Here is a 127,593-nt window from a genome sequence, read left to right on the forward strand (position 1 = left end):
TCTTCTCCAGGCCAGCATCGTTCACCATCGCTCGTGCTCTTTCAACGATTGTTCTGTTCGCCCTTTCACTTACGCCATTCTGTTCAGGCGTGTAGGCCATCGTCAGCTGATGCTTTATGCCATGCCTTTTTAGGAAGTCGGTTAGTACTTCATTTTCGTACTCTCCCCCATTGTCGGATCTCAGGACCTTTAGTTTTAGGCCCGTCTGAGTTTCCACTAGGTTCTTGTACTCCACAATTTTCTTGACCACCTCACTTTTCTTCTTTATGAAGTATACGTGTGTCATTCTTGTGGCGTCATCGATGAGAGTCATGAAGTATTTGTAACCACTGGTTGACTCCTCTTCCATTGGTCCGCACACATCTGTGTGTACCAGAGCTAGTTGTGTTTCTGCTCTGCTTGCTGACTTGGGAAATGGGTTGCGGGTCTGCTTGCCTTTTATGCAACTCTCGCACACAGGTCTTCCGGTGTCTTTCACTGTGATTCCTGTTGCCATCCCATCAGCTAATTTCTGGACATTATCATATCCTAAGTGTCCCAAACGTCTGTGCCAGAGCTCCATGGACTCATTTTCAGCAGAGGCTGCCAAAGCTACACATTCATCTGTGTCTAGGACGTATAGTTGGTTGCATCGGGTTGCTGAAGCAATTACAGTCCCTCTTTCATTATGCACCATGCACTTGCCCTTTGCAAACTGGACTCTGTAGCCTTTTGCCTCGAGTACGCTGATAGCGATGAGGTTACTTCCCAATTCTGGTACATACAGGACGTCTTGGATATCTGTGACTACTGTCTGTCCCTCAATTCTTAGTCTCACTGTGATTGTCCCAACACTTGAAGCAGTAAGGATCTTTTCACCAATCCCGGTAACTGTTGTGGGGTTACACTGTGTTAAAGAATTGAACCACTCCTTGTTGCAGCTGAAGTGTCTAGAGGCTCCCGAGTCCATGTACCAGAGATCCCTCCTTGGCTTGTCTGTTACATTCAGTGCTGACTCGTTCTTTTTATCATGCCGCTTGTGCATGCCACTAGTGTTCTTCAGCCTGCATTCTGAAGCCTTGTGCCCTACTTTGTGGCACACATAACATTTGAATGTGCATTTCTTGGGTTTCGCACCCTTTGCTACTAAGGCAGAACCTTCAGCTATGGCATCCTTGTGGATTCTCTCTTGGAACTGTAGTAGTTTGGCTCTCACAACTTCAGTTGTAAGCTTGGTCTCATTTGACTCTAGTGCGACAACCAGAAAGTCAAATTCCTCTGTCAAATTCTGCAGCATTACCATTGCTACTTCTTCCTCATCCACTTTTGCTCCTACACACGCCAATTGCTGAGCTATCGATAGTATTTTATCAATATAGTCGTTCATGTCCTTGCATGCATTCAATTTTGTTCCATACAGTGTGCGTCTCAGACTTATCCTTCTCATTAAGCCTTTATTTTCATAAGCACCTTGTAGAGTTGTCCACATGTCCTTAGCGGACTCCTTCCCACAGATAGTAGAATAAACATGCTGCTCCACAGCCAGGCCTATTGTGCCAATGGCCTTGTCTACCTCTTCTGGGTTTGGACTTTCTCCTGGGGCTATTGTGACTTTCCATAGCTTCTCCCTCTTAAGCTGCATTTCCATAGCGAACTTCCATGTAGTGTAATTCTCTGAGCCTTTGAGCTTTGGAAAGTTCATGCTATGCCCTGTACTGTGCATTCTCGTTAACTCTTCCACAAATGGCAATTTAGAAATAATTCCTTTGTGTTCTTTTATGTACTGCGCTAGCACTTTGTCTTCAGGGGGTTAATCTTCGCGCACGTGACGTGCTGGGCCCATAACCTATTGGCAGAGTGTATATAAGTACGTGCAGTGTGGTTGTTAGACCTCACACTTAGAAGATATAATCAGTTTGAAGGGTTTATTCAAGTGGCAGGCTTGTAGGTTACAACAGTACTTTAGTAGTTAACTTCAAGCAGTAATACAACTTGTACATTTGGTAACGACAGTCTCTGGTTGTTACTTAGCTGTAGCGTTTTGGCGCGTGCAGGGTAAATGACAGTCTGCTGGTTTACGCTGCGGTATCTCTCCCAGTCTCGCTGCTGCCAATGATGACTGATCTCCCTGTGCAAAAGTCACGCTGGTAACGGGATTACAGCGGGGGCTTGCTCCTATGCGCTCCGGTGCACGTGGAGCTACAAACAGCATGGACGGAGTCACACACGATCTGAGGCACACTCTAACGCGGGGACTTCCTCACAGGAAAGAGTAACGCTGCCAGCAGGGTCAGGGGTCTCTGCCCTGCTATTCGCTTAAGCGACCTGTCACTCAGGGTGACGCTTAACTACGTTGGTTGCAAGGGGGAAAAAGGAAGACTGTAAGTCTTACACTAAGCAGTGTATGCGGAGACAGGCGCTGAGCGCTGCAATCTAACAAGAACACCCCCCCGGACCGGACCCTACAAGCTCCGGACTGCAGATTTTGATGTCCTGTCCGGAGTTTAGTCCGGGTCTGGTTTTTACATAGTCCCATAATAATGTGTATAATAATACAGCCAGAAAAGCTGTGCTGGCCAACTGGCACATTACATATATAATATAATTTGGGGGGCACCAAAATGATATTGCCTCTGAGTGGCTGGGATGATGCACAGCCTGCCTGCCCCCTCCATTAGTGGTCAGTTACCTTCTTCTTGCTCAGCAGTCAGCACCTCCAGTCTTCATTGCGTGCGTCTGCTGCAAGTGCAAGGAGTAACTTCCTGGTCCTGCACCTGCTTCTTCCTGGCTGAGTACTGAGTTCGACCACTCTCAGTCTCTCACTAACCAGCAGGCAGCAGCGGCTCACAGTGGTACACTCAGCGCTCCGCTGTGCTGCCTGTGTGGGCGCGCTGAGCCTGCAGACGGAGCCGCTGCCTGTCATAAATATTGACAGGTGCCGGCTGCCGCTCCCGGCAGTAATATCATAGGAAGCTGAAGCTGAAGCTGGCGGGTGGGACTCAGGGCGCCTCTCAGGGTCGGCGCCTACCTGCTTTGCAGGAGGCGCTGAGCGGGTAGCGCCGGCCCTGTGAATATGAAATGTTGGCAATGTTATTATCTGCCACACAGAAACCCCAGTTTGGATATATCCCAGTGCCTCACACGCAACTATGTAACTATTTATTTATTAACAGTTTCTTATATAGCGCAGCATATTCCGCAGAGCTTTACAGAGAATATTTGAACACTCACATCAGTCCCTGCCCCAGTGGAGCTTACAATCTATATTCCCTACCACATGTACACGCACACACATTCACTCTTGGGTTCATTTTGTTGGAAGCCACTTAACCTACCAGTATATTTTTGGATTGTGGGAGGAAACCCGAGTACCAGGCTTAAACCTACGCAAGCACAGGGAACTCCGCACAGTTAGGGCTATGGTGGGTATTGAACCCATGACCTCAGCGCTTTGAGACAGTAATGCTAACCATTACACCTCCATGAGTTATAATGTGTTCCAAAATCCTGGGTTCAGATATACTACCTTTCTATACAAAATAGGAGAAAATCATTTGCAGTGTGCTAGACAGTGAATGGGCAGCCTCTGCTTTCCACAAATCGAGCATTTGGTAATTTCCAACCACTAGCCTGATGCTAAAATGAAAGACAACCATACCCCATAATAATTAGCAGGGGCGTAACCAGACATTTGTAGGCCCCATAGCAAAAGTTTGTAAGGGCCCCTATTTAGCAACTGATGGTAATAAATGTATATAGCTCTGGGCCCCATAGCAGCTGCACCCCTTGCACCTATGGTAGTTACACCCTTGATAATTGGCCAAGACAAACATAATCTTCTCAAATAAGCATGTCTGCACCAGTACTATGCAAAAGAACTGAGCACATAGGAGGGAAATTTACTAGGATGGGAGTTTCCCATGGGATGCTGTTATGGGCAACCAATCAGATACTATCTACTACCTTCTAGAAGGTGTTAAATAAATAAATAAGTAGATTCTGATTGGTTGCATGAAACTCCCATCTTAGTCATTTCCCACCTTCAAATGGATAGACTACATCAAGTAATACCAGGAATCAGAGGCTACAATGGACACACATCACCTAAATGGGACCGATGCAGATTGGAAAGATATCATATCACCTTCTGATGTATCTTAATTTCTACTGCAACATTCAGATATAAGAGTACAAATTTGGCCATAAACATTTTAAATACATGGATTCATCCTGCCTTGTGTTAGCAGTTCTGTCTGGTGGTGGTTGTGTAATGGCATAGGAATGGCATTCAGCAATGAAGCTTGCCTTTCTTCTTCTGTTTTAGCTGCTCCTCAACCACCGGCATGGCTCCTCTCTTCTACAGTGGCATGTGGCCAGTAGGACTGGAGTCCTTCCATCATTTTTCTTCACAGGTGGTGGGTGGATGCACTGGCATTGGCCTCCGTGGGTGACACCCGGGCATGGTCCAAACTCCCTGCACCCCCCTTGTGACACCACTGCTGGATTCTTGTTGTCTACTGTCCAATTAAATAGCTTGATTTACATTGATTAAAAACAAACAATACTTCTTATTTTTGTGTGCAAGTGCATTTTTTAAGTATATGCAATGTACATAATTTTTGGAAACACCCAATTCCAGGCATTGTGGTCTGCATTTTACTCAATTATTTAGTTATTAATGTGCCAATATTGTTATAATGTCAGAATTGGGGTTCTAGTAGGTTATTTATGTATTTATTATGAGGGCGATACTATTACTGGGGCACTATTGTGTTTGTATGCTTATAGTACACACGTGGCACTACAAGTTCTAACATGCACTGGTGCTCATGCTCATGTCAGCAATTTTAATGTACATGCTCCATTATGCAAGGACAAATATGGCCTGCCAGTGTATGCTGGCACCTATTGTGTTACAAAAAGTTGGCTTTTTGTTACAGCATTATCCCGGTGCCCAACAACCAGGAGTACAAGGAGGTACCCAGTGTTACTCAGCATTGGGCCAGTATAGATGTAGGGCCCCAATTATTATTATGGGCATAGACTAGACCCAAAGGTGAGTAAATCACCACACATCAGTTGCAGATTTAGGCCCTTATTCTAGTTCACACGCAGCGTTCATGTAGATTTAACGCCACCCGCCATTCGTACAGCCGCCCCACCCTCGCTCGCCGTGTTCCCCACACGGCTGTGAATGGATGTTTTGCATAAACATCCATTCACAGCGTTGGGTGTGGTTGCCAAATCATTTGATAGTCGCAGACGAAGGTTCTTTCAGGTGCCTTAGCTTTGCGTGGTCCCTTTACGGGAACAGGGCAGGCAGCTGACATCCAGTGATGTCATCTGCCCACCCCCGGCATCTGCGTCACAGCCTAATTTCCATGGGAACACCCATGAAATGCTGGGTGTTCCCATAGGCGCATCCCCTCACTGCTGCACTGCGCCTGTACTGATGGGTGCGAATGGGAAGGCGAACTAGCAGTTAGTGGTGCCCATTCACACCCAGCATATGCACATGTGCAGAAATGCGCATGCGCATAATGAAAACTTCGGTCCCACGTGCGAATGCGTGGGGGACCGAGAAAACCAAAATAACCCCCTTAGTTTTCAACCTCCAACCCCCTTCGTTTTCAACCTCCAATCCTGTGGTTTGCATTTGTCAGTTGCATCTGGCTCTTGGTAAATGTTCCCCCTATGTGATCTTATTTACAGTATTTTTAATGTAGAGCTGTCAACTTCTCTCTGTAATGCATCAAGTGCGTGATTAGGCTGCAGCCTAGGGCACCAGGACTGGAGAGGGGGGGGGGGGGGGGGGGCACCTTGCAGGTGACAGCCGAGGAATAAAATAAAGGCCTATTTCATTACATGCTTGTTAGCGGTCACCCTTCATCACTGTTGGGGGTAAGGTAATTGCCAGATGGCTGTGCCAATGTAACTTACTGGTGGAAGTATTAGTTTATGTACATTGGCCCTTATTCAGATCTGATCGCAGAACAAATTTGTTCTCAAAATGGGCAAAACCATGTGCACTGCAGGTGCCACAAGCATTAGATCATACGTATAACCATTGTTACATGCACATGGGCATTTATGACTGTTGAGTTCCTGAACGCTCATAAATATGTGTTTAGCAGCATTCCAAGGGGAACTGCTGCTATATGTGTATTATTCTAGTGCATCTGGAACCTTTAATCAGGCCCTGAATGCATCTATCAGGTTGTTTTGCCAGTTTTACCTCAGTGATCATCAAAGAGATAGTTACCTTCTATCAGTGAGTTTAAAAGAGTTGAAAACAAATTCTCCTCAGTTTGAATGACACATAACAATGTAGGTGAATGGGTAGAAAAACAGCACGATGGATTAATAATTACCTACTCCTGAAAACAGCCTATGTTTCCTGAGAGCAGGCCCTAGTTGAAGACCTTGAACAAGGGATCAAATGTGACGAATTGTTTGTGCCCTGCACATCTAGCAGGTAATAACAGGCTGTTATGTTGTTTTCAATAGTTTCCAGGTACTATTCATAATCTTGCTTTGTGAACCCAAGGAGGTCAAAATATTTGTGTTGTTCAATACATATCTAAGCATGAATACTTATATAACAAAGGAATAAACTGTTGGGGTGTCATGTTGGCACATTACATTATATATATATATATATATATATATATATATATATATACAGGATACAAATAAGCGGCACTCGGAGACTCAAATACAGGTGAAGAGGTGGAAGTTTTATTCCATGTGCCCAAAGGAAAATGTTTCGGAGCTCGGGGGCCCCGTCGTCAGTTCAGGGAAGCACGTGCTTCCCTGAACTGACGACGGAGCCCCCGAGCGCCGAAACGTTTTCCTTTGGGCACATGGAATAAAACTTCCACCTCTTCACCTGTATTTGAGTCTCCGAGTGCCGCTTATTTGTATCCTGTATATCTTCAGAGGACCTACTCCCTCTAGTCTGAGGGCACCGGAGCAAGGATTCCCAGGCTTACTTCTGCTAAGACCAGAGTGCCGGTCATATTGGATTGTGTATATATATATATATATATATATATATATATATATATAATATTTAATATATTTTCCATACAATATATAAGAAAGACATGGAGCGTTATATTTTAGCATTAAAAGTGTTAGCTACAGAATAGAAGGGTAAGGTGGCAAAGAAAGTCAGCACAGTCCAATAATGTACAAAACTCATGGCGCCCAAACACGGTGCGACGGACGGTCAAGTCCATACAATGCTTCTCTCTATAAATGAAAAAAAAAAAAAGGTCAAATGGCGTGGGGTCCCCCCATGAGCATAACCTGCCCCGGGATCATTGAGCCTGTCCTGGTTACAGAAATACAGGGAGGAAATCAAATGGGGTCCCCCTATATTTCTAGAGATGAGCGGGTTCGAATCCTAGATATCCAAACCCCCACAAACTTACCTGATCCGAGGCTGGATCCGAGGAGTTTGTCGGTTCCTGCCATCTTTCCGGGTCCAAATCGAGGTTAAAACGTCATTATCCTGCATCGGATTCTCGCGAGAACTTTTATTTTTTTACTGCAAGGCCTGTTGAATGCGCTGTAGTCCAGGGGTGAGCCAAGAGTACTGTATAATTCATGGGGTGTTGCTAAGTCTGCCGTATAATTCCAGGTGTGCTGCTCTTTTTATATAATTAAAACAATACAAATTTTTATTTTTACTGCAGGAATTTGTCTGCCGTATAATTCCATGCCTGCCGCTATGTGTGCCGTATCAGTCCAGGGGTGCTGCCATCTGTACCGTATAATTCCATGTGTGCTATATAAGGTCCACATGTGTGACGCATAATTCCTGGCATGAGCCAAGTGTGTCATATAATTCATGGGTTATTGCAAAGTCTGCTGTATAATTCATGGGGTGCTGCTAAGTGTGCCGTCACAGTCCAGGTGTGCTGCTAAGTGTGCAGTATTAGTCCAGGGGTGGGCCAAGTGTGCTGTATAATTTATGGGGTGCTGCTAACTCTGCTGTATCAATCCAGGGGTGCTGCCATTTTTTTAATTAAAAGAATAACTCTTTTTACTGCAGGAGTGTCACTATGTGTGCCGTATAATTCCATGTGTGCTGTGTCAGTCCAGGGGTTCCGCCATCTGTGCCGTATAACACCATGTGTGCTGTCATGTGTGCTGTATCAGATCAGGGGTGCCACCATATGTGCCGTATAATTCCTGGGGTAAGCAAAATCTGCCGTATAATTCATGGGGTGCTGCCAAGTGTGCTGTATTAGTCCAAGGATGATGCTAAGTGTGCAGTATCAGTCCAGGGGTGAAGCTAAGTGTGCCATATCAGTCCAGGGGTGAACCAAGTCCGCCAAATAATTCCTGGGGTGAGCCAAGTCTGCCATATAATTCATGGGGTGCTGCCAAGTGTGCTGTATTAGTCCAGGGGTGATGCTGTGTGCCATATCAGTCCAGGGGTGCTAATAAGTGTGCCGTATCAGTCTAGTGTTTGTGCCGCCCACTTTTGTCGCTTATCATAGTTATCCAACTACTTCTGTGCAACCTTTTGGCCTAAAATCAATATTGTGAGGTGTGAGTCGTTCAGAATAGACTGGAAATGAGTGGAGATCAATGCTCTTGAGGTTAATAATAGCAATGACATCTTGAAAAAGGATATATTTAAATATCCGAAACGCGTTGATCAGGCCGCATCCAGCAGCACCAGTGGGACGGATCACATCGGCGCTACACGGATCTCCTCTCCCGGCGTTATCTGCAGCACGCCGAATATTAAGGGGAAAGTCTGCCCACTTGCTTCTGCTTCACTTCGGACACTTTTAAACTTTCACATCGTTTGGATCATTGTTAATAAATTTCTTCTTACCTGCCTCCTGACGTCCATGGTCATCTATTGACAAAGAAACCTTTGATGTGTACGCGAGACAGAAATTTCATGTAAGTTCATTTCATGTCGGTATTCCCTGCTATCTGAAGTCTGTATAAAGAAACCATTACGGGCACACCTGATTGAATTTAATTGTAAGTTCAATTCCATACGGCATCAGGAAGATTTCCTTTGCAGAGATTAAAGATCCTACATTAAAGATAACCTTCAGTTGTTGTCTATCACAGCGCTAGTCTATTGTTAAACTTTTTTGTTCTGTGTATCCATTTGGTTAGGGCGTTAATCCGTTACAATAGACCAGCTGCTATTCAGTCCAGCGCTGGGTACACACTAATCTTGTCTTTCCAGGTTAATAATAGCGTAGGAGAAAAAAAAACACCTACATTCTGTGATTTTAGTGTTTTTTATGCTTTAAAAAAAAAAAAATCAGAACCCAAAAACCAAAACGTTGAGGGGGTGTTTTGGCAAAACCCAGTAGAACCCAAAACCTTAAGGTAATCAGAACCCAAAACGCGAAAAGTGGCCGGTGCACATCCCTATATATTTCTATATTCAGTACCAGTCTCTTGGCCTGTCCTGGATCCCAAAATATGGGGGACAAAAGGAGTAGGGTTATGGAAATCAGCACAGAGCTTAAACAGACAGTGGTGTGATGCCACAGCTGGGGGATACTTTTTACATAAAGTACCCCAGCCAAAGCATGAGCATCGTGGCTGTCCCCACCACCCCAGGGCTGTGGGTGGCAGGCTGATGGTGTTAAAAGTGAAAAAATATTTTTTTTAAAATAGATATTGGATTCTGTAGTAGAACTACAAGTCCCAGCATGCAGAGCATTAATGGGCCCACTGGGCCTTGTAGTATTACTACAGAACCAATATCCCAAGAGCATGCACACACACACCTATAAAAATAAAACTTTAATACATACATTCATACATACTTATCTATAGGGTTCAACGTAGGCCTGTTCCCTTGTCCAGTAGAATCCACATCTGTACCTGTGAATTAAAATCATACTCACCATCCCATCCGGTGAAGATCCATCCTCTTCAGTCCAAGTAGCATCCAGGGTTTGATAAAATAAACTAATTACCCAGTTCCAGTGGAATGAGGGAGCTGCAAGTGTATTGACACTTGCAGTCCCTCCCTGAGAATGAGGGAATTCCCGGTCAGTCGCCAGCTTTTCCCTCAGCCAATCAGGGGAAGTTCCGTGCCTGATATGCCTGCCAGCTTCATAGAAGTCCATGTTATGAATTTAACATGGGCTTCTATGGTGGGAACTGGCAACTCAGGCTGACCACAGGGTGACCCACATTGAGGGGACGTGGGATAACTTTGCATGCACAAGACCCATTGTGAGTCCTGAGTGATCGCTCACTGTCTCCACCAAGTGGTGATCCTAGGCAAGGCAAGTGCCTCACAACCTTAATGGGAAATTCAACATACTGTATGAGGAAATGTAATGAATGCTTTCTTAAGACAATTGACTAGGACAATAAAAATATTAACCCCGATCTACAGTTTGTAATACAGTTTTGTTATGTTGGATTTTATTTTTAGTTTGCATGGCCTTCTTGTATGCAGATTATCATAAAACATATATATTGAAATAAAAAGTAAAACAACAATATAAGTGGCATGTTCTAGAGCCTGATTCAGGTTTGTTCGCAATGCCGATGTTGACACAGCTGAGCATTTATTGGTAGACTATGCATGTGCCAAGGTACTCTATCAATGCTGGCTACAATAAGCAGCAAAAATATAGTGCTAGGAGGAGGGCTCCAAACCAGTATCTTGCGTAGGGCCCCCAAGAGGTCTAAACCCACATCTCATGGGTATAATGAATGCCAGAATCCTCACCACTGGGATCAGGGCTTAAAGTGGTCATGCAGAGGTGGGCAAACTCAATTATCTATGCCACCTAATTATCCCCTCTCCCCTACCGCCAATAGGCAGAGACAGGGTCAATGGTAGGATTTTTGGAATCATCCTGCAAGCTAGAATGTTATTCTGTGAGAATTACTGTGCAGGGCCAATGTGGAGGTAAAAATGTCCCACCTCACCATGGGCGGGATGTTCTAACATCTGCTGCCCATTTTTGCCCCCTTCGCCGGCCACCCCATTCTTAATAATGGCATATGCTCTAATTTAGGGTACACACCAGGACGACCACCGTCGTATACGACCGATAGACGACCATGGAACGATTTCCCTTGGACTTCCCGGGAGCTCCCAGGCAGTCCCCAGCAAACGATTAGCAAAAATTGTGTTTTTTTGCGGAACGATCTAGATCCGATCCCGATGCGCCTACGATGGTCGTTAAGACGGTCGGATCGCTGTTTTTTTTTTTTTGCAAGAACACATGCGACCGTCATCAGATTGGCCTTTGAAATTTGAATGAAGGGGCTGGACTAGCAGAGGGGGATAGGAATAGCAGCAGCCATTTTAAACCAGTGTATTTCTGCTTTGTTACTAGTGAGGCTTGGTTTATACCTGCTGAACGCTGGACATAGCTATTTACACATTACCTTGTTTTGCCTGCCATTACAAAGTGTCTTTTAACCCTGCACTATGGAGAATGCAGTGATGGGTAGTCACCAGCAACAGTACCTGCTCTATTATGCAGTGCTGAAGCTCAGGCGTCAGAGAGCCCAGCGCAGGAGAGAAAGATCATGCTGGACAAAGCAGTGGCTACTTCAGCGTCAGACTCGTTCGCACATGCCACTGCTCAGGGACATCAGGGAAAATAACCCAGACGATTTTCGTAACTTCTTGAGGATGGATGATGCCACATTCCAGGAATTGCTGCGTCTGATGACTCCCCACATCGAGAAGCAGGATACCAAGTATCGCATGGCTATCCCTGCTGAGGAACGGCTGGTGGTGACCCTGAGGTTTCTGGCGACAGGACGGTCTCTTGCTGACCTAAAGTTTGGATCCCTCATCTCCCCGCAAGCTTTGGGCCTCATCATCCCGGAGACCTGCAAAGCCATTGTGAAGGTGCTGCAGTACCAGTATTGCAAGGTAAGGATGAAATATACACCGTACACTTTATTTTGCAAACAAAATATTTTTATTTATAATTTAGGCCTAGGACAGAAACAGGTTTTTTAGGCCTTTCATAGGTAAAACATGTAAAATAGTAAATAGATTTATTGTGTCAACACAAATATATTATAATACCATATATAAAAGATATCGTACAAAAACACACACTATATATAAACATTTAAGTATGTATGACCCAGTTTAAACTTTCCCAATAAGTACGGGCTACTGTGTGGCAGAGGATGTCTGCCGCAGATATGTAAAGGCTGCGGCCCACATGGCGCATGGCGCAGATGCAATGGTCCCGGCCCCATTGATGTGCGCCATACACCATGTGAGCAGTGGCCATCACATACCTGCAGCTGAGACCATGTCTGACGCACAGTACCCCATACTATTGGCAAAGACAAAAGGGCAATAAATGGAGTTTGCTCTCCAGATTGAGGAGAATCCTGTTCTCCCTCTGGTAATGCAGGTACAGGTAGCAGCATATAAAAAGAAAAAAAAGACACTCTGGTAACTTCTGAAACAGGCCCTTACAACAGTAGGGATAAGGTACTGTGTGGCAGAGGATGTCAGCCGCAGATATGTTAAGGCTGCGGCCCACATGGCGCATGGCGCAGATGCAATGGTCCCGGCCCCATTGATGTGCGCCATACGCCATGTGAGCAGTGGCCATCACATACCTGCAGCTGAGACCATGTCTGACGCACAGTACCCCATACTATTGGCAAAGACAAAAGGGCAATAAATGGAGTTTGCTCTCCAGATTGAGGAGAATCCTGTTCTCCCTCTGGTAATGCAGGTACAGGTAGCAGCATATAAAAAAAAAAAACACTGTGGCCCTTGTGTGGCAGAGGATGTCTGCTGCAGATATTTAAAGGCTGCGGCCCACATGGCGCATGGCGCAGATTCAATGGTCCCGGCCCCATTGATGTGCGCCATACGCCATGTGAGCAGTGGCCATCACATACCTGCAGCTGAGACCATGTCTGACGCACAGTACCCCATACTATTGGCAAAGACAAAAGGGCAATAAATGGAGTTTGCTCTCCAGATTGAGGAGAATCCTGTTCTCCCTCTGGTAATGCAGGTACAGGTAGCAGCATATATAAAAAAAAAAAACACTGTGGCCCTTGTGTGGCAGAGGATGTCTGCTGCAGATATGTAAAGGCTGCGGCCCACATGGCGCATGGCACAGATGCAATGGTCCCGGCCCCATTGATGTGCGCCATACGCCATGTGAGCAGTGGCCATCACATACCTGCAGCTGAGACCATGTCTGACGCACAGTACCCCATACTATTGGCAAAGACAAAAGGGCAATAAATGGAGTTTGCTCTCCAGATTGAGGAGAATCCTGTTCTCCCTCTGGTAATGCAGGTACAGGTAGCAGCATATAAAACAAAAAAAAACACTGTGGCCCTTGTGTGGCAGAGGATGTCTGCTGCAGATATGTAAAGGCTGCGGCCCACATGGCGCATGGCGCAGATTCAATGGTCCCAGCCCCATTGATGTGCGCCATACGCCATTTGAGCAGTGGCCATCACATACCTGCAGCTGAGACCATGTCTGACGCACAGTACCCCATACTATTGGCAAAGACAAAAGGGCAATAAATGGAGTTTGCTCTCCAGATTGAGGAGAATCCTGTTCTCCCTCTGGTAATGCAGGTACAGGTAGCAGCATATAAAAAAAAAACAAAAAAAACACTGTGGCCCTTGTGTGGCAGAGGATGTCTGCTGCAGATATGTAAAGGCTGCGGCCCACATGGCGCATGGCGCAGATTCAATGGTCCCGGCCCCATTGATGTGCGCCATACGCCATGTGAGCAGTGGCCATCACATACCTGCAGCTGAAACCATGTCGATGGTAAATGATAAAATAGCCTATTTTTTAAGACAGATCCTCAAAAACAGGAGACTCTGGATCTTCTATCAGTAAAGAACTGTAGAATTGACGGTACTGGGGGGGTTGAGAGGGCTGTGTAGGTGTTGACTGGGTATGTGTTCCTGTTCTCCCTCTGGTAATGCAGGTACAGGTAGCAGCATATAAAAAAAAAAAAAAACACTGTGGCCCTTGTGTGGCAGAGGATGTCTGCTGCAGATATGTAAAGGCTGCGGCCCACATGGCGCATGGCACAGATGCAATGGTCCCGGCCCCATTGATGTGCGCCATACGCCATGTGAGCAGTGGCCATCACATACCTGCAGCTGAGACCATGTCTGACGCACAGTACCCCATACTATTGGCAAAGGCAAAAGGGCAATAAATGGAGTTTGCTCTCCAGATTGAGGAGAATCCTGTTCTCCCTCTGGTAATGCAGGTACAGGTAGCAGCATATAAAACAAAAAAAAACACTGTGGCCCTTGTGTGGCAGAGGATGTCTGCTGCAGATATGTAAAGGCTGCGGCCCACATGGCGCATGGCGCAGATTCAATGGTCCCGGCCCCATTGAAGTGCGCCATACGCCATGTGAGCAGTGGCCATCACATACCTGCAGCTGAGACCATGTCTGACAAACAGTACCCCATACTATTGGCAAAGACAAAAGGGCAATAAATGGAGTTTGCTCTCCAGATTGAGGAGAATCCTGTTCTCCCTCTGGTAATGCAGGTACAGGTAGCAGCATATAAAAAAAAAAAAAACCACTGTGGCCCTTGTGTGGCAGAGGATGTCTGCTGCAGATATGTAAAGGCTGCGGCCCACATGGCGCATGGCGCAGATTCAATGGTCCCGGCCCCATTGATGTGCGCCATACGCCATGTGAGCAGTGGCCATCACATACCTGCAGCTGAAACCATGTCGATGGTAAATGATAAAATAGCCTATTTTTTAAGACAGATCCTCAAAAACAGGAGACTCTGGATCTTTTATCAGTAAAGAACTGTAGAATTGACGGTACTGGGGGGGTTGAGAGGGCTGTGTAGGTGTTGACTGGGTATGTGTTGGAATTGTGCTCGACTGGCCTGGTACGGTGGCAGGCAGAGTAGGCACTGGTGATTCTAATGACAGTGGTGTGTCTGGTGCACTACCCATGCCAACTATTTTGGTGCCACTGTTGAGATACCCTAAACTGCCATTATACACCAACTCCATGCATAACTTTTTAAAAGTAAGTTGCTGGTCCGGAGCCATGTTGCGAACACACTCTGGGCCTTATTCTGGTTGGAGCGGCCGGGCCGTACGCGTACGTCCCAGGTTTTTTTGTGATCTGCGCATGCGTACATTCGCTAATGCGCAGGCGCGACCACTCAACAACGCTTACGGACGGGTCTCTACGTGCGAAAAAACCTGTACGCGAGTGTACGGGTATTGGGGGCGGCATAGGGGCGTGAAGAGGGGAGCGGCCGAAATAATGAGGGAAAATGGGCGTAAATATGGGCGTACACGGGGGTGTGCACCAAAAATGAGCGGTGCTACTACCGCACGATCGACTAAGGCACCGTTCATTTCGGACACAAAACAGGCGTCCGCCAACCGCCATCTCAAACCACCCCTACAGATACCGCATGCCAGCGTGCGCCTGAGTTTGCTAATTAACGCTGATTCCTACTCAAACACATACACCTGAATGTAATAAGCAATGCTGCAGTCTATTAAGTCCAAACCATGATTTCACTACCTGCAAGCCACACACAGCACTCAAACACATTGGAAGCTTATCTTTCTATACTTCTCTACATTTAAAGGTTTGTTTAATTTAAGGTAAGAATCTTTTTAAGACCTGCTTATATATGCTAAGGTAGGTATTTGCTAACTAGTTAGACACATTCACTACGTGCTTTCATAGACTTTACACAGTAGCACACTCAATCTACACAAGTCGACATGTGTCAACGTGTTCACTCTAATACAAACATAGGTTTTGTATTTAGGATACAATAACATAAACCACATCTAACACCTACAAAGGATGTTTCAGCAATGTTTTAAGCCCCTGACCACTATTTTGCACATTAATTAATTCAATCAATTAATTAATTTTCATAATTATAGTTGAAAGGCAAGATTTGCAGGTCCATATATATGAAGGGTATGTCAGTGTACACGGACGTACGCTCACTCTCACGAGCGGTGACATAAGCTGACTTTTCTATTGAAAACAATAGGGACCCGTCCGTGCAAGCTGGCGTACGCTCAGATCTCCGCAAGAAGTCGGTGGGAAGACGGACGAGAGACGTCCGTAAACGGCGGCGTACGCTCAGTTGTACGCCAGTTGTCGGAGTGTAAGGGCTGGCCCGTCCGTGTACGTTGGCGTACGCTCATTTGTACGCCACTCCCCTTCTACGTTGTTTATGCCCGTACGTATGCGGCTGAGTTGTGGGTGGACTTAACCCCAACGGCCGCGTGCGGCTAGCGTACGTTAATAGCTAACGTACGCACGTTTGGCCGCTCCAACCAGAATAAGGCCCTCTGCCACATAAGTGAAGTAGTTGTCATGTTTGTCCGGGTTTCTTTGCAGGACTCGCTGTGCCCGCATCATAAATTCTTCATGTGCTGCTGCTTCTCCTTTTTTTCCTTTGCCACGCATTTTTTTGGCACGGGGGAGTGGTGGAGTGGGTTCCAGGGTGGGTGGCGGAGTGCGTGCCGGAGTAGGAGCTTTGCTCGATGTGCATGCATTATCAGATAGGACAGATAGGTCTGGGGTTGCAGGTGGGTAGTCACCAAGCTGTAAAAAAATTGAACATGTTTACAAATCAATTTTATTTACTTCTAATTTCAGTTCCCTACCAGCGTGAATGAATGGAAAGTCATCGCAGAGGAGTTTGAACAGCGATGGAACTTTCCAAATTGCGGTGGAGCCATTGATGGCAAACATGTCCGCATAGCCCAGCCTATCAATAGTGGTTCATACTACTTTAATTACAAGGGCTATTTTAGCATTGTACTAATGGCTGTTGTTAATGCAAACTATCTGTTTATCTTCCTGGATGTAGGAAGGAATGGCCGTGCATCGGATGGTGGCACTTTCAAGGACACAAAGTTCTACGAAAGGCTCATAGCGAACACCCTTCACTTGCCGTCTGTCCAGGAAACTAAACAGGGGCTTAACTTTGTGTTTGTGGCAGACGAGGCTTTTGGCCTGCACGAGCATGTCATGAAGCCATATGCGCAAAGGGGCCTGAACCATGACAAAAGGATCTTTAACTACAGGCTATCCAGGGCACGGCGTGTTGTGGAAAATGCTTTTGGCATCCTGGCTAGCCGGTTTCGCATTTTCCACACTGCCATTAACCTGAGGGTGGACAAAATTGACCGGGTTGTCACGGCGTGCTGTGTCCTGCACAATTTGCTCCGCAGAAAAGCCACACAGCAAAGGGCTACAGGCACAGCACTCCAAGAAGACCAAGAACTGCCAGAGGAGGTAGTGCAGATATCCTCCTTGCAAACCCCAACTCAACACTACACAGGGAGTGCACAAGCCAAACAGGTGAGGGAAGAGTACATGGCCTACTTTAATGGGGAGGGGGCTGTGGATTGGCAGGAGGAATCAATTAGATAGCCAAAAAAATAGACTCAAAGATGCAGACTGCGAATTCTCCTCCTCCTGCGCCGTGACTTCTTGGTTTTCCTGTTCGACCATCAGGACTACTCCTGTCCTCATCGACTCCTGGCTGAGGGTGAACGTCAACCTATCATAGTACCAGAGCGATGTTTGATACATCTCGTCGACTCCAGCACCAGACTTCTTTGCAGCCTCCACCTTCTTGTGATCCTTTAAGAACACCGTGCGCAGATTCTGGATGTGTTTCCGCACCCATTCAACATTGGCCTCTGGGTGAAATGGGACACTGTAGCGAGCCAAGTCCTCCAAGGCTTGGTTTCTTTTCATTTTGTTCGAATACTCTTTTGATTTTGTTCGCCACAGGCATTCATGGGAACGATATTTCTCAATAAACCCTTCTAAAAACTCTTGTTCCTTTGCGTTGGACATTGGGACTGTAAAAAGATAAAACCATTTTAGTTGTTATAGTTATATCCATGTTTTGTTTCATATTTAAATTTTTATAGTTATATCCATGTTTTGTTTCATATTTAAATTTTTATAGTTATAGTTACCAGTTTACCTAGTTCTTATGTTTTAAGTATTTAAAATGTTAATAAACTTTTATGAAAACCACTATACATTTTATTGTGCAGATTGCTATTCACACACACAGGTGAATGGGGCCTAGCAGAGAGGAGTGCATGGAATACTGCAATGGTGGACAATGGTTATATGTATATATACACAAACAAACACACACACACAGGTGAATGGGGCCTAGCAGAGAGGAGTGCATTGAATACTGCAAAGGTGGACAATGGTTATATGTATATATACACAAACAAACACACCACACACAGGGGAATGGGGCCTAGCAGAGAGGAGTGCATGGAATACTGCAATGGTGGACAATGGTTATATGTATATATCTATATATACACAAACACAGGTGAATGGGGCCTAGCGGAGAGGAGTGCATGGAATACTGCAATGGTGGACAATGGTTATATGTATATATACACACATGGGGCCCACCCGAGCAAACAGTGACATGGTCGGGTGCACGGTTGCCAAACCAGTGCTCTATACACACTATATACATTGGTGGCAACAGTGGGCATGCATAGGAGAGCATTGGGAGTGCAAACATACCAGGTTGTTGTTCTGGGAGATGAGACAAGAAGGAGAGTCCAACTGCTGCGCCAGCACTGTTTGCTATGTGGAAAAACATGGCGCCGGGGGAGTGTTTAGGAAATGCCACTCAAATAGGCTGGATCAAACGACGGACGCACCGACGGACGGACGACGGAGGCGGCAAAAAACACTCACGATCTGCATACGATTGACGGTCGGTCGGCCTGGGATTGTCGGATCCTACCTGCAGCACGTAGGACCAAAGATGCGACCAAACGAGTGGCGTGTACGCGCATTGGATCGGAATCGGATCAAATAAATGTCAAAAACACACGATAGTACATACAATCTGCATACAACCGGTCGGAATTGGATCTAAATTGACAGAATCGGGCCCTAGTCGTCCTGGTGTGTACCCAGCATTACATATGTGATTATTAATGCAAGGGATAGCTCTTGCGATAAGAGCTGTCCCTTGCCATGCGGTGCTGGCGCTGGACTTCCGGGTCAGAGACCCGGGAGTCCGTCTGCACATGCACAGAGTGACGAGGACGGTAGGGGGCATGCTGGGAGGGATCCGTGACGGATCCTTCACAGTAGCGCTGCGGTAAGAAGCCCATAGGCTTCAACAGGGAATCGCCAGCTTTTGCTGGCGATTCCCTCCGCAGCGCTGTTACTGCGGAGGGGCAATAGAGCATACAGGAATGCGGTAAAAACCCAGATAACTGGGTTTTGACCGCATTTCTGTTTTAGAGAATTTCCCCACATTAGAGTTGGTGGAACTCAGTTCCACCCCGTTCCCCCTCACTTTAACCCCTGACTGGGATGCTAACTGGGGTAAATTTGAGAAGTGTTGATATGGGGAGAAGCTGTATCGGTGCATAAGCCGGTTCTTAGGGCTTTCTACTAATCTGCTGAAGAACCAGGCTGGACGTGGTCATTGCTGATGCCAAAGGCCCACCCAAAAAAGTGTGCACGCATGCATTTTCACAAACAAACCCAGAAAATGCCATGTTTCCACCCCTAAATGCTGGTTTCCTGTCAATCCAACTGTGATGACTGCTAGCTATGTAGAGTAAAGGCAGTATAAACTTGGTCAATGGGTATATATATATATATATATATATATATATATATATATATATATATGTGTATGTAGGTTTTACCTACAGCTTGACAAAGGGGCTAGTCCCCGAAACGTTGGTTTATGGTCACGTTTGAATACAAGTTTGAAAAAACCTACGAGTGCCGCTGTTTGTCCTTTGTTACATATATATATATATATATATATATATATATATATATATATATATATATATATATATATATACTCACCAGTGCAAGACTGGTGAGTGACTCCTGCTGAAAAACTGTACATTTATACTGGACCAACCTATGGCCCTTTATGGAAGGTCACCCCAGCAACTAATTCATTTGCACATGAGAGTGCCAGCCAACTGGTGAATATATATATATATATATATATATTCACCAGATGGCTGGCACTCACATGTTCAAATAAATAATTGCTGGGGTGACATTCCAAAAGGGCCAAGGAGTGGTCCAATATAGATACACGTATGGAGCAGGAGTCACTCACCAGTCTTGCAGTAAAAATGTTTTTTAATCAGGCAGCATGACAGATATTAGTGCGGTCGACGTTTCGGTCCACCTCTAGGACCTCTTGACAAAGGTCCTAGAGGTGGACCGAAACGTCGACCGCACTAATATCTGTCATGCTGCCTGATTAAAAAACATTTTTACTGCAAGACTGGTGAGTGACTCCTGCTCCATACGTGTATATATATGTATATATATATATATATGTGGGGTTATCGGAGTGTGCTATAAATATATATATATATATATATATATAATATATATATATACATACATACATACATACATACATACACACACACACACACACACACACACACACACACACACACACACCGCATGAAAAGCCTGTGTTTGTCCCTCTGCACCTTACTCTGTAGGAGACCTCATAGTCCAAGTGCTGCCTCTGATTAAAAACCCTCCCATGACTAGGCTGCTGCTGCTGTTATCCATGGGCCTGAGAAGCATGTAATGAGCTTCACCAATCAGAGCTCAGCACAAATATCTCAGTCTCTGCCCTCTGGTGAAAAGTGTCATGGGACTAATACCCCGTTCTCACTGCAGCCAAATACCCGGGTCTAGCATGTAGACCCGGGAATTTTCCTTTTAACACAGGATTTTTGGCAGTGTGAACGGGTCGCATACCCGGATCTCAGACACGGGTAAAACATTTTGTTTTTACCCGTGTCTGAGATCCGGGTATGCAGACACGGGTTGACCCGTTCACACTGCCGAAAAACCCGTGTTAAAAGGCAAATTCCCGGGTAGAACTTCTTCACCCAGGAATTTGCCTTGCAGTGAGAACGTGGGTCCAGCGCGGCAGTCCCCGGCATTTCAATGCCGGGGAAAAGCCGTGTATTTCTCACTCGCAGTGAGAACACAGCATTAGTCAACTCCCAGTAATGCACTGCACACTTGGCTCCCGATGCTCAGCACAATTAATCATTGTCACATTGGCAGATAGGTGAAGCTGCATCACTACCCCACTCCCATGCACAAAACCTTTAGCTAAAAAAATATATATATATATTTTTGAAAAATACATGGCAACCACAGGCGGCCCCTAGCTAGAGGGGGGCCCAGGGGCACTGACCCCTTGTGCCCTCATTATAATCCGGCCCTGCTATGTATACAGATATTTTGTAGCTAATGAGCAGTGCAAACGCTGCACCCATGCAGTCTTTCAATAATAATGCTATTTAAGAAGAGTTTCCTGCTTTTGCAACTTATATATATATATATATATATATATATATATATATATTTGTAGAGGGCGGACTGGCACTCCAGCTGTGAGGGGCAAATACCTGGGTGCCTTCTGGAAACAAATTGTAGAACAAACAAGAAACAGGCAGCGGCACTCCAAGGATTTTTCAAGCAGTGTATTCAAAGGTCAGGAACCAACATTTCTGGGTATCGGATCACCCCTTTGTCAAGGTACAAATATATATATATATATATATATATATATATATATATATATATATATATAGCTGGATCCTCTAGAGTACACATCTCCCCATAGAAAGGAAAAAAAAACATTTGGGGACGTTTCTGCAAAACTTATACTTTTGCCTCAAAACAAATCCTAAGAGGAATTCCATAATCTGCCAGACAGATACTACTCTAGGGATTTATAATATATATAACAAAAAGTTATCGCATTATAGTTTAAAAACAGGTCCAAATCAGGCCTATAGACACCGATATAATCCGGGCCTATCCGGACATCTATATTGAACATTTCCAACCTGACCCTGATGGGTACCATTTCAATATTTAAAAATTTAAGATCATAAACCCCTGATGAAGCCTCTCATGTAGGTGAAACGCGTTGGAAATTGATCACGATTTTTGAAAAATAAAATAAAAACTTTCTTCATAAGAATTACCCTGAGTTTATGTTTATTTTATATATTGTATGGACATTACAGCTAGAGGGCGCTGAAGACACTGTTGTGGGTATATATATATATATATATATATATATATATATATATATATATATATATATACATAGACTTGTATGTTTAGTCGGGCACAACCGCCAAATAAGCTGCTGGTTGGTTGCCTTCGTCCTTGGGTATATATATTTCGTCCTTGGGTATATATATATATATATATATATATATATATATATATATATATATATATATATATATATAGCACTTACCCCCCCACGACGTGAGGAATGGAGGATTACCCGACAGCCATTTCAACTGCTTTTTTTTTATCAACCTTTATGCGCCTGGCACCGGGACTGTGTTTTACCAAGTGGAGTACCCACATGTGACCCCTGTATATATATCTATATATATAAATATATATATAGATATATATATATATATATATATATACATATATATATATATATATATATATCTATATATATAGTTAAATCATCATAGGCAACTCTACAGTTTCTGCTGACTTTAAAACATGATGTTATTGTTCCTTTAAAGTAGACAAACAATAATCCTAAAAGTAAGTTACGAAAACTTTTCTTTTTGTTCTTTGTATTTTTTGTTGCCTATAGAAAAACAAACAAGATCAGGGACAATGATACTGTCGAGGGAAAAGTAATAATGTACAACAAACATGCATTAAAGTGCTATCTATATACCACAATGTAGAAAAACAGTGTAATATAAAGAGATAACTAAACAGATATGGTCACAAACACGAGAAAAGAGTGTGAGATGAGAACAATATGTGCAATAGCTGTTAGGCAGGTGTACTATTAAGAGTACATTTCATATAAGAACATGCTACTTAAATTGTTTTTTTACTCTTTATTTCAATATACGGTATATGTTTTATGATATTCTGCATACAATAAGGCCAAAATAAAATCGACCTTGACTATATCCTGTTTACAGCAAGCTTCTTTTTGAACTTTGAACAATGTAAATAACAATCCAACAAAACAAAACTGTGTTTTTATTGACCTAGTCCAGGGGTTCCCAAAGTTTTTTGAATCAAGGCACCTTATCAGGGCCAGTGCAAGGCACAGGAGTGCCCAGGTGCTCACCTGCTCCACTGGGGGTGGGATGTGTGTGTGTGATGCGGCTGCTGCTGCGTCGCTCCACGAGGATGGGGGGGGGGGGGGGGGGGGGTGGTGATTGATGCAGCAGATGAGAATCAAGCCCTCTAACCCCCCCTTTGCCGTTTACCGTATTGCTAATAATCGAATATGCTCTAACATGCGATTATTAACGCAATAAGAGCTATCCCTTGCCATGGGGCCATGGTCTGAGACCCGGGAGTCCGTCTGCGTAGAGCGCCGGAGCCGGCTACGGGGCATGCTGGGAGAGATCGGTGACGGGTCCTTCACCCAATGCTGCAGTAAGAAGCCCATAGGTTTCTGCAGGGAATCGCCAGCTTTTGCACTAGGAGGACTGTAAACAAATTTAAAAAGAAAACACTCTTGGGACATAATTGTTATCACAGGGCTGCCTCCGAAATTGTTTTTTTTTTTTTTTTTTTTATAAAATGTGAAAATTTTCATTTCCCATTACATGCATACATGCCTACTTTCCTGGCCACTCCCACAAAATGGGTGACCCTACCGACCTCTAGAAAAGTGTACAATCTCCTCGCACCCATTTGGAACCATGCATCATCCACAACCCTCCTCAGCTGCTGACTTACAAGCACAAGTGAGTTTACCAATGGGGAATTTGACGTGATTTGCACTAAATAACATCATCATAGCCCCGGTTTATGGCACTGTATAGCGGGGGGATCCATAATAATGCAATTGCGTCACCACACCTCCCACATAGATTGTCTTCCCTCTTGCCCATGTCACCATTCACTGACCATGCTGAAAGGTTGGCCACTGTAATTAGATATATGGTAATTGCAATCTGATTAATAAACAAAATGTGGATTAAAGAGGTTGATGTACATTTTTTTTTTTACTACAAAAGCCCTTTAATACTTTTCAGTGAAATTAAATACAGGTATAGTATCCCTTATCCGTAATGCTTGGAACCACGAGCATTTTGTATAAGGGATTTTTTGGGTTTTTGGAATATATTTTTTCCCCATACTAACTTGGTCCCCTGATGGTCCCCCAACATCCACGGTGGCCTTCAGCATCCTCAACAGCAGCAGGGGTGCATTGCGCGACCGCGTACTCGTGCAATGCACCTCTGGGACCGGAGATCCCGGAGGCTGCCATGGACATCGGGGGATGAGGTAAGTATGAAGAAAGGGGTGGTGGTGGGGAAACAACCCCCCCCCCCCCCCCCCCCCAAAAAAAACAAATATTCTGAAATACCACGGTTTTTGGAATATTTTGGTTTTGGAATTCAAGGGGGACCTGACCTGTAATGTGAAAAGTGTGTAAAACCTTTTTAAATTAAAATTATATTAATAAATATGCTTGGCTTTATCTTACAAGTTGCAGAAATAATGGATGGAATTGATGGAATCCATGGATTAATGAATAAACTGGATTTCAAACTTGGAAACACATCCCAATAGCATGTTGCTGAATTTATAACTCTGGCCCTTAATCAGATCTGATTGACAGGGCCGCCGACAGGGGGGTGCCAGGGGTACAGCTGTCCCGGGCCCCAGAGCAGCCTGCAGAGCGCCGAGCCTAGGATTCAGAGGGGCTCGGCGCTCTGCAGGCTGCACTGTGTAGTGAGTGCTCCGAGTCCCTGCTCCCGACCTGAAGGAGGGAGAAGATGCTGCGAAGATGATGAGCCTGGGAGATGTTGCGCCACCGCCACCGCTGGTAAGTAATAGTAATTGGGAAGGGGGTAGTGGGAGGCGGGGTGCCAGCGCGAGGTCGGGGGTGTCGGTGCACGCAGGGGGGGGCAGGCTAAAGGTCAGTACGGGGCCCCAACAATACTAGTGGCGTCCCTGCTGATCACAGTACAAATTTGTTCTCAAAATGGGCAAAACCATGTGCACTGCAGGTGGGGCAGATGTAATGTATAGAGAAAGTTAGATTTGTGTGAGTTATTTTATTTCTGTGCAGGGTAAATACTGGCTGCATTATTTTTACACTGCAATTTAGATTACAGTTTCAACCATACCTCCCAACATGACCCTCTCCAGGAGGGACACAATGCTCTGCTTCTGGTCTTTCCTCTTAATGTATGATTGCCCTCATCTGTGTTGAACAGTTTAATTGATAAGAAAGGTTTGTCAACACAGGTGATGGCAATCATACAATAAGAGGGAAGTGCAGGAGCAGAGCATTGTGTCCCTCCTGGAGAGGGTCATGTTGGGAGGTATGTTCAACACACCCCACCCAAATCTAACACTCTCTGCACGTTACATCTGCCCCACCTGCAGTGCACATGGTTTTGCCCATTTTGAGAAAATATTTGTTCTGCGATCAGATCTGAATAAATAAGGGCCTCTGTCCTCTCTGCCGTATAAAAAGAGATAAAGACTGTGCACTTTTATTTTTCAAAACTGTTGCCTGGCCTCTAAGAAGGGAGAGCTGAGTGTTTGTCACTAGTTCTCCACATGATAGTGTTACATGTTGCATCATTACCCATTGACCAATCACTGAGCCAATACATCTTCCAGGTATTGCTTGCTAGAGTAAGCTGTTTTCAGTTCAGTGTAAGCTGACACAAAGCCCAAGGGTGCAGCGTCATAAACCCAGCTCATCAGCTGTGCTTTCTGATATGCCATTAACCTTGAGTTACACAGCTTCCTGGTAATGTGGCAGAAAAACAGAGCTATAATTGGCTTGACAGAAATAACACCTGATAAGAATTACTAATCGTTAAATGAATTAAATGGGAACTTTACGCCTAACTTGTATAATAATGCTACCTATTTCCTTTGAAATGATTGAATATTCACCTCTACCAGCGTCTAACTTTTACTATTCTGCATGTTGCAACACGTACACATGCATCTGCAAACCATACACTTTGCACAGAAAAAACAGGGGTGCAAGTGTATGCAGCCTGGCAGGGCTGCCGCAATGCATGTGCCTGTGTGTCCTCATCATGGCAACACTGAATAAGGACACATCTGTCTATCAATCTACAGTATCTATCTTTATATATATATATATATATATATATAGATAGATAGATAGATAGATAGATAGATGGATGGATGAATATAGATATATACCGCATAGTCTGCTTGCTAGAGGCAGCCACTTTTTAACATTTTTATTAAGTTGGACTTAATAAGAGGATGGGGACCAATCAGAGCCTGCACATGCATACCTCCCAACATGACACATGCCAGGAGGGACACAATGCTCTGTTCCTGGACTTCTCTCTTGTATGATTATGTGTCCCTCCTGGAGAGGTTCATGTTGGGAGGTATGCACATGGGCCCCCTCCTCTCTAAAAGCTAATTTGGCGCTTTCAACAGTTTTGACCCTCGCTGTAGGAGCAAAAAAAAGTAAAGGGGCAGGGACTGGGCCCCTGCAGTCTCCTGATACCCGATGTCAGGTTGGTGTGGCCGGTCTGTTATTTTTTTTTTAATTGGTGAGCAGAGCTGGTAGTTTAAAAATCATTAAGAGGCTCTGCAGCTCCATTTTTTTGTCTTTCTTATCCTCAGGCTCCTTATACATTAAGAGGGAAGTCCAGGAACAGAGTATTGTGTACCGAATGCAATGCGTCATGTTGGAGGGTATGGGGCTCATTTGGCATTTGAGGCCCAGTACGGATATATCCCCAATGTCTAGACCAGGCATTCCCAACCACGGTCCCCAAGGCACACCAACAGTGCAGGTTTTAGTGATATCCAGGCTTTAGCACAGATGGTTTAATCAGAATCCCTCAGATACTAATTAAGTCACCTGTGCTCAAGCCTGGATATCTACAAAACCTGCACTGTTGGTGTGCCTTGAGGACCGTGGTTTGGAATGCCTGGTCTAGACCTTGTAATGGATCGTGGACAGGATGGATTTTTTGGGGATCTTGCCTTGTTGGAAATCTGGGCCTGCCCATAATTTGCAGCATTATGACCGTACTTGCCTACCTGACCCTCTCCATGCGGGAGAAAATGCTCTGTTTCTGGACTTCCCTGATAATGTATGATTGCCATCACCTGTAGTGAAACACCTTTGCCTAGCTCCCCACAGGTGATGGCAATCATACATTACCAGGGAAGTCCAGAAACAGAGCATTTTCTCCCGCTTGGAGAGGGTCAGGTAGGCAAGTATGATTATGACACACGGAACAAAGCAGGGATGGTTTTAGAGAGGAGATGGCCCATGTCAACATAGGAGACAATGACTTTGTGCCAGAGTCTACCAAGCATGTGCAGGTCTCCAGGAACCCATGCAAACCACAGCACCAATTGACGGTTTTTACCTATGCATACCTCCCAACATGACCCTCTCCAGGAGGGACACTTTTCTCTGTTTCTGGACTTCCATCATAATCTATGATTGCCATCACCTGTTTTAAACAGGTTAATGGGTAAGAAATATGTTTCCACACAGGTGATAGCAAAAAAAAAATTAAGAGGTAAGTCCAGAAACAGAGCATTCTGTCCCTCCTGGAGAGGGTAATGTTGGGAGGTATGCCTATGGGCTGCAGCCCTCCAGGTAAAATTTGCCACAGTGTGAAGCCAGATACAGTCTGTGAGACTGCACTGGCTTCACTGTGACTGGTAATGACTTTCTATTTGAAGTCTGACCTGCCAGTCACCCAAGGCAGTCCCATTGGGAGGTGTTCCTCCCTCCGGGATGCCTCTCTATGTGCAGCTGCGGGCAGTCCCTAAAAATGGGTTCTGCGCATGCAAAGTACCTAAGAGGCTACTATGTATGTGCCGGCCCTATGCGGTTGATCGGGACAAGCAGGTGGCGGCAGTGGTGGGGACTGGCCCTGGCATCGCAGCAGCCCCTCGAGGTAAGAACCGCCACTGCACAGTACCATTTTCCTGGTAATTTCTGTCTGTAGCACTGGATGCCACTGGACTTTGACGTGTATTTGTATGGGGATCATATGTACAAGTACCGCACACCTTGCACCCATAATACATGCACCAATGGGGCAATGCCTAATGATGCAAAGCACCAGGCCCCTTCAGCTACATCTCCCACCTGGGGTTTCTCTCAGAGGCAAGAAATACAAAGTAGGAAAGTAGGAGTTAATAATGAATCCAGTTATAGGGGCACATTTATCATGATCACATTTACAATGTGATCTGGGCGGAATATTACCGCCCAGGATTGCATTGTAAAATGCGATCATATCGGGGGAATGTATCAATTTTGAGGGCGCAGGGACAGGGCTCCAAAAGGAGCCCGTCCCTGCGAAGCCCTAACCCGGAAGCCGGGGGGTCAGCGCATGCGCGGTTATGCGCTGACCCCCGCCGACCTCTGTGACCGCACTGCCCTGCTCGGCAGTGCGATATGTAGCTATAGGCTACAATGGGCTATCGCCATATCAGAATGGCGATAGCCCAGGGGTGTGATGCCGGGCTGCCCAATGTTGATACATCGGGCAGCTTTGCATCCCCCATAGAAACCTATGGGGGATGCGGCCTGCGGCGCTGCAGGGAGGATATGATACTATGATACATTTAGGGGATACATAGTATTTGCGGCTAAACATAGTATTTAGCTGCAAATATGGTTTGATAAATGGGCCACATAGAGAGGAATAGTACACCTGGAGGAACCATGTGAGATGTACAGTCTCAAGGGATAATGCTGGATGCTGCATAGTTTTACGTATGCGGTCATTAGGTTGACAGTGTCTAGGTTGACAGTCAAAAGGTCGACCAGTATTGGTCGACAGCCAAAAAGTTGACACATGGAAAAAGTCGACATGTCAGCATAAAAATATGTTCATACTTTACCATCCCAGTGGAAATAGAGGGAGAATATAATAGTGTGTCGAGCACAACGAGGCACCGAGCCCAAAGCATGGTGAGCGCAGTGAGCCATGTGAGGGGATGCCGTACACTCATACAGTGTCCATGTCGACCTATTCCCATATCAACTTTTTTATGTTGACCTTTTGCTTTTGTCAACCTTGTGAATGTCAACCTTTTTCATGTGTCATCCTTCTCGCTGTCGACCAATTGTGTTTGACCTTTTGACTATGGACATAGACACTGTCAACCTAATGACCTATACCATTTATTTTATGCTAAAACACATTCCCTCCCACTTTTAATGAATTTACATATTTTCAGTTTGCTGCTAGCAGTGCAACAGGGGGGTGTACCGTTAACATTCATAGATGCCTAGGAAAGCATTTTTTGTCTCTTTCAATATATTTTATAACTCATATAACATACATCTATATTTAACTGAACTTCCCATCTGTTTACATTATCAAAACCCCTAAAGAACTATAGCTAGCTACTGTGTAAAAGTGTTTGACACTGCCACCTTCTGGCCACAATTGAAATAAACAGCATCTTATCATTTTTCTTGCTTATAATCATATGTGAAGCTTTCTGAACCAAGTGACAATGGTGACATTTTCAAATATCAGGTTCTTTAACAGTTCATAATAAGAGGGGTTCCAAAGCAAAACAGAGCTTCCTCACTGGACTCGTTGATGACCAGTCGGATTTCACCAGTAAGTTTCTGTTCAGCCATGAAGTATTGGTCAGTACCAACATGACTTCAGTCTGCACCTGCTATTTCCAGGCTTTGGACCTTATTCTAGTCCACACGCAGCACTGATAATTTTGCAAGTGCTGCGTGTGGATTAAAAGCCGCCTGCCGATCAAACAGCCGCCTGCCCCCCCCTCGCTTGCCGAGTCCCCCACACGGCTGTTAGTGGCTGCTATGCATAAACATCCATTCACAGCCTTGGGTGCGGGGGCCAAATCATTTGATGGTCGTCAACCATCGAATGATTTTGAAGGTTCACGCAGATGTAAGATGCAGATGGTAATTGCCCAATGACACGGATGCAGGGGGTGAGCAGCTGATGTCAGCGGATGTTAGCTGCCTGCCCGCTTCCCATACAGCATACCTCCCAACATGACCCATTCCAGGAGGGACACAATGCTCTGTTTCTGGTCTTCCCACTAATGTATGATTGCCATCACCTGTCACCTGTCACCTGGATAGCAATCATACATTAAGAGGGAAGTCCAGGAGCAGAGCATTGTGTCCCTCCTGGAGAGCGTCATGTTGGGAGGTATGCTGTATGGGAAGTGGGCGGGCAGCTAACATCCGCTGACGTCAGCTGCTCACCCTCCACATCCGCGTCATTGGGCAATTACCATGGGAACACCCAACATTTTCATGGGATACCCATGAAATGCTGGCCATTCCCATGGGTGCATACCCTTGCTGCCACTCCATGCCTCCCACCCACACTGGTGGGTGCGAAAGGGACGGCGAACGAGCAGTTCGCCATGCCCATTCACACCCAGCATATGCACATGTGCAGAAATCCTATGGATTGTAAGCTTGCGAGCAGGACCCTCCTACATTTTGACTGTCTGTAAATACCCTGTTTGTTGTATCACTGTCTTCTTTGTAAAGAGCAACGGAATATGCTGCGCTATATAAGAAACTGTTAATAAATAAATGTGCATGTGCCTTAGGAAAACATTGGTCCGCCATGGAAAAGCGCGGGAGACTGAGCAGATTAGAATAAAGTCTCTTGTCAGTAAGCACTCATCAATTTCAGCTGGATATCTGCATCTTCTGTTCCAGGCCAATATCAGCATCATCAGTTCCGGACCAATATCTGCTTCATTGATTCTAACCAGATTAATGCATCATAGGTCCCAACTTACTGTAATATCTACTTCATTAAATAACTATATATTCAGTTCCAGCCTGACGGGTGTGGTATGCGCCTCCGACAGTGGAGATTCCGACAGTCAGTATTCCGACTGCCGGTGCTCCGACAGGGGGCAAGCACAAAGAAGCCTCTTGTGGGCTCGCTATGCCCCCCACAGGTTCTATTTTCCCTCTATGGGGTTGTGGAACCCCACAAGGGAGAATAGACCCTGTGTGTCGGTATCCCCCCTGTCGGAGCACCGGCAGTCAGGATCCCGACGTCGGCATACTGACTGTCAGGATCCCCACTGTCTGAGTGTCATCCGGCACCCAGCCTGACAATCACCTCGTTGGTGTCATCCCGATATCTACGTATCGGTTCTAATCCAATAATTGTTTTTTTCTCCTCAGAGTTCTGCAACTGTGTCATGCTGATGCTGTTTATGCTTCTTGTTCTGTAGCCAAAATGCACATGCATAATAAGTAAGTAAAAGCTGCACATGTTCATCTTATACCCACCTTTTATACAGGTGTCTTTAATTTGGTAGAAGGACCAGGAACAATGGTTCCTTGGCTTTGAAAAATGTCCACAGATGTATAAAACCACTCATCTTTCAATATAGCTGCTCAAACAGGCGGAGCAAGGCAAGAAGCCTCAGTCAGGTTCTCAAAGTCGGTCCTCATGACCCCACAGTGCACGTTTTCCAGGTCTCCTCACAGAATCACAAGTGAAATAATTAGCTCCAATTGTAGATCGTTTAAAATGTGTCAGTCAGTAAATGAGTGCACCTGTCGGGTGGCCTGGGAAAACGCGAACTGTTTGGGGTTCTGAGGAGTTTGAGGTCCACTGGTCTAGAATCAGGAAGATGGTCTGTTCCACAGTTTCTTCTTTAAGATAGCAGTCATGCCGCCCATACACGCTGCGATTCCTGGCGGTGCGATGTGTGCTTTGAGGTGCGCGCTCCCGAGGCACCTCATCGCACAGTACAAAAAGTATGTGCTGCACATACTTTTTGTACTTGCTTTTCATCACATCGCATGCACAAGGCATGCAATGCTTTGTGATGGATGCTATTTAAGCCCGGTACGCACGCCGAGATCGCCGCAGCGTGTATGGGCAGCTTTAGAGTTCATTGCTTGGTAAATTACAAAGAGTTTTATTTTTTGATAATTTTCAACCATAAATCCCCTTATAGTAGGCTAAATTCAGAGGCCTGTAAGAACCCATGGTTAACTACCTGACCCTTCCTTCAGGGAGAAAATGCTCTGTTCCTGTGCTTCCCTGGTAATTTATGATTGCCATCACCTGTGGTGAAACACCTTTACCTAGCTCCCCACAGGTGATGGCAATCATACAGTACCAGGGAAGTCCAGGAACAGAGCATTTTCTCCCTGAAGGACAGGGTCAGGTAGGCAGCCCTGTGTTTCCAGAGGAGAAGGCCTGTTTGCAGTCTATTCTGGCCTGGTACACTCCTCTCTGCCGGAAGCAGCGCTGTGTAGTAGGATCTGATTACTAGAGTGCTCACACCCTACTGTGAATGTGCGATTTCATATGCAGAAACCGATCTCTAGAGCACTCAGACTCCACAGCGCATGCGCAGATTGCCAGAAAAAGGCAGCGCCAGTTTTCCAGGTTTATTAATCGGATTGGGGGTTCTATTTCAGATGGGATGTTGCTATGAAGTAGATTCTGATTGGTTGCCCGTAGCAACATCCCATCTAAAAATGCACTCCCATCTTAATAAATTTACACCACAGCCTCTGAGTTGCCCAGAAAATGGGGAAGACAAACCACTTGTTTCTGGGACGCTTCCTGACACCGTACCATTATTGACCCTAAACAAATCATATTCCCAGATCTGTACATGTACACTGCAGCTCCTGTGGTCCAAAAACATTGAATAGTTGCATACCTCCCAACATTGCCCTCTCCAGGAGGGACACAATGTTCTACTCCTGCACTTACGTCTCATATATGATTACCATCACCTGTGTTGAACAGGTTAATTGATGAGATAGGTGCTTCCACACCGGTGATGGTAATCATACACCAAGAGAGAAGTGCAGGAGCAGAGCATTGTGTCCCTCCTGGAGAGAGTCATGTTGGGAGGTATGTAGTTGCAAATTAATAGAAATAATTTCCACCATTGTTAGTTACTGAAAATAAAGGGTTAATATAGAATCATGCATCCCATTGATTAAAGATAGCATAATGCCAGCTTTATTCACATTCTTGCAAATTCCCACATTATGCAATGACAGGCCAGCTCACTAATGTTGGATAAGCAACAAAAAGTAATTAGCTGAGGTTTATATGACTTCCAGCTGTGTCTAAGCAGTAGGTCAAACAATTAGAATTTGGGTCCGTTTAGGACTGACAGGCTGCGGAAATCCTGCTTACATAAATTAACTTCTCCACAAAACATTATATCCTGCTTATACAACTTAAACTCTCGACCAAACATTATTCTTTTATAACTTTCTTCTATGGTCCATAACTATTTATTCTGGGTCATGCAGAACACATGAGTTGCAATGAATAATCAGAAATTGTTATTTCTTCTCAGTCTCTCTGTTATTTTTGGAAACATCTACGTCTTTATTAAATTATATCCAGAGGGAAAATATTTTCGTTCCAGAGTGTCTATGTTCCTTTGCTGCATTGTGGAATGTTTTGTATCGTTTAGAGTAGATGAGGACTGCATAGGCACGAAACTATATAAGATTCCTAATTTTTGTAATTGGTTATGGTATGGCTGGTTGCTAGGTAGACTTGGAGTTATTAGATTTGTTGCTAGCTGGATTACCAGCCTATAAAGCAGTGATGTAACTACTGCCCCAGCCTGCCCCAAACAATCCTCCCCCATATGTTTATTATGATCTTTTTCCCTAAAAGCTCGTTTCCAAGGGTTTCATGCTCATTGACTATACAAGAATTACATGTTTGTTGTCAGTGACAGGAGTTACAGTACATGCTTTTTGACAGCAGTTTCATGCATGTTGTCAGGTGTTACATGCTCATTGGTAGGGGTTATATACTCATTGCCAGTGGTTACATGGTCATAGTCTTCTGTTTCCTGCTACTTTCCAGGGGTTTCTTACTCATTGACAGTGGTTTTTGCTTGTTACCAGTGGGTTACATACTTATTGCCAAGAAGTTACATGCCTGTTGCCAGGGGGTTACATGTTCTTTGCCATATATCGCTACCCAGAAACTGTAACTTCCTGGTAGTGATATATGCTACCCAGTAGTACCTCTCGCATCTATCCATCTTTCTAGTAGGACCTCTAGCATCTATCCATCTGTCCAGTAGCATAGCTCCCAACATGATCCTCTCCAGGAGGGACACAATGCTCTTTTCCTGGACTGCTCTTAATTTATGATTACCATCACCTGTGGTGAAACACCTTTCTTATCCATTAACCTGTGTACAACAGGTGATGGCAGTCATAAATGATGAGGGAGTCCAGAAACAGAGCATTGTGTCCCTCCTGGAAAGGGTTATGTTGGGAGGTATGTAGTAGGACCTGTAGCAACTGTCTCCTCCAAGGCATCGGACATTTTTGGAGGGACATTTTCAGCAGATTCCATACGGACAGCCAGAACCATTGGAATCTACAGAGACCATGTGCCGGCTCCCTGAAACCACCTCTTCGACTGCAGTGCTATTGTTACACCAATGCTAGGAGTCCAAATTGGCATCAAACTAGGGTGCAGTGCTCAGTGTCATGGTGCAGCCGCTAAGACCAACAGGATACTAGCATGTATAAAAAGGGCATAGAAACTAGGGAAGACAATGTCATTTTACTATAATATAAGGCATTGGTTAGACCTCACCTGGAATTTGGAGTGCAATTCTGGGCCCCACATTACAAAAAGGACATTGAGGAACTGGATAAAGTCTAGAGAAGAGCAACCAAGCTAATAAAAGACTTGCAGTCATTAAGCTACAGTACAAAGACAGACTGGCCAAAGTAGGAATGTTTATGCTAGAAAAGAAACATTTAGGGGAGACCTGCTTAATATGTACAAATATATCAGCGGGCAATATTCTAAACTATCAAGCAACCTCTTTACTTTGTGGTCGGAAACTAGGACAAGGAAGCATACGTTCACACTAGAGGAGAGAAGATTCCATACCCCTAGAAGGAAGGATTTTTAATGGTCAGGGCGATAAAGATACGGAACCCTCTTCCAGAAAAGGTGTTAATGCCAGAAACATTTAACACATTTAAAATAAAGGTTAAATTAACATCTACTGGAACATAACATTCCAGGGTACAAATAATCACTATTCAGCCATAGTTGAAACCATGGTAATACTAAAATGGGGATATCCCATCTAGTCTATACCACCTAACACGTTCTGTATAAGCTTGAACTTAATGGATGCAAGTCTGTTTCAACATAAACTACTATGTAACTCCATACAAGTACAGGGAGAATATACAAATTCCACATAGTTAGGGCCATGGTGGGAAGAAAACCCATGACCTCAGTGCTGTGAAGCAGTAATGCTAACCACTACATCATCCATGCTGCCCAACTATCTCGGCTCCCATGGGCGGCTCAGATGGGGTGCAATTTTACTTATGCCGGAATCCCCAAGCATGGTATTTCGGGAGAGATATTATTAACTGGGCTGCGTAGCAGGCTGTAGGCACCACATTTGGAAGGATGACAGCTTTTCAGGCACCATTCCATGCTGTAGGGGCCATTTTATGTAGCTCAGACTAATCATCTGCTGTGCATTCATGTAACATGCACATAGTTAATTCCTATAGTTCTATTTCAGCCACATTTAAAGCATCAGCATCATACCCTTGGGGCGAGGCATAGGAGTACATTTTCTACCTGGATGTTTAGTTTGCAGGCGTTTCCAGTCACCAGTAGTTGTAAGGCATCAATACTTTGAATTTCCTCTGCCAACTCAATTTTCTCCTTATTTTCCCTCCATGGTTTTCTAGGCTGTACCAAGTTAGTGCGCCATCAGTTACTTTTCATCGGACACCATATTGGCAGTCACCGTACCCACCGGCACAGCAATCCCCAAGCCCAAACTCTTTAACATGACAATAAGTCTGTGTTTCACTAGGTCCCTTGTTGCCACTTCTTCCACCATTACTCCCATTAGCACTATCCGCTCCTCTTTTACCTGCGAAGAAGGAGACAGTCAAGTCATGGCAACAGCAGAAGTGTCCACTTCTGGGTCGGTGAATGTAACAGATTCATCTGCTAGCAGATTGGGTTCTCCCTATTTGCTGTGTAAGTTAGCTAAGATAATTGCGCAGGAGCGAGCTAAGAAGGAGAAGAGAACGAGGAGCCACAGATGGCGAAACTGGCGAATCTGGTGAAGATGGCGCACTGTCCCAACTCAGCAATTACTAGACATCTAAGGAAAAGGATGAAAGATAATGCAGTCAAACAAGTCAGCAAAACATGACCAGCAGTGTAACTTGTCCTGACTCACCACTGCTTCTGTGGTGGAGGCGGGTGGTGAGCTGTTGGTAAAAGGGACATGAGGAGTAGGTGCTTGAGGTTGTGGCCTGTGAACTTGACATTCTGGTGTCACTTGTCCTGTGAGTGACTTATACAAAACCTCTGACAACAAGGGCTAGCACTCTACTTGCTTTTGCTGGGAAAGTGTCCGCAAGGTTTTCACAACATATGATGCAAATTTCATCAAATTCATCTGGTTTCCGGAGCAGTTGTGAACGTGCCTCCAATAGTAGCCGGTCTTCCACAAATTTAGTTCTCCGTGGCTTCCTTCTGGCACCCTGTTGTGGTGGAGATCTTGATTCCTTGACTGATATCTCTTGAAGGTCAGGTGTATGGCTGAGGTTTTCAGGTGGCTGTAGAAGGTCTTGTGACTTTAGTGGGAAAAAAAATAATTGTTATTACATTTTAAAACATTTTCTCTTTTTTTACAGTTCCCTACAAGCATGGAAGAATGGCAAACCATAGCAGAGGAATTTGACAGTCACTGGAGTTTCCAAAACTGTGTTTTTTTGCAATAGACAGGAAACATGTGCACATCACCTACCCTTCAAAAGGGGCTCGGACTACTTTAGTGTTGTTCTCATGGCGGTGGTCAATGCAAACAACAAGTTTATTTTCCTGGATGTTGGGAAAAATGGCCGATGCTCAGATGGTGGGTCATTAAGTAATACCTGGTTCTACGACAGGCTCACCACAAACTCCATTCATCTTCCATCTGCTGAGTAGACATATAATGGCCTGGGATTTGTGTTTGTGGCAGATGAGGCCTTTGCACTGCACGAACACATGAAACCCTGCCCGCAAAGAGTTCTTAACCATGATAGGCGCATATTCAACTACCGCCTTTCCAGGGCACATCGGGTTGTTGAGAATGCATTTGGCATTCTCAGCAACCGGTTTAGGATCTTCCACCGACGCATCAATATGAGGCTGGACAAAATTAATTATGCAGTAACAGCATGCTTTCTACTGCACAACAGAATGCCTTTGCTCCCAGCAAGACCAGAAGACCTTAACCAGCCAGTGGAGCTAGTGCAGATTTCCTTAGTACCAGCTCCTGCAGTAACCTTATGTAAACTTATAATTGTAAGCTTGCAGCAGGGCTCTCCTACCTCCAAGTCTGTCTGTGGTTACCCAGTTTTTTTTATTACTGTCTACCTCTACTAGCAACGGAATCTTCTGCGCTATATAAAAAACTGTAAATAATAAAATAAATAAATACTGCAAGGGCCAAACAGGACTGGGAAAGCTACAATGCTTTTTTTTCAATGGTGGGGGAGATGTGGTATGGCAGGAGGAAACCATCAGATCAAAAAAACAATTTAACAAAACAACTTACCCCACTGTCCTCCTCCAAATCCTGACTTCCCTCCTCAGACTCTCCCGTAATGACTAGGGACTCTATCGGTGACTGCTTCTACAAGAGGAAATTGTTGCTATAGGGCCAGATGCACTAAGCTTCAAAAGTGATAAAATGGAGAGTGATAAACAACCAGCCAATCAGCTCCTACCTGTCATCTCACAGACTGTGTTTTAAAAATACTCAATATTGATTAACCGGTGTTAATCTGTTAGAGCGCCTCTATATGAGTTAATTACCTTAATAAATAATTATAAATATACAGTATTATAATAAATAATAATAAATACTATATCTTATTTAAATTGATGCATACACTTTATTTATACTTCTGAGCGCCGTCTCTCCCACTTCTGTTGTTTCTTGTGTTTTAAAAATATCAGGCAGGAGCTGATTGGCTGGCTGTTTATCACTCTCCATTTTATCACTTTTGAAGCTTAGTGCATCTAGCCCACAGTCTGGTGATGATGTCAGCCACAAACACTCCTTTTCCCGGTATAGGCTGATGAAGCCATATAAAAACTCTCAGCTCTCATGTGACATCTGCAGAAATAGAAAAGAGAATTAATAAACATGTGAAAAATTGCATTATTGTTGTTAAATAAAGTTTGTTTTCTAGTTGCATTATTCTTCTTAAATAAAGTTTGTTTTGTAGTTACTGCTGTCAGTTTGGTGAGTTGTGTTTTTGATAATACATTGAAGTGCAGGCATAGTTGCCTACCCTCCTGTATTCTACAGGAGACTCCCTCAAACAGCAGCAATCTCCCTCTCTCCCTCATTAGTCTAGCAATCTCCCTCATTTTACCTAGCCCACATTACACGGTTACATTTTTTTGGGAAAAAAGGAATGAGAGACAGATAAATTTACATTGAATCATCAGCACCATTTCCCAGCACTTTGGCAAGTATAGTAGCTCTTACTAACTGCTTTGGGGCTCATCTACATTTGGATATAAGTCATTTTAAAAGATTCCTCTCAGATATAGCAGTACACACCCACGCTTCTAGGTGCCACGTTCACAATCTCTTTTCACAATCTCACCATATATGGAACTAGACACACCCTTTGGGTGGAGCATGACACTCAATGGGGCGCTGTGCAAAATGTTATTACAAACTATAATCTCCCTGAAACTAGTTTTCAAAAGTAGGCAAGTATGCGTGCAGGGTTTTGCAACATGATGGGCAGTGGGGCAGCATAATAGTGTGTACATGGGCCTGCATAATGGTGGACAGGGCACAGCCAGCAGCTTGCAGTGGTACAAAATAATGCTTTGCAGGGTGCTGCAGCATAATGGTGTGTAGTGGACAGTGTGGCAGCATAATGGTGGGCAGTAGGGCGGCAAATGGTGTACACATGGGCCTGCATAATGGTGCACAGGTTGCAGCTAGCAGCTTGAAATGGAGCAGCATTTTGTGCAGTGGGCCAGAATATAATGGTGTGCAATGGTGGTTTAGCGTAATAATCATTGGTGGCCAGTGGTATAGCCTGCATACCTTTTCCTCTTCAGTTTGGGAGTCCATCAACATGCTTCCAGCATATGCACAGAGGGTGGAAGAGGAGTGGCCAGGAAGTGACCAGAAATCTGTGTCCCGACCTTTTCCGCATGTGGTCGCGACTCCATGTTGCTGACCATCAGGCTGATGACTTTTCTAATGTCAGTGATTCAAGGAGTCTGAAAAATCTGTTGGATTGTCTGTTATGTTAGACTCCTCCCATCATTTTGTGCCTCCACAATGCTGCCATCTAGGTGCTGTCTGCTGACTACACATGTGATGTGATGACCTTCTGCAGTAACTTGCTGGGGTACTGTCATTATTTTTATTGTCTGATGGGGTCCCAGAGCAAAATAGTTGGAGGACCCCAGCATAGACTTAAGGGTCAGCTTCAAGGTGGTAACTTAATTGTTACATTACATTTACCTAGTGACCAGTCAGAAATTGCACCTCCTTAACTGACACTGCACTGAAACACAGTGTCAGAAGCTGCATCATGCTCTCGGTACTGTAGCTGTGTAACAGTCAGGAACTCCAGGCTACACACTGGTAACTCGACAGCCATTATTGCTGTGAGAAGGCCCCACCCCTCCTATTTTTGGTCCCTCTGTGACCTCATCTTTGTTAATCTTATTAAAGGACATTTTTAATGACAAACCCAGGTTTTACAGAGTTCCGTGGAAATGGAGGCAACCCAGGAAAAACCTGGGACGATGGTGCAGTGGAAATGGGGTCTAAGCCAGGTAAGACCTGGCAAAATCTTGGGTCTGAATCTTGATTTTGGTGGGCAATGGGTATTTCGCTATGTTGTTTATGCCATGGTTTCCAAGCTACTTTAGTGGCCTCTTGCTGTCTTGTTATTTACTTCCCTCTATTATATTGCCTCTTAAATTTCTCTCTCTGACCACTGACGGGGTTAAATGTCCCACAGAAGTGTTTGTTATCATCTGGAACATTTTGTGCAGTGCAAGGTGATGTAGTTTTGCTACAGGGAGTCCATTTCAAGTATGGTAGTCATCCCTCTCTGGTCCCTAGACATTACCCCTTTATATACTACTGTATGTCTCTGATCACACTTAAAAAAAATGAGGCTACTTTCCTTTTCCATGTCTATGTCCCTTTTGTGCTCTCTGATTCTAAGCTAAATTCTGAAGGCCATTATATTGTCATAGCAGGGGGAGTGGTTGCCATGTCATTACACTGGCTAACTGCACTGCATATGCCCCTATTTCTGACCAGGAATCCTTCTTCAAATTCTGTTTGCTCTTATCCACACACTCCTCTTTTTGGGAGATTTTTACAAAGTCTTATCTCTGATTCTGGATAAATGAAAGCGTTGATGCACTTCTCCCCAGCGGTGAGTGTAGCCTCCCATACACGGTGCATTTTTCTGGTGCAAAGCGATGTGCACTCCAGCACACATCACATTGCACAGCACAAAATCAGCCCATTCTTTTTGTATTAGATCGCATTTCATCTAGTACATAAAGCATGCTTCTGTATCATATGTATTGCACTCTTTTTGTACTATATTCAACGCGATCTAGTACAAAAAGTACGGAGAACATTGCTCCGTGTATGGGCACTTTATGACAACCTTGAGGACTTGTATGGCTGATGCGCCTCATACTACCACTTGAGATTGCACTTCTTTTTTATTCACATAATTCTTCTTGTATTTACTTGTTTCTGAACCAACTCATTTTTTTGTTGGTCTGACCACTAATTGCTAATAGCCACTTTTGACTTTGAAATCCTTTGGGGCAAACATTCTGGCACCGTAATAAAAAAAATCTATGAAAATGACCCCACTTTCAAGATACTGTCTTAACATCCATCGGTTTTGAGGTAAATAATACTGTTGCTATTTCAACTGTCTGGAACGCTCAGAAAGCAGAGACCATCCTCAGATCTGTTCTGTCACGGCCTGGACTGTCTGTGTTCCCGGCACTGACCTGGGTGCGCCAGTGGAGGGCGCAGGGAACTGGAAGCGAGGAGGCTTGAGATAGCTGGAGCTCATGCACGGAGAGAGGAGAGAGCTGAACTGCCGGGGACACAGGGAATTGGCTGAGACCTAAGGTAGAGGCGCGGGGTCTAAGCCGACAGTGGTATTCACCAGGGACCCCCGCAAGGGGGTATGGACTTAGCTGCAACTGCCGACCAGGTCGCGGCCCTCTGCCCAGGTTCCCCTGTGACTTAAGCAGAGTTTGGAATCAAGAGTCTTTAATGGGGTACGAAAACCATCGATGGTGATCGATGGCACTGAATGCTATACAGCAACACGGAGGGTTCTTGAGAGTAGTGGGATGCGGCCTGGAAGCCGGGGATGACGTGAAGGTAACACAGGAGGACACTGGAGACAATTAGGAATACCGGAGCGGCTAGGGAGCCGATACCTGAGATCACTGGGGATCGCTGGAGCGGCTAGGGAGCCGGTACTTGAGATCACTGGGGATCGCTGGAGCGGCTAAGGAGCCGGTACTTGAGATCACTGGGGATCGCTGGAATCACTGGGGCGGCTAGGGAGCCGATACTGGGGATCACTGGAGCGGCCTAAGAGCCGAGAGGAGACGGGCACGGAACCCACGGATAACCGGACACTGAGCAAGTAACCTGGGCTGCACGAGAAGACAGGATCACACGGCAGATGGAAACACGTGGAGACTTCTGGCAGGAGTAGAATGACCAGGACGCTGAGAGTAACACAGGTGACAGCGGACTCAGGAAAACCGGACCTCTGGAGCACGTGGGGAGTCTTGACAGGAGCTTAACGCTGGAGAACTCACAGGAAAACTGACGAGTTGTTCAAGACAAGGAGGAGACTGTGAGCTGGGTATTTATCCCTCCAGGTGATTAGGGAATCAGACGCAGGTGATGGAATTAGCCGCAGCAGCAGCACACAGACCAGGAAGTGAGATGGAGTTTACCTGGATCATGTGACCCGCAACTTGATCAGGGAATACACCTGGAGCTTACAGTGACGCAGGGGTGACTTGGAAGCAAAAGACATCACGCCAGGGATTGCCGACTGTGCCGGCAGCTGACCTACGGAGGACACTACCCCAGCGTGCCGGTAAGGGGCGCATGCGAGCAGTGCGGGAACCGGGGTTCATGACAGTACCCCCCCCCCTTTAAGGGTGGGCACCGAACACCCTTTAGGCTTACTTGGATTGTCTTTATGAAAAGCTGCAATCAAACGGGGAGCATGCACATCTGCAGCATTGATCCAGCTTCTTTCTTCCGGGCCATAGCCCTTCCAATCGTTGAGGTATTGGATATTTCCATATCTTTTGCGAGAATCCACCACCTTATCGACCTCGAATTCAACCCCTCGATGGGTATAAACTCTGGGGAGCTCAGGAGTAGTACTTTGGAACCGGTTGAGAACAAGAGGTCGCAATAAGGATATGTGGAAGGAATTTGGGATCTTCAGGTATGGTGGTAGCTTCAGCTTATAAGCTACGGGATTGATCCTTTGGATCACAGGGAATGGCCCAATGAATCGGGGGTCGAACTTCATGGACGGGACTCGGAGGCGGAGATTTCGAGTGGAAAGCCATACCTTGTCGCCAGGCTTTAACTGAGGAACTGCTCTTCTTTTACGGTCAGCAAAGAACTTGTATCTCTTTGAGGCTTTCTTGAGAGAAACATGTACATTTTTCCAAACTTGCGAAAAATGTTTGAGGGTGGAAGATGCGGCAGGCACTTCCAAAACTGGTAAGGGCTCAAAGATCGGTGGTCGAGGGTGATGACCGTAGACTACGTAGAAAGGAGAGTAGCCAGTAGCTGTGTGGTATCTGAAGTTGTGGGCAAATTCAGCCCAAGGCAGCCAGTTGACCCAGTTGTCTTGTGACGAGGACACATACAGGCGCAGAAATGCTTCTAGGTCTTGGTTAACCCTCTCTGTTTGCCCATTAGACTGCGGATGGTACGCTGTGGAAAAGTTCAATTTTACTTTCAGGGCAGAACAGAGAGCTCTCCAAAAGCGGGCTACAAATTGCACTCCACGATCGGAGACAATATCTGTGGGAAGTCCATGAGTTCGAAAGATGTGTTGGATGAAGATCTGGGCGAGCTTGGGAGCAGAGGGCAGGCCAGTCAATGGAATGAAATGTGCCATTTTGGAGAACCGGTCTACCACCACCCAGATGGTATTACATTCTTGAGACTTTGGGAGTTCAGAAATAAAGTCCATGGAAATGTGCGTCCAGGGACGCGTGGGAATGGGCAATGGAAGGAGAGTACCTGCAGGGGACTGACGATGGACTTTATGTTGGGCACAGATAGGACATGAGGCCACGAAATCCTGGACATCCTTTTTCATGTGAGGCCACCAATATGACCGGCGAAGAATTTCCAGGGTTTTGTGAACACCTGGGTGACCGGAGAAGGGCGAGGCGTGAGCCCAAGACAAGATTTTGGGCTGGAGTTCAGGTGAAACTAGCATCTTTCCTCGAGGTGGCACAGGTGACACATGGGTGGCCGCAAAAGCCGTAGGACTGATGATGGGACGTTGTTCTTGTAGCACTGTGTCATCTTCCATAGAGCGGGACAGTGCATCGGCTTTTACATTCTGGGACCCAGGACGATAGAAAATTTTAAAATTAAATCGTGAGAAGAATAAGGACCAGCGAGCTTGGCGGGAATTAAGACACTGGGCGGTCTGGACGTACAGTAAGTTCTTGTGATCTGTGAAGATGGACACGGGAAACTTGGCCCCTTCTAACAGATATCGCCATTCTTCCAGTGCAAGTTTAATTGCCAACAACTCCTGATCGCCAATGGAATAGTTTTTCTCGGCAGGGAGGAATTTCCGGGAGAAAAACCCACAGGGGTGCTGTTTGCCATCGTCTGTGACTTGAGAGAGCACAGCCCCAACACCCACATTAGAGGCGTCGACTTCCAAGAGGAAAGGTTTGTCTGTATCTGGCTGCCGGAGAATGGGTGCAGAAATGAAGGCTTGTTTTAGCAGGTGGAATGCGGACAAGGCTTCTTCGGACCAGACAGCTGGATTGGCACCTTTTTGGGTGAGGGCTGTGATGGGGGCGATGAGGGTGGAGAATCCTTTGACAAATTTTCTGTAGTAGTTGGCAAAGCCAATAAAACGCTGGACTGCTTTGAGAGTGGTTGGTTGGGACCAACTATCGATGGCTTCAAGTTTTGCGGGATCCATTCGCAACTCTGAGCCGGATACGATATACCCTAGGAAGGGTATCTGTGGAACTTCGAATGTGCACTTGGAGAGTTTACCGTACAATTTATTAGCACGTAAACGGGACAGCACTTCTTTGACTTGAGACCGATGAGACTGGAGATCTGAAGAAAAAAATCAAAATATCATCGAGGTATACAACAAGATATTTGTATAGGACATCTCTAAAAATTTCATTGACGAATTCTTGAAAGACGGCAGGTGCATTACTGAGACCGAAGGGCATCACTAGATACTCGTAATGCCCATCTCTAGTGTTGAAGGCAGTCTTCCATTCGTCGCCTTGGCGAATTCTGATTAGGTTATACGCCCCTCGGAGGTCAAGCTTGGTAAAAATTTTTGCCCCTTTGATACGATCAAATAGTTCAGTGATCAAGGGAAGAGGATAACTGTTCTTGATGGTTATCTCATTGAGGCCTCTATAATCTATGCATGGGCGTAACCCTCCATCTTTTTTTTTCACGAAAAAAAATCCTGCACCAGCAGGGGAGGTAGAGGGTCGGATGAACCCTTTCTGGAGATTTTCTTGAATGTATTCAGACATCGCTTTGGTCTCAGGGATTGACAAGGGGTAGGTACGCCCCTTAGGAGGGGACTTCCCAGGGAGGAGATCGATGGGACAATCCCATCGGCGGTGTGGAGGCAGAACATCAGCGGCTTGTTCACTGAAGACATCACTGAAAGAATGATATGCTGATGGAAGACCTGGAAGGCTTTTGACTGTGGAAGATCGGACTGGAGTTACTTCAGTCAAGCAATGTTTCTGGCAATAATCGCTCCATTCCACAATTTGGAGAGATCTCCAATCGATACGAGGGTTGTGGAGTTGTAGCCATGGTAATCCTAACACAAGATCATAAGAAGATTTAGGAATGACCAGGAAGTCCATACATTCTTGATGAAGTACCCCTACGTGGAATGAGACGGGGACTGTCCGATACACAATATCACTCCCGTGGATCCTGCTTCCATCCACCGCTGTGAGGTAGTGAGGCTGGGGAAGAGGCAGGATTGGGATTTTGCACCTCTTTACCAGCTCGGCTGAGATAAAGTTCCCTGCAGCCCCGGAGTCTGCCAGGGCTGAAACTTCCAGGGTACCCACAGGGGACACAAGGGCAACAGGTAGAATTAAGTCATTGGTGGGAGGAGCTTTACTGAGACAACCTAACCTGACTCCCCCACTGCAGGTTAGGACTTGGCGTTTCCCGGACGCTCGGGACAGGACCCAATGAAGTGACCGGGGGCGGCACAGTAGATACATAATTTTTCTCTTTGTCTCCTGGACCGTTCATCTGTGGATAACCTAGATCTACCTATTTGCATAGGTTCTTCTGTGGAGGTTGTCGCAGGACGGTGCTGAGACGGAGGCGGGACTCGGGGAACTACTTTCTTTAATTTTTCTAAACCTCGCTCTCTTAGGCGCAGGTCTATTTTGACACACAAGGAGATTAAATCTTCCAGCTGCTCGGGGAGATCTCGGGTGGCAAGTTCGTCTTTGATGCGCTCTGAGACGCCCAACCAGAAGGCGGCTGTTAGCGCCTCATTGTTCCATTTGAGCTCGGAGGCAAGGGTCTGAAACTGGACCACGAATTGACCCATGGAACGAGAGCCCTGTTTGATACGGAGAATTTCTGTAGAGGCTGACACAGGCCTTCCTGGCTCATCGAATATCCGTCGGAAGGTAGAGACGAATCTCTCATAATCGGTGAGAATTGGATCAGATCTTTCCCAGAGGGGTGATATCCAATCTAGGGCAGAACCTGACAGCAAGGAGACAATATATGCTATCTTGGTTCTGGCAGTCGGAAAGTTCTGTGGTAAAAGTTCAAAGTGAATGTCACATTAGTTTAGAAAGCCTCTACAGGCCTTGGGATTGCCATCATATTTATTAGGAGTAGGCAGCTGAAGACGAGGGAAATATGAGGAAGCATGAGTGGCAGGCTGATTAGATACTGGTGGCGGAGGTGGCCGGAGGGACTGCTGGAGGGAATCCAGACGAGTGGACACATCCTGGAGGTATGTAATCACCTGCTGCTGCGTCGCTTCTTGCGTCTCTATACGCGAGGTGACATCTTGAAGCGCCGCTGGCCCCACACTATGGTCGTGTGCCGAGTCCATCGGTCTTGAACAATCTGTCACGGCCTGGACTGTCTGTGTTCCCGGCACTGACCTGGGTGCGCCAGTGGAGGGCACAGGGAACTGGAAGCGAGGAGGCTTGAGATAGCTGGAGCTCATGCACGGAGAGAGGAGAGAGCTGAACTGCCGGGGACACAGGGAATTGGCTGAGACCTAAGGTAGAGGCACGGGGTCTAAGCCGACAGTGGTATTCACCAGGGACCCCCGCAAGGGGGTATGGACTTAGCTGCAACTGCCGACCAGGTCGCGGCCCTCTGCCCAGGTTCCCCTGTGACTTAAGCAGAGTTTGGAATCAAGAGTCTTTAATGGGGTACGAAAACCATCGATGGTGATCGATGGCACTGAATGCTATACAGCAACACGGAGGGTTCTTGAGAGTAGTGGGATGCGGCCTGGAAGCCGGGGATGACGTGAAGGTAACACAGGAGGACACTGGAGACAATTAGGAATACCGGAGCGGCTAGGGAGCCGATACCTGAGATCACTGGGGATCGCTGGAGCGGCTAGGGAGCCGGTACTTGAGATCACTGGGGATCGCTGGAGCGGCTAAGGAGCCGGTACTTGAGATCACTGGGGATCGCTGGAGAGGCTAAGTAGCCGGTACTTGAGATCACTGGGGATCGCTGGAATCACTGGGGCGGCTAGGGAGCCGATACTGGGGATCACTGGAGCGGCCTGAGAGCCGAGAGGAGACGGGCACGGAACCCACGGATAACCGGACACTGAGCAAGTAACCTGGGCTGCACGAGAAGACAGGATCACACGGCAGATGGAAACACGTGGAGACTTCTGGCAGGAGTAGAATGACCAGGACGCTGAGAGTAACACAGGTGACAGCGGACTCAGGAAAACCGGACCTCTGGAGCACGTGGGGAGTCTTGACAGGAGCTTAACGCTGGAGAACTCACAGGAAAACTGACGAGTTGTTCAAGACAAGGAGGAGACTGTGAGCTGGGTATTTATCCCTCCAGGTGATTAGGGAATCAGACGCAGGTGATGGAATTAGCCGCAGCAGCAGCACACAGACCAGGAAGTGAGATGGAGTTTACCTGGATCATGTGACCCGCAACTTGATCAGGGAATACACCTGGAGCTTACAGTGACGCAGGGGTGACTTGGAAGCAAAAGACATCACGCCAGGGATTGCCGACTGTGCCGGCAGCTGACCTACGGAGGACACTACCCCAGCGTGCCGGTAAGGGGCGCATGCGAGCAGTGCGGGAACCGGGGTTCATGACATGTTCCCAATGAAAGAAACAGAACTATCATGACCTAGGCACATTAACCTCTCGACTTCAGTTTCTTGAACGCTCCCACAAATGAACCCACTCCCCTGATACACTCCAGGAATTATAATATTCTTTGAAAGGTGGACTCATCACGGCTATTAGAGATACCTCATGGAAACTTGCATTAGGACTCCAGAGCCATTAGTGAGACTTTCCAGGAGTTTTATAAGTGCCTGTATAATATCCATGGAACTGACCCTTGTCTCTCATCTGACCTCTCTATTATGCAGCGTCTTCTAAATCACTATCTGTCCAACTGAGTTCTGCGCAAGTCCACTAACTCAAATCATTAACCCATCAAGGATGAGAAAGTAGCTGAAGCTCTCTAACCTCAGAAGCCTTCTAGGGCCAGGGCCGGTGTAAGGCTTCTCAGCACCCTAGGAAAACCCCCTACCAATACCCACTTTCCAACCCCGTACCTGCCTAGCATTCCAGAATGGCAGGGAGGCAAAAACATTGTGCTGTCCTCCCAGCCCTCTAGGAAGGTGGGCAAGTCCCCTGCTTTCCCTGGAGGCCCCCTGCACCCTCCCCTTTTCCACCCACAACAGACTACAAGGAGAAGGGGGCAGCAAAATGAGTGAGATCTTAGAAGTTCCACAACCGCCACCTGCATTAAGTACAACAAGGATCCTGATAGACATTCTTACTTTTTTGATAGGCAGACTTGGCGGTGCCCCCCAAATCCCGGCACCCTAGGCAGTTGCCTAAAGCTGCCTAATGGTAGAGCCAGTCCTGTCTAGGGCCCAGGTAATGGTGGTCACCACAGACCTGAGGTTTATGGGGCCAGCTAAGGAGTGCTAATTATTTTAATTAAGCTTTTGATAATTTGAGAGAAACTAAGTAAAACCCTTTGTCCGATGAAAACACCAGAAACTTCTAAAGGTTTTTTTCAGTGAGAATAACATTAAATAAGCCTGTAGTGTGTTCTATGATACTAGAATTCAGTTCATATGGAGGGGCCAAGTAAATTATAGTTATAATGTAATAAACAGCACGTTATCATTCCTTTTCTGCAAACAGGAAATCTGTATACTACTGGAGCCCAGACTCACTGACTTTCCCTCCCATTCTTGGAAACCCTCTGTAAAAAATAAACCTTTCACCTTTCTTCTGTACTGCAATAAACACTATAAGAATATGAGATAAGATATAGAAATTACCATACAGGACATTTTGGGTACGGAGGTAACTAAAGTACAAGAAGCATCTGTTCTAATTTCGCTGTTTAGTCGACAGCAGCCTGTAGTTAGTAAGACTAAAGGCCTGATTCAGACTGGATTGCATGGCTGCAAATTTGCACAGTGGCCAATTTTTGATGTAGCGCATGCATATGGGCCTCAATGCGCTTGTACAATGCCCAGCTACAATCAAGTCCTGCAAATTTTTCTGTTCCTTGGCGTATGCATGGTGATTGACAGGAAGTGCGAGACAACCTTTTCATAGGAGTGCCAAGAAAAACTTAAGGAGTGCCAAAGAAAATGCTAGGCGTGTGAGGAAGAACGCAGGCATGCAGCTAGCACATTAATTCGCAAGGCAGGAGCCTTTCCTAGAAACTAAACTGACTCACTTCCCTTGACTCAATCCCTAAGAGTGAGTGGAACAGTTCAAAATGTTCCTTCAAAGCCCAGCATAAACCTTACACATCATCCCTGGTGCTTGTTCTCTGAAGTCCATTTGGGAATCTCAAATAACAAGTTCAGGCCCATGGGTATGGTGCTTTTGTTCAATGTTCAGTTGGAGCTATGAGTCTTGGCTAGACCGGTCTTTTTGTGCAATTGAGATTTTTGAGGTTTCAACTGGGCAGGAAACATTAGGGTGACCAACTCATCCCTTTAATCCGGGACACATATTAATTACACAGGTTCTGTGGTTGGCTTTCAGCTGGTTTTAAACTGCCACACCTCAAGACTCCATTTCACCTGGTTTTAAACTGCCACAGAACCTGTGTAATTAATATGTGTCCCGGATTAAAGGGAGGAGTTGGTCACCCTAGGAAACATGCACACATACTTCCCTGACTTGCGGTGGTGTCATGGGTATGTAACATAAGCTATGTGTGAGACATGCATGTGGGGAATAGAAGGCTGTTTTTGACAGATCTCTTGGGGCCACAAGGGTTTCCGCTTGAAGACACTAAAAACTCACACATTAGCCCTTTGAATTCTCACATCCGGATAAGGTAGTATATTTAGCCTCTGCAATTCAAATCCTTTATGTGGTATCATCAGGGGAAGGATGGCTGACAACAAGGGTAAAGTAAATTAGGAGAAGCATGAAAAAACTGAATGTGTTCACCCATATACATTTCTGTACATGTGGGCACATATGTATATGTATGTGTACATGTGGGCATATATGTATATTTGTGTATGAACCTGGTTTGCAACTAGTCATCATCAGAATGCACTTGCACCTACCCTATACTGGGTAGAAAAGATACTACTCATTTTGCTTATGTGTAAATCTAAATAGCACACCTTTGTGCAAACTTGCCTATGGTGATCTCTGCTAATGTGGTGATGGACCACATCACATGTGAGAGGACCGCATGTGATGCCTTCTCAGGGGGATCGGCTGGTAATACACTGCTGCAAGAGATCGCAATAGTCTATGGCCAGCTTATTTCCTGTTCCCAGGATGGCGCTGCCTAAGATGACTTTTCCACAAGGGAGAAATGGGTCATTATAGAAAAACATTATGTTTGTTATAACTGAGTTATTGAAACTCATCAATATGAAACAATGGAATGCAATCACATGATTACATATAGATTTTGAATAAAGTGCTGGAATCTACATTTACCACAGATGTTTGCTCGCAGATCCAGAGATATACATTCAATAGATGCCGGATTCATTCCGAAATTCTTTTGCTGGAATGGTTCTAGTATCCATTATTCAATTCAATTGACGTCGGATTTGGCCATCGATTGGTGCTCACCCGGCCGGCGCGGGGACCGGGTGAGAGTGTCGGCGGGAGCTGGGACAGAGTGTGGCCGGGCCGGGTGAGCTGCTCTCACCTGGCACAGTGGCGGGTGCATATGGGAGGTGGCGGAAGGGTGTGGGTGGCGGCAGACAGGAGGACAGCACCGTGTAAGCTGCTGCTGCTCACCCGGCACTGTCCTCCCTGCCGCAATCCGATTGAGATTGACAGAAACACAGCCAAAACCTTTCGTTTTGCATGTGTTTCCATCAAATGCAGGTGGATTAGCGCTATTCCATCAATCCACCAGGTTCTAGGCAGATTGAAATATTTTTACCTGCCGAAAAAAAAACCCAGCTAGCATTGAATAGATCGGAACCCCTTCTGATCTATTCATGTGGAAAGATATTATGTTTTGTTTTCTGTATAACAATGTGTTCCAATCTAGTTTATTGTATTTTATATGCAATATACTCACAAGTGGCGTAACTAGATACATGTGGGCCCCATAGAAAATTTTTGTAAGGGCCCTTAATTATCATCTCATACTGAAAAATGTATACAGCACATGATACTTTGACAGGCTAAGTGGGCCCCTCTGAGCTCTGGGCCCCATAACAGCTGCACCCCCTGCACCTATGGTAGTTACGCCCTTGATACTCACTAACAGTAAGCAGTCAGTATTCCGACAGTCATTCCCTCGATGTCGGAATCCCGACTGCTAAAACCCAGATAGACAGGCAGTGGCTATTCTCCCTCGTGGGCATCCATGACCCCCTATAGAGGTAGAATAAAATAGGTGGCGAGCATAGCGAGCCACTGTGCCCGCATGGGGCTTCCTGAGTGCCCGCAGTCGGGATTCCGTCGTCGAGCTAATGACTGTTGGAATTGCGACTGTCGGGGTGTTATACCACACCTATGTATTTCAGGCTCTGTGTTCTGCCCCAGGAGAACTGTCTGTTTCTGTGGTAATAAACAGAGGGAATGTCATACAGTTCTTTCTTTCTAGGAACTCTCAAGGCCAGTGATATTGCTTTCTATACAGTATACAGCATATTCCCTGTTATACATTGACAGAGGGTGTCTGATAGTGTTATTCAGTCAAATGCTTCTTAGAGAGCAAAACAGAAGTTCATTGTATAATAAAGTGCACACAGCTCGCACGGTCGCACCTGATCTGGTCACTGAGCACGGAACGACCCATTTAAATTGATCATTTAAAATATGAATGGATTACCTGGAAGAAGATCATGTGCATGATCAGTGGTGGAACTTGTGAGTGGCAGGCCCAGGTGCAAAAATATAATATGGGCCCCCTCCTCTACCCCAATCTAAGAAGTCATTGCTGGTCTGGGCAGCAATATGCCCCTTAGTCCTCAGCAGTCCCAATGCAATGCAGCTGCTGCACCAATGCGCCTCTGTGATGATGCATAATAGTAATATAATGCGTGCAGCTGATGTTACCACCCTAACACCAGCATGATGAACTCAGAGGTAATGCATATTTTTGGATGCTGCAAATGAATTGTGTTATGGTTTCCATGTCATTTGCTTCACATTGGCTCCTGTAAATCAAATAAAAAATAAGGGTGCAGATTTATCAACGAGTGATATCATAGATTACAAATTATAAAGAATGCTCCAGCCAAGCAGCTTCTAATTGTGATGTGTTTAAACTGCCATTTAGAAGCTGATTTACCACTCCTTATGGTTGACTACAATATCTCTTGTGTTAACCTTCATTATAAGCAGGACTGAAGCTAGGATTTTCATCACCCGGAGCAAGGCAGTTATTTGGCTTGACTTCATCTACACCCTCTTGCTTGCACGTATGGGTATCACATCCAGCCCTCAGGGCATGAACCCCCCTAGCCCCCCCTAGTTGCGGCCCTGTCGTATGCGTAAGCATGAATTCTAATTGGATTAATGTCGTCCTCTGCACAGGAAGGGCTTGCTAGCATTGGTTAAACTTTTGTTTAGGGCAGTGGTTGCCAAACTTTTTTGAATCACGGCACCCTAGAGAATCAAAATATTTTCAAGGCACCCCTAGGCCAAATGCTTCTTATCGAGAAATTCAGAAAAAATATATAAATGAAGTGCATTGTGTTTATATGTCACAGTTATGTGGTGAGGGACAGGATTTGCTTCTGTTTGGCCACATATATTATGATTGGCAGCCACAAGCACTGGTTTTGCCTATTACATTGACCATAAATAATATGAATTGATCTTGGTCCACCAACCCAAGGCACCCCTGCAAGTGTCCTCAGGCTCCCCAGGGTGCCTAGGCACACAGTTTGGGAACCACTGGTTAACGGTCAGCTCCCATGTAACAATAATGAGAGCCATTGGCAATACAAACAAAGCAGTGTTATTACACAGACCCATCATATGTGGTTGATCAGCTAGGATTTATGACCGTTTCCCAACTCAAGTTCTCGGGGACCTCTTAATCAAGGAGATTTTGGGGAAAATCAAAGGACTCAATACCTAAGCTACAGCTACACACTAATCTATTTTATAGCAACTCTAAGAGAAAGTCCCTGTTACAGGCAGAAACCAGTTGAAGCTCATACAGAATCATCCACAGATCCATTTAACACAGCAGATCCAGCTATTAACAATACTAACACCGCTAACGTTGCCCACAAAAGCTAGGAATGACTGCACGGTCACATGACTCAGAAGATTCACAAACGGACACTGCAGCAGAAGACATACGAGGAAGGAGCACTTGAGGCAAGTAGAGCGAGGTCTTTAGGTGGGGGAGTGTGCGGCGATCATCGTTCCAGCTGGGACCGCACGCACCAAACACATAGACCACAGACGTGTGTGGTGCGGCGGCAGCAGGACTCGGGTACTACTCCCGAGCACAGCAGCGGCTGCAATTATCAGATGGCTGAAGGTCTGGACCAATGCCGCTTTAGCCAACAGTATACCTTCCCGCAGTCCTTCCCGGGTTAACTCCAAACACTGCCCCACTCTTAGGCTACAAGTCATCTGGATGCGGACTGGTGGGACGCAGCACTCCCCTCCAGCTTTAAGCCACACAAAGCCACAGTAATTAATTTCACTAACCCTATGGACAAAATAAGTTTCATACCCATAAAAGACTTAGATGGATAACTACTCATTACCATTAACAACCAACTCATATTTGCATGTTTTTGGCTATTATTTTTATTTTTTCATCTATTTTAATTCCTAATTTTTTCTTCCATGAATTGTGTATATTATGTATTATTTTAAATATATGATAATTAAGAAAAGATGTGTCTCTCATTACTGCGTATGTACAGAAATTTTATTTGGAATAAAGGGAGAGCGAGACTAGGAATGGTAAAATTATGGCAACCTAAATGGAATGGTGGAATCAATTTTCCAGAAATATTGACCTACAATCATGCAGCAATATCTAGATACCTGAAAGATTGGTTATTAATGTACCACATTTATGCTAATACCTCTCTGAAACAAAATGTCCTGCCAAATATATCTTTGGTAGCTTTTTTTCATTTGGAAGATAACCCTCTTTTAATGACTGTACGTAAATTGTGGTTGATATTACATAATAGATTCCATCTTAATCCACATTATACCATATATTTACCTTTTGTGCAGAATCCACGCTTTCAAGACGATAATGCTTCCTCGGTCCTAAATGACTGGTGGGCGGCAGGACTTCATAGAATGGGGCAACTCATTAACCCTTAAAATAATAAACCGCATACTTTTTGGGATTTGGTGGATTCCGCGCTAGATTTTAGCTGCTCTTATAGATTAAACAGATTTGGTAGTGGGAAAAGAGCGCTTAAAGGGATGTATATATCTATTGAGTTAATGAGGTATGAATTTGATAAATTAAGGGGGGGATGGGGGAGGGAAGAATGTATAAATATATAAATATAATGGAGTGGTACCTGTGAAAAAAACTTGTGGGTTAGTAAATAATGTTTACACCCTTTTGGGGAAAAAATTATATTGTGAGGAGAGGTCCAGTACTACTGTCCCTAGCTTACCCTACGATCCAGTGCTTGCAGAACGGCAGTTTCTGATGTTAATTATGCCATATTCAACCGCTGTGGCCGGAGAGATCGTCAACCTTGCTGGAGATGGAATACCTGCCGGTGAGAGGACCGTGGTCGTTGCGGGATGGTATGGCGTCCTGTGCACGATGTTGTTTGCACAGGACACTGCTTGCTGCCGTTCTGGTCTTACGATCCAGTGCTTGCAGAACGGCAGTTTCTGATGTTAATTATGCCATATTCAACCGCTGTGGCCGGAGAGATCGTCAACCTTGCTGGAGATGGAATACCTGCCGGTGAGAGGACCGTGGTCGTTGCGGGATGGTATGGCGTCCTGTGCACGATGTTGTTTGCACAGGACACTGCTTGCTGCCGTTCTGGTCTACGATCCAGTGCTTGCAGAACGGCAGTTTCTGATATTAATTATGCCATATTCAACCGCTGTGGCCGGAGAGATCGTCAACCTTGCTGGAGATGGAATACCTGCCGGTGAGAGGACCGTGGTCGTTGCGGGATGGTATGGCGTCCTGTGCACGATGTTGTTTGCACAGGACACTGCTTGCTGCCATTCTGGCCAGAACGGCAGCAAGCAGTGTCCTGTGCAAACAACATCGTGCACAGGACGCCATACCATCCCGTAACGACGGGATGGTATGGTGTCCTGTGCACAATGTTGTTTGCACAGGACAGAACGGCAGCAAGCAGTGTCCTGTGCAAACAACATCGTGCACAGGACGCCATACCATCCCGCAACGACCACGGTCCTCTCACCGGCAGGTATTCCATCTCCAGCAAGGTTGACGATCTCTCCGGCCACAGCGGTTGAATATGGCATAATTAACATCAGAAACTGCCGCTCTGCAAGCACTGGATCGTAGGGTAAGCTAGGGACAGTAGTACTGGACCTCTCCTCACAATATAATTTTTTCCCCAAAAGGGTGTAAACATTATTTACTAACCCACAAGTTTTTTTCACAGGTACCACTCCATTATATTTATATATTTATACATTCTTCCCTCCCCCATCCCCCCCTTAATTTATCAAATTCATACCTCATTAACTCAATAGATATATACATCCCTTTAAGCGCTCTTTTCCCACTACCAAAACCGCATACTTTGTCAGAAGCCTCTGCTAATTATCCTATTATCAATGTCTTCAATCACTTCTTACAAGCACAATATTATACCAGTAAAACATCTCTATGGCTGACTGGGATAATGATCTTGACAACGTATTGATTGCACCCCCTTATCTAAAGGAGCGATATCGCTATACTATAAATTTCTCCAAGTATCTACATTCGGGCCTCAATCAATGGTTGGAGTATTTTCCATTGCTAACAGTAAAATATTTACTTAAGATGTTACAATATTCTATAACTACTTTCCCAATGGCAAAATTTAATGAAATGTACTGTATATAAACATTTTCCATCCCCATTGTGGAAATTTCACATGGGTATATGAGATACTCCGAAATGTTCAAAATGTAAATCTCTTCAAGCAGACTTATACCATTGCTTTTGGTCTTGTCCCATTATCAAAAATTCATTTTTCTAATGAAAATGTAGTAAATTATGCTCCATATACTCCTGATTGGGCTATATTTGGCCTCCTACCTGTGGGAACTACGGTACCTAGAGCAGTTCAGGATTCAGGAGACCCCTCCAACCAGTGGCGTAACTATAAATTTTGCTCCCCCCTGCCAAAAAAAATTCCGGGCCCCCCCTCCCCCCATTAATGCACCTTACACTATATGCCACTCACAGTATGACCCCTTTCACAATATGACACATCTCACATGTATGTATGTGAATGTGTATATATGTATGTAAATTGTGCTTACCTGCCATAATTCTTGTTTCTGTTGGTCAATTTTAATGGCAGCCACCAGCCATGGCTGGGGGAGGCACAGGCACACATGAAGATGAGGAGGTAGCAGACGTACAGATGAGGAAGGAAGAGTGGGGAGAGGGGTGCCTAGAGGAACAAATGTAAATTGTGGCAGAGGTAAAGAAAGGAAAGAGGCATGGCTATAGAAAGTACCAAAGACATTACAGTATATAGCAGTGCTTGAAGTGGAAATTTTAAAGTGGGGGTATGTAAAAATAATGGATTTAGTTATGCACGTTATGCCCATTATACATATGCCTCACACTGTGATGCTCATTATACATATGACGCACACCGCGATGCCCAATATACATATGCCACACACCGTGATGCTCCATTATACATATGCCACACACAGAGATGCTCATTATACATATGTCACACACCGTGATGCTCCATTATACATATGCCACACACCGTGATGCTCCATTATACATATGCCACACACCGTGATGCTCCATTATACATATGCCACACACCATGATGCTCCATTATACATATGCCACACACCGTGATGCCCATTATACATATGCCACACACCGTGATGCCATTATACATATTCCACACACCGTGATGCTCATTATACATATGCCGCACACCGTGATGCTCATTATACATATGCCACACACCGTGATGCTCATTATACATATGCCACACACCGTGATGCCCATTATACATATGCCACACACCGTGATGCCCATTATACATATGCCACACACCGTGATGCCATTATACATATTCCACACACCGTGATGCCATTATACATATGTCACACACCGTGATGCCCATTATACATATGCCACACACCGTGATGCTCATTATACATATGGTCCACACTGTGATGCCCAATATACATATTCCACACACCGCAATGCCCAATATACATATGCCACACACCGTGATGCCCAATATACATATTCCACACACCGTGATGCTCCATTATACATATGCCACACACCGTGATGCCCATTATACATATGCCCCACACCGTGATGCTCCATTATACATATGCTACACCCCGTGATGCCCATTATACATTATTCCGCACACCGTGATACCCATTACACATCTCACACACCATAACGCTTATTACACATATTGCCACACCATAATGCCCCTTACACATAATGCCATATACTATAGTAATGGGGGAGAGCATGGCCAGGGTGCTGTACCGGCTGCCAGCATCCAGCAGCGTCTGCGGCTCCTCCTTGGAGAGGGGAGCCCTGTAGCCTGGTGGCAGGTAGGAAATCTTTGCAGAAGGCTGGCAGTATAACCCGTAGTCGACGGCGGCAAGGTTGGTGTAGACGGTGCCACCGCACACCACATACAGGGTAGCGGCGGATGGCAGGAGAGTGGTGCTGCCTCATGGTGTGCCCACAGTGGCACTGGCAGTTGCAGCACTGATAAGTGACAATAGCATCAGCTCCTCTGTTGTGTTTCAGGGGTGGCGCTTAAGTCTGCATGGTGACTTGTGTACAGTAAAATGGAAGGAGGGGAAGAAAACTGTGGAAGGTTCTACCAGGCAGTGCTCCTCACATGGTGGGCACTGGGCAGCCCAAACGACCCTTCCCTTTACGTATAAGCCCTGCCTCCTCGCGGCCCACTAATCCCAGCTCTCACAGAGTCCCTACTCCAGCCTCTCCAGGTGATGTGAGTGCAGCACACAGCAATCAGCCCCCAGCCACTGCGCAGCACCCTGCTGCCCCTACGACTTTACTGATGTTCTTCAGCCTCCCAAACCCATGTCTCCCCAGCCCACACTCACCCTGCTCGGTGCTCCATCTTCGTGGGTGGCATGGCTCCTCTTCAATGTCCCCCTCTCTTCAGTCATGTGGGAGACTAGGGATTGTACCGCCGGGTAGGTGGTGGGGGGGAGCTGCCGTCTGTGTTTAAGTGGGGATTGGGGGGGTCATGGTGGAGACTGGAGACAGCTCTGTGAGAGCCCGGGCCCGGGGGAGGGGAGGAGCAATGGCTTGCTTGCCTGTACAGCCTGCATGCTCAGTTGTCAGTCACTGAGCTGCAGGCTGGTGCCTAGTACTTCCTACCTACACGCTATTGAAAACAGCTGAGATGCTGTTTGGCTCTCCCTGCACTGCTACGCGGCACCGGCTCAGCTGTCACTCAGCACAGCAAGGAGCCGGCAGCGCAGACCTCTCTTATGGATCCAATCTGCAGCACTGTACATTCCGCTCCCTGCTGTGCTGAGTGGCAGCTGAGCCGGCGCTGTGTAGCAGTGCAGGGGGAGCCGAGCGACAGCAGGGGGGCCCTTAATCCGCCACTCTAGGGTATGGAGCCACCTGTGACCTCTTCTAGGAGGGAAGGGGGGAGGAAGGTCCCGGGCAGAAGAGGGGGAGGAGATAGCCACCCGGAGGGGAAATAAGTACTCACGGGCAGACCACCTCAGAGCGGAGGTGAGAGGTGGAGTGGAGGTAGAGTTCCTGCTGCCGGCACCGCTGACTGACAGCTTGGGACAGCGCCTCCCGAGTCCCTGCACTGCAGTTTTTTTGCCTGGCGGAATGCTCGCATTTGCAGCAGACCCCACGGGGTATGCGGGAGCTGGCGCCCCCGCTGCCGCCCGCTCCCCCAAGCGGCCGCGGGGGCTGCCTTACGCTAGCTACGCCACTGCCTCCAACTGTGACAGTTTTTAGAGATAAGCTGCTCTTTATTTTTCATAAGGACTGGCTTACGGCCTCTCTCCAGAAAGAAAATTGAACAAAAAAACTGTCAGCTGCTCAGTGTGCCAATATGTTAGGATGGCCCTGCATTTTCAAGCTACAGTACATGCAACTCTTCTGCACAATAGTGCTCACCTAGACCATTATATTATCAAAATTCAGCGCTGGACAAGATGCAGTACAAATTATACTCATTTTAAAATGTCTAAAATCACAAAATGTTCTAATTTTTTAATGAAATAAAAAAGAACATTTTTATTATTTTCATATGTATATTTTATTGTAAGATAAGATGCTTATATGAATAAACCATTGGAACATTATTCAACACTAGTTACCAGCCTGTCAAAATGACAGAACAACATAACAGTAATGTTATATTAGCGGCTGTGCGCCACTGAATGGGGCAACACTTAAATTGCTCTTTCAAGCTCCATTAAGTGGCTGCCGGCACACAAAACACTTGAATTCCCCCCATAGAGGCGAGGAGCAGCAGTAGCCTTTTATTATATAAGATACTAAATTGTGTTTCATTATTTTACTATAAAAATTAGTCAATTCGCATCATAACAATTATTGCATTCCAAATGAGCAGTATATTATTTTTCCGACTGAAGTCAGAGGGCCTATTTCTTGCACATGTGCACAAGCCAGCACAGCTGCACATTTTTAGTATGCGGATGCAAATCACCAAGTGAAGATACAGCCCAGAAAAGAAAATAGATGTCCACCGGAAGCCATTGCAAAATCTTGCACATTTCTAGTGTAGACCTTTGGCTACGCAGACTGGGTTCAGCAGTAGCGACACTGGTGCCATGTTTTTATACAGACATGATCACAGCTTTCACATACTTTGAAAACTATTTTTACTGCCACACTCACATTAACTCCCTCTAAAGTAACTGTCAGTGTGAGTGTGAACACAAAGGTACCGTGGCGTGTGTGCAGTGCAATCCTTGGAAAAACATCCTAATTGTTTACATAAATGAATAAAGCCCTAAAACAACAAAAAACAAACAAAGCAAAAACTTCTGCATAGGTTAACATATACCTATTACCTACATTGCAAAAAGTGGTTTATGAAGGTTTTGAGACTGTAATAATATCTATAAGAATATGTCCTGTCAGTTCAGTAGGAATGGCTGCCTCTACTTTGTGGGAGTAATGAAACCACTTGTGGAGGTAAAGAGACAATGCGAGTCCAGCAGTTATGCGTAATACCAGATGAAATCGGATTTTTTTTAAAGGGGCAGTCAAGCTTCCTGCATGACCACCAGACTTGCACTGCATTACAGCACGGACATAAAGTCTTTCAGTAAAACTCATCTCAATTTATAGTTGCCTAATGTTTAAGTCTCTTCTCTGGAAGAAGCCAGGGAGAAGACACTGCTTGTCACTTCAGGGGACATGTCTGTCTGTTAGTCATTATGAAAGCTACCCCACCACCCTACCCAGGGCCGGTATAAGGCTTCTCAGCATCCTAGGCAAAACTTCAACCTACCCCCCCCCCCAAGCCCCCCCCCCCCCCCCAAATTTAAAAACAAAACATGTGGCCCTCCCAGCTCCCCCGGAAAGGTGGGCAAGTCCCCTGCTTTCCTTGGAGGTCCTCTGCACCCTCCCCTTTGCCACCCACAACAGAGTACAAGGAGGAGGGGGCAGCAATTTAGGGAAGTATGTCTCAAGGGAAAGTATGGAGGTGAGGTCTTACAAGTTCCACAGCCACTTCCTGCATTAAGTACAACAAGGATCCTCATAGACATCCTTGATGTTTTGATTTGCAGACTTGGTGGCGCCCCTCAGATCCCGGCACCCTAGGCAGCTGCCTAAAGCTGCCTAATGGTAGAGCCGGCCCTGACCCTACCACCATAGGGCACTGTAAATCCCTGTATAATCACCTCATCCTGCACGCCTCACTAGTTAGCAAATGGGAGGCAGAGGATCTGGACACTCTTCTGCAACTTGCTGGAGAGTAGGCAAGTATATCTCAGTCCATGCCCCTGGAATACCACCAGAATCTAGGGTCTGGGGAAAAAAACAGCTTCTGATAAACATCAAATGGGATTCAATGCTTTTTAAGCAATGGATTAGTAGAATGAAAATGAGGGCCTGATTCAGAGATGTAAATACACTAATGCCAACATGGCAGGAAATGTGTAAACAGAGGCTGTGTGAAAATATGAAATCATCACATTCACAAGGATCTATAGTGAGATGCCCACTGTAGCAAATCTGGTCTGCTGCTTGCCTACCATGACACAGCCCTTTGATGCACATAGGTCAAACATTGACCTTCTAAGTAAACCCTATGATTGCACAACATGGCTGTTGTTGGCAGTAAGACCCCGGAGCCATTGTACAGATGACAGAGCCATAGTAAGACCCCAGAGCCATCGTACAGATGACGATGCAACAATGACATCATACGTCATTGTTGCAGTCGTGCCAAGCAGACCCTCTGAGCTCGCCAGGTCCCTTGAGAATCTGCTAGTGTCAGGAATCTTTTTTTTGCATTTTTTCCCTCCAAAATGCCTCTTATTTGCAAATTGCAGTATGATGTGATTAGGATGCAGATGGAAACTGTGCTGATTAATTTCATTTGTAACACTTGTATACTGTGTGTGTCTGAGGCTTGGGATCTGTATATGAAGAGCTACAATGGACGCTCATATTTTTAATGGCAAGTTGTGTTGTGCTTTGTATACAGACTTAGTCACACACAGATACAGTTGTGTAACAATAGCGCAGCAGACAGAGTAAGTGTGGGCGCCGGTCTGCGGGGCTATGGTTACAAAGCTGCCGCCTGACGTGTATATGGCCGGGGCTCGCAGACCGCCTTGGTCCTGGCTCTCCTCTCCTCCTGGCTCCTGCTGCAGTGCTAAGGAAAACTGACCCTCACAAAATGGCTGTTAAAACGTTCTGCTATTAGGGGCAACCATTTTGTGAGGGTCAGTTTTCATTAGGAGTTTGAGCCGGAGCGCAGATCTGATCTGCGAATCCCTGCGAGTCCCTGGCCTGCCAAGAATGCGGTGGCGGCGGCAAGCACCATGCAGAGGGGTAAAGGGCCTAATGGGTCATTCACACCAGGCATATCTCACTGATATGCCAGATGCACGAGGACACATTTGTAACTGCATATGGGATCACAGCTGCAAGCTGTGACATGCGCCCAAAATGATTGTGACCAGTAGCAGATTTTTTGCTTCACTGCATATACAATTGAGATAGCATCCATCTCTGAATCAGGCCCTGGGAGGGATGTACTAATTGGAAAATGTGGCCAAAAGCCTGTTTTCGGGCTATTGGTTGTATTTCCCACATGTAGTAAGCCTTAGTCACTGGGCCTTTGGTGTGAAGAGTAATACCAATCACAGACGGACACTTGGGCCGAAACCCAGAAGTGTTGGCATTGCAAAGCTCTTATCAGAAGTGCTTTCCTCTGTGATTCTAATTACATATGTTAGTACATATGCGATTAGTACCAATGCAATGCGTGGCGGGGTGCAACGTGGATGGTTAGTAAATCCCGCCTCCTGAATGCTAAATTATCAGCTTCAAAAGCTACAAATATACATAGATGTAAACAATAGCAGTTTCTAGAAAATCTCAAATTCCTGCTTTAACAATATTTAACTCATAACATCGATTCTACTAAGATTAAACTTAGTTTAAGCTGATCCCATTCACGTTTACCATTATTGGTAAGATGATATTATTCAGCATCAATGCCATCAATTCTAGATAACATATATTGTCTAGCTCTCAATGAAAGGTGTTTATACATATATTCCTTATAAATTCACAATGTTCTTGAAGCCTTCATAAGTGAAAGGAGGGATCTTAGGAGCACAGGATGCTGTTTTGGACAAGCAGGCCATATGGTTGACCTCACATGAGCTGTAATCCTGCTCACTCTGGAAATAAACCCCATCTGGTGAGTTCACAGAAGGATCTACTTCAAAATAGTTGTAGGGTCTAAGGAAAAACCCCACCCCATTTCCAGGAGTGGCTGTGTTTGGGAGGTCCTCAGTGTGAGGGATATGAAGGAATCCGACTGTGATCCAAGCAACCAGATCCTATATGGAGAAAGACAGCAGATTAGATACCCAATAGAAATGTTCCTAATTCTTACAGCTGAGTAATGAAATTATATATCAACGGGTAGCTGCAGAGACGCAGAAAGGGGCCAATTCAATGATAGCTGTCAGAAGGGATCGACAGCCGTGATCCTGGAATGAATACCCCCCTTTATATTTAAAATGTATTTTTTTTTATAGATTGTCTTTATCTCTTATTGTAACTTAACTTTAAGGTCAAATCATATTTTAACTAAAACAAATACAGAAATACAGATAATTCTTATTGACAATCTGGCTGCATCAGAGTACAGCACACTGTAGTAACTTCCCTATGCTTTTCTTCTTTGAAACAGGCTTTAGTGCTTTATTTAATCCTGAATTCCACTGATTAGCCTAATTACAAAGTATTCAGCCAAATGCCACAAATATTGGGGGATTTGTAAGAAGAGACACAGGGCCAGATGCACTAAGCTTCAAAAGTGATAAAATGGAGAGTGATAAACAGCCAGCCAATCAGCTCCTGCCTGACATTGTTCAAACACAGTCTGTGACATGGCAGGTAGGAGCTGATTGGCTGGCTGTTTATCACGCTCCATTTTATCACTTTGTAAGCTTAGTGCATCTGGCCCACAATATGTACTGCAGGGTGTACCGTGTATGAAGCTTCAGCTAATATAGATGGGGTAAATAGAGCGTATTCCTACTCAATCTTATGGTTCAGAATGAGTTAGCGTTCATGTCAGTATTGCTTTTTCTCATACCTGGTTTTGTATATTCTCATTATTTACAAAATCAGAGAATTTCACACTAGGACTCCAGGGGTCATTTTGATTGTAGATGGAACTGCTCTCGTGTTCTTCATCTTTATGCTTGGTCACTGATAACTTGTATCTTAGGAATAATTAAAATAAGTTAATATATTCACATTATTAAAAATGCCTTTCGAGCTGTAGTCATGTTGCGCAAACAGCTGCAGAGGCACTTTCTGTATAACAAGCACTTCCTGTATAACAAGCACTTCCTGTATAACAAATGGATGGCAATGATGTGCCTTCCACCATCCACATACTGTATTGTATACATTCACATCACCTTTTTTCAAAATAAAGAAAATGTAACGGGTGTGTGTATGTGTGTGTGTGTAAGACAGTGTGACAGGTTTTGGATACGTGGACAGTTTGCAACAAACAAACTAAAAAAACTGAAGGTTAAGTAACATAGTTCTCGAATTTTGTTGACAATGAAATGAACAATGACAATGTGTCCAGTGTCTGAATAGACTCACAATTTTGCAAAGGCCTGTATTCCAAAAGGGGCTTCTTATGTGAGGTGAAGGTGTTAGCTCACACACCCATAGCAGCTAGCACATACAAATGCATCAGATTGCACCACATAGCTGTTGGGTCTGTGGCAGGGCCGGACTGGGTCCAAAAATCGGCCCTGGCATTTTGTGCAAACAGGCCCATCTGCTTCTGACCTCCATTTATGATATTGTGGCACGCTGATTACGACACACACACACCGTAATGCCCATGACATATCCCCGTCCCTCTCCCTATCACTGCCAGGTATCAGGGGGAACAGGCGTCTGGGACCCTCCTTCACGTAGCCCTGGAGACCGGCGGCCATGTTCCTGTAGCCGCGGCCATGTTTTGAAAGCCGGCGCCGTGGGCGGTGGAGGAGGAGGTAAGGAAATTCAGCCCACCTGCCCATTGGCCCTTCTGGCATTTGCCAGAAGTGCCAGAGGGCCAGTCTCTATGAAAGACAATATGAGACAACTATTGACAGAGGTCATCCCTGCCTGTCACAACAGCATCAGCATCAGGGATACCTGAGTCAGGGATGTGAGCACTTAATAAGGTGTCATTAACATGGTGGTCTTAATTGGATGAACATGAGCATGAAATGTTTATTTTGTACTGAGGCTGTATCAGTGAAACCAAATTCTTTTGATCTATTTATAGATATTCAGAAGTATATCCGTAAATTGACTATTAAGCGTTTTTTCCATAACAAAGAATCAGGAGAGGATCCTGAAGTTGAACCCCCAAAAACTTCTTTCAAAAATCCGTCCACCTTCTATCCGACGCATTTTAGAGGTAGCTTCCTCGACTGCTTCAATAAAGTGGTCTGTGAGGAGGTTGATAAAATTGTAAAGAAAGGAGCAGGCTTTAAGAATAAACTAAATCTAAGTAAAAATGATTTTGAAGCTTTGAAAAAAATGAAGGATGATAAATCCACAATCATAAAACCTGCTGACAAGGGGGGTGGAGTGGTCCTTATGAATCAAGATATGTACTTAAAATAAATAGATAGGCAATTAAAAGATGGGGATACATATAAAAAAATGAAATGTGACACTGCAGATAAAATAGTCAAAGGTTTGATGGAATTAACCACGAAAGCTAGGAATAACCAAGTTATTAATAAAAACGAATAGAACAGTTTTGGCTAGGTACTGCGCTGCGGGTGGTCTGGCCTTTTTTAATCCTCTAAACAAAAATTTAGCACAAACTATTAGATCCCTTTAAATGCTGCTGTTCTGTGGGGGATAGCTCAGTTCCCCAAATTAATTACCAGAAAGAAACAGAATAGAACTGCGCCATAAAGGGAGAAATAGTACATGCAATTTATTTATGTACTGATAAAAAACACATATAAAACATAGAATAATACAATTAAATATCCTATACAGAACATATTTAACGCCGCAAAGGATCAGTAAATTTTCTCAAAAGAGCTGCAATCGCTGCCCAAAATGTAATGAAGTGGACTGCAGTTTCTGGCATCTCCTCTGGGAGTGCAGAAGCTTGCAAACATTTTGGAAAGAGATTGGGAGAATACTGGTAGAACTGGGGTTCCCTTGTCAACATCTTACACCCCTGGCGCTTATTTTAGGGGTCTGGTCTATCGGTAGTACATCTTCGGGAGACAGACAGCTCTTAATTAACTTATGCGCCATAGCCAAAGTTGTTATTGCCCGTTCCTGGATGGCAAAAAGCGGCCCAAAGATTCACGAATGGATTAGTTTGATTAACTGTACTTTGGAGCACGAGAAATATATGTATCTCTCTAGAAAGTCAATTGATAAATTTTTTGGTATTTGGGGGAAATGGTATTATTCCAGGTACCATAATTATTAATAGTATAGGAAGTTTCTTTTTTCTCCCTTTTTTATTTTCTTTTTCCTCCACCCACAGTCGTGACTTATTAACATTCTTATTTTGCACAGATCGCACTTTACTAAATGAACTGCCACAAAAAAACTAGATTTAAATATGGTAAATAGGGAAGAAGGGTGAGGGAGGGAGGGAGGGAAGGGGAAGGGGAGGGGAGGTAGCAGTAATAGAAACACGAGTTGGCACGATGCCGACCAATATCAATTGGTTAGTATCAATATATCCACTAGATTTGCTTTTGTTAGATAAACTAATCACAATTAACGAAGAGCACACCTTAACACTTGATATGTTCTTGGGATCGTGTGCTGAGACACTCAGGATCGGGCCAAGACGACTCTACAAAAATAACTTTCTTATGGTACAGTAGGCTGATAGACTACCGGTTTATTAAAAAGAAATCCTAGTATGAACCAGATTAGGAGCAATGTCTATTACACGCGCAATGGAAAGTCTTATGTATAATGTTTCTGTACGCTATGTACCTTTACGTGTAACACATGCACTATTTTAGAAAATCAAGTGAGAAATGGCTGAATATATGGGAGGAAAGGTACTCGGTAAAGTAATATGCTCATAAACAGTATAGGATCTCATGACCTGTTGTCTAACCAGTCACCGAATAGACCTATTAATATTCCACCTATATTAGTGCTTTAACCTTGTTAATGGGTGTTTTCTGTATAGAGTACACTTTAATATATGAACTACTATGATAGATGAGAGCGAAATAGGCTACAACAACAATGAGGTAGACAGCTATTTTGAACGCTAGAAGGAAAAGCCTCAACTTGAACTAAAACATTAGAAATGTCTCAAGTATGCACAATTGTATGTCCTATGTGTAATGGTTTTGTATTGTCTGTATTGTTATATATATTCAAAATTTTCAATAAAGAATAATAATAAAAAAAAAATAAAACATAGAATAATATAACACAATTTTAAGAAAAAATTAATATACTTAGTAATACATATTACATGTGTTATATTATTCTATGTTTTATATGTGTTTTTTATCAGTACATAAATAAATTGCATGTACTATTTCTCCCTTTATGGCGCAGTTCTATTCTGTTTCTTTCTGGTAATTAATAAAAACGAGTTTGATTTTATTAACATAAAAGAACCATCAATACCATCTATTTACACATTACCGAAAGTACATAAGGATCCACTCTACCCCCCAGGAAGACCAATAATTGCAGGGTGCAACAGTATCACTAGCAAACTGTCTGCAGTAATTGACTTCTATTTGCAGCCAATTGTCAAACAGACTAAGACATATATTAAAGATACAGGAGATGTGCTACGAAAATTGGAAACTTATCAATGGAAAGAAAATGATTTTTTATGTAGTGCAGACGTCAGTACCCTGTATACAATTATAACAAAAGAAAAGGGTATAGAAGCAGTCTCTTTATTTTTAAATAGAAGAACCTTAAGTGAGAATATTAAATCCTTTATCATAGAGAGTATAACCTTTATTTTAACGAATAATTATTTTTATCATGAAGGATGTTTTTACATACAGTATATTGGTACCGCAATGGGCACCAGGTTTGCCCCCAGATACGCCAATTTATTTATGGCGTACTGGGAGGAGTTGACCATCTGGCACTCTGGCAGGCTGGGAGCGTGAGCCGGAAACACGCTACCCCGAACTTCCGGTAGTACGAGCCGGACGGACGGAGGACCGGGAGACGGATACGCCGAATAACATCAAGACGAGCACCGCACTGAACCTGCTAGGAGGAGAGGTATTGGTAGGGACAGTGTAGGTGTTTAGTCGCAAGCGTGATCCCCGGAAACCATCCGCAAAATCCACCCAACAAAACTTACTCCAAAAGGAGCTGTAAACATTTTACTACTAATCGCCCCTTTTTCCTTACAGGTAAGCCCAGTGTTTATTTTATTCTTATTCTTATTCTTATATTTTAACCCTTATCCCGCCATAAGCGCCTTAAATACCCCAACCAACTACCAGGCTGGTGGCAAACCTGGTGTCCTGGCATCGTTTCATTGTCGATGTGATATTTATATGGAGAGGCGAAGCCGATGTTTTAAAATCCTTTTGTAAAATGTTAAATGTCAACAACTTTGCTATCAAATTAACTTTTACTATTAGTCAGGCATCAGTCACTTTTCTCGATTTGAATCTATATATAGATGAAGGCCAACTAAAAACAAAAACGTATCGTAAGGAAATAGACTCGAATAGTTACATCGAGAGGTCAAGCCAGCATCATAAAAACTGGCTAGACTCTATCCCCTTTAGTCAATTCTCTAGAATTAAAAGGAATTGCACAGACAATATGGTTTGTAGGGAACAAATTCAAGAAGTTTCCAACAGACTATCTGCAAGGGTATATAGTGACAATATAATTGACAAAGCCAAAGAGAGGATTGAGAACATTGACAGACAAAGCCTCCTATGTGAAAAGGAAAAAAACAATACTGGCAATAGTAGACATCAGTTGTCTTTCATTTCCCAATATACGGGTATGCACAAACAAATAGAACAAGTGTTTAGAAGTAATTGGAAAATCTTGAGACAAGATCCTATTCTAACAGAAATCATACCCCCACAACCATCTTTTATTTACCGTAAAGCACGTTCTTTAAAAAATCATCTTGTACGAAGTAATACAGAAGTGGAAATTAGACATAGTGAGCGCACAAATGGATTTCACCGTTGTGGCTCATGTTTAATGTGCAAGACAGTGAAAAGTAAATAGAGAAAATTTACACATTTTAATGTTAAGGGTAAAGATTTTAAAATTGGTAATTTTATAACGTGCCACTCTAAGAACATTATATATGTATTGGAATGCTCTTGTGGTATGTTTTATGTGGGAAGAACATCCAGACAATTAAAAATACGGATGGCTGAACACGTTTACAATATAAGAAAGGGATTGCAGACCCATACAGTGTTAGCACATTTCAAAACCCACCACGAGTCGAAAGAAATAAACATTATAAACTTTTGGGGCATCCAACAAATTACATCAAGAAGGAAAACTAGAGATATTGAGAAAAGACTTGCACAAAATGAAATGCGGTGGATTCACCGCTTGGGCCCCCTTGTTCCAAAGGGGCTCAATTGTGATTTTGAGCTAAAGCACTTTCTTGTTTAAATCTCTCTTTTTTAATGTTTTTTTTTAGAAATTATGCTATTTTATTCTCTCTCTGTTTTTTGCACTTTATCTGGTTTGTGGGCTGGTTGAGTATTGGCAGCATGGGTGACAGGGATGTTTTTTCAAGCATTGGTGTCCCCAGGGATGCATATACTCAGCCATAAAATATGATCTTTGTAAGCACTTTGTGGTTCATATATATGTTTTTAATTAAACATCTTTTTGGAATTGTTTTGCAATGTCTGTGTGAGTAGTGATGTAGCTTGTTTGGTGTTTTAGGCGTGTGACATATCTTTTCCTCTGCTGCTGGCGGACCATATATGCAAGTATTTTACCGGACTTACCCCCCCAATTAAAGTATTTCTGTTTGCTGTAGTCCACTTTTAATTGTGCTTCTTGATTAAAGAATGTTTCCAGAAGGGCTTTATGTCTAGAATATTCCACTTTGTTGTTCTCTGTTGGTCTGTCTACATAATTTCGGTATGCTTGGTTTAGGTTTGTAGAGAGATTTTTAATTTTATTTCTCCTTTCCTTTCTCCTGCGGGATATATATGCAATGATGTGTCCCCTCATAACCGCTTTGGAAGCAGACCAAAAGAGAACTGGGTTTGATTTGTGGTTTTCGTTAGTCTCTGAGTATTCCCTCCATTTTAGCTCAAGGAACTTACGAAATTCCTCTTGCCTATAGAGGTATGATGGGAATTTCCAGGTATAATTAGAGTTTATAGGAGTATGAAGTTTTACATTCAGGTGGATAGGGGCATGATCGGAGATCAGTATGTTTTCAATTTTTGCTTCTGTGATTCTTGGTTGGAGGGAGTCTTGTATTAGAATGTGGTCTATTCTTTGGTGAACGTGTGAGAAGTAGGTGAATTCTCTGTCATTGTAGTGTATTGTTCTCCATGGATCGATTAAATTATGTGAGGACATTAGTATAGTTAAACCGTCTCGCTTCCTGGACGATCGTTGTGGAAGCGAAGGAGATCTATCTAATGATGAGTCGTAAAGGAGGTTATAATCTCCACCTATTATAAGGTTATGGGTATCTTTTGATAATAGTAAATTAGATATTTTGGTATAGTAGGGTGTGTTTGGGAAGTTGGGCGCATATATGTTCATGATCGTAAATATTTCTCCATGTATTTTTATGGACAATATTAATATATATATATATATATATATATATATATATATATATATATATATATAAAATTACTATATTTAAATTATATATTGCTGCTATTAAAGAACCACAACTTGCACATGCATTTTAAATCTATGTATATATGGATGCACGATACTGATTCATTGTATCTTATACCTAGATTGCTTTGTGTGCTATATCAAGCACTTTTGGATTGGTGGAACGCAAAAACCCAGAACTTCTGGGTATTTGGAATACTCCGCCATCTTGGAAATCGCATTGCGCATGTGTGAGCAGCATTGAAAAAGGATTATACCGAAACGCGTTTGGCGCTAACTAGGACCTGTGGACCCTTAGCTGGACTAGCTGGATGTTCCCCCCTGTCTCTGGAGCCTGACCTTTCCGGAGGGTCAGTGAAATATATACCATCATCTCCAGGGACGGATCGGCGGCATCAAGTTCCAGTTTTCTCTATGGGATACCACTTATGTTTTTACTTGTCTCCTATATGTGAGTGTATTTTGGATTAAAAGGTGTTTTGTTTTAATGATCTGCACTATCGCTGCTCTCTCTTGATTTTTTATGTACCACACTCTGGAATGAGGAGTTGCTGATTTGCCAGAGGGATACCTTTGAATGCTATATTATACAGCTGGCTTGTGAGTGCTTTTCAAAAGTTACAAATTGCTCTAATTGCAAAACCATCTGCACTAAATTGTGATGTATTCTTCCTTGGTAATATGCTTGCTTTATGGGCTGCATAAAGCCAAGGCTCTGTTCACAGATACATATACGTCGACTTGAGAGCTGAGAATCTCCTTAAAGGGACAGTATTCTTTTATTGTGTTTTTTCACTTGGTGTGATTGGGGAGCGCTTTATTGACTGTGTACTTACTTTTCCGATTCTATACATTTTGAAGTGGTTTGGACGTCACTTTTATTTACCTAGTCTTAAGCTGCACTCGAATCATCTGTGCGCACCTAATACTATTCCTTTGAATTCTGGTACTGAGGCTGTAGGCAGGGGTTTGCTTATCAGGGGTTGGTGCGATGTCTCATCCAGCACTGGTCGCCCATAGATAAAATTTTGAGAAGCAAAAGTGTAAGGATGATATTTATAATCTATAAAAAAAAAAATTCTCAGTCTTAACACTTAATCAAATCATGCCAAATTGTCAGTGCTCCAGGGAGGGGTATGGATCATTGGATAGACAACAACTAGATCGACATGCATGAAGGTCGACATCCTTGAAAAAGGCCTATCAGGCCGAAACGCGTAGGAGACATCCAGCCAGCCATTCACCACTGACTTTCTCAAGTCTCCTCCTTCACACGGAGTCGAGCGCACGGAGCTCCGACTGACCGGTGTACTCCAGGCGGACGAGATCACGCGAGATCGCCCGACCCGGAAGTAACCAGCGTTGAAGCACCGTGGAAGCAAGTTCTGACGGAGCCGCACGGAGCTCCCCAGCACAGGAAGCAAGCCACCGGCGACGAGGGACCAAGACGTAGGAAGTGCGGGTGCACCACCTGAGGTAAGGGACGCTGTCCTCCGGTGCCACCCATCACTGACGCTCACCACCCACCAACTTTGCATCACCTGCCTCCGCCACTCTTGCCCCACCAACAGCGATACCCCCCAACCAGCAACTTGCATCAGGAGCTGGACTTTGGGAGACCCAAATTCCTCCACTGCTGCAAATGATCCCGACTTTCTACCTGCCAACTAAACCTCACTCAATCAGTGCAGACTAAGTACCGCATATCTGACCACCTTTAGTGAGGGTTTTAGAGAGCCTAAGTGAGAGGACGTTAGCAGGCAGCTAGTTACGGCCCCCCAGACCATTAGCAGCATAAAGTCACAACGTTGTGACCAAGATCTGGAGCACTCACCCTACAGACTTTCATGCACATTTTGATACTGCAATTTCTGTAAATTTACAAGATACTGTTTGTGATTACTATTAATAAAAGGTTTACAAACTAACACCTAGCCTTACTCCATCATTTATCCTTCAGGGATAAAACGACATACAAATCACCACACCCACAGGCAGCGCTTCAGCCCCCACTCTTCTTTGCATGAAGGTCGACATGACTGAAGGTCAACCTGGGGTTAGGTCGACAGAGTTATCAGGTCGACACAAGCATTATGTCGACATGGGGGAGACTTACAGTCAATAGATCAACATGTTTTTTTTTTACTTTTTTTGGTACTCTTTACCTAGAACGGCGCCCATCGCGGGCATCGCATGTACATCGCATGCCATTATAATGGCATGCGATGCGACCAATGCGATGCCCGCAATTTCACATAGAAATGCATGTTAAAATGTAAATTGCGTCGGTCACATCGAATGCGACCAAAAATCGCATGTGATGCGACCGACGCGATTACCGCGATTTTACATAGGGAACAATGTTAAATGGCCCAATTGACCCAATTTTACATAGGGAACAATGTTAAATGGCCCACAGAGCCCAAACAGCCACCCTCAAGTGTGAAATGGCCCCCCCAATTGTTAACGCCACACCACGATCAACGTGAACCCGAAGCATGGCGAGCGCAGTGAGCCCGCGAGGGGCGGCGGTACGCATCCTCCGACCTTTTCATACCCCCACTATCCACGTCGGCGAATAGAAATGGAGAATAGAAAGTGTGGCGAGTGCAGTGAGCCACCGAGCCCGAAGCGTGGTGAGCGTAGCGAGCCCCGCGAGGGGACGCGGATACCTGTGGAGCCCGCGAGGGGACGCGGATACCTGTGAAGGTATCCGTGTCCCCTCGCGGGGCTCGCTGGGCTCGCCACACTTTCTATTCTCAACTCCACGCCGACGTGGATAGTGGGGGTATGAAAAGGTCGGAGGACGCATACCGCCGCCCCTCGCGGGCTCGCTGCGCTCGCCATGCTTCGGTTTGACACTGATCGTGGGGTGGCGTTAACAATTGGGGGGGCCATTTCACACTTGAGGGTGGCTGTTTGGGCTCTGTGGGCCATTTAACATTGTTCCCTATGTAAAATCGGGTCAATTGGGCCATTTAACATTGTTCCCTATGTAAAATCGCGGTAATCGCGTCGGTCGCATCGCATGCGATTTTTTACCTTGCGATGCCCAAGATCAAAATCTTGGGCGCCGTTCTAGGTAAAGAGTACCCTTTTTTTTTACCCGAATATCGAAACAGTTGACATGGACACTAAAAAGTGCACTGCTCGGCACACTATTTTTTTCTCCACCACGCCCTAGTGTATGGTAGGGCATGAAATACCACCTGTTGGCACATGTTGTCTAAATAAAAAGTGAAAAAATCCCGTCGGCCATTTGACTGTCGACCTTCCACATGTCGACCTAATGCTTGTGTCGAACTAATGCTTGTGTCAACTTAACCCTATGTCGACCTTCATGCATTTTAACCTAGTGGTGTTGACCTAATGCTTGCCTGTAGACCTAGTGACCGTATCCCCCAGGGAGAGGTGAAGCAAACACCAGCTTAAGTAAGAAAGCACCTGGAGCTGAGGGCCAATTTTACTACAAAGAGAAAGGACCCAGAGAGGCAGCTATCATAAATGCCTCACAGGGAGGTGTGCCTTGTGCCAAATCACAAGTGTTCTTAACACTTTATTAGTCATCTAGGTGAAGACTAGTGGGACTGCATTATGCGTTTTGTTGTGACTTATATTATTGCTTTGCTCCTACTTTTTGCAATGCTGCACAATGAAGCAGGGGTCAGGTCACAGCGTATGTAGCCATGTCCCATGATAAAGCTAATTTTTATCCTTTTTCCACTCTCATTTCAATGCCTGCCAACACCAATGTAGATAAGAATGACATTGTAGACAATAATTTAAATAGACATCATCCTATGCTTCATATAAAATCAGTGGTTCTACAGTAATAATCTGCCGGACTTCCATCTTGCACTGTCTTGTAATAAATACCTTGATGTGCATGTGAATACCTGCTACTGCTAGCAAATTTATTTGTGTGCTTCTTGAAATATTGCTTATCTGCATAGAAAAACTCATATTCCCTGTTCCTTACCTGGCCCATCCCATTGCTTTCTCAACAGGACTTTCTTCTGGCAAAAAATCTCCAGCAAAGCTGACCATCTGGACCCTGTAGGAGCGAGGATGTCCCCATTTGTTTGTCACATTGCTTGCGAAGTGGATGTACCGGGGCATCTTGGCATTCTGCGCAAATGCAGCTTGGTTTTCTGTTTCTAATACAGTACGTACCACCTTTGGCCTTTGTATTGTCACATCTGGCTGCCATGGTATATTAAGGGGATTAAATTGCATATCCTGGGTCATAATTGAATTTGGAGTACCTATAAAGAAAAATAGGAGTGGATACATTTTTTTGTATGATGGTATACACAAAAAACAGCACAACCTATTTAAATGAAAGAACAATCATTAAATATCATTTTTATTTAATCTGGTCAATTAACTTTCCCATAGATGCCTACATTTTGATATCGGTAACTATCTTCTAATCAAGTGCAATCTAAAAAGTGCTCTATTTTTGGGGCTAAGTGTTGCCAGATGTATGAATTATTGTTATAAGTACAGTGCAGATGTGCTCCACAACCAGCACAAAGCTGCCAGAGGCACCAAAGGTTTAAATGGGTGAAGGACTCACATGTCACATGATAATGATAAAATGCATTGCCCCACTACTACCTGCAGGCTCTTGTCCTGGTGGATAGGCACACAAACAAAAAATAAAAAAATATATAGAAATAACAAATCAAGAAACACACTTAAAAATAGTGTATTTATGCCCATACACTGTGTTATATCCAGAATCACCTAGCTCGGCACCCCTAGCATATGTAACTGATGCTGGCATATTATCATTGAAATATACTTTAATTTTACCAAAAACAATAAAACATATTTACTATACTGAATGCATGTACTGTATTAAACATACTGTGGATATGCACGGTAGGGCAAACTTATACCACAAATAGTAAGCATCCCAGTATTTAACATAGAGGGAACGCAGAAGATATCTCCAATATCTGCCACTCAGAGGTGTAACTCTGAGAGGCAATGGAATTATCTGCTGCAGGGCTCATTCTTCCAGTTCACCGACTCACCCCATATATATAAAACCCCTGGTAAGACAAAAAAACTTTTCCTTATGGTATTGTTAAAGGTGATCAACTAAATGCAGCTTACCTCCAATGTCCATATCCACTTTGTAGTTAATAAAATGTGTATGAAGTGTTCCCAATGTATATTCATTAATCCTTGAGCCATAATCTTTTCCATCAGCAAAGTAGAATGAAGAGCTAATATATCCAGTAGCATGTATTTTGGCTTCTATGACGCCATTTTGATAGAAGATGAAATCCCAGACGTAGTCATAATTAATCAGTGTTGACACAGCTCGAATAACCAAAACAGTACTGGCAAGTCCTCCATAATACATGGAGTGCATATTAGAATAGTGGCGTCGGAGGGGAACACCCAAGTTTTGTTCAAATATGCATATAGCATTCTTTGTTGTTTCGGGAGTCTCTGATTCAATGAGATAGCTGGCATCAACATAAGTGGCTAGATAAGGACAATCAACACCCTTTACCAACTCAAAAGAGAATCTTCCAATACCAAAACTGCCATCAAGATATCGTGTGATCATCCCACCAGGTGCATTAGAGCCATAAATAGCAATTGCTTCTTGAGTACTAATTTCATAGGCAATACGTTCATTATTAAACTGAATGTCAAAGAGTCGTAGACCAGAGTTCACATTTATACCAAATGCAAAATTCCATGACTGGAAAGTAACCTGATTATTGGTAACAGTGTAACGCTTACCAACTGGGTCAAATTGAAATGGTGCACCAGGCACAGGGTGGACTTTAGGGTTCATAGAGCCAACGTCATTTTCTGGTGTTACACTTTTCAGTTTTATGGCCTCAACCTTCCCTGACTGATATTGTTTCTCCAGATCAGCCATGTTAGAAAAATAAACACCATTGTAAAACACTTTGGTAACTTTCCACTTGGTGATGTCAAGACTTTTATGGTCAAGAAGTAGTTCCAACCCAACAGGATGAACAGCAAAACAGCTTTCTTTTACTTTAAAAAACATAACAAACCAGGTGCTTCTATCCCCAGATTTGAAACCTCTTGGAACTGTCGTAAGTGCGGCAAAGTTGTTTCCATCATAGCCAATAGCTTTTAAAAAATCCGGTGCAGTTGAAAACTCCTTTTTGTAAACCAGATCATAAGCATCAACATACTCCTTACCAATCACAGGTCGACGATAATAAGGGAGCTTTTCTTTGTATTTTTCCAGTGTAATGTCCTTATGGTATGACGGACTGGGAAGAGGACCTACCACAAATTCTGTAATGTTAGGCTCTTCTTGATCTCCAAAAAAGACCACAGCAAGTGCCTCTCTTTTAGGCTTTTCCCCATTCTTATCTAAGTAATCTAAAGCATGTTGTTTTGGAGGGTATTTAACATCAATGTAGTAGATGCAATTTTCTGTAGGTTTTGCATCAGCTGCATTGACTAAGACTTTGCCAAGACTTTCTTTCAGGTAATTAACAGTTGCAGAAAACTCGGCTGGTGTCAGATCCAAAAACAGTGATTTTTTGTTGCTGGCTTTTTTCTGCTGTGCAGCATTGATCCTGAGATTCCCATGCTGTGGCTGAGAACTACAAGTGTGCCCAGACTTTCCTGTGCCTGATAGCAAGACAGCAACTAGTGCCAATATAGTTGCCAGTGCCACAGCCAAAAGTATAAGGACAGCTTTCAGGTTCATGGTAGCAATAGCAGAATGGATGCAAGATGCAAGAAGCCTTTATAAAGACGCTGAATACATTTTCTTGAAAGACAAAAAGGTTGCATAACTTTCTCTGGGAGGAGAAACCTTAAAATAGCCCAAACATATGAAAGTGGGCTTAGTTCCCAGTAGGAAGGGGACATAAACGCTTTATATAATTGAAAGCATTTGAGGAAACTAGTTAAGCAGAAAAGAATATATTTCCCTGTTGTTCTGGAAAGAGACCTTTTCCATATGTATAACATCTGCTGATTTAATTTGATTACATATGTTTAGCTGTCTTTGATTTTATTGCTATCTGCAATGTCTCAAAATGGGAGCAGACAACTTAATCACAAAAACATTACAGACATTTTTGGCTAAATTACTAAGATGGGAGTTCAACTGAAGATGAGATGTTGCTACGGGCAATCAATCAGATTCTAGAAGATAATAGATAGGATCTGATTGGTTAGTTTGGGCAACATTCTATTTTCAAACTTCCATCTTTGTAAATTTACCACTTTGACTTTTGTGTTATAGAAAACGTTTATGAACTTTCCAATACCTTTTATTTTACAAAGTTGTAACCACACAATACGTTTTTTAAAGAGCAATTTTGAGATTCGGATGACCTCCTAAAATCTCTCTGTGACTATGACTAATATGGCTGCTATTTCAGCTGGAAAGCATCTGAGTTTCAGCATTTCTTCTTCCCAGGAGATTGTCAGTTGAACTGTAACATCTTCATTCCTGTATATGATAGCAGCGCGAAGAGGGGGCTGGAGTTCTGATACATTGCTGTTCATTCACACTAAGGTCAATTTTGTTGGATGGTAATTATCAGTATATTTTTGGATTGTGGGATGAAATTGGAGCACCATTGAATGATTTATCGCCCATTCGGCCAATGCGAGAGGATGTGTTTGCGCACATTTTGTCGCATGGTACCGAGAGGATGCGGTGTCGGGGTTGGGGGGCGTTCGGCCAGGTGTCAGATAGCGTTAAGACACTCGCTAAGTAGTGAACGACCGCTGTTTAGCGAGCGGTGTTGAATCGCACCCAATATACATAAATGGCAGATGCTAATTCAGTAAATCATGTGTTGGAAGTTAGATTGTGATTAAACACCTAATAAAGGAAGAAAATGAGCACCTTCTAGTATGGTAGGGTTAGATGACACCTGAAAGCATAATAGAATGGGGTAGCTTATCTGATATGAGTATTTTTGGTCAGATAAAATTAATGTTACATGAAAAATAATAGCATAAGATAACATAGGTCCGAATTCTCATGAGCATCCGTGAATATGTGCATGTGCCCGTGAACGCCTTTGGCAAGATTTGCTCTCCTGAGGCATTGATACTGTGAGGATCAGGCGGTGGGCAGCAGCAGTGAAACGCCCCGCATTTTATAGGCATCCATGCAAAAACACTGGGCGTTCCCCTGAGAATGCAGGGTGTTGCTGTCTGCGTGGTGGGGGCCTGCATGTCTAGGTATCTAATAATAAAAAAAAAATTATGAAAAAATATAAATATTTAATATTTGTGTGCTGAGGATCCTAATTCTCATAGGAATGTTCTTTATATTTCTTTATACTTTTGGCTACCGAGTATATATTTGTGAATAATATTCTTGAATGATATATTTTGCCACCCCCTATTCTTGTCGGGCTGATAGCTGTGACAATATGATAATTCATTAACTATAGCATTTTAGGTTCTATTCTAAAGCACAATGTGGTGGTGTTTCCCACTATTGTTAATATATTATTGTCTGTTTTAAAAAAAAAAAATTGCATTAAAGTTTTTATTGAAAGTAGTAAACATAGGAACATAGGTTACACATCAACAAATACATATGGGTCTTGTAGATAGAAGTTCTGCACGGGATCTTTGGTTGACAGGGTAATTGAATACAGGTTAAATATAGTAACAATGATATGTAATTATAGAAGTCATATTTGTGCTTAAATAACAACATCAAAAAATCCAGGGCAGATCGCAAGACGAATCTGGATAAGTAACTCAAAGAGAGAAATGGAAAGGTAGAGATGGGGAAAAGGGGCGGGGGAGGGAGGGTAAAGTGGTGTTGCTCGGAGGTGTGTTAACATGCCAGTAGTTCAACTATTGTGTTATAGTTATGTCCTAATGTGATTTAGGTAGGCAAGGGAGTCCTTAAAGATGAGCCATGGGGCCCAAATAGACTGGAACACTTTATAGTTAGAGGGGCCGGGTAGGGATAGGTCATCTATGGTCACATAGAACTCGAGTTGCTTAAACCATTCCGCTATGGTTGGAGAAGAGGTAGACTTCCAGTGTCCCGGGATGACGGCTTTGGCTGCGCTGTTTAGGTGTTTCAGTAGAGACTTTTTATACATTGGAATGGAGCAGTCTATTTTTTTCAGCAGCCAGAATGTAGGCTCGGAACTAACTTCCATTTCCATAATTTCTTTAGTTAGAGAAATCACTCAATTCCAGAATGGGTGTAGAGCATTGCATTCCCACCATATATGCAACGGGGAGCCTAGAGCTACGTTACACCTCCAACATGTTGCCGGGGCTCCAGGAAACATCTTCGCTAATATTGTGGGGCATCTATACCACCTAGATATCATTTTGTATTGGGTCTCTATTACTGAAAAAGTGACCTGGAAGATTTTACTCCAGTCTTTGGGATCTAATTGTATACCCTTTCCCAATCAGAGGTAAACCGTGGCAGTGTAGCAAAGCTATCTTCTATAAGGAGTTTTTAACCTGCTGATAGTAAGTGTTGGGGAGGGGATACAGCCTGACACAGAGCATCGAATGGTGTGGGAGGTCTATGGACCGCTGCCTGATAAGGTTGTTTGGAGAGAAGATGTTTAATAGGTAGATATCTCCAAATTTCTGAGGGAGGTATGTTCCAGGTCTCGCTGATTTCTGGAAAAGGTATCATCCCTGAGTGAGAAACCAGCTGGCCAATGCGTAGCTCCCCCGCCTGTGACCACTGATGGTAAGCAAGTGGGTTCATTCCCGGAGGAAAATCAGGATTGTTTAAAAGCGGAGTCAATGGGGAAGTCGGGGAGGAGATACAAGGTCTACTTCGAAGCGACTTCCAGACCACCAGAGTTGGACTGACTGTGGGATGAGTTGTCAGGGGAGGATCTTAAGCCAAGCAGCCAGCCCGAGTCGGGTTGACAACTCATGGCTTTCAAGTGCCACCCATTGTTTATCAGATGTTTGTCTAGTCCATTCCAAGGCCCTTATTCTGATCGGTGCGGATATTCCCGCATTCTTACGGTGCGGTCCGCACGCCACGGTGTTTTGCCGCGTGCGGCCATCGTCCGTAGAAACGCCCACGTGTCCTCCGCATTCGGACGGACTCACTCTTTAAGAACAGGGCGTGTTTACGGACGACATACAAACCATGCGTGTGCGGGAGAAACACTCAGATTCGGCACGGTATTACAGAGTATTACAGAGTATGCTCGGGAATACCGCATCCAAACGGGAGCCAAGCGGTGCTACCGCACGTAAGCGGAGTATTTACGCCAAACAACCCACTATGAAGTATCTTCTGCTATACATCACATGACCCACTTATTCAATTACCTATCCTCATAAAAAACTGCTTATTTGGAATTGGAATCAATTAGATTCCAATATATCCTTACAAGCATGCCTAACACATGCATTGCACACATTAACCCTTACAGCAATTGAAGTGCAATGGTTTCAATTAAAGCACTGACAAGCGTCCTATTAGTGAGTAATGAGTAAAGGAGTAGATTCTATTGGGTTCAGGTGTTAATGGTTGTAGTCATTAGGCGTACGTTCGCCTACCGCATGAACGAGTGGTGTACGCAAAGCAATAGTACACTTGTGGACACCGCACATTTCTGCCCTTTTTGATCGCGTGCATTCGGAGTGGTTTCCGATTGTACGCCCCCCAACATAAGTGTACTCCCCCGTGTCCGCCCATGTTTCCGCCCCGTTTTGCCCACTTTGAAACTACGCCCATGTGCCATTCCGCATGACGCCCATAATACGCCCATATTTCCCGACTGATTGCGGCCAACAGTTTTGGACGGGATTTTGCCGAACTGGTACGGAGTCTAGGCGTGGCACATGCGCGTTGCGTTCTCCACGCATGCGCAGACGGCGAAAAGACGCGATCCGTAAGAATGCGGTAAAGTCCGCGTCAATCAGAATAAGGGCCCAAGACTCTCCCTAAAGCAACCGCTTCGAAGTACGAAGGAAGATGCGGTAGTTGTATGCCGCCTAAGTGTCTGCGTCGAAATAGCATGTCATGTCAAAAGCAAAGGTTTGTCGGAGCCCCACACAAAGTCCCAGATCAGTCGCTGGGTTCTAAGGAACCAGCTTCTAGGTATGTGAATCGGGATAGTTTGAAATAACTATAGTATTCTGGGGAGTACATTAATTTTGATTATACTTGCTCTTTCCAACCATGAAAATGTACCTTTACGCCAATCTCTGAGTTCTCCTTTGATTTTTGTTATAAGTGGTAAAAAGTTGTCTGGATATAGCTGAGATAGGTCTCGATCTATCCAAACACCTAAGTATTTAATTTTTGAGGGATGCCACGAGAAGTGGAAGGCGCTTTTCCAGTTGTCAACTAGAGTGGTGGGGGCGGTGAGATTAAGAGCAGTCTGTTTAATGGTTTTGTTTTACAATATAAAGACATTGGATTTGGATTCTCCTGATACCAAAACTAAAATGGCTGTCAGAGCCCTTCAGCCCATACGTGCTGCATAAAACACAGCACCTCTGTGTTGTGAATCTGTAAATTATTAACAATGATCATAAATTACTATTGGATCTATGCCTTGACTAGATAATGTTTGAATTGAGGCATTAAATAAATACATCTTTTCAGCTTTCAGCTATCTATATTTGGATGGAAGGGATAAACTGTCCTTTTCTAAAAAAAATGTAAACCTTTTTTTAATTCTTTATATTTTTTCCCCACAGTACTGTTTTTTTATTATTGTTTATTTATTTGCATTATCTATATCTATATCTATCTATCTATATATATATATATATATATTCATTGTATAAATGTGATGCATTTGTTTATATGTTTTAGTACCTATTTAGCACAGTTTTCCTTTATTGTTTTTTTATCTTTCCTGGGAGTGACACAGTTTTAAACTTCTACTTGTCTAAACAGCACTCTGATAACTTGATATCTACATTCCTATTTGCACTGTCGCTTGCTGCAGAAAAAGTTGGTACCAGGCGAGAGCCATCCTGTCCTCTATTGCAGGAGTTAGCAGGGCTCCTGGAATAAAGCCAATTAACTATTTGTGTGCTCCGCAGAGCTCCGGTGGAAGAGCATGGGTGACATTTGGCACCAGACAGATGCTGCTGTACATGCGGGTGCCTCTTTAGGGTTTGGAGCTCGGATGCAGGTGAATCCATTGCCTTTGGGAGTTACTCCCCTTCTGTTCCTTAAGATTAGTGACACTGGAAGAGCCGGCCATAGCCTAAATTACGCCCTAGGCAAGATTTTGGCTGGTACCCCCTAGCACCGCCACTAGTTCCGCCTCTGACCCTGCTCCCCTTTCCCAGCACCATCAACCCTTATCATAGCAGTCATCATTTTGGTGCTCCTACCCGCAATATTTAAAACAGAAACAGTGCACACATTCGGTGCGCAGCCCAAACAGGGGTGTGTTCTTGCTGGGAAGGGGCATGGCCACACAATAGTACCCCCAATTCAAATTATGCCACACAGTAGTGCAACTTTATTCACATTATATCATGCGATGGGGTCCCTTATTCACGAGACATCACACAGTAGTACCACTTTACCTTATGTACATTTCTCCTCACATTATTCACATTATACCCTTGTACCCTTGAAAATATTGTATTTTAAGCACCTCCATGGCCACACTGCAACCCAGCACAAAGCAATGTGTGCTGGGCAGAGGAGAAGAGCTGCAGCTGCTGCTGTCACTTAAGGGGAGGGGGCCCGGGGCCCACACTGGGCACTTCCATCAGACTTTGGCCTGGGTAATTTGTACCCTCTACCCCTTTCTCACGGCACACACATTATTAATGTCCTTATAACCATAATGCCCCTTACACATTATGCCAACCATTATTAATGCCCTTCATACACATAATGACACACATAATGCCACTTACACATATGTTGCACATTATTAATGCCCTTATACAGATGACACACATAATGCCCATTACACATATGTTGCACATTATTAATTCTTTTATACACATGACACACATAATGCCTGTTACACATATGTCGCACATTATTAATGCATTTATACATGACACACATAATGCCCCTTACACATATGCTGAACACTATTGCACAACCAACCCACCCGCAGACAGCACTCGCACAGCCGCTAACACTGTGACCTTTTCCTCTGCTTGGATACAGATGTTTCCTCATACATCTTGACTCAATAGGCCATGCAGCTCCTGGCCAGTTCTGCTAACGTTGGGTGCCTTTTTTGCAGAAAATTCATCTTATTTGCATTGTTATGACCAGCACACATAAGAAGCGTCCGATGATTAAAATTATATGTGGCATAAATATATTCTGTGTGCGACTGTGGCTGTACCTGCATACGGAATGCTATGTTACAGTGATTTCCATGAATACACTATTTCATATGCAGATACAGCCTCACTCACACACAGAATATAGGCATGTCATATCATTTTAATCAGCAGAAGCTACTGGTGCCCCTAGGCATTCCAAATGCCCTAGGCAATTGCCTAGTTTGCCTATACCTAAGGCCGGCTCTGGACACTGGGGAAATACATGAGTGGAACGAAACAAACTGAACTAAACAGAACGCTACAATGTTTTCAGAAATACAGATTAGCTCAAATATTTCCTGCATTTCCTATGGGCCTGATTCAGACATGCTCGCTGGCTGCGAGTGTTCAGAGCCCAGAGACAAAGTTAACGCTGCCCCATCGAGGCAGATGCTGCTTCCCCGAGGAGACTGGGCAGGCGGGGAGGTGAAGGGAGCGCTGCACTCGTGCTGCTCATGCATATGTAATGAGCTGGACCAAGCGCAGTAAATATTAATGAGCAGCTCCCCCCCCCCCTGATGACGTCATGTAAAAATATATATATATATATATATATATATATATTCATGTGCTGCAAGTACATTAATCCACATAGCAAGACCCTTCACATAATAAAATTAATGATTTTTTGACACCAAAAAAAAAGAAAACCTTTATTTTAAAAGAACACATTTCAGTTCACGTTAAAAAGATGTCGAATGCAAAACGGTGAATCTCGGCGAAAATCATAGTGAAAGCAGTTCTCTAGCCTAGCATTGAATACACTCTTGGCGATTTTGCTTTTGGCAAACAGCGATCGTTGAATAGTGATAAGATTCACCGGAGAGCACGAAAAGAGCCCCATTCGCCGAAAAAAGCGGAGATTCAGCAGCATTGAATACTGCCCATAGTGTATCTACCTAATGGCGTTCCCACGGGAGAAATGGAACTTATCGGGACTATTATAGCAGACTATAGAGCAGTGTGTCTGTTCTCTTAGCGAAAACTGAGTTATTGAAATTCATCCATATGAAACAAACTTGTATTTTGCTGGAGTTATGAAACGTGTTTGCCATTAAAGTACATTTTTCCAAAAACCATTCTGAATACCGTGTGCAACACATTTTGGAGTTGTGTGCAATCCAAGTCTTTGCACATGTTCAATATTCATTTACGTCTGTTTTAGTTTGATTTTTTTAGAGCCACTTCAAATGGGAAAAATTCTTTTTCATTTTAGCTGTTTGTCACAACTGTTGTTGGGCTAACTGCAAGCAGGAGTTTGGTGCGGTGACAGACTTTGCACATTTTCAGTCTGTTTGAGAAAGAAAGAAATATTTCCATGAATTATGCAGATTATTCAATGAATGCAGCCACAATATATAAGTTCTAGATGGCCTCCTGTTCAGTCCCTGGAAACAGTGCCAGATTAAGGTCTAAATGGGCCTGGAGCTGAAAATTATCAAGGGCCTATTATGCGCAATAATAGGGATTGAGGTATAGGGTGGAAAATGGCAAAGAAGAGAGTGCAATGGCATATATATATATATATATATATATATATATATATATAGTGTATCGATCAGGCGGCACTCCCGGAGTTTGGTGAAAGCAAAATGTGGTTTATTGATCCAACATGTTTCGGGCGTCTGCCCGTCCTCAGGGAACAACCATATACACGCAGTGAACAAAATATATAGTGCAGTACAAACAGAGAAACAACACCCCCTTCCGGCCCGTTCCCGCCCTCAGACACTTACCCGCGGCCTCCCGGCCGGTGCATCCCCCTCCGCCATGAAGCCGCTGTGCTGTACTGTGGGGAAGCCATCTGGAGGACACTTTCTCTTCCGGCTCCGTCCTCTGACGTCATTCCCCCGTTCTGCACTGCGCTCGAGGCTTCCGGGGTTCCAAGCCTCGTTTTGGTTGCCGCTGTCACTGTCTGTGTGCGTGAACCTGTGAAAATAAACAAAATATGAATACAACATCATATTAAAATTACACTCCTTGTGACATACTTAATTAAGAGGCTTACATTAAGCCAGATAAGAGGCCATAAAAAACTGGCCATATAAAATCGTGATAGTAATTAAAGACATATACACATCTAAAAAAAGCATGAAAAACTTTAAAATTGTACAGAATTACAGGTACTCTACTCATATCGCTAGATTTCAAAAATATATTGGTCATAATGCTTTATGGTTTTACATTTATATATTAGAGGCCCATCTAACAACTATGTGTCTCCCAAATATTTAATAATAATTTAATTTTAAAGAAAACTTTGTAGGCCATGTTGTTCATTTAAGCCTCTAGGGGCAATTGTATCCAGCCTAAAGATCCACCTAGCCTCTGCTTGCAGTAGGAGTTTCCCCCTGTTACCTCCTCTAGCTGTAGGTGGTATATGGTCCACTATTTTCGATCTAATGCTAGCTATACTGTGTTTAAAGAGTGCACAGTGTCTAGCTACTGGTTGTTCGCTGTTACCTGTACTCAGTGCCTGTCTAATGGCATGGCGGTGGTTTGCCATTCGCTCTTTAAATTGACACTCTGTCTTGCCCACGTAGTACAAACCACATGGGCAAGACAGGACATATACAATGAACCGAGTAGAACAGGTCACAAAGTGCTTGATGGCAATTTTACTACCATTATGTGGATGGTTAATAGTACTTTCAACCAGCATGGAGCTGCAAGTCGTGCACCCCACACATCTATAGCAGCCTTTAGGGCGTGTCATAAAATGTGCGGGTGCCTTCTTTTTACCAAGGTTAGTGACATCCACCTTTACCAAAATGTCAGCCAGATTTCTTCCTCTTTTATAAGCTGGCATTATTCTGGAATCTTTTAGACTTTTTAAATCTCTATCAGTGGCAACAAGGGGCCATAAGTTTTTAACCTTCTGGGTGTTCTCCTTGCTGCCATCTGCATATTGGGTGACCCAGGGAATCCTATTGTCAAGGGGCTGTTTCTTTTTAGTGGTGGTATTAAGCACTGACTGTCGGGACATGTTAATTACTTTTTGTTTAGTTTTTATCAAATCGCTCCTCTTGTAGCCTCTCTGTTCAAATTTTTCTTGCATCTGGTCAAGATCCTTTTTAGCTTGTTCCTCATCACTAGTGATCCTCCTCACTCGTAACATTTGTGAATAAGGAAGACCGTATATCAGAGATTTAGGGTGGCAACTCTCACTTCTCAATAGTGTATTTCGGTCAGTCTCCTTCACAAGTATTGATGTGTTAATTTTCCTATCTACAATGCAAATCTTAACATCAAGATAGTTAATTTCTGACCTGCTCATGTTAAATGTAAATTTAGCTGGGCAGGAGCTCGCATTATGATCTTCTAATATTTGTCTGAGCTCTAACTCACTGCCCAACCAAAATATGAGCAGGTCATCAATATACCGTAAATACAATAACACCTTATCTGCATGCTGGGCCTGGTATATAAGTTGTTGGTCGACAACATTCATAAATGTGTTGGCATACGATGGGCCCACATTGGACCCCCTCGCCACTCCCTGTTGTTGACGGTACATCTGGCCATTGAAATATAAATAATTTCTATTCAGTACCAAATGCAGTAGGTCGAGAAAAAACTTTTTATCTGGTCCGCTATATGCTGGACTGGATCCCAGTAGGTCCTGGACCGCTTTCATCCCCTCCTCGTGGGGGATGCATGTATAAAGTCCTACCACATCAACACTACACATTATTAAGTTCTCAGGTGATGTGCCTAGGCCATCCAGTTTTTCCAGCAGCATATTGGTGTCCTTGAGGTAGGATCTTGTAAGTTGTACACACGGATTGAGGAGTGCATCCAGAAGAGTAGACACTGGTTGATAGAGAGACCCCCTGGCAGAGATGATAGGTCTGCCAGGAGGCCTCTCCACCCTTTTGTGTACTTTTGGCAGAGTGTAAAACATAGGAATGATAGGAAAGTCACTCATCAACGCTGCCCCCAATTCTGCCGAAATAATTTTATCTTTAACGGCTGCCAATATCAGAGTGTCCAACTCACGTTTATACATCCCGGAAGGGTCTTGCTGCAAGTGTTCGTAAATAGTATCATCCGCGAGCTGTCTCTGGCATTCCGATAGATAGTCTGTAAGATCCTGCACCACTACAGATCCACCTTTATCCGCCTTGCGAATAATTATATCGGTCCTGTTTTGTAGATCTTGCAAGGCGCTCCTTTCTGGTTTAGAGAGATTGGACATGAATCTAGGGTCCAATGTGGAATTCTCCCCAGCTGCTTCCATCATACGTGAAAAAGTTTTGATGGAGGTGTTGGTTACTTGCGGATCAAACTTAGATCTAGGTTGCAGGTTTCGAACTTGAATAGGTATATCATCACCCCTGGGTCCACTGCTGGGTTTGTCATGAAAGAATTCCTTGAGTCTCAAGGTCCGACTGAACTTGTAGCAGTCGACCTTCCACTCAAATTTGTTAGGGATATGACTGGGGATAAAAGTGAGTCCTTTGGATAAGACGGATATTTCTGGATCACTTAGTGGAGTTTTGGATAGGTTAAACACCAGATCTCTTATTGGCGGTTGCTTCCGCGGCCTGCCCTGCCTCTCGGCCTGCCGCCCGCGCCGTGTCCGCCTTCTCTTCCTCCTGCCGGCTTGAGACCCGTCCGGGTCGTTATCCCTAAAGGGAGAGCCTTTTTGGAGGTAGTAGGAGCCTGTTGGTCGATCTCACTTGCAGAGGTACTTGACTCCTCATAGTCCTCAAATTGCTGTTGCTGACGTCGACGTGGACGTTTTGGGACCTGTGTGGTTTTCTGAGGACCTGCAGTGCTTAGCCACTGGTATACGCAGTTCTGTTCATAGTCAGCTTGGACCTTTCTGCATTTTTCCCTCTTGTATTTGACCAACTCTTTCTGGTATTGCTCTATCTGATTTTTCAATTTGGTGTGCCAATCCATGCTGGTATCATCGGTCAGGGTCGACGCGTGTGTCGACTCAAATACTTCTAGTTTGATGCGTACTGCTGTTAATTCCTTTGTTGACTCGTCGATTACCAGCAATAGCAAATCCATCGAGCATTTGTTTAATATGCTCACCCATCGTTTACAGAAGGCTATATTCTGCCTCCCGATGGTGGGGACATTGCGCACCCGAAATCCCCTCGGTATTTGCTTCTCCTTAAAATAATCTGCCAAAGTGGAAGCATGCAGTTGGTAGTCAACTTCCCTTTTCTTCAGGAAATACCAGTCCCGGTATAATTCATCATTATCTGCAGCAGGTGTTGGTGACTGTAGCTTGGCGGCTTGCACAATCAGATCAGCGTCACTGTCCGAGTAGCTAAATCGCTCACCCGTGTCGATTTGTGTGAGGTTAACCCCTGGTATTGGTTGCTCCATAATGCAGAGTGATGAATCCTTAAGGTGTGGACACAATTAGTCGACACAGTTGTATTTCTGTACCGTATTCCAACCGGATTGGAATCGCTTCTCCCTTATGGACTGTGGTTAAATCACGTGGCTGCCACTTCCCATATATTTCCAATAACGTCCGGCACTCCACAAATCTTGTCTTGCAATATTTACCCGGTGCCTTCCTCTCTGGAACCGCGGGTCCCAGTGTATATAGGGTATCGATCAGGCGGCACTCCCGGAGTTTGGTGAAAGCAAAATGTGGTTTATTGATCCAACATGTTTCGGGCGTCTGCCCGTCCTCAGGGAACAACCATATACACGCAGTGAACAAAATATATAGTGCAGTACAAACAGAGAAACAACACCCCCTTCCGGCCCGTTCCCGCCCTCAGACACTTACCCGCGGCCTCCCGGCCGGTGCATCCCCCTCCGCCATGAAGCCGCTGTGCTGTACTGTGGGGAAGCCATCTGGAGGACACTTTCTCTTCCGGCTCCGTCCTCTGACGTCATTCCCCCGTTCTGCACTGCGCGCGAGGCTTCCGGGGTTCCAAGCCTCGTTTTGGTTGCCGCTGTCACTGTCTACTATCACGATTTTATATGGCCAGTTTTTTATGGCCTCTTATCTGGCTTAATGTAAGCCTCTTAATTAAGTATGTCACAAGGAGTGTAATTTTAATATGATGTTGTATTCATATTTTGTTTATTTTCACAGGTTCACGCACACAGACAGTGACAGCGGCAACCAAAACGAGGCTTGGAACCCCGGAAGCCTCGAGCGCAGTGCAGAACGGGGAAATGACGCCAGAGGACGGAGCCGGAAGAGAAAGTGTCCTCCAGATGGCTTCCCCACAGTACAGCACAGCGGCTTCATGGCGGAGGGGGATGCACCGGCCGGGAGGCCGCGGGTAAGTGTCTGAGGGCGGGAACGGGCCGGAAAGGGGTGTTGTTTCTCTGTTTGTACTGCACTATATATTTTGTTCACTGCGTGTATATGGTTGTTCCCTGAGGACGGGCAGACGCCCGAAACATGTTGGATCAATAAACCACATTTTGCTTTCACCAAACTCCGGGAGTGCCGCCTGATCGATACCCTATATACACTGGGACCCGCGGGTCCAGAGAGGAAGGCACCGGGTAAATATTGCAAGACAAGATTTGTGGAGTGCCGGGCGTTATTGGAAATATATATATATATATATATATATATATATATATATATATATATATATATATATATATATAGCCAAGGTAGAGGTGCAGCTCTCGGACTAACAAGGTTAAATAAAGGAGATGACTACTCCATCTGAGGACGTTTCAGTTTATTAACTGTTCTCAAGTCACTTATATATGTATACACACACATGCACATATATATATATATATATACATACATACATACATACAGATGGGGCCGGTTTTATCTTTGCTGGCAAACCGCCAGCAGCATGCTGCTGGCGATCCGCCAGCAACACGGCGCTCCATCTGACTGAGACGCGCGTGCGTCCCCCACGCACGCGCGTCTCAGTATCGGGCGGCGGGGCGGCGAGGTGGACGCAATACTGTCCACCTCCCGCTCGATAGTGCTGGGGCAGCACCGCCGGAAGGGGACGCGCGCGCACCTCGTGCGCGCGCGTCCCCTTCTGGCATACAGATGGCGGTGGGGCATCGCCATCGCCATCACCTGCATACAGATGGCGGCGGGGCATCGCCATCGCCATCACCTGCAAAGATGAATCCCACTACATCTGTACATACACAATATCTTTGTCAAAACTTGGTAGACAACATTTCAACACCTAAGTTTACCACACAATATAACCCTTATACAAATGATGCAACACAATAGTAACCCCCTTATTCTGTACTTACCTCTTACACATTATGCCACATGGAATGAGTCAAAATTCACACCGACTGAGCCAAAATTCACACTATGGCACATGGATTGAGTCAGAATTCACGTTATGCCAGAGATTTGTCTTGAAAAAGTTCCCGTTGCTAGGGAACGAAAGGCGTCGACGTCATATGCGCCAGCACACCAAAGAACGTGAGAGATCACGCTTACAGCATCATAGATCCAGCGCCACAATCAGCCTACCCGGCTTCCAGCTGCAAACCTCCGCCCAGCGTGTATAGCCGCTTCTACCAGCTGATCGGCTCACGGCTTGGCAGCCGCACTTTTGGAAGTACAAGGACGCCAGTTACAATCTGCAGCGGGTAGAGCCTTTTGCCATCTGGGCTCCCCACCCCTCCGTCTCCAAACATCAAGGAGGGTGAGCATAATTAAAGGAAGTCACTGCGCTACCTGATCTCACATCATCTGGCGTTACATGCGCTAACCAGGCATATCGCATTGAGCTCCTATACTAACAACTCTTTCAAATATCTTGGCTTACTAAAACCTTGCTCCATTGTCATTAACCCATTCATCTCCGCTATTACCATCCGGCTGGTGCTATTATACACTGAGGGCTGTTTCACACAGTACGGTTCCTGCCGCACGGTGAAATCCCGTACGGTCAGGGAGCCGCGCCGCACTCAGAATTTTATAATGGCAGGGATGGCCACAGCCCGGCAGCCGTCCCTTCCAGTGGGGGGATCCGGCTGCAGCCGTGCGGCCGGGCCGTGGCCGTCCCGTGTGAATGGACACAATAGTGTCCATTCACAACTGCTGAGTGCGGCACGGCTCCCTGGCCGTACGGGATTTCACCGTGCGGCAGGAACCGTACTGTGTGAAACAGCCCTAACTGTGCTTATACGCATAAATGTGGAATACATGATCCATTTGGTGTCGCTTGCTATTTTAAAACCCATTCCGTTTTTTTTGGTTCTCATTTGTATATGAGCAACCCATTTTTTGAATATATGGTATCTGCCTACTTATTTTTATACATATATAATTTTATTATTCTTATCTGTATATTTGTGTATTGTATGTCTTGTCTTATATAAAATTTTGTTATATTATTTTGTGCCCCGGTGTCCTTCTATTCAGTGTGGATCGCAGGTGTTTTGGCAGCGCAAGTGCAAAAACCCTTCTACATCAGTGCTGCTTACCTACATGCTCATTGCCAGGGGTTCATGCTTATTGCCAGGGGTTCCATGCTTGTTGCCATGTGGGATTACATGCTCATTGCCAAGGGAGAATACATGCTTGCGGTAACTGGGGGACAGCACTGCAGGTCCTGGCAATTTGAAATAATACCCCTTTCACACCAGAAAATGTAGGGATTTACCCCGGAATATGGTCCCAGGATCATGCATGGACATTCCTGGGCTGGCCCCTATTACACCAGCCTAGTCCTTTTCACATTTTCTGGTGTGAGAGGGAGAGAACCCCCCCCCCTCCCCTTAACCAGCCGGCTATGACCCCTTTACAGGAGACCAGTATCATACTTTTGAGTGGGCTTAGAATGATTTTGTTCCATGGGCCATTTGGTTCCAGAGAAAACTACCCTCAAACAACATGAACAACCATGAAATTACATTTCAGAAATGAAAAAATCGGTTTACCCGAAATATCTCTGAAACCAAGTAACCCATATGGACCAGCCTGGTATCAGATTGAAGGCCAATTGATTTAGGTTCGACTGGAGCTTCTGTGATGCCGGAGGGGGAACTGGCAGCCATTGGAGGGTGGGGTTGGAATTAGCGGGTCCCATGTTATCCTATTTGGAAAACGTTCCAGCTTTGCCCAGCGGTATATCTGGTTCCCGAGGGGCTAGAGACGCGAGGCTGGGCTCATTAGAAAGCCCCAGCCCTCAGCTACAAAATGGGTCTATTTAGAGAGTGGGCCTGGAGCTGTAGCTCCATGAGGCCCATTGTTAATCCGGCCCTGCCTGGAAAGCCCACAGGATAAAAAAGTGCTGCATAAAGGTGCATTAAGGAGGACAGTGAGGACAAGCTGGTAACAGACTTGGGGGTAAATTTACCCCCAGGGGACTGAAGTGCGCAGAGAGAGACTTGGGGGTAAATTTACTAAGATGGGCGTTCTATTGAAGCTAGGTTGTTGTCCATAGCAACCAATCAGATTCTACCTATTTATTTAGCACCTTCTAGAAGATAATATATAGAATCTGATTTGTTGCCCATAGCAACATCCCATCTTCAATAGAATTCCCATCTTAGTAAATTTGTATCCCAACAGTGTAAGGACGTACTGTAGCAGATATAGCTGATACCTGCTGTGATCCCTCTATTGCTGCCTGCAGCCGCATCCCCCATACTTCTGGTTTTTATGAGAATGTGATGCTGCCAGATCTAGCAATATTGGAAATCATGTGAAGCATTCCTGATATTGGCCTGACATCTATCATAGGGCCAGATGAACTAAGCTTCAAAAGGGATAAAACGGAGAATGATAAACACCCAGCCAATCAGCTCCTGCCTGCCATATCACAGACTGTGTTTGAAAAATGTCAGGCAGGAGTTTCGGCGTCTAGTGACAAGACAGAATGTGGATCTTTATTCCCTGAGGTCTGTAACCACTGCAGCACCGAAAGTAATTTTCTAATTAAGAACTGAGTGACGACCCAAAATGAAGCCTGTCTGGTCTTTGTTAACAATGGAGGGAAATAGAATTTCAGTCTGTCAGCAAGCAATTTGGTATACAATTTATGATCTGTATTAAGGAGGGAAATTGGTCTATACGAGGATGGTAAGGTGGGGTCGCGTCCTGGTTTCAATAGTAATTTCAGTAGAGCTGAATTAAAATGAGGCGGTTGAGGGGTTCCCTTAAGAAGCAAATTAAGACTGTTAGGGAGGGTACGATCCTGGGGGCCAAGAGCTTATAATATTCACTGGTCAGCCCATCAGGGCCAGGGGCTTTACCGGGTTTAAGTTGACCAATGGCACGTGACACAAAATCGGATAATACTGTGTTATATAAGTTTATATGACTGTACATACTTATTTTACACAAATAAAGCTGCCTTATGCTCTGTTGGAGATGGAGAAGCCTTCAATTTAGTACTGTATAAAGCAGGGGCGCAACTAGAACCTTTTGGGCCCCATAGCAAAATCTTGAAATCCCCCATTCCCGCCATTGTCACTGCAATACCCCTTAAGGAGGCAGAAAAGGGAAGAGGAAGAGTGAAGAAAGAGAAGGGGGGGGGGGGGGGAGAGGAGAAAAATAGAATCTTGGGGAAGTGAGATAGGTTAAGAGAGAGTTGAGATATAGAGATGGAGGGTTGATAGAAAGAGGGGAGAGAGAGCACAGAGGAAGAGATAAAGCCAGGATAGAGAGAGCAGGTAAGATATGGAGGAGGTGGGGGGAGCACAGGAGAGTGAAAAATAGAAGTGAGATGGATGGGGGAGAGAGTGGTGACACAGACTGGGGGAGAGAGAGGGAAGGGGGCAGGGGGGGGAGGGGATAGAGAGGGGAGGGAAAGGAGAGGCAGGAGGAAAGAGAAAAAGAGAAGAGGAGCTGGGGGAGGGAGGGAGAGATGTGGAAGAGGAGGAGATTGGAAAAGAGTGAAGAGAGAGGGGGCTGGGGAAGAGAGATGATGGAGAGACAGAAAGGAGGGGGGAGAGAAAAAGAGGAAAGAGGGAGAACCCTGTTGTCACCTTGCTGTGTTCCCATCTCCCTTCTATAAAAGCAATTGTGTGGTCTCCTCAATGGCACCAGTTCCCCTGCTCACCACTGCTGGGTCTTCCACTTACCCGTGCTGGGTCTCCTGCTCTATGGAGCCAGCATAGAAACATAGAATTTGACGGCAGATAAGAACCATTTGGCCCATCTAGCCTGCCCCTTTTGTAAACATGTTACCTCAAACCATATTTGATCCTTATTTTTTTGTAAGGATATCAATATGCTTATCCCAAGAATGTTTAAATTGTACTACTGTATTTGCATCTACCACCTCTGATGGTCGGCTATTCCACTTATCTACTACTCTTTCTGTGAAGTAATTCTTCCTCACATTTCCCCTGAATCTTCCTCCCTCTAGTTTCAGTGCATCTCCTGTTCCACTGCTCACTGCCAGCGGGTCTCTGGCGCTGGCATCTCTATTTTCCCCCACACACCACCACCACCAGGTCAGTTGGGGAGGAGAAAACTGCCAGGGAGGAGGGAAATTGGGAGCACAGTCCTCTTGGGTACTTATCTATGTTATCCAGCCAACTGCAATGCAATTGCATTGTGTACAGTTATTTCTCACATTTGGCAAAGAACGCTGAAGCCTTGGCTTCAGCCAGAATACCTAAGAATGAAAAGTGGAGAGGGTGCAGCCACGGGGATGGAGCTGCAGCTTGAGCCTGGCGTGTGCAACTGTCTGAGTTGGTTCCAAAAATGTAATTGTATACGGAATCACATATTAGATGCATGCAGAATCACATTTTGTGAGTCTGTTTGCATCTCATTGTGAATAAAGTCCACTGGGGCAGATGTATTAACTAGCGTTTGTGTGCTAGGGAATCGTTACTCAGCGGGGCTGTCCCCTGCAATTCCCCCCTGAAATTAGTGGCCAGGGCAATCTATATACAGCCTTCAAGGCATTAAATTAGCCAGCCCAGGGCTAGCGTTGTCCTATCCCAACTGCAGGGACAACGCTAGCCCTGCCGCTGGGCTCCGGGATGCGCTTGAGATCTTGTGGTAATAGCGAGATCTCGCACATGCCCAGAGAGCCGGGGGGAGGAGAAGGGTTATTTAAAATGTGCATGCGCAGGGCACCGATAAAGAGACCCATGGAGACAGGAAATAATGGGTCTCCTTATCGGCTGCCCATTGCATAATACATTGCGGCGATATGGGTGCCCGCAAAGGCTTTTTAATACATCTGCCTCACTGTGAGTAAGGGCCCATACACACTGGGTGTCTTTGAGTTGAAAGCAGCTTTTCAGCCAATCATATTCAGCCATCTGGATTTTTCCAAACATGATTGGCTGGTGGACGGGCCTAACTCCCAGTCTGTGGGCGGAGCCATAGATATAAACACAAAACGGGCTTGTTTCTACAGCATTCTAGAGGTCCCGGAGAAGCAATGAAGCCGGCTGGTATGTTTTCTTTCAACAGGAACCCCACATGGATTCGACTGGACAAAGGGACCGAACTATTATCAACATAGGTAAGTTTCTGTATGAATGGGCTCCGTATGTAAAGTTTTATTTTTCTGATGTGTGTAAGTATTTATTTAACAGTTTGTATGGCTGTGGGACTACAAGTCCCAGCGGGCCCTTTAATGTCCCGCGTCCTGGGACTTGTGGTTCTCCAAGTCCTTGCATGTGGTGCAGGCTTGCTGGGACTTGTACTTCCACAATAATACACAATAGTTTCTTCGGTACTCTTTACCTAGAACGGCGCCCGCGATTGGCATCACGGGCGTCGGGGGTAAAAAATCGCGGGCATCGTGGGCATCGCGGTCATTGTATGCACATAAAAAACGGGTGCGACGCGATGCCCGCGATTTTCCCATAGGGATCAATGTTAAAAGTCAGATTGGACGCGATTTTAGTGTTAAATGCCTCAATGGCCGCGATTTTTACATAGGAAACAATGTTAAATGGGCCACAGAGCCCTAATAGTCCCCCTGAAGTCTTAAATGGCCCCCACAATTTTTAACGCCACCCCACGATCAACGTGAACCCGAAGCGTGGCGAGCGCAGCGAGCCCGCGAGGGGCGGCGGTACGCGTCCTCCGACCTTTTCATAACCCCACTATCCACGTCGGCGTGGAGTTGAGAATAGAATAGTGTGGCGAGCGCAGCGAGCCACCGAGCCCGAAGCGTGGCGAGCGCAGCGAGCCCCGCGAGGGGACGCGGATACCTGTGAAGCCCGCGAAGGGACGTGTTCACCTGTGAAGGTATCCGCGTCCCCTCGCGGGGCTCGCTGCGCTCGCCACGCTTCGGGCTCGCCACACTATTCTATTCTCAACTCCACACCGACGTGGATAGTGGGGGTATGAAAAGGTCGGAGGACGCGTACCGCTGCGCTCGCCACGCTTCGGGTTCACGTTGATCGTGGGGTGGCGTTAACAATTGTGGGGGCCATTTCAGACTTTAGGGTGACTATTTGGGCTCTGTGGCCCATTTGACATGGTTTCCTATGGAAAAATCGCGGGCATTGAGGCATTGAACACTAAAATTGCGTCCAATCTGACTTTTAACATTGATCCCTATGGGAAATCGCGGCCATCGCGGGCATCGCATCGCACCCGTTTTTTAGTGCATACGATGGTCGCGATGGTCGCGATGGGCGCCGTTCTAGGTAAAGAGTATCGTTTCTTCTACTTTTACACATTTATCAGCCCGGTGGCCACCACCCAGGGTCCCCTGGGACAGCCCCAGGCTTCAGCATGGACTGGTAAATTTTGGAGGGTGGAGCCCCTTCATTGGGCGGCTCCCCACTTCCACAGGATCCCTGCCCACGTTGACCGGTCAGGGGGTGATCCCACTGGTCCTGTGCTTTGTAACATGATGCATGTACCCAGTGGCGGATTCAGGGGGGGGCACCCGGGCACGTGCCCCCCCTGTCATTTACTTTGTAGATGAGGACTAGAGCTTTCCAACGAGCCCAGCCCCGTGTCTCTAGCCCCCCGGGAACCGGAGATATCGCCTGGCAAAGCTGTAACATTTTTTCCCCATAGGATAATATGGGACCCGTCAATTCCGACCCCCCACCCAGTTCCGACAGCTGCCAGTTCCACCCCTGGCATCACAGGAGCTTAATTCCAAATCGCTGGGCCTTCAATATGATACCAGGATGGTCCATATCGGTCAATCGGTTCCAGAGATATAGCGTGTAAATCGATTTTTTTTCTTTTTGAAATGTAATTTCATGGCTGTTCATGTTCTTTGAGGGCAGATTACTTTGGAACCAAACGTTCCAGTTTCACTGGACCAAAATCATTCAAAGCCCACTCAAAAGTTCTTCAATATGATACTTGTCTCATGTAATTGGGTCAGTTAGTTCCGAAAATATAGCCGGTTAAATGAGATAACTGGTTAAAGGGGGGGGGGGGGGGGGGAGGGGTGGTTTTCTCTCCCCCTCACACCAGAAAATGCAGGGACTAGGCTGGTGTAAAAGGGGCCAACCTGGGAATGCATTTTCTGGTGTGAAATGGGTATTATTTCAAATAGCTGGGACCTGCAGTGCTTGGAATACAGCCAGGCTCTGCCACTGTCAGTGGCTATCACTTCTGCCTGGCGGCGGCTGTCCCCCATTTACCACGAGCATGTATTTCCCGTTGGCAATGAGCATGTTACCCACATGGCAACAAGCATGGAACCTCTGGCAATGAGCATGGAACCCTTGGCAATGAGCATGTAGATAAGCAGCACTTACTGTATGTAGAATAATTTTTAAATAGGCATTATGGTGTTTGGCATAATACATAATGGACATCATGCCATGTAACTTAAAGTGCAATGGACATTATGGTGTAAAGCAGGCATGTCCAACGTTGGCCCTCCAGATGTTGTGAAACTACACATCCCAGCATGCTTTGCCACAGTTTTGCTATTAGAGAATGCTAAAACTATTGCAAAGCATGCTGGGATGTGTAGTTTCACAACATCTGGATGGCCAACGTTGGACATGCCTGGTGTAAATGTTTAATGCGCGCCTTTGGTGGACAATGTCCCTGTTTATGAAGCGTATTGTGAATTTTGTCTTAATCTGTGTGGCATTATGTGAATTCTGGCTCAATCCGTGTGGCATTATGTGAATTTTATCTCAATCCATGGGGCATTATGTGAATTTTGGTTCAATCCGTGTGTTATTATGTGAATTTTGGCTCAATCCGTGTGTTATTATGTGAATTTTGGCTCAATCCGTGTGTTATTATGTGAATTTTGGCTCAATCCGTGTGTTATTATGTGAATTTTGGCTCAATCCTTGTGGCATTATGTGAATTTTGTCTCAATCCATGTGGCATTATGTGAATTTTGGCTCAATCCATGTGGCATTATGTGAATTTTGGCTCATTCCATTTGGCATGTGTAAGGGGCAAGTATAATGGGGTCTAGTATTTTGTTGCATAATGTGTAGAAGTTGTATATGGTGTTGTACACTACACTCAAGGACATGCCCCCTGTTGAGTGGCCACACCCCCTTTTCCAGAGTGCGCCTTCGGTGCGCGCACAACTACATTCTTCACTTTTGTTGCCATGGTGGGCCTGCGTACTTTAAATGCCAGGGCCTATTTTTAATCCCATTGCCACCCTCTCTCTGCCGCTCTCTTAGCATGTACACTGGCACCACTAACACCGCCCCTCCCCCACCTAAACCCTCTTTTATCATGGTGCCCCCCCTGTCATTTTATCCTGGATCCGCCCCTGCATGTACCTGAGGAAGGTCCTTCAAGTGTCTGAAACATTGTAATCTTTTCTGATGCCTGAATAAATACTGCTTTGACGTAAGACCTGGTGAGTGCCCCTTCAGTACGTTTATATAATTGGATTTCCCCTTGGGGTCATCAAGGGTGATACCCCAGCATTTGTCCTTTGGATTGGAGTGCTACCTTACATTGGATATATATAAAACATATCATTCTTCAGTTGACTCTGAGTGCCGTTTTTTGATCTCTGTCTGGAGATTTGGAAGGTATCTGTTACCATTGACTCGGGCACCGGAGCAAGTTGATATTGGAGTATACAGAGTGCCGGCTGAGTTGGAGTACTATATATATATGTGACGTGACGGCGCGGCGGGGACGGTGGAACGGGAAGCACAGGTAGGTATTTATGCAGGTGATTGTGGGGTTGCCCCGATGCTGTAGGAGGGGTCTGAGGAAGGGGTTTGTCCCCCGAAACGTTACCCTGTAACCCTGTATCACTGAATACAAGTTTGCTTTATACTTATGCTGCATGACTCCGAGTGCCGTTTATTGATTTCCTGCTGGGGATCTTGGATAGTACCTTTATACATTCGGGCACCGGAGCAAGTTGGTTGTGGATTACAAAGAGTGCCGGCTGAGTTGGATGACTATATATATATATATATATATATATATATATATATATATATATATATATATATATATATATATATATATATATATATATATATATAGGGCTATTTTTGTGCAGGCTCTAGCAGGAACTGTGGCCCTTATTCTAGCTCACTCTTTCTGACAAAATATTTCTTAGATGGACAAAACCATGAGCACTGCAGGTGAGGCAGAAGTAAAACCCCACCCAAATCTAATTATCTCTGCACAAGTAACACCAGCCTCACCTGCAGTGCTCATGGTTTTGTCCATCTAAGAAATATTTTGTCAGAAAGAGTGAGCTAGAATAAGGGCCACAGTTCCTGCTGGAGCCTGCACAAAAATAGCCCTATATATATATATATATATACACACAGCAATATGCCGGCACTCAGGTAAATAAATCAGCAGGTGGGTGCCTTCCCAAACAAATCATGCAGAGTCCAGTGGGGGAGGGGCGGCACTCCAAAGGAAATAATCACGCAGTCAAACAGTCATGGTTTAAAGATAAAACGTGTATTCTAGCGCCAAGCGCTTTCGGGAATCACCCCGTCCTCAGGGCTTCTCTCCTGTGTATTGATGCCCTGAGGACGGGGTGATTCCCGAAAGCGCTTGGCGCTAGAATACACGTTTTATCTTTCATCCATGACTGTTTGACTGCGTGATTATTTCCTTTGGAGTGCCGCCCCTCCCCCACTGGACTCTATATATATATATATATATATATATATATATAGTCATCCAACTCAGCCGGCACTCTTTGTAATCCACAACCGACTTGCTCCGGTGCCCGAATGTATAAAGGTACTATCCAAGATCCCCAGCAGGAAATCAATAAACGGCACTCGGAGTCATGCAGCATAAGTATAAAGCAAACTTGTATTCAGTGATACAGGGTTACAGGGTAACGTTTCGGGGGACAAATCCCTTCCTCATACCCCTCCTACAGCATCGGGGCAACCCCACAATCACCTGCATAAATACCAACCTGTGCTCCCCGTTCCACCGTCCCCGCCGCGCCGTCACGTCACACATATATATAGTACTCCAACTCAGCCGGCACTCTGTATACTCCAATATCAACTTGCTCCGGTGCCCGAATCAATGGTAACAGATACCTTCCAAATCCCCAGACAGAGATCAAAAAACGGCACTCAGAGTCAACTGAAGAATGATATGTTTTATATATATATCCAATGTAAGGTAGCACTCCAATCCAACGAAAGGACAAATGCTGGGGTATCACCCTTGATGACCCCAAGGGGAAATCCAATTATATAAACGTACTGAAGGGGCACTCACCAGGTCTTACGTCAAAGCAGTATTTATTCAGGCATCAGAAAAGATTACAATGTTTCAGACACTTTAAGGACCTTCCTCAGGTACATGCATCATGTTACAAAGAACAGGACCAGTGGGATCACCCCCTGACCGGTCAACGTGGGCAGGGATCCTGTGGAAGTGCGGAGCCCCCCAATGAAGGGGCTCCACCCTCCAAAATTTACCAGTCCATGCTGAAGCCTGGGGCTGTCCCAGGGGACCCTGGGTGGTGGCCACCGGGCTGATAAATGTGTAAAAGTAGAAGAAACTATTGTGTATTATTGTGGAAGTACAAGTCCCAGCAAGCCTGCACCGCATGCAAGGACTTGGAGAACCACAAGTCCCAGCACGCGGGACATTAAAGGGCCCGCTGGGACTTGTAGTCCCACAGCCAAACAGTATCTGGAAAATTCATGAAGGAACGTCTGTTGTTTGTGAACAGAAAACTATTTGGAATCAAGCCTGATTAATAATGATGGCAATTCATGGAAGAACTACTGTAGTAGACATACTTGTAAAACATTTTATCACCCAATAAAGTTTGCATTAATTAGGATTAAGCGGGTGTGGATCGTATTTTTGACACCACGTAGGTCGACACCGTTGGGTCGACAGGTGGCAAGGTCGACAGGTGTCTAGGTCGACATGGGTGAAGGTCGACAGGTGGCAAGGTCGACATGGGTGAAGGTTGACACAGCGTTAGGTCGACACGGATTAGGTTGACAGGTCGGAAGGTCAACATATTTTCTTTTTACGGTTTCTTTTTACTTTTGACCTGAATGTCGACACAGTCGATATGGACACAGTTGGCAGTCAACCGCAGCCCCTCGCATCGCTCTCTACGCTTGTGATGCTTCGGGCACACTATTGTATTCTCCCACCACACCCTAGTGGATGATAGGGCATGAAATACCGCCTGTCGGCACATGTTGGCTCAAAAAACAGTAAAATAAAACATGTCGACCTTCTGACCTGTCGACATAAGCCGTGTTGACCTATTGCTGTGTCGACCTAAAACTGTGTCAACATTGTCCCATGTCGACCTTGACACCTGCTGACCTTCACCCATGTCGACCTCGACACCTGTCGACCCAACAGTGTCGACCTAATGACTGTCGGCCTAAGTGGTGTCGACAATATGACCGTATCCCGATTATTCACAGGTTACAGGCACATGAACAGTTGGGTTTGCTACAGTACAATAAAGGTGTTGTCAAACCCATTGTAGGTAAAAGCAGGTGCTTTGGGAGCACAGGAGATACTGTCAGATAAACACACTAATGGATTGACAGTACATGAGTTGACATCATGGGGCTGAAAATACACAGCATCTTCAGAGTGGACTGAAGGGTCTTCATTAAAGTAGTTGTAAGGTCGGAGATAGAAGCCTACTCCATTTCCAGCGGTCACCGTATTTGGGATGTCCTCTGCATGAGGGATGTGCAGGAATCCAGTTGTGATCCAAGCCACCAAGTCCTGGAAAGAAAATGTGATTTATTATGTTTGAAGTCAACAACAAAGAATTAAATTAAGTTCTCAAAATGTTGCTGTGTCTGGGGGTTCTAAACGGACATTGGCAACATTTAACAAAACAGACTACATCATACTTGTCCACTCTTTCAGTCTCCTCTATAATAGATGCCCGGAGACAGGACCTTGCAGGTCAATTCTGGGGGAGACATGCGCTTCGTAATGTGACTAGTCAAATTACAAAGCGCAGGTCTCTACTCCCCAATTCTATTCAGATTACTCTAAGAGGCTAGCCCCCTCTCAGAGACCAGCAGCTAAAGTAGACTACCCTCTAAGGCAGAGGTGGGGAGCCTTTTTTGTGCCAAGGGCCATTTTTATGGGGAAAATATCCTTCGGGGGCCATATGTAAAAATTTCTCTTAAAATTGTCCTGCTGCAGCCGTCCCTCTCTCCAGCGACTGCTGCTGAATAGGACTGACAGTCTCCGGCTGCTGTTGATAAAGAGGAATCTCGCTAGAACTACCGACCTCTCGCGAGAATTCCCCTGTACTTGACTCTCGGCAAAGCCACCAGGCGGGTGGGCGGGCCACTCAGACCGGCTACGGCCCCCGGGCCTGAGGTTCCCCACCTCTGCTCTAAGGTGAGCACTATCACATCAATTCTGTCCTCTATCACATCAATTCTGGGGGAGGGCCAAACTATCTGGTCATTAAAGCCCTTATACTTACTATTTGCTGATCCGGGGTAACGGGATGGAGCTAAATGACATTCCTCTCAATGACCCCAACCCCCTCCCTGCAGCCCCACAATTATCACACTATCCCTGCCCACTTCACTAGGAAGCAGGATAACTGCCTACTCTTCTGGGGCTGCCGGGGACTACCCCAGAAATCGGGAGCCTCCAGCAGTATAGATTACATTATCTATTTCCAGGTATCAGGGATTATTTAACTATTGATCTCACTGTTGGCTATATGGTTTACAGCTGTTGTCCGTTTATGTCAGTTTTTCTGTGTTACCTAACCTCAAATAATATAATCCATAAACTGGGCTTTTATATAACCATAAGCCCCCAAAATCATTTTATTAGGTGGTAAATATCTAGAGGCTCACATTATTTTACTCTCTGTAAAATAAACCATTGTACACAAGCATTATATGACTATATATATATTACACACATATACATTCTGCAGAGGAGGGAGGCTGCCACTATGTGGCCACCACTGCCGTCATGCGGCCACCACTGCCATTATGCTCCTGGTCCCTGCCGAGGGGCCGGCGTATGCGCAGTAGCTTCATCGGTACTGCGCATGCACTGACCTCCAGGCTCTATGGGCTGCTTTTGCAGAGGCATATTCAGGGTCCCGGGTCCAGCGCATGTGTAGTATTATCTCCACTCAGCAGCCCATAGAGGCATCCCAGAGGGAGGGAACACCTCCCAATAGGGCTGCCTTGGGTAACTGGCAGGTCAGACCTCCAATAGGAAGTCACTGCCAGTCACAGTGAAGCCAGAGCAGTTTCACAGACTGCATCTGGCTTCATTTAGGAAGAGAACAATGGCGGATTTTACCTGGAGGGGCTGCAGCCCATAGGTAAAAACTGCCACTGTATGTATATATATATATATATATATATATATATATATATATATATATATATATATATACACAATTGTAAATAAGGATGGCACTCTGGAGACTGAAAAAACGTACTGTATTTGAAGTGCAAAAGGAAGACCAACGTTTCGGGGTATGTACCCCTTTGTCAAGGTTCTCACTAGCACCTTGACAAAGGGGTACATACCCCGAAACGTTGGTCTTCCTTTTGCACTTCAAATACAGTACGTTTTTTCAGTCTCCAGAGTGCCATCCTTATTTACACTTGTACCCATCCCCCTGTGGAAGGGCACCGGGGCAATCGACCATCTAGAGGAGTGCTGGGCCGTATACCCTCTCTCTCTCTCTCTCTCTCTCTCTCTCTCTCTCTCTCTCTCTCTCTCTCTCTCTGTATATATATAATTTAAGGGAGTTAAATACTATTGCATAATGGGTCAGATTTAGCATCAAGGTGCAATCGCATTTGGACTGACAGGGGGGGCATCGAAGTAGCATTTAGGTGGGGTGGTCTGGACAAGCAGGCATGTCCGGACCACTTTTGGGGCAGCTGTGTGACAACACACACAGTCACTAAGACCCCCAAAAAATGCTGGTGCTGCATCTGCCTTCACAGCCAGGCTGAGAAGGCAGGGAGGTATCCATACCACTGCGACCGCAGCAATTTCTATGGTGTGATCACAATCTAATTGCGATCTCAAGGGAACTTGTGAGTGGTGGGCCCAGGTACAAAAATATAATTTGGACCCCCTCCTCTACCCCAATCCAAGAAGTCATTGCTGGTCTGAGTAGCAATGGGCCCCTTAATGCAATGCACCTGCTGCACCAATGGTAGATTTGCCTCTGGACCTGGTACTTCAGGATTCCACAATACAGGACTTTACAGCACCACCTGCTGTCACTACAGCATAGCTACTAAGGGCCTTATTCCAGTTCACTCTTTCTGACAAAATCCTTCTTAGATGGACAAAACCATGTGCACTGCAGGAGGAGCAGATGTAACTTGTGCAGAGGGAATTAGATTTGGGTGGGGTTTTACTTCAAAGTGAGATCTATATTGCAGTGTAAAAATAAAGCAGCCAGTATTTACGCTGCACAGAAACAAAATAACACCCAAATCTAATTCTCTCTGCACATTTTACATCTGCCCCCTGCAGTGCACATGGTTTTGTCCATCTAAGTAGGATTTTGTCAGAAAGAGTGAACTAGAATAAGACCATACCATCAACACAATTTGAATTTTTTGGCGCAGTAGTTCAGCCTGTCCTGGAGATAATAATAATTTGAGTGAAAGCTAAAGCTTCCCCCTTATATCAGAGTTCATACAGCCTCTCCACTGCGTATATACGGCCATGTGCTAAGGACAGAATGAATTTAATAAATTATCCCTGTAGCTATTGCTTAAATTGTAATCAATTGTTATACTAATGCTAATGCATTACAATTACACACTGAAAGCCGCTCAAAACACTAAGTTTGAGCGACTTTCAGCTCAAAGCCACCCAGTGTGTACGGCCCGGTGATGCGCTATAATCATCATGCATGCATCATTACCAGCACTGCGCTATGCAAAGCCGTCCACCCCCTGCTGACAGTTCCGGACAGGGGGAAAGCCGCTCAGTGTGTATGCATTGAGCGGCTTTCCCCCCAGCGATGACAGCGGTCATTGCTGTGTGTATATATACTCCCTGCATAATCACCAGTGTGTATGGACCTTAAGTCTGTTCAGCAGGATATTTTGGCATGGAAAAACCATTTTATAACTAAATGAAGTGTAAATGAAGAACACCAAGACCAAAGCGTTGCCTGGCATCCAGTTCTCAAACATTCACCTCATCTTTAATATTTTCATCATCAATAAATTTAGAGAACTGGACAGTCGGTGACCATGGATCATTTTGGTTGAAGATGCTGCTGCTCCTTTGCTCTTCATCTTTGTGTTTAGTTACAGCCAACTTGTACCTAGAAGACACATACAAACAATATACAGGAAAGTGTTATCTGTGGAAATGTCTAGAGTGTGGCTATTGTAGTAAAGTATCACATGAACCTCAGCCTATTACTAAAGAAACAATGGCCCTTATTCTAGTTCACTCTTTCTGACAAAATCCTTCTTAGATGGACAAAACCATGTGCACTGCAGGTGGGGCAGATGTAACTTGTGCAGAGGGAATTAGATTTGGGTGGGGTTTTACTTCAAAGTGAAATCTATATTGCAGTGTAAAAATAAAGCAGCCAGTATTTACCCTGCACAGAAACAAAATGACTCACCCAAATCTAATTCTCTCTGCACATTTTACATCTGCCCCCTGCAGTGCACATGGTTTTGTCCACCTAAGAAGAATTTTGTCAGAAAGAGTGAACTAGAATAAGGGCCAATATCACTAAGCTCACAGGGTATACGTATAATGTGTTTTTTTCTAAAAGTTTCAATGAAAATACTGAGCAACTGCTATTAGAAATTGCAAAGAGGCCATGCTCCAACGCGCGCTTCAAACTGGATCAGGCTGGTATGTCAACAGTCAAAATGTTGACACCATATGGGCATTGGATCACACAAGGAAAAGGTCAACACATTAAAAGGTAGACATGATTTTTTTTATTTAACTTTTTCATACTTAACCGTCTTTGTGGATTCTGTAGGGAATGTTAAAATAGGCTGAGTGCAGCGGTAGTGGAGCGAGGCAGCTGTCCCAAAGCATGGTAAGCTAATTAAGGGCCCACGTGCTCAGGTGTCAACATTAACTCAAAAACTTGTGTCCAACTTTTCATGTGTTGACAATTTAATTGTTAACCTTTTGTCACTGTCAACCTTTTGTTGTTGGCATAAACAGCATTAACCTAATATACCACACCCTGCAAAACCCTATGATAGTGTGTAATATGCATTATTGATAATATTGCAGGTAGCAAAGTAATAATAATAATAATAATAATAAAAAATATAATTATATTAATACAAACGAAATATGCTATACTAGCTGACATACAACCCAAGGCCCAAAGGGTAGATGATGCCCCAAAAAGCCACTTTTGTGACCCAGTGGTTTTAAGACATAACCAACAGGAAAGTGGGACAGAAATGTAATTTTTATTCGTTAACAGTTATCTATATAGCACATATCTGGGTTACGGTATAAATGGTAGACAATGTCTAGGTTTACAGTCACTAGGTCAAAATACGGGGGACAAACTGAGTAGGGTTCCCTCGTATTTTGAAAACGAACACGGACCCGAACAGCCAGCAGGCTAATGCCACACCCAGGGAAGACTTTTTATATAAGCATTAATCCCTGGGGGAGTCCAAAGACATTCCTTCGGACCCCCCCCCCCCCTTTCCCCTGGTGCCCCTGGGTGTTTACTGGGCTAATATGCATAAAGTGCAAACAATTGTATTAATAACTATTGAGTTATGTTGTGGAACTACAAGTCCCAGCAAGCCTCCCCCGACATGCAGGGATTTGAAGAACCACAAGTCCCAGCATGCAGGCATTAAGTCGCGTCCTCTTCGTTCCATGTAGCCATCCACGGGTTAAAAAAAACAACAGTTCCTAAACCGGGTCCTTACTCAGCCAATCAGGAGCAGGCTCTAGGGGAACTCCATGGCTGATTGGCTGTTTGCGGCTCCACAGAAGAATAACATGGGCGTCTATGGGCGGTACCCACTGGGTTCGCACGCCCCCAGGGTCCTGACGGGGGCTGGCCAACAAGGGGTTAATGCTTTGGCTGGGGGAGCTTATATAATAAGTCTCCCCTGGCTGCGGCATTAGCCTGCTGACTGTTTGGGCCCAGTGTTGGTTTACAAAATAAGAGGGACCCCTACACAGTTTGTCCCCTATATTTTTGGAACCAGGACCAGCCCATGAGCTTGGTGCTGATTATAGAGATACAGGGGTACCCCAGTTTTTTGTGCCATTTTATTTATTTATTCTATTTTTTACACTTGCCAGCATCGCACGGATCTGATCTGTACGATGCTGGTGGCTCGTACGTATTTGGCTGCCGTATTTCCGTCACCCAAATACCAATGGCTACAACTTCTGAGAATACGAATCTGGAGAATTGTCACCCTCCTAAACAAAGGTAAGTATTAGGCGAAGTTTAGGTGCGTGTAGGTACTTTTTCTTTTCAGATAGATTCACGTAGAGATAGTTCAACAAATTTTATTTAGAATCCCTTCAATAGGTAACACAGTATTTGAATACAATAAACGGTTCTCAGCTTACATACGCCAAGATTAAATAGTTACAACAAGGACAACAGGAATTTTATTGCACCGGAACGTGACCCAATTCCTCAGGGTTCAGCTACTCCTCGAGGTTTCTCTGTTACCCAGCAACCAGTCTTACCATTGTTGCCAGATGCAATGAAAAACAGTATTCCTCATAAATTTGTTACACAACTACTTAAGTGATAGGCCTTTCACAAATATTTCTTAAATGTTACAGTATTATTGTGCAATAATGAATAGCTTATGTTACTAAAAGAACTAAACCCTAAACATATGCATTTTGTTACTCTACAGATTTCTTATACACTCTACTATCAACTACGATATACCCTCAGGTAAGTATATGTATAGAGTCTCAGAATAGATTCTCTCAAGTATTTCTTTAAGGATCCAATGTCTAACGATAACCATCTAGCATTAGCCACCCCGTGATACCATGCACCATCTCCTGCCCTGGCGACTAGAATGAGAATTTCAGGATTAGTCCTAGACCAGTTGAGTCTGTCCAGTATTCTGCCTAACTGCTACTACTGAACTTCCCTGACGCTGTAGATTCACTGTATAGTAATCTTTTCCTCTCACGTTAGCCTTTCCCCTCTCTCTCTCTCTGTCCCTGTGGCTGTAGACAGATAGGATATTCTCCTTGTGGGCGTCCCCTGGCTCCGAGCCAGGTTTAGCCCTGCTTTTCAGTAAACGTATCTCAGAGAAGCTATGGTACAGTGTCCTACACTGATGCTGCTGTAGTTTCGCTTGGAAGAATAATGGACATCCCCTGACCTGTAGGTCGGGTTTAGTCCTCCTTTCCTCACCGAAGTCTGAATCTGATTACTGACACGCTGTTACTGTCTCTCTTCTTGGCGTCCCCTGACCCTATCAAGCGGGTTTAGCCTTTTCGCTCCGTGACTATAAGCTCTGAACACTCTATGCCCAGTGCCTAGCATATTTGGGGAATACCACATTCTTCCCCTCTAAATAATTGCATGTCCTCATGCATCGTTAGAACCATCTTTAACTTTCATAAGGTATGAACATCAATAACTAAATACACGTAACATAGGTACTAACTACCATGCTGAGAACTTGGTGGTCATATGCATCTCTTCTTATCTCATGCACCTCAGTGTCTGTAGCCGGAAGATGGACAATGACACGTTTCAGATCCCCAGGAGGGAGCTAACTCATTACTCCGTTGATCATCCATCTTCCAAACTTGGTCTCCCACTTGGAATGAGGCAGTATTCGTGTCTTGACCATAACATAGCCCTGGTCGGGGATGGGCTTTCTCCGTCCTTTCTTTCACTACATTCTCGGCCAATTCAAGCCGATGCTCATGTTCTTTTACCCCGTCAGGCTGTATAACTTCGGTTCTCTCAGGTAGGGTGTTAAGTTTCTGATGCACGGCTCTATTTTTCCTACCAGAAGATCGTCTTCGGAAGAAGGGCGGTGGACTGTTGCACGGAACAAATCTCCGCTGAGGGAACGTTCCCTCCACTCTCTCCCCTTCACTTGCTTGGTCCATACTTATGCCCTCCCCCCTTACTTCTGCAGCATCCTTAACCTTTATCTGGTAGAACCGCCTGTGAAACCGACGTCTGTTAGGAGCAAACCGACTTCCTTTAACCGGTACGCCACCGGGGCCAGTCACGTTGGCTGCCTCAGCACCCTTCTCTCCTTCTACCACATCAAACTCCACCACCTCGCCATTCCCGACACTGCGCAGCAACTTCCAGGGGTTGTTTCTTGTTATAGCCGTCTGATGAACGAAGACATCAACTTTAGTGTCATTCCGGTTGATGAAACCATACCTCTTACGGACATTAAACCACGTAACAGTTCCTTGTACCTGAGTAGCCAGCACTCTCTTCCCTGTCAGGCTTCTCCGGCCATAAATAGAGTGCTGCATAATTTGGTTCAGAGTCTGAGGTTGGCTGTACGATTTTTGTGTCAGTATCGAGGTTAGTTCTGCAGGGCAATTTCTTAGGACAATCATGCCCACGATGATTGCAGGAACTAACGGGTCATTCACATCGGTGATCAAGCATCCCTGATTGGGCATAGCAGCTCCTCTAACTTGCATGGTCATTTCACAGTAACCGATGCATGAAATGTCTTGACCATTGCTGGCCAAAAGTCTCAGCCATGCTAGTGGCGTAGGCAAAGCCTCTGTGGTTCCCCAATGCTGTACAAAGAATCCCCGTTGTATAGTGGTGACAGGAGATCCTGTGTCAAGTAGAACTAACACTTCTTTTCCACCGATAGTGATGGGCACAATGGGGCAATGTCCAATATATTGAGAACTCCAGACGAGGGATCTTGAGCTATTAATGCCCCCGAGGATCGGTCTCCATCCTCGGGGGTTGTGTGTTTAACGCCTCCTCACTGCGACACCCTCTTTCCACGTGACCGCTTTGTCCACACCTTCTACAGATAGGTCGACCTTGGGGATCAAAACAATCAGTAGAGCGACGTCCTCCCCCTGTTGGGGTTGTTCTCCATTCACTTCGCTCTTGTCTATTATTTGCTCGCCAGCCACCTTCACTGGGGGGTGATACGCTTCTCTGAGCAAGCTTCTGTAAATCACGCTTAATCTGGTTCACACTGACCGCCAGATCCTCAACCTGCCCCTTTAATGTATATGTTAGATCAGCTGCAGGATTTTGCACACCCTGTGCAATTGTCGGCCGCATCTTGATATCTTCTCCGGCTACAGCTCCATCCCACTCACCGCTGTTCACTTCCGTATACCCGGTGGATTCCGAGAAGGTCACTTCCTTTGGCTTTTTAGTTCCCATCACTTTAATAGCTGTTTCTTTAAATTCTGCAAACGTTTTGGGCCCATTTTGTAATTTTAACATTTTCAACTGGATTTTGATCCCCTCATGGTAAGCTCCTTCAATAAACTGGGTGATTAACGTATCATCGTCCTCCTTTCTTCCCTCCACGTGGCCTTCTCCGTTGATGTCACGTAGCGCCTCCTGCAATCCCAACGCAAAGTCTCTGAGCGTTTCTCCTGCCTTTTGTTTCGGCTATAGAATCGACTATAAGCTCTGAACACTCTATGCCCAGTGCCTGCAGTTCTTCCCCTCAATTTTGGGTTATTAGTCAGTAATTAAGCACTCACCCCTCCAGCAGAATGCCAGCAAATCCCACATTTGCAATGTTGCAATGTCTGAGGGTTACTATAGTTAGTGTGCACTAGGAGGCTGGCTTCGGCATGTAGCCCCTCCTTACCCTGACGTGTGGTGTATATGATAGTCACTCACCACTGCACCGCTTGGTCGCCGCCCCCAGGCTTGGCCTCAGCGGGGTCCACCTCCAGTCCAGCCTTCACAAATGATGCGGTCACTAGCGTCAGGCAAAACCCCGCCTTCCGAATGACGTGGCGGATGACACCTCCGCTTCCGTCTCTCCATCCATGATCACGGCACCGCTGTCCCCTGAAACCAGACCCTCCTCCTTGTGATGATGCCGCCTCACCGATGACGCGGCTGATCTTCCGGAACTCCCCGCCGGGATCTTCACTCCAATCACCGCCAGAGGTCTCCGTGAGAATGCTGGTCACCCTGGTAAGTCTTACTACTGACACAGCACCGCTCTCCACGTCTATGCTGCGTTACTCTGCTTGTCACTCTCCCCCTCAGAGATTTCCTCCGTGGTGCACAGCTTTGCCGTTTACTAAACTTCCCGGGGACACTGCGACACAGCTCCAATGGCTGTCCCTTTTATATACATCCCCGCGCACACCGCTCTGTGTCAGCCTGTCCACGCTCCATTAAACTTTATTGTCCCTCACTCTTCCACCTATCAAACCCCATCCATCAGCAGGGCAGATATAAGGTGCTGCGAGTCTATGGGGACATGCTAATTACATAGTTCAGCACTAAGCAGGCAACATACTTCATATATACATACTGTAAATGCAACTAGCATATTTGGGGAATACCACAGAATACGGTAGCTTTGCAAATTTGCCGTTTTCTCCCGATCTTGTTTGTAAATTTCCCCATATGTATCTTAGTTTCTTCACATCTACTCACCTCTTCAATTTAGTGGTGCAGTTACAACTTTCATGCTCATTATGAGAGCCAGAGCAGGCAGAGACATTCTGTACCAGTAGCATGTTAGTGGGCCGCACACGGATGTCACCTACCAAGTGCTAGTTCCTGCTCAGTGACAGTAGCTACGAGCTGCACTGTAACATTAATTGCAACATTTGGCTTCTGTCAGTGTGTAGGAGGCGGCACTTGGAGTCCGGGGTCATGCTACAAATATGTTTAATTTTTAGTGTATGTTAAATTAGAGAGGCAGCACTTTGCAGTGATTTTGGTACTTATATGTTAGTTGGGCACCCACTATAGTAAGTACGCTCATACCCCCACTATCCATGTCGGCATGGAGTTGATTTTATATAGTGTGGCGAGCACAGCGAGCCACCGAACCCGAAGCATGGCAAGTATAGCGAGTCCCTCAAGGGGACGCGTAAAACTAAGCAAATAGCTTAGTGGGCGCCCAACTAACATGTAAGTACCGTGATTTTTTAATTAACGCAGGAGATAGCACAGATTGGACAATTGATAAATATAATTCGTACTAGTTGCAGAAATCTTGAGGAAACAGTTGTTTATGCATGATTATCTGTGGTATAAAGGTTGATAAATAGATTCCATAGACTAACAACATATACGTTATATTCTGTCCTGTGATATATCCTAACTCATATATATGCCAATTGCGCTCTTAAATAAATACCTAGAAAAGTGATATTGATGAGGTCATCTTCTGTATATTACAAAGCATAAAATATTCTGAACATTGTCAAATATTCCAAACTGGCAGGATGATTGAATAACATAACAGAAGGTAATAACTTACTTAGCCCAGTTCATTGAATTGTGGATGCTACTTTTCTCTGGAAGATAATCCCCTGCAAAAGAAACCATCTGGATTCTATAGGAACGCTCATGATCCCACTTATTCTTGGTCTTGCTGGCAAACTGGACATATCGAGGCATGGCTTCATGCTGCTGAAATGCGGCACTGTTCTCAGACCTCAGAACTTTTTTGGTTAGTTTTGTTTGTTGTAATTTCCAATTAGGATTCCATGGAACGGTAATATCCTCAAACACCATGTCGTGAGTTACCACAGAATTATTTAATCCTGCAAACAGACATTTAAATAATAAAAATGTGAAATTATATGCTGACTTTAGTGGACGATTATAGCATAAACTCTATAGGAACACTAGAAGCAAATTCAACTTGGTTTTAGTTTCCATCTACAGTATGTAACACAGACAAGTACAGAGCCAGTGTAATAGTGTAGATGTTAGAATAGAAGAGTAAGTGACAAGTTTGTAGCTGGTCAGGTGTCAGCAAACCCGACATGTTCTAGAAATGTAATGTGTCAAATGAGAAAAATCTCCACAACGGCTATTTTTTCTGGGGCTTCGAAAACCGACGTGAGCAAACCTAACATGTGACATTTTTATAAATGCTCGATTGAAAGTATTTTGACTTTTGGTATCATTGTTTGGTTTGGCAACTGCACTGCCAGTGAGCATTTTGCTTTAGAACACATAGTTAGTACTGCAAATAAAATCATTGGGGTGCGGCTGCTACCCATTCAGGAACCTTATAGATCCAGACTTTTTTAGGAATATTTTATAGGATACAAGTCCCCAATGTTATGCATTATTTCATAGTCTCTCTTCTTAGAACAGATTTAAAAGCTTGAGGGCACTCACAAGTCATTTTTTAGGATTGTATTTATGTTTATTTTGCCATAAATTGTTGTTAATTGCATTAGTGTGTTTTAGTACTATGACATTTCATCTGTAAAACTTGTTTTGCTGATGATAATAAATTTGTATTCAAAGTCTATGCAGCTGCAATTTTACAGCCTACGGACTACTCATTGCAAGTGAAAAAACTGCCCAGAAAAGAATAGAGACACCCACTGGAGCCATCTCAAAGCCATCAGCAACTGTGAACACATACGCAACATCTATGCAGAAACATTGACTCCTTCAGTAAGTCAATGGTCATGTACACTGGCTGTGGGTGTTGCATTGTATGCGGATACTGAATTACTGTATACTTGGATATTAATCATGAACAAACCATTATGTAATCAAAATACTTCAATAAACAACAGAATGTTAACACACTACATGCAAAATGTTGTCAAATAATTATTTGTGCAGTATCTTAGTGTATGTTCAACTGCTGATATTGTATGCTGCAGCACTGCACAGTGGGGATACGGTCGGTTGGTCGACCTAAAGATGGTCGAAAGTCATTTGGTCAACACCATTGGGTCAACACACTGCAAGGTCGACATGGGCCTAGGTCAACATGGGACAAGGTCATCAGGGGTCTAGTTCGACAGGTCATTAGGTCGACACAAGCATTTAGGTCGACATGGTTAGGGTCGACAGTCATTCGAAATTCGACATGGGGTTTTTCACTGTTTTTTGAGCCAACATGTGCCGACAGATGGTATTTCATGTCCTACCATCCACTAGGGCGTGGTCGGAGAATAAAATAGTGTGCCGAGCGTAGCGAGGCAGGTCTGTGCTCGAAGCATGGCGAGCGCAGCAAGCCATGCGAGGGGATTCGGTCCACTTAATCCTGTGTCCATGTCGACATTCGCGTCAGCCTGTAACATGGCAGTTAGAGCTGGCTGATTGGTACTTTATATTTCTCCACTTTACCTCTTTCCAAGGCTTAGTACATCTGCCCTTTTTATTTTTGCCATGTGTAACTTAATAAAGTGTTAATAAACAAACCCTAATTCATGGCTTCTGAACTGCTATAATAGCTGATTGCTGTTTATTCTTGGTAATTAATACAAGGCATACAGTAATAGCCCCTACACACTGGGTGACTTTAAGCTAAAAGTCAATCAAAACAACATGTTTGAGTGGCTTTCAGCTCAAAGCCAACCAGTGCATATGCATCATCGCCAGAAAAGCCAGCAGATGAGCGGCTTTGGGTGTGTATGCACTGAGCGGCTTTCCCCAGCGAAGAAAACGATCATCGCTGTCCATACACGCTGGGCAAAATTGTCCAGTGTGTATGGACCTTAAGACAATTTTATAAGTAACTGCTCTTTTTTACTAAATGTCATTTATGCTCCCATTGATTATTCACATGGAGTGACCATATGAAAGCTTTAATGTAATACTTTTCATCAACATGACATGACCTTATGTTGACACACTATAACTTCTCTAAAAACTAAAGATCAGTTTAGTTTTAAAATTAGGAATTTAAAATGTAACTGTTTGCTGACATCATCATTTTCATTCATAATTACTTACCTCCAACATCCAGGTCCACCTTGTAATTTATAAAATGTGTGTGGACAGTTCCCAGTGTGTGGGGGCCAACCTTGTTTCCATGTTCTGTTCCTCCTTCCATAAAGAAAGTTGAACTTATATATCCTGTTGCATGGACTTTGGACTCAATAGCACCATTTTGATAGAATATAAAGTCAAACACATAATCATAGTTTCCCACAGTTGCAATTGTTCTTATGACTAGGACAGTGTTGACTAAGCCACCATAGTAAGTAGACCCTAAAGTTGAGAAATGTCGTCTTAAAGGAATAGCAGAGTTGAGTTCAAATACGCAAATGGAATCTTTGTTGAGTACCCACTTATCTGAGTCAAGCAAATAATGAGTGTCAATGTATGTAGCAAAATAAGGACAGTCAATCCCACGAACCAACTGGTAGAGTGAACGGCCAATACCAAAGTGTCCATCCATGTATCTTGTTGACATTCCAGTTGGTGCATTGGAACCATACACTGAAATAGCTTCTTGGATACTCAGCTCATACAGTATCCTCTCACCCCTGAATTTAACATCATATAGCCTGAGACCGGTGTTAACATTAACCCCAAATGCAAGACTCCAGTGCTGGAACAACACCTGGTTGTTTTTGACACTATAACGAGTACCATGTGGCTCATACTGCATGGGGATATCAAAGTTTGACCGTTTTGGAGGTTTCAGAGAAGCAAAGTCATTTTGACCATCAGGCTTTTTCATCTTAACGGTCTTCAACTCCCCTCTCTTGTATTGCTCTCCCAATTCAGACATGCTTTCAAAGTATTTACCATTATAAAAAACTTTTTCCAAATGCCACTTACTTACATCTAGATTTTTGTGATTCACCAATAGCTCCAATCCAACTGGGTGTAAAAAATATCCACTTCCATATGTATTTAAATAAATACCAAACCACGTGCTTCGATCCCCAGAACGATAACCTCTTGGAGCACTGGTCAAAGCAGCAAAATAGTCGCTGTCAGATTCATTATAGCCAAGCACTTCCTTTAGGAAACTTTTTGCTTTGGGGAACTCTTTGCCAAGCAAATACATGTGTACCTGTTTGTACTCGTTGCCTATTACTGGTCTACGGTGATAAGGAAGTTTAGTGTTATATTTCTGTAGGGTAACATCGTTTTTGTATATAGGGTTAGGAAGAGGTCCCACTACATATTCTTTAATTTCAGGATCCTGTTGACCTCCAAAATAAACAACAGCCAATGCTTCTCTTTTGGGCTTAGATCCTCCGTTATCCAAATACAATAAGACATCTTTTTTTTTGGGTGGTAGCAGTTCCACAGAATATATGCAATTGGAGCCCGGGTCAGCTTTGGAGATGTCCACTAGGTCTTCATCGAGATTCTTTCTGAGGTATTCCACCACTTGGAAAAGTTCATCAGGTGTTAGATCTGCAAAGACCAAGCTCTTGTCATTGTGCTTTAAAAGCAACGTTTTCTGATTTCCCAAACTACAGGATTTTCTTCTAGATCCCAGCAATAGGACACTAACCAGAGCTAAAATTGTGGCAACGGCCAGAATCAAAAGCGCAGTGAGAACTTTAACATTCATATTGTTTCTCTATCAAACAAATCATCTACTCCTTCAGTGACTTGGCTCAGAATGAAATTATTTCACTCTTTCCCAGGCTATGTATCTTTACTGGAACCTAGAGGAAATTGTTGAAATGTAGAGAAGGGAGGGGGGAAGGCACTGGATGCTGTGGGAGAAGAGATTACATTATTTATTTTGGTACCTTTTAACCCTTACATTCCAGAGAGATTCTTACACATTAATCCATGTACTTTTTTCTTGCATATTCTAAATATTATGCAGAATATTAGTGCAAGGACTCCCACACAGGCTGGATTTGTGATCAGCAGGATAAAGTAAGTTGACGAATTGCTATTTCAAATCCTTGTGTGTCGTATTTTAATTACAAGTAGATTAAACCAGTTATAACTAGAGATGAGCGGGTCCGGTCCCCGAGATCCGAATATCGGGGATCCAGACCAGATCCGAGCCGGCTCGGGAGTTCCCGCCTGAATTCCGGACCAATAACGAGGCCGAACGTCATCATCGCGCTGTCAGATTCTCGTGGGAGCAGGATCTTATAAAAGACGCACGCACGCCCCGCCATCTTCACTCCAATCTTGGAGAGGGAAGAGGGTGGTTGGGAAGCTCCGTGTGCTCCGTGCTGTGCTCTGTGCCATGTGCTCCGTGCTGTGCTCCGTGACCTGCCCTGTGCCCTCACTGCCCTGTGCTGTGCTCCGTGACCTGCCCTGTGCCCTCACTGCCCTGTGCTCCGTGACCTGCTCTTTGCCATCACTGCCCTGTGCCCTCACTGCCCTGTGCTGTGCTCCGTGACCTGCCCTGTGCCCTCACTGCCCTGTGCTCCGTGACCTGCCCTCACTGCCCTGTGCTGTGCTCCGTGACCTGCCCTGTGCCCTCACTGCCCTGTGCTGTGCTCCTCGACCTGCCCTGTGCCCTCACTGCCCTGTGCTGTGCTCCGTGACCTGCCCTGTGCCCTCACTGTCCTGTGTTGTAGACTTGAGTCAGTGACTGTTTATAGGCCTGAGCCCTGTAGTGTGATTTAACTAACTAGGTGCTGCAGTGCTCACACGCAGGGGCTGCAGTGTCCACTGTCCAGGGGCTGTCCTGTGGCCCGTGCCCTGTTGTGATTTATTTAGCCCTAAGCCCTGTGTTGTGATTTATTTAGCCCTGAACCCTGTGTTTTTTGTGATTTAACTAACTAACTCAGTGCTGCAGTGCTCACAAGCAGGGGCTGCAGTGCTGCTGAGTAGTACACTGTGTACAGGGGCTGCAGTAATACAAGGGGCTGGGTCCAGTGTGACGGCCTATATCTTATCCATTGTCCAGTGTCACGAGTCACTCACGACATATATCCTGTGTCCTGTCCTGTGTGATGACTGACGACATATCCTGTGTCCAGTGTGAAGACATATATCCTGTGTCCAGTGTGACGACATCTATCCAGTGTCCAGTGTGACGACAATATATCCTGTGTCACAAGTCACAACATATATCCTGTGTCCAGTGTGACATGTAATGTGTGCCGGCATATATCCTGTGTCCAGCGTGACATATATTCATTGTCCAGTGTGACGACATATATCCAGTGTCCAGTGTGATGACATATATCCTGTGTCCAGTGTGACGACATATATCCTGTGTCCAGTGTGACGACATATATCCAGTGGCCAGTGTGACGACAATATATCCTGTGTCCAGTGTCACAAGTCACAACATATATCCTGTGTCCAGCGTGACATATATCCAGTGTCCAGTGTGTCGACATATATCCAGTGTCCAGTGTGACGACATATATCCAGTGTCCAGTGTGACGACATATATCCTGTGTCCAGTGTGACGACATATTTTCTGTGTCCAGTGGGACGACATATATCCAGTGTCCAGTGTGACGACATATATCCAGTGTCCAGAGTGACGACATATATCCTGTGTCCAGTGTGACATATATCCATTGTCCAGTGTGACTACATATATCCAGTGTGACAGGGACTGTGTCCAGTGTACAGGGGCTGTGTACAGGGGTTGTGTCCAGTGTACAGGGGTTGTGTCCAGTATACAGGAGCTGTGTACAGGAGCTGTGTCCAGTGTCATGGGGCTGTGTCCATTATCCAGGGGCTGTGTCCAGGGTGACGGGCTGTGTCCAGTGTCCAGGGGCAGTGTCCAGTGTGAAGGCTATGTCCAGTGTACAGGAGCTGTGTCCAGAGGCTGTGTCCAGTGTGACGGCTGTGTCCATTGTCCAGGGGCTGTGTCCAGGGTGACGGGCTGTGTCCAGTGTACAAGAGCTGTGTCCAGAGGCTGTGTCCATTGTCCAGGGGCTGTGTCCAGGGTGACGGGCTGTGTCCAGTGTACAAGAGCTGTATCCAGAGGCTGAGTCCATTGTCCAGGGGCTGTGTCCAGGGTGACGGGCTGTATCCAGTGGCAGTGTCCAGTGTCCAAGGAGCTGTGTCCAGTGTAAAGTAAGAAAAATAAATAAAAGTAATAAATAAAATAAAAACACATTTTTGGAGGATGATGGAGGAGGAAATAGTGGGAGATCAGCAACCTGATAGAAGTGCTGAAGCTTCTACCACCAGTCATGACAAGGCCGATACCTCTTTGTATTTGCTCTTTGGAGCATTTCTCTTTTTTTGGGATAGTTTATTAAACTGCCACCCTGTCTGCCCCTGCAGTGACGCTCTGCCAGGTTGGAAGTGTAAGGTCCACATGTATGTGATGCCGACTGCTGTCGCTTAGCTTAGTCATCCAGCTACCTCGGTATACCCTTTTGGCCCAACTACAGTAAATGAAAACAATTTTGTAAGCTGTGAAGTGATCAAAATTGACTAGAAATGAGTGGAAACTAATGTTATTGAGGCCAATAATACATTAGGGGCAAAAACAGGCCCAAATTCTGTTATTTTAGCCATTTTTAGCATTTTTTCATAAAAATCCAGATCCAAAACCAAAACCAAAACCCACAAGGGTGGTTTTGCCAAAACCAATCCAGATCCAAAACACGAAGGGAGATCCAGATCCAAAACCCGAAAAAGTGGCCGCCGCACATCTCTAGTTATAACATGTTCATATGGATCTGTGATTATGATTTGTTCTATTACAGACTTTTTATAATAATAATTAAAAAAAATATGTAGTGAAGCCACTGTATTATACACTATGTAGAATGACATTCAAAGTTTTGATTTACCGTATTTATCGGCGTATAACACGCACTTTTTTCCCCCTGAAAATAGAGGGAAAAGATGGGTGCGTGTTATACGCCGATATGCGTGCTATACGGCGGTAATTTCACCCGGCGGGTACCTGTAATGCCGGGTGTTGCTGTTATGCGCGTTGCTGTCATCCACGGGACGCCTACTAATCGCGCGTTCTCTGCTGCTGCTGCTGCTCAGCGTCGGGTCCTCGCAGCAGCAGCACGCTTAAAACTCCTCCCTGTCATCCACGGGGCGCCTACTAATCGCGTGTTCTCTGCTGCTGCTGCTCACCGTCGGGTCCTCGCAGCAGCAGCACACTTAAAACTCCTCCCTGCACAGTGACTCCTTCCTCCCTGGCTACAGCAGCGTCATCAGCCTTCCCAAGCGCTGGCTGTAGCCTGGAGGAGGAGAAGGATTTCTGTGCTAACTGTGCTGCCCTGCTTCTGTTATTCAAGGTGGATTTTTTTTTTCTTTTACAGATAATCAATTATGTTAATAAACACTGTAATAAAGTTTTTATTTAGAAATCCCCTCTTAAAATGAAGGTGCGTGTTATACGCCGGTGCGTGTTATACGCCGATAAATACGGTAATTAAATTCAAGTTATGATGAGGAACTGTCAACCCTATAGATGAAAACACTTTGCAATGTTTCCAAATATTAAAATAAAAATTAAAAGCACAAAAATAATAGAATAAGTTTTATTTTTATAAGCACAACAAAATTTACGTCTGACCCTACATTCTGAGAAGACATGGGGCACTGCCCGTAAAGTTACCATATCAGCGGACCACTAGTTAAACAACATTGTGCGTACACACTGAACAATATTGGTTACTGATATGGGGGGGGGGGGGGGGGGCGTTTATGATGTGTGGGAGCTCAAAAGGGTCCTTCTGCGTGGTATCTTTTAGTACCCCGTCTAGTGTGTACAAGTCTTTAGCCTTGAAGATAGATAAAGTGGACAGAGATAAAGTACCAGCCAATCAGCTCCTAGCTGCCATGATACAGGTTCTGTTTAAAAAACGACAATAAAGCTGGCATCATCATAGACACCTAAAAAAGGGAAAAACACATCTGAACCTTTTCCATGTTGACCTTTTGACCATGTTGACATATTCTCTGCCGACTAATAGTGGTCAACTTTTTGACTGTCAGCCTAATGACCCATACCTTTGGGAAAAACTCTGTGCCCCAGGATCCAAAAATTGTTATGTATTGTCGAACTACCCTTATGTATTGTTAGAGTTTAAAGCTTAAAAAAAATGACCACAACTTTCCTGATCACCTTGGTCCACCATACATCTCAATGGTCCTGGTAGAGAATGAATGGTGTCAGAACAGCAGCTTAAATTGCAAATGAGAATATTAATAATGATAATTATAGAACCATGCCCCCTTTGTCAGTGTGCACCTTGAGCCAATGCTCACCTCCTAATGTTGGGGGGTAAGTAGGCCACTTTACCAGTGAATGCACTGGAGGGGCAGGACTGTAATAACATAAATCACATTGTAACGTCCCCTGGCATTTTCCCCTGTTCTGAAACTGGTCTGATGGTGAAACACAATATTTTTGTGGGCCCATGGGGAACATTAACTGCTTGGAAAAGCCATCCAACAAAAACAATGAAACTTCAAACAGCAGATTAGCAAAAATTCCTATTAAGAGCACGTTTCCTGAGCACAAGGACTCAAACAGCTAATGGAGAGAAATCCTGTTGTGTCTTAGTTTTGTTTATTTGTTGTTCTTTTAAATCAGTGGTGCATAATCTTCAGCAGATACAGAGATCTCCTATATATCAACAAGAAAAGCCACTGCTGTGTTGGTAGGAAAAACATTTACTATTTAGTCTCATGGAAATAAAAAAAACCTGATTTAATAGAGAAGATATAATGTGGGTTATTCTGATTCACTCGCAAAGGCATAATCACTCTCTAATGGACAAAACCATATGCACTGCAGGTGGGGCTGATGTAACATGTGCAGAGAGAGTTACATTTAGGTGTTTTATTGTTTCTGTGCAGGGTAAATACTGGCTGCTTTATTTTTACACTGCAATATAGATATCAGTTTGAAGTACACCCCCCACCCAAATCTAACTCTTTCTGCACATGTTACATCAGCCCCACCTGCAGTGCATATGAATTTGTCCTTTAGAGAGTGATTGTGCCTTTTTGAGTGAATCAGAATAACCCCCAATATTTCTTGTAGCATCCGAATGAAAGTATAGAAAAGCCCATAAAATAAAATGATCAATTAAGAATGCATATATCAGCTTCAGAGACAATAGGCCTGTTTTTGAACTGCGCACTACCCACAAGCAATGACGCTGTTAACGGAGCTGTGCACATTTTTTGCAACTGTGCTTATGTAAATGTTCCATAAAAGCGCAAGCATTACACAGAGTATGTGCACAATGGCGCGGTTGCTATTGAGATGCAAGAATCGGGAACTGTCTATGAAAGTAATGGGTGTTCTAAATATACACACAAAATTGGTCCATTCAGTGGTTGTGTTAAGGGTGAGTTGCCAGTGTACACAGTTGCAGACTTAGGAGAACCAAAGAAAAAAGAAGAAAGCAGCGGTGACTTGTACTAGTTAAAACCAATAAAAACCAAATGGAAATTGCAGCTCTCCTGGCTCCATCAGTGTTCCATCATCGGCAATCTAGCTCCATCGGTGTCCCGCCATCTATGAAACAGCTCGGTGATTCACAATAGTGACACGGCAGCGTCAGCAAATCCACAAGGCCTCTACGATAATCCTTGTTGTTAGAAACATCTTTTGGACCACATCACTGGCACAGCTTTTGGACCTTGCCATTTGCACTTAAGGATCCCTGTACCACCATCTTTGACTGCAGCCATTGGGTGTACTCCCCTACTCTTGGATGGTGACTCAGCCCACCGAATTCAGGCCTTGAGTCCCTGAGAGGAACAAGACACACCACAGTCTTCAACTAACAGGTGGACGGTAACATTTATTCCTTGCACTTTATATGGTCCCGATTCAAAGCATAATAGGAACGGACAGCCCCCCCCCCCCCCCCCCCTTATCTCCCCCATTCCTTATGTGAGGCTAACTTGCATCTAATACCAGCAATTCCCCCATACGGTTACTCATTGTATTAAATTAAATGTATTTATTTTAATGTAAAATCAGTCCAATTTCCATTTGGTTTTTATTGGTTTTAACTATTACAAGTCGGCGCTGCTTTCTTCTTTTTTCTTTGGTATCTATTCAGTTCAGGCCTGACTAACCTGACATCCTTAGCAACTGCTAGTGATCCAGCCCAAGTCCAAGTGCCACCTTCCCCTTCCCCCTGAAGGGGAACACACAATTCCAGACTTAGGAGAACGCTGTTAGATGAAGAAACTGTCCTACACCTGCCATAGGGACGATGCAATTAATGATGGGGTGACCTATGGTGGCATCTAAGGATGCATCAATCAGTTTTACTTTGTGAACAGATGTTGACAGTAGGCGTATCAACCCTTGCATTTTGCTGAATGGCTGTACACAAAGGAAGGCGTTTAAAAAACTTGCAGTTGAGTGACCGCAAATAGACACACCTCTGAATCAGGTCCAAAATGGCTGCTGACTGGTGTATTTGCATCACTGCCATTACCGCCCAAACATACCCTTACTGTACTCGGCCTAAGTTAAACCGCCCACCGCCAATACATGACCGTCTCACATCTTTAGACGCATGTGGTTATATTCATGCCGCTATTGTCCTTATATGCAGTACAAATTTGCAGTGAAAAGGTTGAAATCATAATGTTGAGTATCATGTCAACACACAAAATGTTGATGCAGCCAAAATGTTAAGAAATATCAACACAGTTAAAATGCCAATATGTAAAATGTTCACACAATCTAAATTGTGTCTCAACATTATGTACATGATGACATTTCAGCTGCCCATATTTTAAACAGGTCAACATTTTGCAGGTAATTGTAATGGCAAAATTGTTGACATTTCATGTGTAGACATTTTGTGCCTGTTAACAATATGGTGTCTATATAACGACTTTGATTGTAGACAAAATATGCTGAACACAAGTGAATAGTGCATCACTATAACTGCAATAATTGGTTGTCAAATACCCTTTACATTTTGCATTCAATGCCGCACCCCTCCAAATCGTGTTCGGATGGTACAATACCTCGAACCATGCACAAAATGCTCTGCATTGTATTTTTGTGTCAATCTTTATGAAAATCAAAGATGGAACATAAATGATATCCTATACCAGTGGTTCCTAAACTGTGTGCCATGGCGCCCTGGGGTGCTTTGGGACACTTGCAAGGGTGTCTTGGGTTGGTGGTACATTAATTAATTCAAATTCATATTGTCACTGTTATCGGAAAAACTAGTGCTTCTGGCTTCCCATCATAAAATATGTGGACGAACAGAAGCAAATCCTGTCTCTCACCAAATAATTTACCCTAAGGATGAAATATAAAACATAATTGACTTAATATTTATTTTCCTAAATTTCTCAATAGGAAACTTTTGGCCTAGGGGTGCTGTGAAAAAACTTCTGATACTCTAAGATGCCATGATGCCAAAAAGTTTGAGAACCACTGACGTATACAATAGCAAGGTCAATCTGCTGGGGCACAAGGAACGCCTGCCAAACAAATATTTTATTGGTCTAATTATGGAAATCTAATTGTGAAACCCTGCAAACATGAGGCTATAACTTCTGCGGGTGCCTCCTGGTGACTTGTAACTTCTGTAACACTTGGATAGTAAATTACACGGTATCATTCAGCAATTAATACAGGTCTGGGCATAAAACTCTGGGACCTTTCTATGGACCGGTTTCAATTTTGGAGACAATGGACGAGTATCATGCAATGAGGCATTTATCAGCAGGGCATGTACTGCGATCGCAATGTGCAAAGGGGCTGCTGCTATCTCGCTCACACTGATCATTTTATGGGAAAGTAATGGACAGCAAATTACCATTTGCAGTGTTTTTTAGGGGGGGGGGGGGGGGTGGAGTAGAGATCATCTCTGCACTAAGTACATAAGGAGCCAGACTGTTATGGGTTGTTAAATCACAAATACTATATATTAGATCAAAGATTTAATATACTAATAACATTCACATTAGAAGCCCCCGTTATGGAGCAAACCGCATCAGTACTACACGGACCTGGCACTCCTTACATTAGGAGCCATCTATATTGCGGAAACCCAGATTAGTCACAGACCGCTGCATTACGCTCATCATTAAGGTCTAATGTGGACACAATTCAGCACGCTGCAAGCCTCTCAATGGAGAGAAAAAGTTGTAGACCAAGTGCATGGTCTATATCCCTAAGCATATATCTGCACCGCAATGACATGCAATATTTGGAGAGGTATAGGGGGTCGATCCTATTAGCGCCGAAGGGTGCGAGCTGACATTTAAACGCTGAAAACCGCACCCGAAATAAGCCGATGGAGCCCTCTTCGTTGGGCCAAATTCGCTTAAAATTGCTTTGGTCTGCCATAAAGTGCGCCCAGTGCCATGATGATTCGCGAGTGCGAATCATACACACCTAATGCTGTGAACTATGCAATTCTGCCCCCTAGCTGTAGTTAACACCAACCACTCATCTGGATTTCCTGGCAAGTGTCATCCTAGCCAATGCTTAGATATGCCCCTGCACGCAATATTGTATATACACATTAAACCATTATTGTTCCTTTATGAACAATGTATTTTCAGAAGATTGTGTCTATTGACATTGTCAGATTGTCCATACACACTACGCATTATTAAGGACATACCTTTCAGACATATAGCATCTACCGTGCAACACAGCCTACCTAATACTGTATGTCTGTAGAAGTCTTTGAAGGGTGAATTTAGTGTGTATCACACATTATTGGAAACCATCGGAGGATTCAGGGGGGGGGGGGGGCGAAGCTCCCGGGCACGTGCCCCTCTGTCATGGCAAGATTTTATAGCTGAGGACTGGTGCTTTCCAACGAGCCCAGCCTGCATCTCTAGCCCCCCCGGGAACCAGAGATCCTGCCGGGCAAAGCTGTAACGTATTCCCCATAGGATAACATGGGACCCGCTAATTCCGACCCCCACCCAGTTCCGACAGCTGTCAGTTCCCTACCCTTAATCACAGAAGCTTGTGGTCGATCTCGTTTGAACCCAAATCGTTGGACCTTCAATCTGATACCAGGATGGTCCATATGGGTTAATCGGTTCCGGAGATATTGCGAGTAAACAAATTTTAATTCTGGCATGTTCTTTGAAGGCAGATTTCTAATACTGTATGTCTGTAGAAGTCTTTGAAGGGTGAATTTAGTGTGTATCA

General features: G+C 44.6%; 2 protein-coding genes across 2 annotated transcripts; both read right to left on the minus strand.

Moving 5' to 3' along the window:
- Positions 1–60,896: 60,896 nt before the first annotated feature.
- Positions 60,897–77,748, minus strand: AOC3 (amine oxidase copper containing 3). Its single transcript, XM_083147563.1, has 4 exons — positions 76,084–77,748; positions 74,939–75,224; positions 64,199–64,328; positions 60,897–63,434 (listed from the first exon to the last, which is right to left on the minus strand). The coding sequence occupies exons 1-4, from the start codon at positions 77,678–77,680 to the stop codon at positions 63,150–63,152; spliced, it is 2,298 nt and encodes a 765-aa protein (XP_083003689.1). The 5' UTR covers positions 77,681–77,748; the 3' UTR covers positions 60,897–63,149.
- A 24,630-nt stretch (positions 77,749–102,378) lies between these two features.
- Positions 102,379–118,158, minus strand: LOC146008361 (amine oxidase [copper-containing] 3-like). Its single transcript, XM_083147564.1, has 4 exons — positions 116,508–118,158; positions 114,058–114,343; positions 106,787–106,916; positions 102,379–103,345 (listed from the first exon to the last, which is right to left on the minus strand). Exons 1-4 carry the CDS (start codon positions 118,087–118,089, stop codon positions 103,061–103,063), a joined length of 2,283 nt encoding a protein of 760 aa, XP_083003690.1. The 5' UTR covers positions 118,090–118,158; the 3' UTR covers positions 102,379–103,060.
- Between the last annotated feature and the right edge of the window lie 9,435 nt (positions 118,159–127,593).

This window comes from Crinia signifera, chromosome 6 (assembly GCF_055691185.1).
Source record: "Crinia signifera chromosome 6, ASM5569118v1, whole genome shotgun sequence".
Classification (NCBI taxonomy): Eukaryota; Metazoa; Chordata; class Amphibia; order Anura; family Myobatrachidae; genus Crinia; species Crinia signifera.

Excerpts from the sequence above, each read along its gene's own strand:
- LOC146008361 (XM_083147564.1), bottom strand. The coding sequence starts at position 118,089 with ATGAATGTTAAAGTTCTCACTGCGCTTTTGATTCTGGCCGTTGCCACA. Across the intron at positions 106,917-114,057 it reads AATTCAATGAACTGGGCTAA|GTACAAGTTGGCTGTAACTA; the intron begins GTAAGTTATTAC and ends TGTGTCTTCTAG. Across the intron at positions 103,346-106,786 it reads ATGAAAATATTAAAGATGAG|GACTTGGTGGCTTGGATCAC; the intron begins GTGAATGTTTGA and ends TTTTCTTTCCAG.
- AOC3 (XM_083147563.1), bottom strand. The coding sequence starts at position 77,680 with ATGAACCTGAAAGCTGTCCTTATACTTTTGGCTGTGGCACTGGCAACT. Across the intron at positions 75,225-76,083 it reads AGTGGATATGGACATTGGAG|GTACTCCAAATTCAATTATG; the intron begins GTAAGCTGCATT and ends TTTTCTTTATAG. Across the intron at positions 64,329-74,938 it reads AAAGCAATGGGATGGGCCAG|ATACAAGTTATCAGTGACCA; the intron begins GTAAGGAACAGG and ends ATTATTCCTAAG.